This window comes from Liolophura sinensis, chromosome 6 (assembly GCF_032854445.1).
Source record: "Liolophura sinensis isolate JHLJ2023 chromosome 6, CUHK_Ljap_v2, whole genome shotgun sequence".
NCBI classification, from domain to species: Eukaryota; Metazoa; Mollusca; class Polyplacophora; order Chitonida; family Chitonidae; genus Liolophura; species Liolophura sinensis.
In genome coordinates, this window is record NC_088300.1 from 14,225,392 (window position 1) to 14,369,570 (window position 144,179).

The 144,179-nt window shown below is 38.5% G+C and overlaps 8 protein-coding genes and 1 long non-coding RNA gene across 10 annotated transcripts; 6 read left to right on the plus strand and 3 right to left on the minus strand.

Annotated features, from left to right (window-relative positions):
- Positions 1–12,068: 12,068 nt before the first annotated feature.
- On the plus strand, positions 12,069–20,813 carry LOC135466920 (glutamate receptor ionotropic, delta-1-like). Its single transcript, XM_064744672.1, has 6 exons — positions 12,069–12,209; positions 14,110–14,213; positions 14,609–14,696; positions 18,426–18,762; positions 19,383–19,600; positions 20,541–20,813. Exons 1-6 carry the CDS (start codon positions 12,069–12,071, stop codon positions 20,811–20,813), a joined length of 1,161 nt encoding a protein of 386 aa, XP_064600742.1.
- Positions 20,814–24,019: 3,206 nt separating this feature from the next.
- Positions 24,020–30,532, minus strand: LOC135468686 (uncharacterized). 2 transcript variants are annotated; one of them, XM_064747072.1, is made up of 5 exons: positions 30,465–30,532; positions 28,571–28,770; positions 27,853–28,081; positions 26,061–26,704; positions 24,020–25,616 (listed from the first exon to the last, which is right to left on the minus strand). In XM_064747072.1, exons 2-5 carry the CDS (start codon positions 28,727–28,729, stop codon positions 25,065–25,067), a joined length of 1,584 nt encoding a protein of 527 aa, XP_064603142.1. In that variant the 5' UTR covers positions 28,730–28,770; positions 30,465–30,532; the 3' UTR covers positions 24,020–25,064. The 2 variants fall into 2 exon arrangements, with proteins under 2 accessions (XP_064603142.1, XP_064603141.1); XM_064747071.1 differs by having other exon boundaries at positions 27,853–28,129.
- Positions 30,533–30,761: 229 nt separating this feature from the next.
- LOC135468247 (mitochondrial 2-oxodicarboxylate carrier-like) lies at positions 30,762–40,915 on the minus strand. Its single transcript, XM_064746392.1, has 8 exons — positions 40,618–40,915; positions 39,228–39,360; positions 37,415–37,544; positions 36,828–36,935; positions 36,044–36,208; positions 33,906–34,087; positions 33,340–33,392; positions 30,762–32,842 (listed from the first exon to the last, which is right to left on the minus strand). The coding sequence occupies exons 1-8, from the start codon at positions 40,730–40,732 to the stop codon at positions 32,781–32,783; spliced, it is 948 nt and encodes a 315-aa protein (XP_064602462.1). The 5' UTR covers positions 40,733–40,915; the 3' UTR covers positions 30,762–32,780.
- Positions 40,916–42,495: 1,580 nt separating this feature from the next.
- Positions 42,496–42,831, plus strand: LOC135466921 (small ribosomal subunit protein uS12m-like). Its single transcript, XM_064744673.1, has one exon. It carries the CDS (start codon positions 42,496–42,498, stop codon positions 42,829–42,831), a length of 336 nt encoding a protein of 111 aa, XP_064600743.1.
- A 1,625-nt stretch (positions 42,832–44,456) lies between these two features.
- Positions 44,457–59,038, plus strand: LOC135468191 (uncharacterized). The gene is made up of 14 exons (XM_064746300.1): positions 44,457–45,290; positions 45,720–45,773; positions 46,945–47,091; positions 47,449–47,657; positions 48,917–49,011; positions 49,914–50,534; positions 51,018–51,103; positions 51,658–51,737; positions 52,373–52,441; positions 53,213–53,309; positions 54,381–54,423; positions 54,899–55,056; positions 55,338–55,415; positions 55,967–59,038. The coding sequence occupies exons 1-14, from the start codon at positions 45,165–45,167 to the stop codon at positions 56,099–56,101; spliced, it is 1,998 nt and encodes a 665-aa protein (XP_064602370.1). The 5' UTR covers positions 44,457–45,164; the 3' UTR covers positions 56,102–59,038.
- Positions 59,039–61,745: 2,707 nt separating this feature from the next.
- LOC135468475 (leucine-rich repeat-containing protein 74B-like) lies at positions 61,746–76,360 on the plus strand. The gene is made up of 13 exons (XM_064746757.1): positions 61,746–61,811; positions 66,097–66,442; positions 66,738–66,910; positions 67,469–67,576; positions 68,434–68,527; positions 68,795–68,844; positions 69,099–69,180; positions 69,440–69,525; positions 70,021–70,215; positions 70,928–71,023; positions 72,456–72,731; positions 73,775–73,860; positions 74,980–76,360. Exons 1-13 carry the CDS (start codon positions 61,761–61,763, stop codon positions 75,056–75,058), a joined length of 1,722 nt encoding a protein of 573 aa, XP_064602827.1. The 5' UTR covers positions 61,746–61,760; the 3' UTR covers positions 75,059–76,360.
- Positions 76,361–84,253: 7,893 nt separating this feature from the next.
- Positions 84,254–87,300, minus strand: LOC135469220 (uncharacterized). Its single transcript, XR_010444298.1, has 3 exons — positions 86,965–87,300; positions 84,933–85,161; positions 84,254–84,356 (listed from the first exon to the last, which is right to left on the minus strand). It is a non-coding gene; the product is annotated as an uncharacterized LOC135469220 (long non-coding RNA).
- A 12,556-nt stretch (positions 87,301–99,856) lies between these two features.
- On the plus strand, positions 99,857–112,246 carry LOC135468860 (uncharacterized). The gene is made up of 9 exons (XM_064747319.1): positions 99,857–99,967; positions 100,469–100,490; positions 101,877–101,902; positions 102,228–102,318; positions 108,291–108,355; positions 108,887–108,968; positions 109,169–109,209; positions 110,220–110,301; positions 111,467–112,246. The coding sequence occupies exons 1-9, from the start codon at positions 99,859–99,861 to the stop codon at positions 111,621–111,623; spliced, it is 675 nt and encodes a 224-aa protein (XP_064603389.1). The 5' UTR covers positions 99,857–99,858; the 3' UTR covers positions 111,624–112,246.
- Positions 112,247–127,312: 15,066 nt separating this feature from the next.
- On the plus strand, positions 127,313–136,056 carry LOC135468996 (glutamate receptor-like). The gene is made up of 6 exons (XM_064747509.1): positions 127,313–127,373; positions 128,410–128,454; positions 129,404–129,598; positions 130,835–131,174; positions 132,520–133,232; positions 135,744–136,056. The coding sequence occupies exons 1-6, from the start codon at positions 127,317–127,319 to the stop codon at positions 135,801–135,803; spliced, it is 1,410 nt and encodes a 469-aa protein (XP_064603579.1). The 5' UTR covers positions 127,313–127,316; the 3' UTR covers positions 135,804–136,056.
- Positions 136,057–144,179: the final 8,123 nt, after the last annotated feature.

Here is a 144,179-nt window from a genome sequence, read left to right on the forward strand (position 1 = left end):
CGACTTTGAAATACCACTGAAAGCTTCACATAGTATTTTACGCCGCAATCCATAAAATTTCTTTTTTTAAAAATCAAAGTGACAATAATCAAATCCATGCAGACATAAAGATTTATTTGGAAAATAGAGCCTGTGTGTAGTAGACTATTGACTGCAGTATAAAGCCTATTGTTAACTATAATTGGTGATTGTATTTAACATGTGTACCTCTTATCTATTTTAATAGTATCAATTTCGCGTGGGTTGAACATTGGGTGGTCACATATTTTTATGCGCACATTGTTTATATGAGCATTGTTTGATGTTTGTTAGAGATGTATTCAGTACCTAATTACTTTACATCGATTTTACACAATAGATCGACCCAACAGTGAAGACTTAAGTTACGTATGTTGCTGTCTGGCATAAAACAACCATACTACGCATCAGTCTGCTCTTGATGAATCCAGCTGCTTGGTATCTTCAACGATCGACTGCCGATGAGGATATGATGTCACTAAGACATTACGGCCAGATTGTGGTAATCTGTGGCTGGCTTATGATGTCAGAATCGACATGGTTCTACTAACAAGAGGATGGTCCTGGAAACTTCAAGATGTCCCCGGGGTCATATGTCACAAGGCGTCTGTATGTAACGGTGGCAAATCAGGGTGAGACAGATTGAGACTCTTACGGCAGTTGTAGCAGATACACCTAATCGGTCGGTACCACCAACTGTGTTTTTGTTATCCAACCTGCGAACAGTCGTGTTTATATCTTATGCTATTGGACCTTTTATGCAATTTTATGTTGATGTGACACATGACGCTGAACTGAAATTTATCTAAAACGGTAAAGGTGCATTATCACCAGCTTCCTCTCCCTTCTGAAGTTCATGAATGGGATCACAACAGTCTTTTCCAGAAAAAAAAAATCATGCATTGACCTTACCAAGAGGAATGTTTAAGGTTTAAGTAATTTGTGAACAGATCGATAAGGTTCCACGATGAACCAGGCAAGCAAACGGACAAGGCTAGACGACTAGCGGTAAAATGAACCTATAGGAGCCTTTACCTGACTATGGACATTCCGGATATGATGCACTCACATACTCAGCGAACAGTTCATTAACACGGACGTATCCGGATGCCGATGCACAACTAAAGCAGAAATGGCTACAAGGGAGCCCTCAGTCCTTCTTGGTGTATTGCTCTTGTTTGGATTAACCACTGGAGGACCAATAATCCCTAACAGAGATCAACTGGATTCAGTGCAAATAGGTAAGTAATTCGACATTCATGATCATTAAGGTATCAGTAGAAGAGCAATTCTTCACCAATGCTCAGTCTGGCTGTGCTTTTGGATGCAAGGTAACACGGTGCGTGGTCAGATATTTGTGAGAATCCATGTGATTAGGGTCCGATTGTTCCTAAGCCAAAGTATAACAGCAAAAGAATTTGTTCATATTTAATATACTGTTATGCAATTATTTTGTGTCAAAGTATAAAATTGAAAACTCTGGTGTTAAGCCTTAAGTCAGTGTGAACAACCGGGCCTGGTATCATACATCTCAAGTACGTTTGTGTAAGAAATAATTAACGCTAGCCCCTATTGATCCGAGAATTGTTTAACAGCGTACTCAGCTCTATATGAAGGCTATTTTACATTTATGGCCGGCGAAAAAAAGCATTGTTCAAGAGAGGTTGTAGGTATTGAATCTAAATAAATCATGTACAAGGCAGGGCCCAGTGAAGAGATTTGTGAAGCTACCATTGCATAATCTCTATGTGCAATTTTCGGTGCTCAACACTGCATTTTCTTGGGTGATCAGCAATATACCCTCCAAGTGTGAAATCGATCTGACGAACGGCTGACGAGAAAATGAAAGACCAGATAAAGATAGATATTACTCCCGTTATATGGTTACATGTAGATATGGTCTTAGAGTATCTCGCATTCCGGAGTAGGTAACGTGAAGCTTATGATGAAAGGTTTCCTCCCACCATAATGCTGGCTGTCGTCGTGTAAGTGAAATTTTCATTAAAGGATGAAAGATCATTAAAGACTGTGCTGATGATTTCAAGCAGTTCGATAATTTCATACATTTTTAGCCCAGTAAAATGGAAGTAAAACATTTGATTCTAGGATGGCGTTCTTGACATTTTAATGATATTTCTTTTAATATATATGAATACGATGCCAAGAATGAAACGTACAGGTAAAATTTTGCGTGATAAATCTGCTATCTATCAAAGAACATAATTAATTTAATAAGCTCTCATCTTCAGCCAGATTACATAATAAGAAAGTCAGCATGTCAGTAATCGTAAAATAAACATGAAAAAGAAGCTCATTTAGCAATAACACCAGGTTACAAGTAGACATTCATCTCAGCCTGTGACATATATGCATTTCTATATTTTTTTGTCGCCATTTAGATTCTTTTATGAAATGTTGGACATTGCACATGATGCAGTGTGCACAGGAAACTCAGGAAACTGTATCAGCCCATTTTCCACATCATTCTCATGAATTATTAACAAAGGCAATTGAGCGTTTTATGTTCATGCTATCTATCTTGTATCATTAAATGGCGAAAAGAAACTAATTTTTTCTGTCTAAATAGCGGTTTAAAGGGCCCATAAAATGAATGAAGCTGGAAAACAATGAATCATACTTTAATGATTGTTAAAAGTGTGTCTTTAATTGCATTAGCACTTAGACACGGTTTCACGGTCGTGGAACTGGCCCTAATTTTATAATAATTGCCTCTACCTAATTATAATAATAGTTGTATTGGAAGCGGCCTTTCTGGACCATTATTTTAAATAAAACTGACAACTCAGCTAAACAATAAACAATTCTGTCCGTATTTGAATTTTAATGAAAACTGTCAGTTCGCGACAGGTTAGCGCAGTGTTATTGTTAGCGCTGTGTTGATTGTCAGCACAGTTATGGGGTCAGCGCAGTGTTGGTTTTGAGCACAGTGTTGTTGTTAGCGCAGTGTTGGTTGTGAGCACAGTATTGTTGTTAGCGCGGTGCTGTTGTTAGCACAGTGTCGGTTGTGAGCACAATGTTGTTGTTAGCGCAGTGTTAGCTGTGAGCACAGTGTTGTTGTTAGCACAGTGTTGGTTGTGAGCACCGTATTGTTGTTGGCGCAGTGTTGCTGTTGACAGAGTGTTGGTTGTGAGCGCAGTGTTGTTGTTAGCGTGTTGTTGTTGTTAGCACATTGTTGGTTGTGAGCACAGTGTTGTTGTTAGCGCAGTGTTGGTTGTGAGCACCGTATTGTTGTTAGCGCAGTGTTGCTCTTAGCATAGTGTTGGTTTGGAGCACAGTATTGTTGTTAGCGCAGTGTTGGTTGTGAGCACAGTGCTGTTGTTAGCGCAGTGTTGGTTGTGAGCACCGTATTGTTGTTAGCGCAGTGTTGTTGTTAGCACATTGTTGGTTGTGAGCACAATGTTGCTGTTAGCACAGTGTTGGTTGTGAGCACAGTGTTGTTGTTAGCGCAGTGTTGGTTGTGAGCACAGTGTTGCTGTTAGCGTGGTGTTGGTTGTGAGCACAGTGTTGTTCTTAGCGTGGTGTTGGTTGTGAGCACAGTGTTGCTGTTAGCGTGGTGTTGGTTGTGAGCACAGTATTGTTATTAGTGCAGTGTTGGTTGTGAGCACAGTGTTGTTCTTAGCGCAGTGTTGGTTGTGAGCACCGTATTGTTTTTGGAGCAGTGTTGCTGTTAGCACAGTGTTGGTTGTGAGCTCAGTGTTGTTATAAGCGCAATGTTGATTGCCGGTTCATTGTTGTTGTTAGCGCAGTGCTGGTTGCCAGTATAGTGTTGTTGTTAGCACATTATTGTTGCCAGTACAGTGTTGTTGTTAGCGCAGTGTTGGTTGCCAGTATAGTGTTGTTGTTAGCGCAGTGTTGGTTGTCAATACAGTGTTGTTGTTAGCACATTGTTAGTTGTCAGTACAGTGTTGTTGTCAGCACAGTGTTGGTTGTCAATATAGTGTTGTTGTTAGCACAGTGTTGGTTGCCAGTATAGTGTTGTTGTTAGCGCAGTGTTGGTTGCCAGTATAGTGTTGTTGTTAGCACATTGTTGTTGCCAATACAGTGTTGTTGTTAGCGCAGTGTTGATTGCCAGTATAGTGTTGTTGTTAGCGCAGTGTTGGTTGTCAGTACAGTGTTGTTTTTTAGCACATTGTTAGTTGTCAGTACAGCGTTGTTGTCAGCACAGTGTTGGTTGTCAATATAGTGTTGTTGTTAGCACAGTGTTGGTTGTCAGTATAGTGTTGTTGTTATCGCAGTGTTGGTTGCCAGTATAGTGTTGTTGTTAGCGCAGTGTTGGTTGCGAGTATAGTGTTGTTGTTAGCGCAGTGTTGGTTGTCAGTACAGTGTTGTTGTTAGCACATTGTTGGCTACCAGTACAGTGTTGTTGTTAGCGCAGTGTTGTCAATATAGTGTTGTTGTTAGCACAGTGTTGGTTGTCAGTACAGTGTTGTTGTTAGCACAGTGTTGGTTGCCAGTATAGTGTTGTTGTTAGCGCAGTGTTGGTTGTCAGTACAGTGTTTAAGGTGAGAGTATAGTCCATGCATAGTAAACACACTGTCTGTTGTCAGCACCGAGCTCGTGTTGCGTACAGTGACCGTGATGGGTACAGTTTACGCGGGCAGTTTGTGGACACATGCATTATTACTGTTTTACCTCATCTGCTTTACAGAATGCAAAATAAGAAGTATTGAATAGTCCAGCGTTTTCTTCTGTTTCTATTTCAATTTTACAGCTTGATGAAACAGCTCAGCGGAAAGGTCGCGTGTTATTAGTAACAGTGCAATCGTTCCGGTTCAGATCTCGGTTCAGTTAAAAGTGGCGAAAGATCATTTTGTTGGACGTTGCTGTGTATTCAAATGCTGCCTTGCCAAATCGGTTGTGAATAATTCAACAAGCGGTCATCCCCACGGAAAGAGCGTTGAATGTTTGACCTGTTTCCGGTAATGCGTTGTTTGAAGTGCCGACCGTCAGTTAATGAACGCTGGTTTTGTGGTCTAACGATTTAGTGCCTGATACTCACCTGCTATAATAATAACATTGATATTTAGGTGGCTTATACCAATAGCACCTTAATCTGTTCATAAATCTGTTCTGCCTAGAGTTTCTATTTTTCATTAAAACACTCTGTTTAAATAGGACAAATGGCGAGAGTCTATTTTTTCAGCAAGTCGTCTATTTTCAGTTGTCTGTAAAAATCAGTCATGCTCGCTACCAAAATTGTCTTTCGTTAGCCACACGCAACACCACAAGCTGTACACATTGATATGTTCTAGGTCTATGTTATTGCACAGAAAATGCAGTTATAATAATTTTCGACGGCAAGAACTCATTTCCTCGGGGGATGTCATTATTATTAAAAAAAAAAACAATAGTGGCATTTTGGACAATGGGCGTGGAGATTTGGTTTATAATAGCTGTTCCAGCACGCGGTTAGAACAACATCTACGCAGTAACACCGCCTACACTACTGTTTCTGGGAATAGATCACATTGTTTTTTATAACAAAATTTTCCTAATATGTAACCATAAAATCATTCTGCCGTGAGATCATATATCACAAAAAATAAAATAAAATTCATTTATGAAGGTTATATTATACTAATACGTGCGAACAAAGTCAAATATGGCAGTGTCAGAAACAGGATTTACATTAAGGTCCATAGCAGTTTAGGTACCTAGTGTTACCCTTCGTCAAACCATATTTAACTCCGCACAATGTCCAGCATGCCACCGTTTTTTCAATAATTCGAACGTCACTCGAGTTCACAATGAGTTCTTGCCGTCGAAACCGAGTTTATGCAGTTTAACATTATGAATTTGAAAAAAGTGTTCAAATTTCAAGAATATTCATGTGTAGTGCTTGTGTTTATGCGTGTCACTGACACGAGGAAATTTTGGTAGCGAGTATGACTGATTTTACAGAAAGCAGAATATAAGCAAAAAAAAAAAATAGATTATAGAATAAGGAACACGTACAGCTTGCCTATAACATGTCAGTCCAAGTGGTGTACTAATTTGTTCTTTTCTGTAATACATCATTGTTTCTGTATAGTTTTGCTTGCCAAGCAATGACGTAGTTCACAAAAACAGCAGAGATTGTTGCGTTTTACACAGCTTGCAATAGACTTGCGGGAAATGGTCTCCATTACTCACCCAGCCTCTCAACAATCTCACTCAAAGAATATCTTGCGCATGATATGATGAGTTGTACTTTGTCAGAAATATTTGCTGTTATTTTCTGTAGAATCTACGTATCCAGCCTCTGTAAAGACATTTAAAACTAACGATTTTATACCAAGGGGGCTTCACCAGTTTCAGTCTAACATGCTTTTCCTTTACAATATTCGGGCTATGCCGTTGTGAGGATGTGTAACTGCCCATAGTGGCCAGTACCGGAAGCTTCACAATTAGCTCATTCACTATCCACATTTTATAGACCTTGCCCAGCAAAGTGACTCAGACGCCATCTGTAGAAGTGTAATCAATTTGGAGCACCGTTGGTGGATTGGCCCTCCAGTCAACCAGCTTTATCATTGTGACTATCACTGGATTGGAAAACAGGGATGGCTATATGTACTGGCAATTGATTAGAGTAACTATTATCAGTGACAAATAGTAGGCAACCGTTGTCAGTTATGTATAACTGTCACGTTAACACTGGTAGTACTATACGCATTTGTCATAACCGAGTCCGTGGTAAATGGAAAATGAATGCTATAACTGCAACATATGTTATCACCATCATGCCGAGTGAAGCTTTTCACCAAGATCGGCACATAGATATACAAGATATCAGCAAATACTGAAGACAAAAGTGATTTGTTTTGAAATTTGAATCTCTGTCAAAGCCATGTTTGAATAAAACAAAAACGAACACTAAATAATGGATCACACGGCAATCAACCGTAAAAATGCGCCACAGACAGACTAATGATGGAAGAGTGATAACCTGTGCAACAGATAACGCTCCAGCCTGTATATTACTATCTTACAACTACACATTTACGAAAAAATAAAAAAAGACACACAATTTTATACGTTCTTGGAGGATGCTGTGAAACAACTTTTTTAGTTAGTATTTCTTTCTATCTGTTTTCCTTTCCATAAAATTAACATAAGAATGCCAATATATCGGGTAGCCACACATTTCTGTGCCTATCTGTGGGTTTCAGTAGATATCTAAATGACAGGTTTGTAAAGTTTGTTTTGCACATCGTTTCGTTTCCTTACCAGTGGCATTCCTCTATTATGGTATTTTTTTTATGAACAGTTGACATTGAACAAGAGACATTCTTATTGAAGTTATTTAAAGCGAATATTACTATTAGCGGAAACCTACGACCACCCACAGGTTACTGACAGACGTTCCCACTTACGACCGCTGAAGAAGCCAGCGTGAGCTGGACTTGAACTCACAGCCACTGTATTGGTGAGACGCTTCTATATCTTTTCTCTGCGGTATAGCACGCTGACCACCAGGTCACGGAGGCACCAATTTTTCAATGTACGCCAAGGGCATGCATTACTTATTTATTCTTATTTCAAACACCAATCAGTTTTAAATGATTTAATTATGATGCTTTTACGTCGCGTCTCAGTTACTAAAACTATATGTATATCGTCGTGAGAATATATCAAAATACATCCAGAAGCAGATTCTTATAATCATATATATATTAGGATTGTGGGGCACATTTCAGAGAAAGTGAAGCCAAACTGTTGTTGTCTACATTGTCTTCACGCTTTACATTAGCGTAAAAGCTAATCGTGTAAGTTTTGTATAACAATTTACCGTATCAAAAATCGTCTTATTGACCTTTGCAGAGGACATTATCTTATCTTGTTGGATTCATGGGATCATCCGTAATCTCAGTTGTTTAAGGTTTCGTTGTGATTAAAACTCACCTGCTCTCTGTCGCGTGATCGAATCCCTCTCCTGTCTGCTTGGCGGTAGTTTTACGCCTGGGGCGTTGTGTTCCTTTGAGAAAATATGCCTACATGTACGATGTTAAACCAGGATTATATAAGTAAAAAATATCATGCAGTGCACTATGAGCTACCCCTTTGCATCAAGCACAGAACTTTGAAATAAAATAAATTTTTGAAGTTAGATTTATGTTAGATGAAAATTGTTGAAAGAATTGAAGATATGTCGTGTTTACAAGCCAATTCCAAAATGTAACTTAAATGACTCCAATGGCGTGGAAAAACTTTGCCAAGGTCACCGAAAACGAGTAATGCTCTTTCCAGTGCCGAAGGTTACAAGTTTACAAGTTGAGCTCACATGACTTGAAGCGTTCAAGGGAAAAAGTGTGTTCAACGTGTCTTGCGCGATACAGCAACAATAAGAGCCACGGGAAATGGCAGTTTATTGTCAGATAAAGAGGTTTGTATAAGAACACTAGTCAACCTGTAGAACATATTTTGATGATCATGCTTTTCTGTCGCCACGTGATATATCTGTCCATAATTCGGTCAAGTCACTATTGTTAAACTCATGAGGCGCGTGCAGTCAAGGTATCACCAAGCATATGTCCCAGGACTGCGTCATGCACACCAATCAGTAACTTACTTTCTTCTGGCAAGGACTACATGTATTGTTGGATTTCAGTCAACTATCAACATCTTTCCGTCATTACCACATTAACAATTCCATCCCATTTTCACCGACCTCTGTTTATGTCGAAGGTGATTGCCCACTCCCCCCCTTCTCACTGGAGCCCGACCTATAATAGTACAACCTTACCTCAAATTTCAAAGAGGTTCAAAAATGAAGCCTACTTTTACAGCCATTCCTCGTTCTTTCTTTCCTTGTTTACTGTCGTCATTGTTTCAGTTTTGTTATTTTTACTAATAGATCACATTTACCTTATTCCAGCCTTTTCTTGTTTTCTTGATCTTTGGTCATTGAAAAACAATACACTCATTGTACATGACAAAGTGCACAAATGGAACAAGTTAGTTGAAAATTGCCTAAAAGTGTTCGGGGTATACGGTGTTGCCAATTAAATGGACAGACGTACAGATGGACGCACGCAGACCGCTATACGACAATATATCCCAAGGACAAATTCTCTCCCGAGCGGTAAAAACGGGCGGTGTTGATTGGAGTAAAAAGGTTTAAATCGTTGTTTTATCTTTACACAGGTTTCAGCAGGAGTAAGTCATTGTCGTCATTGGACATGAATTGGAATAACAGTTCTAGCTGTAAGAACTACGCTCTCCATGTTTGGGACACGATATCCATGTCTTACTCATCATCTCTCTTCCAGTTGATCAACTCAGGTATGACAAATTAACACATATGGTTTCTGTTCGGAGAAATGAAAGACTTAAATGCTCAAACTATAGTGTAAGAAATCAGATATTTTAATACCTGTAAAATAATATCTTTAGACATTTGCATGACAGTAGATAACGTTCACTGAGCTTTCACATCTTTCAGAAGGGAAGTAGACAAACAATGCCATTACGTTCGGGTTTTTAAGTACGGGTACATGACATGTATAAGTTTTTATTCAGTACCTATCCACCCATGTTTATATATATATATATATATATATATATATATATATATATATATATATATATATATATATATATATATATATATATATATATATATATATATATATACACTTTCACGATATTTATTATGATTTTCCATACATGGTTTGAATATCGTATTCTCAGCTGAGATAAGTATACCGCCTATATTCAGTTAGCAAATGATGATGGGATGCACGCCGACTTTGATAGCTGGCGCCAGAGTTAGATGCTGTGTCCCGGGATAGCATTATTTTTGTCGTAACGAGAATCGACTGCATTGTCCGATAGAGAAAGTCACAAAGGGAGTTCACGTTTCATTGTCTAATAATGCCCATCACCACCTATTCATTTCAAATTCAATTTCAGTTCGGAAATTACTGGAACAAGAGCCACTGACGATTGGTCTTTCCGGGAGATGCCATAGTATTTCTGTGGCCTATTACATCCTAGACACCAAAGGCGTGTTCAAGTTAGATTCTTATAAGGAGCCGACTGGAGAGACGCCTCAGATGTGCTGCGTGATATTTTCGAGTCGAGCGAGCAAGAAGGCGTGTGGACCAAAAGCAGACAGAAAGCTTTCTCCATACGAAGGCTTAGATCACGTCCTAACAGATACTTTCAAGTTGTTATCATGGAAGTCGACTTGTGTCATATACGATCATGGCAGAAGTAATTTTTTTTGTCTTTCTTTACTACCTAACAATATAGTAAAGCTCAATCGATGATTATCATGTCCATTTACATTTTTTAAAGTATTATTTACAAATAACGCAATGATGTGCATTATGCAATAGCCAGAGAGCAGGTAAATTGTCACCGGTAAAGATAAGGTCTGTGTATCAAATTCATTTGGCATAATCGAAATACAGTCTCGTGTTATGCATACGGATTATCTCTTATCTGGTATAAACATGTATACTGCGCACAGGAGACTGTCTCATTCTGGGCCATATATAGGCACATGTATCTCTATGGCAACGTAATCATTTTTTTCATTTACTTCGTAATAGCCCTTTTCTGTTCGTTATTTGCATTTAACCGGCAGGGAGCCATGGGCATCGATGTTCATTTTCGCAAATGAAATATGGCAGTTTTAAGGCAATGGAAATTAAACATGAAATAACATCATTAAGTTTATTTAAAGCGAATACATGTATTTACTATACAGAGATGTCGAATTTCATTAGCTGCACGTTATCTATTTGGCTCTGTTTTTTGTGTCATTTAAATATGCTGAGAGACTCCTCAAATAACAAAACTCTTCGGTTGTAAAGAATTTTCGTAGAACGGATTTTTCACACATCCTGCACAGATTTGTGAATATGTTCACTGATCTATTTCACTGATCTAGTCATATTAGACGATGTATATAGACATGTTGAAGACTACGACAATTATGAAATAATTTGTCGTGTGTTTAAATCCAACTCTGGGGCGGAGTTGGTAAAATGCTTGTCAGCATGACTGACAGCCAGTAAACTTCATAGTTTTCTTGTCTTTAACACAGGCGGAGGGATGCAGGTGGCGATACAGTCTCTGCACGCCGTAGGAGTGAAGTACATCGTGAGGCGTATTGAACATGTCAGCTTCCTCAACAACACAATATTAGACTGCATGGGTTTTCAGACGCAGCACCCCCCAACATTCGTTGCCGTTTTTTCCGACAATGTCTTAAGGGGTATTTCTTCTTGGGTGTGTAATTTTTCATACATTTTTTTCACCACATTTATTTGATACTGGAAATTATTTATTGGAAATTGATTTATTTATTTTATAGGTGTTTTACGCTGTACTAGAAATATTTTATATGCTTTACCAGGCATATGATATGTCATGTTTCATCCATGCGCTGTATTCGTCGTCATATGACTGAAAAATTGTTGAGTACGACGTTAAACACCAAGCACTCACTCACCCCATGCGCTATCAAGTCGCCTTGGGCTGCCAGTTATCTTTTATGCTCGGCCAGGTTTCATTCATATTCTGTCAGGTTTAATCCATGCTGTGTCTGTTCTCCTCTATGCTCTGTCAGTTTTCATACATGCTGTTAGGTTTCATCCATGCTCTGTCAGTTTTCATACATGCTGTTAGGTTTCATCCATGCTCTGTCAGTTTTCATACATGCTGTGCACAACCAATAATTATCTTAAGATCCTGTATTCAGGGATGCTGTAATGAAATATTTAAAGTTTGTTAGTCCTTATCATGAAATACAGTTTGTATATATAATGTAATTATAATATCTGCATAAATGATGTTTTTAACTCTTTTTTGTCTCCTTTATATTTTTATCTTGAATGTTGTTGTTCTGTGGAAATCCCGTATCGAAATTTCGACTTTTTTCCGCTCAATATATGTTCCCTGTTAACACCAATATTCGGTATCATTTTGGAAAACGATATACAAAATATTTCCTACATCATTTATTCACGTTTTACATAAACTTTTCTTTCAACTGTAATTTAGTGAAATTGTGACTGTGCTTTTATTTTGATACAAAGATGAAGACCTTGTCACGTGATATTCAAGGCTTTGACCTGGTTTCCCAGTGGTTGATCTGGACGGACAATGTGGCGAACTTTGATTTGGAGGGGCTTCCACTGAATACGGCCATTCTCGAGGAGAGACAAGCTTACCCACTGGTAACATATAATCTTGTGAGCTGTACAGTATTCACCACTGTCGTCTTTATATATTTGCCTGCACATATTCAATCAGATGACCATATTTTGACGAAAATCGTATCGAATTAAATTTAGAAACAACGTATACATTCTAGCTGCCTGTGTGGGTCCTCCGTGTCTGGAGGGGATAAGTACGCCGGCACGGCGCAATGAACCAGGAGTATCTCACCAACGTGGTCGCTGTGAGTTCAAGTCCAGCTCATGCTGACCTCTTTCTTGGGAATTTCTGCCAGTAACCTGCGGATGGTCGTAGGTTTCCCCCGGGCTCTGCCCGGTTTCCCTCCACCATAATGCTGGCCGCCGTCGTATAAGTGAAATATTCCTGAGTACTGCGTCAAACACCAAACAAAAAATAAATCAAATAAATCGTGGCATTTTTAAAAAATTAAAAAAAAAAAGTTCCTGCCAGGTTTCCTTGACAGGAATAACTCTTTGCCAATCCATTTATCCTTGTGCACAAAGCAAAGCCTGTACAACAGATTGAATAATACTGCATTCTTTTATTTTTGCAGTTTTTTCTACTTTGCGCAGGAATATTTTCTCGCTTGTCACACATGGATTACTCAAATATCACTCCATAATAATTATTTCCATAATAATTTACCCTAGCAAATGCTCTGATAATTTCGCGCCACTAGCAAACATTTGTCAGATCATTTTTTCTAAAAAAAATTTCAGGTTAACAACCATCGGAGAGATGATCACTGTAATCTAAAACATCTGATCTAGTCCATTTTAGTTTTCACCATTTATGAAATGCTTGATTGGCTTGACAAAAGGTTTCACAATTGAATGGTTCCAAGAGGCACCAAGAAAAACTTTAACTGCGTTACGGCGAATGTTCCAAATCTCATACTTTCTAACTTATGATGTCTGGCACAAAAATTCGCTCAATGTCCAACTGATGTTTCATTGTACATATCTGCAACTGAAATTTTCCATTCATTCATTCTATCGGATTTTAGTTGTACGCGGAAGAATTAAATTAAGAAGGGGCCTGCTTTTATTATTTTTATTAAGTAAAAATGTTATTACATTTTACAAACTAAAGATCTGAACATCATACTGGAACAGAGATTATTACCAGCAAATATAGGGATATTGGGTTTAAATCGCGGTATAGATATTCTGTTAACTTCATTGCACGTAGCGAATATATATGACGGAATAATGTCTACATGTTTTGTTTTTACAGGGCGGGGCACAATACCACATTTTATCAAACGTCGGTAACCTGAAGAGGAGTCACTTTATCACATCTGTCGAGTGGAATGCGGAATATTCAGCCATTTATTTCTGTGATATTTTTCCCAACAGAGGATATGGGTTTAATGGTATTACCTTTACCATTACGACAAAAGAGGTAGGCATAAGCATAAGGGAATTGTAGCGTCGCTCACGTTATATTGTCACTTGCTTGTTATCTGAACTTATGAGGAAGGTGTCCCATTGTACACTCGGTAAACTCCATGTGGCACGTTAATATTGTTAGCCTTTTAAAACATGTCACCGAAGACATCAAACATAACATCCAAATCTAGTATCAACCACAAGAGGTATATACTAACAATGCATGGTGACGCAATCTTTTCAATTTCTCAGCTAGGTTCATTCAACCAGCGACAATGAACTTCTTGTGGAATACAGGCGCTAAACATGAAACAATATCATTCGAATATGTAGGATTTGTCTTTCTAGTAATCATTGGTTATCCAGGAAACGGAAATTCTACATCTTAATTGTGTACCTATAATTTGGCTCTCTCCGCCTCGTTCCGCATTTGTAACGTGACACATACTATAAAGTGTAATGAACCAAATGGTAGGCTATAAAATATGGGTTTTGTTTCTATATTTAGTGGCCACCCTTTACCATTAAAGATGACAGTACCAATGGCGAAGTGACTTACTCAGGTTTGTGTATCATGATGCTAGATGAGCTCGGACTAAGACTAAATTTCAGGTAACACTATTTTTCTACAAATATTGCAGTATTTGAACATGAAAACAATTTAAAAAGATTCAGGAATTCGTCATTGTCCCTCTGTGTAGATTAGTTTGTTTGTTATAACCGGGCGAATGCCAAATATAACAATTATCAGCGAACACTATTTGGGGATTGAAACTCCTAGGTATTACTTGGAATAATGTAACTAAGTCATAATGTATCCATTACAGAATCATGGGCTTCAGTTGAAGCCATTATAACCTACCTTGTCAGCAACACACTACCGAAACCATTGCATGGATAGTGATTTTAGTAAATACCAATTATGATGGTTCGAGCGTTTTTGTATTGTCAGTTACAAACTGTGGAATGGTGAGTGTAAATTTGTATCACCATCTCTAATTTGTCAGTTACAAACTTGTGGAACCCAGTGATAACGAGTGGGGGAGACTTGACAACGGCAGATGGACAGGCATGATGCAGCAGTTGGTTACAAAGGTAAAAATAGCATACATTCCATAGTAGAGATAAGGCATGCGAAAGTCTGCATATTGGAAGTGATATCAGAGTTTGCCCCAAAGCCAATGGGCATGCAGATAAAATTATTAATGACAATGTATAATGTCGGTTTGCTGTAATTCAATGAATCTTAGATTTAAAAAAGGATATAATGAAAGCAACTTACACGAAATTTTACAGGAAATTTAAGGACCCGTCAGTAACACATTAATCTAATGACGTAATCGTTTTGGGAAGATCTGATGATGATGCCAGTTTATCACATGGTATTTGCATTGCACGCCCTCGCTTTACACGGAGTGCATGCACTTGACTTGATCACAATGCAGGTCACCAGAGATGCCAACGAGAGTGTTATACTCATTGTAAAATTTGAGAAACTTAGAATGAAGGCGTTTGATGGAGTATCCTTGACAAACTAGTTTTTCAGCTAACAACTTGTGACGCAGACTAAAGCCATCACAATTTACGCAAGATCTGACAAATGCTACAAGGCGATATATGTATGCGCCATATTGCGGACCCTTTGGTATATTGCTATCCAAATATGGATAATTTACAATATCAAAATTGAAATTATCCTTTTGTCGTAAAGGCGGCGTGAAAGGAGACCTTGTTCGTCTTTGTATAGATATAGATCCAAATAAGATGTACCATCAGGACTATCTGTTGTCTCCTTTAATAACATAGATGTTATTTATGAGAAATTCAAGTAATTCAATAAATAATGTAACATCCCATGAGCGGTAACCTTTATAAATAGTAGAACTAAAGAAGCCTTATTGCTTCTGACGTTAATGTAACGGTGACCTGTTTTAGTAAATACCGAGACAATTAACGACGATATTCTTTCAATAAGATCTTCTGAGGAATTGTAGTATAGAGAGTAGAGAAATCCCATGTTGATACGTCTTTGTACGGTATATGCATATAAGCATCAAGTTCTTCTGTAAGACGTTTGGAGTTGTTAAGAATCCACATGCAGCTGACACCTGAATTTTGTATTATGGCACAACAATACTTATTCCAAAATGACTTTACTTCTTGTAACGCTCTCGTTAGTAGGGTTGACAAGAGTTTGGTGGTAGAACTTCTTGAGCCAGCAATACATCGAGCCTTGTAAGGATTTATGCATTTTAGGAATCCAGTAAGGTTGTGTTATTTTTGTATGCCGGGTAGGTATATTTAGGCGCCTTTCTTTAAGAAAGGTTTTGTGTTTATTAAATAGTTCCTTCAGAGTACATGTAGTAGCAGAATACGTGGATGTTGTTGTAGATTTACATAGCTCTTGAACAAGAATTTGATAATAACAATTCTTACAAATAAAGATGACCTTATTAGGAGCCTTGTCTGCTACAGTGATGACAAATTTACTATGAAGGTCAGCGAGTGTTTCTTACACAGTGGGATCCTTCAGAACCTGTTTAGCTTTAGGTAGAGCATCAGGTTAGATAAACTAACCTTCTTTTTGACAATCTCAAGCCAGTCGTTAAGTACCGAAGAATCCACTTCCTCCCGTTTTGAACATTTTTTAACATATTCCTCAATCGCCGAGATGATATTTGTTATGTTAGATCTAATGTTGACATTTCTCTTTTCTCTTTACTTAGCACCTCACACAAAGAGATTCCTTAGATCATGATTCTTAATAATATTAACGTCACCAGTCATGATATTTAGGTAAAAACCGAGGATTCACAATCACATTTATAGACGCCAGAGTCTTCCAGCAACCTGCGGATGGTCGTGGGTTTCCCCCGGGCTCTGCCCGGTTTGCATACACCACAATGCTGGCCGCCGTCGTATAAGTGAAATGCTGAGTACGGCGTAAAACACCAGTCAAATAAATAAATAAATTAATATAGCCAGAAGTATACGTCGCCAAATCGAACTCCTTGATGGCCTGGGAATAATTGAAAATTTTGGAAGCGATAGGCTTTGTATATTCATAGGATATGCAAGGGGGTTCTTGGATATTAAAATAATTAGACACGGCACTACGAACATCAGGTTCGTTAAAGATGCGTTGTAGGTTAATTAAATCAAGACCTCTGTCTAAATACTTTATCTTTAGAAAGAGTCGATCGTGTCGAGTTTCATTTGTAGTTACAGGGCGATACAATCGAAAATATGATATGTCTTGACACAGACGTACAAGGTGAGGTGGAACATTAAAATTGTGTATGATATTGGATACAAATTCAGTGGCAGTGCATATAATACTGTGCATAGAGCATGCATGCTATTGGTGTCATACGACATTCCTACTAAATGGCTAACTGTAACGTGGTTGTGAGTCATTTTTCTATTGAACTTCCTCCTACCATGACTGCGAGGTCTACGTTTATGGTATTTGAATAAATTTGTTATGATGTAGTCATGTGGTTGGCTTGATGTTACATTGCCGATTCCCATAATGTTATCATTCAACCCATACGGGAAGACTGGACCAATCTCTAGCATCCAGAAAAGCTCACGGTCACGGATTTTACGTTCAAATTTGACATCTGTCTCATTTGCTGATGGATAAACCGATTCTATTATTTGAATGCTGAAATGGTCCCAGTCATGGTCGGAGGCAGAGAAATGCTTGCCTATTAGCAATTGTTTCTTGCGCGCGGACTTACGGTGCCCGTTCTCCCGTACATGTAGTTTCTGGGTGGTCTTCCCAACATGCCGCTGACCACACTTCGTGTGACAATACAATTCAAATTAACATAGGAATTAACAGAATAACATTTACCAGTCAATGAAGAAATGACTGAAAAAAAAAGTGGCGGATGTATCAAATGTAAGACAATTGGTATGTCCACATTTGGAAATAGCTAAATAAGACCAACAGTTACGCAATGGCTTTAGGCATGACTGTATATTGCTTGAACTAAGCAGTTTTGTTTTTGGGCAAAGGGGTTGGAATATCAATATTTAATTCGTTAAAGAGGAAACGCGATACCTATCGGGGGTTTCCTTTGTCGCTTGGTTTGTTACAAGCAGTCTCGCTTCAGGCTTCTGCTGACAGCTTTTGAATTTGTGAGTGGTTCTGGGTCCTATTTACAAATCAATCATAGCGTGTGTTGAAACGCCCAGATCCGGTGAACATTCTTCTCGCCCGAAAAGCATGTTTACCGGTATTGTACAAACGTGGTGTTGTATACAGAGTTTGCCATTTTTAATATTGCAGGGATTATTATGATTGCAGGGATATTATGATTGGGAACTCTGCACAGACTTATACCCATAATAAAATGCAACAAAGTGAAAGAGTATTAGCAACATAAAAGGCGGTATATATCAAATTTTCGACCGATGTGTCTTAGTTTGTAGGCGTGATTAGGCAATTTTAAAAATTAAATCGGTAGGGAAGGGCGGCATTAACCTACTAGAAGTCCCGAAGTCACATTTCATCACGTTATTAAAGGATAAATGTTGCTAAATCTATTGCCTCGCCAACAGCCTTGATGACAGTAAAACATTCGAAATCATGGAATATAGGGTATCAATTCTTTGTTCTTTTTCCAAACTGTACGCCTGTTATATGAGACTACGACTGAATAGGTCATTATAGCATACAACTGATAACAGGGAAGAGTGAAGCTGACGGGAAAAGTGTCATTTTCTGACATTCATGTTTTGAGTGTCTGTTCTTCTTTTCACGACTGATACACAAATTTGGGTTTGATGAGTGTCCTTGTGTTTTTCTCATCGCAGCAGGCTGACATGATGGCGGCTGCTATTTCCATACAACAAGAACGCGAAGACGACGTGGATTTTACATATCCATTTTTCTACGACTACAAGGGAATAATAATGAAGCACGATACAAGTAACCTTGACGATTGGGATGAATTGATTGACCCATTTCAGCCCGTCAGTCTTGTGCTACTGTTACTCAGTGTACCAACCATGGCAGCGCTGCTGTGTGTGTGCGAGAACATCACCCCTGCTAACCAACAGGATAAGCGCTCAGACTGGCCTCTGGATATCAGTCCTTTCAAAAGTTTCTCCCATTGCCTTCTTTATATGTATGGTGCACTTTTGTGTGAGGGTAAGCCACCTGCAAATCTAACAATGCAAACGTTTAGTTTGGCTGAAGTTGTTAATCCATATCTGGTTCTTTTTCCTATTAGCCTCAAAAAATCGTCGGCTCCTCCGGTCGATATAAACCTTTTAAAATTAGAATGAAGACAACCTGAAAGTGAGTTAAGTAATTGATATTACTGTCTCCTAAGTATTAAGCAAACAGTTGTCTTGCCGTGATGTTCGATTGACTAGGACTTCTCGGTAATATTATATATTTGTATCTTGTGGATCCCAATCTGGATGTGTATCTCATTCTAAAAGCGTGTGTTTGGGGCCTAGTTTGGAAACGCTGATGACTCGTTTCACATGCTAATCCATTTGTTATCAGTATTCATGACTACCATTGTAAAATTCAAGATTAGAAACAATAAAGTGATTTTCGTAAAAAGAAAATACATTTAAAAAGAAAAGCTGACATGAACTGGAAAGCTGAACAGAGCACAACATGCCGCACTTTGGCACTGCAAGATGAAACTGAGCAATATACACAACTTGTTTTAGAAAATGGTGGACTAAAATGCTATGACATAAACGAAGAGACAAAGATGCAGTTCACTTCCTGGCGTTTTATTCAATGTTGGACAGGTGGTGAAGATACGTGTAAGAGCCTGACTGGGCGAACTATCCTGGCTTTCTGGTGGTTGTTTGCCTTGGTGGTCGGTGGCATCTACACGGGGAATCTGGTGGCATCCAGGACAATCACGGCCGCTGCTCCGGTCATCAATACCCTCACCCAGCTCCTGGAGCACCCAAGCTACCGCTGGGGGATAGAACAGGGCGATTATTTGTCCATGATGTTTCCGGTGAGCGCTCAATATACAACGGTAATCTGTATATGTATAGTCACAGAGTAATACAGTGTCAGAGAAATACAGTGCAAGCACTACAGCCATGCTAGTCAAGTGTGTACTTTGTTTAGAATATATCCCTTCATTAGCCAGAAAATTAATTAGCCATTAGTTGAACATTCTGTCACAAATATATTTATATGCAATGTACATTGTAAGAATAACTCTCTTTCGACGAATTGTTCTCATCAGGCTATGATAATATATAAATTAAGCAAACCCTTCGTGAATGTTCCCTACTCACTAGCCGAGACTCTTCGATCGCGTTGTGATTTATCTAACAGTTCACGTTAACTGAGGTTTGTAATTAGCATCGATAATTATATCTTGGCAACATCTCCTATACACGCGTCCTCATCACTGATCGCAAATTAACTGCACCATTGTCAGCGCTATAGCACTGCTCCATCCGCTCGGGATTTGGTAATAATCGCTGTTAGCTGTCCTGATGTCCGGATTCGGACGTCCTGAGGTAAGACTTAAAACCTCTTCAGAAACATATTCATCAATGCCAATGTAAACAGCGTCTCAGAACAGGTTTGACTCTCAAAGTTCGGTTCGTTGAATGATTAATTGATTGATAGGTGTCACGCCATACTTGTATGACAACGGTCAGGTTAGGGATGTAGGAAACCGTAGTAATGGAGTAACCACCGACCATCACCAGGTACCTGACAAACCATCTTACTTAAAGCCGCAGTTGAAACTGCAAGAGCAGGATTTGAACATGCTACAGTTTAAACGTATAGGAAAAGAAAAGATTAACAACAGTCTAATTTTCAGTGCGATTATTGCTCTTGCTTACTCTAGGAGTTACTGACAAGTCAATGTAAGATGGTGAGTGCAATTGCAGAGTTTGCTGCATAGCATACAGATTGTTGTACTTTATCCACAGACATCCAATATTGATAAATACAAAGCAATTTGGGCTGGAGTGGAAAGGTTCAACAAGACAGACCCCACTGTACTGAGCTCCAACTACTCTGCACACATGGCGGCCGTCAGGCGTGGAAACTATGCCTTCTTCAACGATAAGTCAATCCTGGCTGTTGAAGTGTCTAAGGATTGTGAAAACCTCGTTTTGGCTACAGAGCAGTTTTTACCGATGCAGTTTGCAATTGGTCTTCACCAGTTCTCTCTGTATAGACTCCAACTTTCAAAAGAGTAAGTGGGACTTACGACATAAGTTTATAAACGAGGAATCTTTCCCATCTAAAAGGGCAAGAAAGTCTATAAATAAAGTGAAAATCAGCAGATAATCCATTGAAAACAATGTTTGAAAATACCTTTACATGTACATGTATTTTATATTATCTTCACTGAGTTAAATGTAATCAAATATTTTGTTTGTAAGATGGGCGTTATGGATAATATTCACAATGTATGCCAATTACCCCAGCGACGTCACCCAACCTTTTCTACACCTTTATATATGTTCAGCTTATATGTGATGTGCGCCCGTACCTGATAAAGGAAATGTACACCAAATACTCGTTTTCAGGACATCATTGACGACATATACATTATCAATATGATCCATAAAGCCCAACATATACATACAATCAAAGCTTTTAGTTGCTTTTCATTCAGTGAAGACAATGCGAAGACAAAAAAATGCAAGTGAAGGATATTTTCAGATGCAGTTTTCAATGGTCTGGTACTTAATTCATACTTACGGTTTTCCTCTAAGTATTTCGGGTCTACGCTGCGTATTTCACTTTTCATTACTGCTTAATGGTGATTTGTGGGCAAACTGGTAAAGTAGCACTCATGCATTGCAAGAAAACAATGGCCAGTTCAGCTTGGAACCGAGTTCCCGTTGTACAGAAAGGTACCCCATTCGTTCGAGGATATGTAACCTTTCTTTATGTGTTATTGCAAGTGTTTAGGCCGTCATTCAAGAATACTGAAAGGCGCGTTATGCTCCTGTTAAGAAAAACACTTTATACAAGGATTTCTGTATATTGGTCTGTAACGTGGTAGTTATGATGGTATTTGACTTATACGACGATGGGGTGGAGGGGGGGGGGGGGGAGAGGGGGCCTCCGTGGCTCAGTTGGTTAGCGCGCTAGCGCAGCGTAATGACCCAGGAGCCTCTCACCAATGCAGTCGTTGTGAGTTCAAGTCCAGTTCATGCTGGCTTATCCTCCGGCCGTACGTGGGAAGGTCTGCAGCAACCTGCGGATGGTCGTGGGTTTTCCCCGGGCTGTGCCCGGTTTCCTCCCACCATAATGTTGACCGCCGTCGTATAAGTGAAATTTTCTTGAGTATGGCGTAAAACACCAATCAAATAAATAAATATACAACGATGTATGGCCCCATGTATATTGTGTGTGAAACCGGAGAGCCCTGAGTAAAGCATCATTTGGTTAGCCTTTACAAGCCAAAATTTTTTCCTTAAAATAAAAAGCTTATAACAAGAAAAATAAATAAAATATTATAAAAATCAACACACATAAAAAGAAATGCATGGATCAACTGATAAAATGATTTGACGTACAATATATTCTGTTATTTATCTTTTAAGAATTCGGTCTAGCGTCAACAATGTTATCAGCTAAACCCATTTGACTTTATCAATTGCACTGATAAAAAACTGCAGTTTTATCATGACATTTCATTCAAACGTTTCAAGAAGCTATCAAACGTATTTCATAAGTATATCATCATTTCGCAGTAAGATCTCACAGTTTCATGGGGCCTATGTAACTCGGGTTAAAGGCATTCATTGCACAATTAGTGAGTGCGTAAATATCAGTTAAGCAATGGAATTGAAGATTTTTTTTTTTTTTTTTTTGGTGAATTTAGAATGAGCTCGGAATAAGACAGCGATGTGTTAAAGCATGTCAGTGAAATAATCTAACACGGTCAAATGTTCTTTCTATATATTTTCTAGGATAATGGCTTTTCACGAGGCCGGGATAATCTCTGCTTGGAAGAGAAGATGGTGGCCAGATACGGATTGTTCCATAGGAAAGACAAACCTAGCGCAATCCATCGTCCTCTACGAGATAAGGGGAGCGTATTATATACTGGTAGTTTCTCTAGTTTTTTCATTACTTGTTTTATTATCAGAGATATTTTTACAGAAATTTATTTTCTCGCGCTGTAAGAACCCCCTGGGAAACTCTGAGGATGGTAACATCAGCTTTATAGGCCGGTGGAAGTATTACGTCAACAGATTAAAATGTTGTATAAAACCGACCAATTGACGACAGCCGTAATGCTTTACGTATATCCAATTCTAAACGGAATACTTCAGGAATAAATTCACGGAATGTTAAATGTATTATCACAATTATATAATATGGACGTATATTATACGTGTATAAATGTAAATAAATAATTTCTGTCTATATACATGTAAGAAGTTATTTAAAGAGACATGTTTTCATCAATTATTTCCCCATCTATTTACGTATTGTTTCCACAATAGTACAATTTACGCCCCTAGTTTTCATAATGAGTAATGCCAGTCACTATACATGTATGTGAGATTGAGATATCATAATGTCCTTGTTACAAAAAAAGTTCTAGGTGATAGAGCTTTGGCTGACGTTACCTTCCCGAACATACCTTGGTCTCGATTGCATGAGACAGTGTATTACCACTTGGCCACTGAGTGCCACGCGCAGTGGATTTTCAACGCTGTAACAGTGCTTTCGTAAATAGTCTCACTTGAGAAGTAATATGCGTTGCGTTCAAACTTTTGTTGCATTAGTTTACCGACACTTAGCCCGTCCTCCTTTCTCTTCTTCAAATGTATGAAATTAATCCTTTACGCGTATTAATGGGAAATGACAAAAATCCACTTTCCTAATGTACACCTATCTATATAATCCCCTGAACTCGCCACGCACGTTATAACAGTAGAGACAATAGAAAACTTGACATCACTCTGGAATTAAGGCTGATTTGATTTGACTATTTGGTGTTTAGCGCCTGACTTGCATACATATATTGCTATCGGGGCATGAATAAAACTAGCATCCCCTGTGTAAACCACCGACCTTTGCCCATACGATCTTTGCATACATGTTTACCCTCTAATAATGTGTTTGCCATATTAGTGGAAGGGAAGTGAACTCCAACCAATTTAGATCACCAAGCTCAACACCCACAGAGTGGATCAAAAAAAGTTCGAAAATTCATTATCCGCGTATCCTTGACCAAATTAATTTTCTTGTGTCCGGAACCAACATGCTTGAGCTTATTTAATCTTAAAGTAAAATTATTTCTATTTTGACAATTTTATGTTTATTTTCAAAATAGTACAAATGTATATTGTACAATTATTGAACATTCGAGCAAAAAACAAAAGACACATAGCGCTTGACAGGAAGTTCGCACATTATTTACCAGCCGATGCGGTCATGAGAAGTGGCATTACATACACACTAAAACATCAACAATTCTAAGCGTTTTATAATCTTTGTCAGCATCACGTGAAACGTCCCAAAGCCACGAATATACAGAGGGAATTTATATAAAAGCTTAATCTTCAATTATCACAATTATATAAGAGTAAGAGAAGTATAAAATAAAGCTACTATTACAACTTCTGCACCATGCTGCTAAGTAAATGTATTGCATAGTACATATTTATTAAATTAAATAATATGTAAACATTTTACACTATGAAAAGATCAAAATTAATAGAAACATATATATAAATATCTTGTAACAATATAAGAGTCAGACGGGTATAATAAAATGCGTCCGAACAGTTACCATGTGATTAACATCATTACTCAGTTTGTTTTAAAAATTTCGATGCATAAATCAGTTCAAATATGTACGATCTTTTGCGTATAACGTGTTCCTCTTATCAAACTTTTTTGTTATATTGCTATTGCTTTCTTGTCTGTAAAATAATTATTAGCATTTTAATATATATACTTTTACACAGTATCAACACATCCCTTGACGATATATACATCTGTCATATAGCCATATAGCGGCCATTCACCACAGCTCCTAACGAAAACAAAACAGCCGTAGCCATTGTTCCAATTAAGGTATAATAACCAAGAATAAGAAGATATGTAAAGAAGATATTATAGGGACCTACCTGTTTATCAGATCTACAACAATTTCCACACTCTCCACTTAGTGCTTTGGATATATGTTACATTTCACAGAAATGGCTGAAGTACAATTAAAATAAACAAATATAATACAAAACAGGAAATCTAAAATATCATCGTTACTACATGTATTTTCATGACAGTTAAAAATTAGTTAACTATCTGCACCTATAAAAACATGTACGTTAATACTGAACGCAAAAATCGGAGAGGAAAAACCTGTTACATACAACTATTAATATGTGTAGCATTACAATATTTATCATATTATATATAGATGGTCATATGATATATATGGTTTAGTTGCAATAGGAAAAAAATACTGTGGCTGACTATATACTCGGAATGTCGTTTCGCAGTGTTAGTGGACCAAGATAACGGATTCTGAATTCATCTTCGGACATCTTCTGATACGTGACAAAGTCCAGGGTGTCACTATCAAAATGGTCGGCGTGGAAATCAGCAGTTGTAACCATTACTTCGGCAACGGCATTTTTAACGCCTGCAAGGAAACTATAGTGGAACCGCCGGAATGGATACACAAAGGAACTGTAGAGCTTGTATTCTATTAACACCTGGTCGGTTGTGGTGAAATCCCTGACCACCGATCTCTTCAGGTCGGAAATGAGCTGCGCTGAGTTGCAGTGACGCTGAACACATACTGTGTCCACGCAGGCTGTCAATCGGTTCCGCAAGAGGGCTAGGCATATGTCCAAAAGGCGGGGTTTATCCATATATGGCGATGCCATGTATATCTTGCAATCTTGGGTTGACATAAACTTATGCAATAATGACCTCCACAGTGGATACACGTATGTTGATCCTTCCCTACCGCAGCCTGTTGTTAACGCTTGTAGTTCGACACCCAGCTCATCACCAACCCACTGAAAGATAAAGGATACAATCCATCAGAAAATGTTTTGTATGAGAAAACTTATAGAGTACACTTTTCTACTAGAATTCAAGGTACTGTGAGGTAAATGACACTCTTTCCACCAAAGCCCTGCAAATTACATAAAATCAGTAGAGCCACTTTTTGACGATTATTTCATCATTAATCACTCTCTTATTATATTATAAACAGTTCTGGAAAACAGTTGTACTTTAGCCCTTACGTAAATGTCGCTGGAAAAGTCACCTTAGTTATTACTATCCTCTGCAGGCAATGGGCATGTCCCGCCTAATGTAATTCGTGTCAAAGTTATGTATAATAGTCTACATTGTTCATTCTTGTCATAATGGTAATGTTCTACAATAGAACAATGAGCAATCCAGCTTGGACCCGAATCACTATTACGGGGTAAAAAGTATACCACTATATCACCTACCAAATCTAAATCTTGAATCTTCAGTGTTTCATTCAGCTGAAGCCACTCTTGTCTGTATCGTTCACCCTCGTTAACTATATCACAACCATTCGTAACTTTCACGTCAGCGGGGAAACTTTCGTCGTCATCAATGAGATCAAAGACAACATTTTTCGCTTTCTGTATTAAACACGAAACATCTGCAGAGTCTTGTCCATTTTCGTCGCCCGAAGAAGAACTAGTTCCAGAGGATGCTTCTGTCGTAGCGGACGGTTTGGGCCCATCTGACAAGTCTACAAGATCATTGACCACATGCTCATCATTTGAACAAGCTTCTGTCGGATCATCTGCTGATGGTGACGCCTGGGCCTGTGGACAGGGGCCTTCGTCAATACCCTTTACTGTCTCCTCACTGGTTTTCGTTGCTGATGAACTCTGGTCTGTCCTTTCAGCTTCACTAGCGTTATCAATGTGTTCCGTTTCTGACACCACTTCCTGCGTTTTGCTATTACCTTGGGCCGTCACCTGATTATGCTCCGAACCTGTTCTCGGTGAAGGTTCTTTAGCGATTTCACGACGTTTACTCGTTGTTCGCCCAGTGCTAAGTCTGCTAGACAGTCGTTGTTCCGAGCAGACATCAAGATCACGTCTGAGATTCCTACTACCTAGAGAGAACAAAATGGTGTTAGTCTGACTAATTTGCGTACATGAATGTACATTTATGTGACATGCAGAATAAAACTATTATCTGCTTAGCACGCTGCTTCGGTAACATTTTAACCAACTGACATAACATCTGACAACTTCACCAAACTGCTTTCCAGTATGATTCCGAGCATTCTCCTTACTGCGCATGTATCGATCTCTACATTCGCTTCACACCACGAGCAAATTTTGTACAGAAATCTTGAACAAAGCCGTGTTCACAGTGATGAGGTAAAAAGCGATGACATGAACAATCGGTCTCAACCTTTGTTTCTATTAATACTTTATGCATTTTCTTTACCTAGAGTATGTACAACAGGATTTTAACCAAACCTGACTTTACACTTTACACTTTAACAAAAAGACTTTACTGATGAATGCTTATTAAATTTTTCCGCGCGTAGACACAAGTGGTGAAGCTAAGCCTAAACACAGGCTCCACAGGTCAAGCTTGTCTAATAGTGGCAGTGATGTAATGTGAGCGAAGAGAGCGGCAGACGCGCTATACGAAGTACGGATTCCGATAATAATTTCAAACAGCAAAAATATGGACCTTAAAAGCGCACCCTCGAACAATTTTGCTAATATTAAGAACTGAAAGAGTCATTTTGGAATCAAAGCATATGTCCCTACTTTCAAAGTGCACCAGATCCATAGGCCCTTGTAGTCTTCAGGCTTGAAGCTATGCTTATTAGTTCAAACGGCTTCACACGGAAAGAAAGGTTTTCATAGTCTGCTCTAGGGTCAAAATAAGAACAAACCAGTAGATTTGAAAATCACAAAATCCAAAATCCCATGTACTTGCATTTTAGCATGAAGCCATAAATACTTGGTCCAGAAGATCCAGAGATGTTGTATGGATAATGTTATTGCCTGCTACAATGCCTAATATTAAAGAACTAACGAAGGAGCGGAAGGACAAACGACAAAACTTAAGAGAAGTTTTCATCTTAAAATTTTTTGACAGTTTGGTAGAGGTCACATTATCAGCTCTGGATACATATATCCCCACCCCCCACCCCCCCTCCACCACCCCACCCAACCCCACCCCAACCCCACCCCAACCACACCCCAACCCCAAAAATGAAGAATAAAATAAAAGTCTCACTGGCTCTCCCTGGCTTATCAGACGCAATGGAAGTGTGTATTCGGCTCAGCGACTGGCTCCCCTGTACTGACGACTCGTAACCATTCAATATCCTCTGAAACCTGTTGATGAACCACTCCAAGGCGTAAATTCCCTTGAAGGTGATCGTGCCGGTTTTGGTGAAGATGGTGATGATCACGTCTTCTACCTGAAGAACAACCTTCCACAGCCCCCTGGTGTCGTACAGCTTCTTGTAAGGGAACCGAAGTGGCGGGTAGTTATTTGGGTGCTGAAGAACCTTGGATCAGACAGACAAACATTGGTTTTGCGGATCACAGAGGTCTCATTGAAACAGGTAGTATGTGTCAGAATCTACATTTAACGGAAAAGGACCATGCTCTACACGTGATGTATAGAGACAAATTTGTATTTCGTACAATCACAACAGAAATTTAACAATCGGGATATCACATGCAGTATAAAACACTACCATATGACCTCTGCAATCTATCCAGTTATGTCAGCTGAGGAATTTGACATAATGATTTATCAAAACTGGGTGAAGTTTTCATCACACTTCAAGTCTTGCTCGGAGTGTTCCAAAATGAGGGATGAGGAATGTCCGATCTGTTTGACTTCCCCTTTTTGTTGATTAAGTGACAGTGTGACATAACTGTAGTTCTACGTCAACTTGTTCAAAAAACGTCCACCGTTAGTTCACTATATGAGGTCTACATACCTTTGTCCAGAAGGTAGCCAGAATGCTGGAGCCGTATCGAGACACATGTCGGATGATTATGAGACCTTCCCTCAGTTCCAGGTACACTGGCTCGGCGGTCCTCGCCAGGACAAACTCTCGGAGGTTCCGCTCGATCTCTGCCTCCTCGAACTCTGCCATATTTCGAAATTTCGGGTACTACTTCTTGTTTTACCAACCCTCTGCCAAATATGTAATCATGCAAATGTTTTTAAACCTGCGGTCTAACTGGATATTCTTACTACTTAAATGCGATTGACGGAGAACTAAACAGTAAAAGCTAAAATTTGGCGGGTAACATACCTGTTTAACTATCGATTGTTGGAGAAAATGTTAGGACCGACCGTTCGGTAAAAAGGCTTGTTTTAATAATTCGTGCCTTCAAGGTATTGTTATCAACCACAGCTTACATGCGTTGCGGATATTACCAACTCTCCCCCCTCCCCCCTCAACCTGATGAAATTGAAACCCGGCAAGTTGCCTCGTTTGCGTAATGTTTGCGTGTAGCTCGCTGTCAATAAATATACATGTACATGTATATGTAAAGAAGAAGAGCTAAAAAATTGTCTATCGACTAACGTGCATTGTCTACAAACACTACTTAAAACAGCTGCAGAAACTTGTTTCAAAAGCCGAGTAATCAATTTCAAAATTTAGCTGAAAAATTGATAAATATCGAGTTCTATACAGTGCCATATCATCAATTAAAGGGAACAAAAATCATTTATCTGATGAGCGGATTTTACATTTTATATCATCATGTTTTACATACCATTCATGTAACGTTATATAAAACCGAGTGTATCAATTATGGTCTTATGGGTATGATTCCGCAAAGCCTTACTTGATTTAAACCACACTGTGATTAATTGCTATAACGTACATCTCACTAGTTTCAAGACAAATCTTTTTCAAGGTGAACCATGGGCCGTGATTCCAAACCGCTTTTTTTAAACATTGCATTTTGAACTGCAAGACTGAGATTCTACAGTGGACTTTTGTGACCAGATTAAGCAAGCTGCAGCACAATGATGTCACAGATCAGCATTTAGCACTACGCCAATACTTGTGTTAAATCTTTAAATATAACCGTTAAGCAGGAAATAGGATCTGCGACGGCATTGATCTTCAGTCAATATTACCCAAAAGTCAGCCACAGAACCTCAATGTTTTTCATTTTAGTCTCTGGGGAAAAACCAGAAAAAAGAACACATTTGGAATCTGCATGAAATGGGCTTGCACATGCGACTGGTGGTCTCTTATTTTAAAACTGTAAACATAACACAACTGTATCGCTAGAGCCAAACTGTAGCTATCATTCGTAAGCTTAACTTTCGAGATCATAATAAAAGCCAAAATTTTTCAGAAGATTGTAGGTATTTCCAGACTTGAATCAGACTCAGAATATAGCCCAACAGTATGTAACTATAATACATCACATTAACGCTACCGGCAACCCAAGTATTGAAAGTAACAAGATGTAGGACCGGTACTTGTAGTTTTACATATATGTATACAGTAATCCCCAGTCTGTACCAGAGGCCCTACGAACTGTAAAATTATGAACAACCTGGAATTCAGATTCAAAAGAATTTGTGTAAAAGTTCATGGATATGTATAATTCCAAAATATTGTAATATATTGTGTTGTCATTAAGATCGGCACAGATGATATATTTAAGTCTCTGGTCAACCATGCCGCTGGCCTACACTGGTTGCCAAGGTAAACAACGACGTAGGTGACGCTTTGTCGTTCCACCAAACCCCAAGGATTTTATATACTCAGCACGTATTTATAGCTCACGTTTCCTCAATTTTCCATGTTTTAACTAAATAAGTCCGAAAACATAAACGTGACACCCAATTTAAATCATTACCTCAATGAGTTAAGTCCATAACAACCGTTTTTCTTGCCACATCTGTGCGACGACGGTCTCCATATCAGTCTTTCTCGCCTTCACACGCAGAAGAGTTACTAAGCAGGTGCGCACCTGAACACCTTCGCTGCATGGTTCGTGCCAAATTAATATACGTTCACGTGAGTAACACATGTATTGCAAGCTCTTATGGAAATATGTTTTCAACTTTTCCATTTGCAATTGTATATAACATGTAAAAAAATAAAATAATGATAATGACGTAAAATAAAAAAACTTTTTTTTTATTTACCCACTGGTTGAACACTGGTTTTTATTTACCAAACTGGTTAAACAATTTTGATGGTGTCAATACTTGAATCAAGGCATAGGTTTAATGTTTTAATATGGTTTATTACAACAAAAAATGACGGAGCACAATGCTATATTAAGTGTAAACTGTCTGACTGTTTCCCTTGATAGTCGATACATTAAGTCATACCTGAATAGATTTACAGTTTTTCAAGTAAATACTGGTGAGTACACTTGTTCTGAAATCTGATCCTCTGCAATAATATATCTGACTGAAAAAAAATAGCACAAAACAGACAGGAGTAAACAAGAATAAGACTTACATAAAATCAATTTTAATCACATTAAGTCAAAATAATGAAATGTATACATTACTTGTATGAACAAGTATGTGCATTTTCTGAAGCTATACTACATTTGTTCAAAAGCTTGAAGCAGAAAATCTAGAAGTGTATGTAGACTGATAAATGGGGCAGTCACGCTGAATGATTGCAAAGACTGGTGCTAAAATAAAAATATTATTGGTACATGCTTATAAACTTGTCTTGAGTAGATAGCCACTCATCAACCACATGAAGTAAAACATATAGCTGCTTAAGTGAAATGAACAGTATAAAACAAACCATAAACAAAAACGGCAAAACACTTTCTACTTTAGTTCAACTAATTTGTTTATTCAATGTTGATGATTTGCTTGTTAAATATTTCCCCCAAAAACTGAAAAAAAAAATCAGCCAACAACCATTTTATTAACCCTTCTTCGACATTATGATATTTGTTCATGTATAAATCAAAACATGTACATGTGTACATGTGTCTACATTTATATCTTCCTGCAAGCATAGCGCACATCTGCAACACCGGTAATAAACTTACTATGACATTAATTGGCACATATCAGCATAAAAGTAAAACTTTGTTAAAACATCATATTTCATAAATGTTAAAGCTGGGCCTGAAATGTTAAAAAGAAAATGATAAGCCTACCTACGCGAGACATTTTTGCACATAGATATTTTCCCTGAGAAATTTTTGAGAAAGACATTTTTCTCAATAAGACATTTCTCATCAGTATATTCTTTCTCTAGTAAACAACTCCCTTCCCAACTCCTAATGTAGACATTTTCTCCACAACTGAAGACATTTCTCATCTAGTACACCCCTCCTGTCCCCTCCCCAAATGTAGATATTTTTCTCCACATGACATTTCTCATTGGTATATTGTTTCTCTACTAGATCTCTCCTCCAAAGAAGATATATTCTCCAAGACATTTTTCATCATTATATTGTTTTTTCAGTAGGCCCCTCCTATCCTCTCCACTCATGACAACTTTCCCCAATAGACACCACATTTACGTGCACTTTTCAACACTATAATATCTATTCCAATTCAATAGAATAACAAATTATGCAACATGACCTTACTCAATAATCAACACAATCTAACATATGTATATTAGAAACATTTCCTTTCCAGAAAATCTTAAAATTTGAAGAAAAAAAGCCCTTGAACAGCACATTAATCATTCACAATTTTTCTGCGTTTAATTCTAAGGATGTTGTTTCTGATTTTTTCAGTACAACTAAGAGACTAAACATGTTGGTTGCAGAGTATTGATCTTGGAAAGATAGTGAACAGCATACATGATGGAAATGTGGCAACATGATTGAACAAGATTCCATGCATCAACCTTTATTAACAATAAATGAAGGGGTATTCAAATGTTACCAATCTGGAAACAAATTCCAGATTGGAAAGATGCCGACTACATAACTGTAGCATAAATCACTTACAAACAATTATTTCTCATGACAAAAAAAGAAATCCTTAACAAATTGTATTACATGTATAGATGTCATACAGTTGTGAATAATTGTATGGAGCACCAATGTGAATGCCTTTGTTAACTTGTTACAATGTGGTATCTCTTGGTATTTATCACAACCTTTCATCAACCAGAGTCTGCAGTAGGCTCTGTGACTAGAACACTTCACTTCTGCCCTGGGTGATTATCTCCAGAGCCATCACAAAACTCTCTGCAACCATTCAAATGCGGCCTCATACACCAACAGCATTATAGCACCACCTGTTCAGTCCAAAAGTATGAAGTCACAGTTAATATTTAATACTTGTTATTAAACGGCAAGGAAAGACAGTACCCTTAATATAATAATAATACATTATTTAGCACAGTTCAAAAACATAATTTTAATTAACAAAACTAAATACTGCTGAAAAATATATAGTTTATAATGACATGGTGTACAAGCATTATCACAACACCATCAACAAAAGGGGCAACAACTCCACTGCAACAGTTACCAGAGTTCCCCCCCTCCACCACCCATCCACCTGAAATCGTACTTTGCTATCACTGTCCCTTTTTATTTTGATATGTACACAATCACAAGTAAGATCATATCAATATTAGCTTCTAATTTAGCATTAGCAATAACAGAGTAAAGAAATTACTGGCTGTTTTTTTAATAGGTCCAAAATCAAGGTATGCAGAATGGTAAAATGTTTACACTAAAGGTGACAGCTTCAAGAACATGGTACCATACTCAAAAGTCGCATACTAACCTGGACCTAGCCTGAGCACCTTGGGAAGTAACCCTTTATACAAGGCTCTGAATCTGAATTTGAAACACAAAATCAACATCTTTTAGAAGCTAGACAAAGTATTAAATGCAAATCTAAAACAAGATTTTGGAAATCAAGCGCATCTTGCATATCAGAACACTACGACGTGCATGTACGTAGAATATTTCCCACTAACCATTGAATGATAATGGCCTGCTCTGCTTCTGTACGGGTTGAAGTGAACGCTTTAAAGCAGAATTTTTGACCAAATACTATAGAATGCATTATTTCCAGCAAAGAATTAGCCTTTGGAATGCCGTCAATTACCAACTGAGAAATTTAAGAGTTGACTTGCAATTAAAACTCAAACTTAAAACACCCAAATGATGCTGGAAACTGCCCTTTCTCAGTCATAAAACAGAAGAAAAAATAGAACCACTGCCATGATTCTGTAAATTTAGTTTATTCCCACAGAAGACATCTGCTTTTTTCATTCCAAAAAAAGCCAAATTCCTGACGTAACCATGCGTATCTATATACAATATTCTAAATCATAAAACACTAACCCCTCTTCCCTGTAAACTATGGCGATTGTCCTGAAGCAGGTCTTGTACTTAATCTGGCCAGGTACAGGTTGTGGGCCCTGGATGCGACTTTTGGCAACGTCAAACGGAATGTTAACACACGAGGCCATAATTCCTCCTGTTAATCCAATAGCAAATCTCCGTACCAAATCAAGAGACGGATCCTGTGTATGAAAAGGCATGATGAGATAACAAACTATACAGAATCCTTAAAATGAAAATCTGTATTTTGACTAACTTCTGCTAGAGGTCAATTCATAACCACAATTTTTTGATTATTCTTCTACACAGTACGTGCATGTAATATTATTTTATTACATTGCTGATTTACAACATGTTTTGTATCGCCAATAAAGTAGCAGGTTTAAATCCAGCCCTCATGGCGTCAGCTGAGGCTTTAAGTCAGGAGGTTTGTCATGTACAATGTACATGCACCAGGTGGTTTCTCACTACCGGTTAGCCCTCCCAAATCTTGGCTGCCATTACACATAAGTGAAAAACCTGTTGCTGACAGCAATTAAACTGAAACCCTCCCCTCTCCCCTCCCCCCAACCCACAAAAAAAGAAAAAAGAATACCACCAGCAATGTGGTAACCCCTAAGGGGAATCTTTATGGGTTTTGGTAATAGGTTTGTGGTTACCAAGACAACCACGCAAGTGGACAAATGTGTCCACCAAAAATGAAAACTTTTGCGGAAAACAGCTGAAATATTAGCCCAGATCATAGTGTTGGCGCCTCGCACCATTGTTGTTGTTGATAACACTGAAATAGGTCTTCGGTGAATTCCATACTTGGCTACTTACTGCAAATTAAAGTATCTATTTGCCAACATACTGAAGTAAAAGATGCACGGCTTGTTACAGGAAATGCTGGGCTGTACATAAAATATTTACCCATGTTTTCTCAGATCTGACCGTGCAACTCACGGCTGCACGGTTCGCTAGCTGAATGCATGGCCCAGACATGAAATCATTTCTATTTATATAATTTATATATGGAAAATGGCCACCTGGTTACCATGACAAATGCATCTAAGCATCCACCAAAAATTAAACCTCTGCATGGAAAACAGTTGGAGATGTATCCCAGACACAAACTCATATCTATAAATCAGGGAAATGCCTATCTGGTTACCATGACAACCACGGAAATCGACAAATGTGAGTCGCGACACATTGTCATCTGTGGTTCTATGTATCCACAAAAAATTAAAACTCTATGTGGAAAATTGTTTCAATTAGGGCCTGGACACAAATTCATATCTATCTATACAGTATATATAGGGAAACTGATGAAATGGTAACCATGACAACTGTGGAAATGAACAAATGTGAGTAATGACACATCGCTATCTGTATATGTATATATCCACGAAAAATTAGAACTCCATACCGAAAACAGTTGGAATATAGCCCGGATACAAAATCATATCTATTTATATAGTATATATAACGAAAATGGCTATGTGGTTACCATGACAACTACGGAAATGAACAAATGTGAGTTGCGGCACATTGTCGTCTTTGTAACTATACATCCACCAAAAAGTATAACTCTCCATGGATGGACGGACAGATCAACAGACGGACAAAATTGCTAAAACATAATGCGCTCATAAAAAATCAAATGAAATGCTTTATATCTAATATTATTTTATATCCTTGAATATTGTACCAGACAGGTAACACTGTCATATAAAAGAGGTCTCTTGGCATTTTCATTTATTGAATTATTTATTTGCTTCCTGTTTAACCATGTGTTTAAACACAACAGTTCATTAATTTATTTATTAATTTGATTGGTGTTTTACGCCATACTCAAGAATATTTCACTTATACGACGGCAGCCAGCATTATGGTGGGTGGAAACCGGCAGAGCCTGGAGGAAACCCATGACCATCCGCAGGCTGCTGGCAGACCTTCCCACGTGCGGCCGGAGAGGAAGCCAGCATAAACACAACAGTTCAGCAGGTCTCTAGTATTGGTGTCATATATAATCTCAGCATATCTACATTTAGCTAGGTGCCTTGTGCCAAATTTTCAAGATTATCAGAACACAAGAGTCACAAAAATTTTATAAATACATGATTAGAATTAGAAACTGGGGAAAATGTCCTTACTGAATACTGCGGCACAAACCCCTTCACACTGTGATAAAACCCAAAGTAAATCATGTTGAAAACCCCATGTCTAAGTAAGGTGGATGTCAGCCCTTTGTTCATCCCTTCAAGTCCAAACCCTTTGCTTCTGATGATCTCTTTTGCTGTTGCAAATGTAGTATTTTGCTGAATAAAACAGAAAAGGTTTATAAAGGTAATCCCCATTTACATGATATCCCAATAGTTTTCATGAAGTTCACAGGCAGTGTTGAATATCACTGTACAATAGGGCCTACACAGATATCACACTACCAATTTCACACAACCATGCACCACTTCAGTGGCTAATGGTTAGGAAGTCTGTCTTGAAGCTAGGTGTTCATTTGGCCCTCGGCACTGAGAGCTTAGAGCAAGGAAACAGGGCTGATTGGCCCGGTGTCAGTATAATGTGACTGGACGAGGTGTCATGTCTGGTGTCTTCAGCAGGATACATCAGTGACAGCAGCACCTTGGTGGGGCCTTGGACTCGCCCTGCCACAAGAAGGCACAATGTATGTACACACACCTAATGACTCTTTGTCGTAATATGACTGACGATTAGTTCAGTAAGCCATAAAACCCTAGGCATTCATTTATTCATTTCAGTGTGGTGTTCCAGTAGCACTATGTATATCAAAGAATTAAGATTTCATCATGATATCAGTGAAATAATGGTAAACCTCAAGCACACAAAGACCAATAATTTGTTTTTCATTCAATTTGTTGAACATTCATTCACCTTTTTGTGCATCCAATCATATCCTACCTTTGCGTAGACTGATCTTTCAGCTTGTAGCTTCACTTTCACAACTTCAAAGGGATTTATAACAATAGCCTCTGTTAGGCCTGCAAACAACCCAGCCATGGAGAACAGCTGAAAATAATGTGACAACTATATCTTTAATTTCAATGATAACTTTAATATTTATGTTTACCGTAAGTTGATGGTCATGTCATACCAAAGACTTTAAAACTGGTACTTCTTGCTGCCTTGCTTGGCGCTCAACATTGAGAGGTTGGAGAAAGGAAACATCAGTTTTTGGCCTGGTGTCAGTTTAATGTGACTGTGTGGGGTGTCATGCCTGGTGTCTTCAGTGGAAACAGCACTTTGGGAGCATGGATTTGCCAGTTCACTAGAAGATACAGTATAATTTGTACACACACCTAACGACTCTTCATCATGACGATGTAAAACTGTTAAATACAACCTAAACCCAATACATACATACATATATACCAGCATTCTTTATCTTACATAATTCAGTTGTCTCTACAATCCCATTTTAGTACGGACTATGGCCATGTTTACACCAACATATTCTGCTTTCTCAGGGAAAAATAGCTGGCACATACCATTGGAGTTGGCATATAGTTCCCATATGAAAACAACTGCTTGTATCTCTCAAAGGTAAAAAACTTGACAGCTCGTTTTGGTGTTTCAGCCAGAAGGGGTGGGAATATGCCTTTGTAGAATGATAGTGGGCTGAAAACAAAGAGAAAAACTGTTAACTCCTATATTTCTCTCTGAACATTCTCACCAACTCAAGAATATTTCACTATACATTATGATATGAGGAATCCGGGCAGAGCCCAGGGAAACCCATGACCATCTGCGACATCACGACAATCGAGGATGACTGACTATAAATCATTATAAACCATTGTCCTATTAAAGCAAGCTGTTTGCTTTAATGCTGTTTTAAAGCAGGGAAAATCAGTTTGCTTTTTTTTTATGAAGGGCTGTTGTTTTATTTCATACAAAATGAATATGAATTTTAAATCTTGAATCTGTTTGTCCTGTATTTTCAGCTGGCAGTTGTAACTACAAGCTGTCAGTCAAGTTTAAATGGAGATCATCTATTGTAGCCTCTAGAGACAAGCTTAGTATAAATTTTAAGATAAAATCTAAACTATATCAGAGCATACATTTACATCACAGATGATCTACTGACAGCTGTTAAATACTAGGCTGTAGCTGAATAGCAATTGTCACTATCTGATTATTATAAAGTGGACCACTTTGGTGGCCTAATGCTAAGAGCGTCCGCCTCAAAGTTGAGCGACCCAGTGTCAAACCCTGGTAGGGTCATAAGAAAGACTTTAAAAATGGTACTTGTTGCTGGCTTTCTTTGAGATCAGCATTAACGGTTTAGAGCACAGAAGCACTAGGACTTCAGCATGATACATAAGCACTTTTGTGACAAGATTTGTCCTGGCACAAGAAGACACACAATATACACACACCCAATGACTCCTCATTGTCATGTGACTGAAAATTGTTAAGTACCATGTAAAACCCAAGAATATATACATACATATTAATAAGTGAAAATTTAACTATAGCTGAAGATATTGCTTTCTTTAAAGACAGTAAAGACCATGCCCATCCTGTGACAACACCTGCCCTTCTGGATCGTTACACCCCAGGCCACTCTCTAACTTAGCCACCCCCACCCTAACCAGACCCTAAGTACTTCAGGCCTATGCTTCCTCCTGAAGCAGTCCATCAACTGACCAATCTCACCACTCTGTCTGGTATATCCCCATAAAGCCGTTTGACAGGACATGTTTCAGTGTAGTTCCTGCCAGCCTCATCTACACTCCAGGCCACACCTGGCTTACTCTGGTCACACCCATTTTTTGTCCCCACCCACCCTTCTTTTCGGTACTTCCTCTTGACATTAGGAACATGTATCGATGTAGATCCTCCCTGCCTCATCCACACCCTCACAACCCATTCCACCTCTTACTTTTTTTGACCGCACCCACCCTTCTGTCTGGTACATCCCCTTGAAACAGTTCACCTTGGAAGTCTATAGATGTGATTCCTCCCAGGTTCAACCACACCCTTATACCCCAGGCCACTCCTTACTCTGGCCACACTCACCCTCTGACCACACCCACCCTTCAATCTGGTGCATCCCCTTGAAACAGTCCACCAGGGACATGTATTGATGTGGGTCCTCCTGGCCTCATCTACACCCTTACCAGGGCACTCCTTACTCTGGCCACACCCATCCCCTGATCATACCCACCCTTCTGTCCGGTACATCCTCCTGAAACAGTCCACCAGGGACATGTATTGATGTGGGTCCTCCTGGCCTCATCTACACCCTTACCAGGGCACTCCTTACCCTGGCCACACCCATCCCCTGATCACACCCACCCTTCTGTCCGGTACATCCTCCTGAAACAGTCCACCAGGGAGGTGTATCGATGTGGATCCTCAGGGCCTCGCTGAATCTGAAAACGTGTCTTCACTAGATCCAGAGGGTGCATAATGGATACTTCAACAAAGCCTGCAGAAGTCAAAAAACAAGACTTATTACAGTCTTTATTCCAATAGTGTTTTAAAATTGACACCTTTCTTGACGTGACATGTTGTTTCCTGGTTAGATAAAAGGATCCTGGCAAAGCCTGGGGAAAACCCCAGCACCTTCAAGGTCAGCTGACACACCTCCTAAAATCAAGCTGTGGCCAAATTATCAGGAGGTGGGTTTCAACCTCAGACATCATTAGTGAAGAACTAATTCTGGCAAACTTCATCCAGTATATATGACAAATAATGATTTTTTTTTTTATCTAGTCTTCAATTTCGCAAAGAAAATGTGGAAGAGTAATGAAAATTTTAGAATAAGGTGCCACTGCCCATCAGATCCAACTTCCCATGCATGCACATGTGTATCTCTCATCTTAGACATAGAAATCTGAAGTGTGACGGAATAATATTTAGAATCAATCTTAAAAAACTTGCTATGTAAGAAATACATATGCCTACAGCTCAGTTTCTTTGACCAGAAGAGTGTGTCCACTTTAAAAGAATTAACTAATTAGTATCAGTGGTGTTTTGAAATTTGCATTGCTAGCCTCGCTGCCTACCATGAGCTATGACAAACTAATCCTCAAGTTAATATTAGACATCTATAGTGCATGCACATGCTCATCCATAATTGCTACAACACACTCAGTCTCAAGTTAAACAACTTGTACATCAAAAAGAGTCAAACACAACTTGTCAGATTTAATTTAGTAGATCGTTTGTGTTCACACCATATGGTATGACTTAGTCACTTGTAACTGTGTATTAGGATATCAGTATCATTGGATTAGAGCTAGACTTTACTTTTTTCATGATAAATGTACATAGTCTAATGGTATACGGTATAGCATGGTAAAAATTCTATCGTTCTACAAATTTGACACAAGGGCCTGTGAGTTTGATCAGCATTAGTCTTCTGTTGATTTATTTATTTATTTGCTTGATCTTTCATGCCATACTCAAGAATATTTCACTTATACGACAGCAGCCAGCATTATGGTGGGAGGAAACCGGGCAGAGCCCGGGGGGAAACCCACAACCATCCGCAGGTAGCTGTCAGACCTTCCCACTTACAAGGCTTCTGTTGAGGTTAACTTCAAATGCAGCCTTGCACTGATACACCACAACGTTTTCACAGGTCAGCCTACTCATCGAATGTCAAGTACGCCTAGTCAGATAGCTGACTTCAAGATACACATAACATATTTAGTTGACATAATATAAGTTTTGCGTATACCCGCGGTTCCTCCAGCGATAAACTGCATGGCTGCTAGGGCGGTTGCAGATCGCTGGGCTGGGGCGGGAGGAGAGCCTATCAAAGGGGCAGCATTAGCTTCCAATCGCCCGGTCATCTTTCCGTAGAGCGTTGGTTCGGTTTTCCAATAGCTCCTAACCGATCGGCTGTCATCACCGCCTCTTTACTGATGACGATGGCACCTGAGAATATTCTGAGCATACACTGACATGAAAAGTCCTAGTTAACTGTGACACACTTTCGTAGGCAGGCTGCGCCTGCTCTATATAGATATTTAAGCTACTCAGGTACCGTATAATCTATTTTAACTCCGTGCAGCTGCATGACAGGGAGCAATCAGTATTTTACTGTTGGTATTTTGGCCGCTTATCGTCGCGTGGTTGTCTCCCTTTATACGATATGGCAGCGTGGGGTGAATGGCAATGTGAGTGTGCTGGTATTTCATGCGCCTTGGTGCCATTTTTGAAAATGTTGATCTGCAACGAAATGTTCTCTTTGAATGTGAAATGTGACTTTATTGTTGTGTCGATGTGCAACTGTAAATATATCTGATGCTCACAGTTCAACACTCCGAGTCTGTCCATTGCAGTCGTTGTTGTTGTTACAACTGGCCGCACATCACATCTGACAATCCAACGAACGACGTGACAAGCAGTACGCATACTAACCAGATCGGTACTGGGGAAGTTGTAAAACATTTATTGGCCTCTGAAAATGCACTTTTATGGGCGAAATTTTAGGCCATTTAGGGTGACTTGTGTACATGTATCTCTAGTGACGTTTATAATATAAGTCACATGCATTAAAAGACCTAAAAGTAATGGGGACTCCTCAAACACCCAGTAGGCGGACCTTGTCGTCATTTTATTAAAGCCAAACGTTCCATTCCCAGATCATCACGATGACGTCTTATGAAATATAGCACGATATTGCAATAGGCATATTGTAACATTACAAACGTTACGGTACAATCCATATTTGATGCAACTATGACGCAAGATACTACTTCATTCTAGCACCACCTCTGGATAAAAAATAATGCTTTTTCCCCATTCTGACTGTCATGTTTGCTTTACTTTCAGATTAAACAGCTACAGGTTATCCACATTGCAGTACAATCCCCCAGAAAATGTTTACTTGAGCGTGTCATGTTGTATGAATAAATCTTCTCCAAGATGAGTCAGTTATGGGGATCCATGCCTAAGCTTTGTCGCCTGTTTAGTAACCTCTGTGTACAGCGATTACCTCAGACTTCACCGCAGCTTTGTTCACGTGAGGACCTGTCTGGATAATGTTGTTAAGTTTAAGTGCTGCTTAACAAAAATTCCTTAATGAGTCAAAAATTTTTACTTTGATTTACTCTCTGACAGGAAATCTTGCCTTCAATCACTCTTAGAGCCTCAGTGAATGAATGAATGACAAATCTTGTAGGATCTGTTTGTGTTAACCATTATTGCGTTATTACATGTATACAAAATTTGAACGCTGAGTGCTTGTTCTAACTTCAGAAATAGTATGCTGAGAAAATCAGATTTATCTAAGAGTGTTTATCATTGATTTACATTTTAAATTACCAGATGGGACTTACAATAAATGGTAATGATATTTAAAGGCCAGAGTAAGAGTATAGGTATGGTCTGTGTAGATGTCAAGAATAACGTTTATTCCCGTTTGCAATATTGCACCTTTTGTTCATCTTTTAGCAAGTTGCAGTGGTTTTTCTTTTTCTCTATTTATTAACTTGTAAGAGTTTAAAAGTTGGTTGCAGCTCAGCTGACAATGCCTTGGACTCTCTGTATTTTAGATATTGGTTCATCAAGAGCAACACAACATGCATGGCCTGTTCAGCAGTCGGCTTCCATGGCATCTCTGATGCAAATGCATAGAAAAGGCCCACCCAAAAAGCCTCCCAAGAAGCTTGGCCCCACAGATGGCAGACCATTTTTACGGGGTGTTGTGTTAAAGACACTTGTCAAGAAACCCAAGAAGCCAAATTCTGCCAATCGTAAATGTGTGCGTGTGAAGTTAAGCACTGGTCGTGAGGCTACAGCGTATGTTCCAGGTGAAGGGCATAACCTGCAGGAGCACAGTATTGTGTTAGTCAGAGGGGGACGAGTTCAAGATTTACCAGGTGTCAAGCTCAAGTGTGTGCGAGGAAAATATGACTTGCCCCATGTGAAAAAGGATAGCGGGTGATACACAGAAAATACACTGGACAAATTAGAAATAAACAATTCCTGAGTTGTAATCTTAAACTGAAAGAATTTTGCATTTGACCTAAAAGCTTGCCACCAAACGTACAAAAGAGGCAAATGAAGATTGTGAAGCACTGTTTTTGGTGACAAATTCAGTTAAATCTAAGGCTTATTTAGCGAACCTTTAACCACTATTTTGTGTACAGAAACGTGTCAGAAAATATGACTTCACAATTTAAAGACACATTCTTATCAACCTATACGTCATGTCTTAACGGTGCTGTTGTGAAATCGTGCTTGTGAAATCAGAGTTGCCATGTCTGTCATCTGCTGTACCTACTCACAGGATAATGCCATGTTTGGAGATGAACATTTGTAGTCCAGGTCTTTAGAGAAAGAAGAAAACTGAAAACTTTCTGATGTGTGCTGTAATAATTTGCATACAGGATGAGTAACTCTGATACCTGTGTGAATTTCCCTTTCTTGATGTTTCTTGTAACGCATGCATTAAAATATTTGTTTAAAATATTTTGTTTGCTTTGTTCTTTTGTGGACATGTGCTGTACATAAATCTACAGTACCATTGTAATTCATAGATAATGACCAGATTTGTATATGCATCAGTAAAGTATCCAACAGGAAGTTTTAAACGCTTTTTATTTGTTGCACAATCAAGATATCATCACAGTTCAAAGTAAACAAAATCTGGCACATTGACACACTCGAAAGCTCCGACATCATGGCTGCCATGTTGGGAATTTTTTTTTCATCTTCGGGCAGGTAATGGGTCTCGAAAATTTTATCCCACCCAACATTCTGTTTACACGGCATGCAATTCTTTAAGAGAATGTTTGGATAGGATAAAATTTTCGCGGACCATCACCTTGCCCGAAGTTGAAAAAAAAAATCCAAACATGGCAGACTTTGATTTGAGCTGTCCGATCTGAAAGTTTAAACGGCTCGATTGCTGTTGAAGATGGTTTACCAATGCTGGCTTTGACATGTTACATTTCGGGCGTTTAGGGACTCAGTGGACAGCACAAATAAGGTAGAGTTCGAGCCGGTTTTTTTTTTTCAGGGAAATTGTCCGCGAAATTGTCTGTACGACCGAAACTTTTCCTTAAGGTAGGAATGTCCAGCATAGTTTTGGGCTAGGCCTACCCCAGTAGACACATACACACACAAAAATTCTCTGTGAATGATTTATTGCTAAGTGACATGTCATTAACTGCGATATAAATTATTTTGTTTGGTGTCAAGGTTGGTTGCAGTCATCTTTTTGCTCTTGCTGAGAAGGAGTGGGAACCGGGGGTGGAGGAACCATGTTCATGCAAACGCATCGCATTGCACTGGGCTGTGATTAAAGCAGTGTTGTCTGATCGGCTAGCATTCTGTCTGCCTTTATCTGAGGTTTACAACATTTTGGAGCCACCTCTGACTACATTTAGTTTCCGCTGTCTAGAATCATTTACACCGAGACTCGTCCTGATAAAAGCTTGCAAGACCGGCAGACAGCCTGTCCTCGCTTCTTCGGATATCAGGTGATTGACGCGTACCTTTCCCAACGTTAAGAAAATAATAGTGGACAACGTATGAGTCACACCCACGTCGTTGTTGTATAAAAACACGGAAGACATGTGACTAAACAACCTGTTGCGAACAATGAATGGCATTTTCTCCAGCTATTTACTGTCGGTACTGCGGGACATAATGTGTGCAGATTGTTTTTCTGCGCTTTGATGGTAACACATGTGCCGATATCATCGCAGAACGATCTACACCTGTCTAGCTGAGTCATATTATGTTGTTTTGCCTCGCTTTGCTCATATCCTGTCCCAGCTGAGGCAAACGTCAAACCGTGGAGCTGTTGCTAAACGTGTACATGCAGCCTGTCTACTGACAGTACTATTGTGCACACTGAAACGTGTAATAGGAACTTGAAGCTGGAAGACATGTGCTTCCCGTGGGTTGCCTGAGGCTGAAATTGATGAAAATGTGTATTCAAATACTTAATCGTCAACCGCGGTAACATTTTTTTTTGTAGACTAGCTATATAGGCCTACATACCAGTAGTCGTCAGTGTAGTCCCAGTCTGTATGCTGCATCCAATATACTTTGAAGCATTTAAGAGGATAGCTGATGATGAGATTATTAGTTTGATCAGACACTTGAAAAAAGGCAGTTCAGAGCTATAGTGAAAGATGCAGCATTGAAAAAACAAGGAGATGTAGTTGAACAGATGGTAGATGCCCCTGTAGGTTAGGTCATTGTCATCATCAGTCTCAGGCTTAACACCATCTCTGTTTGCAAGCTTTGAAGCTTTCCTGTTGCATCATGGCTCTCTATACAATGCTTAGCATTGGCATAGCCATTGTCTGTGTGCTGGTGGCAGTTTTGAAGAAGAATGGATATTTGCTGAGTTACATAAAATGGGGAAGTGTTGGAATAGGTGATAAACAGGTAGGTATGGATTTCACTGTAGACATGTTGATTTACTTTGTAATAAACATCACCATGTGATCATAAAGATCAGGGCTTTGTGAGTGGGCCTTGGCAGATCGAGTTAAGATGGTTTGCTTTCAATCGGTAAAGGATATGGGTACTTAGGGATATGGGCTAAAACCCGACCATGGACCTGCAATTTGCGTATTCCCTGATTCTCACTGTTCATGGAGCCTGGCATAGTGAAAATAAGCGGTCAAAAACTCTTCACAGTAGACATGAATTCATCTGCCACTGTGATGACGTATTAGTACACTGTATGTAATTGATAGTAATGTCACAAATGTTTATGCAGGTTCATTGACTTGTACCCATATGACTGAGACTCTCAAATATCCTGTCTAATATACATGTATTTGTAACATTAAATTTTAACTTTCACTGCAGCATGGAAGACCGTACACTACGAAAAGCATCCTGAACCTGTTAAAGTCAAACCAGGTATGTATCTGTATCAGGAGATGTAAACAGTGTACACCTTTAGTCTTAAATTTAGTATCAGTATTTATAAATATTGATAGTTTTATCAACAGCTGTCATACTTGTACCTGTCATGCCTATATTGGATTTGCAGGATTTTGAAATTAGGTTTTGAATTAATCCTTTTGGACCATTCTGAACTAAAATGTTTTCAGAAATTCATGTTGGTCCAGACTCATGGGCTACCTTGACTATAATACATGATGCACTACAGCAGTCCTGTAGACATGCAGATGTATAGGTATTCTTTTATTAATCTGTTTTGAACTTCATCCCAAGATAAAAGTCTGCATGTTCATTGTTTTGTTAAATACATACATGTACTACATACAAGCTGTAAAGTAGTCATAGTTTCTAGTGTGAAGTGTTTTCAAGTTTGGTATTAAGTCTTATAGGGTATGAATTTGCTTATGGTCAGCACCATTCCACTGTTTGAATTTTGTCCTTCTAAGTGATGAGGAGGAATGCATGTTATGACCAGAAAAAAACAACAAACATTTTCAAAACCGTCCTATGTAAATAACACGGGAGCTTTGTGCTAAACTGCACGAAACCATTCTGTAAAGTAGGCAAAGTGTCCAGTCGGATGTATTTTCAAGTTTGGTAATAAGTTAATAATAATGTTATAGGTTATTAATTTGCTTGTAGTCAGCAGTTACTTTGGTTTAGCCTTTTGTCTAAATGGCTGCATCCGCCAATCTGATATAAAACAGATATAATGTTAACTTTTTTGTTTGATTTGTTTGTTTGATTGGTGTTTTACGCCATACTCAAGAATATTTCACTTATACGACGGCGGCCAGCATTATGGTGGGTGGAAACCGGACAGAGCCCAGGGGAAACCCACGACCATCTGCAGGTTGCTGGCAGACCTTCCCACTTACGGCCGGAGAGGAAGCCAGCATAAGCTGGACTTGAACTAACAGCGACCGCATTGGTGAGAGGCTCATGGGTCGTTACGCTGCGCTAGCGTGCTAACCGACTGAGGCCCCTTAACTTTTTTGATGTCCACCATAAATGTTTGTCTAACTGACAACAGATTGTGTAAATGTGTTTGTGTGCTGCATGTATAACCTAACCACATGGAGATAAACATACATGTTGGCATGTTTTATCCACTTCACCCACCCAGCTATTCCCAGTGTGTTGTGCCCAGGGCTGGCTGCTCTCTACCCTCCACCATGGTCACAGGGTGTGGTCTCGTGTGGTCTCCACTGATTTGGCTGCTCACAGCCTCACACTCTACTCGGCATACGCCAAAGTACATGCTTCATCCCAGGTAAGTTGTTTATGCAATAGTCCTTTTCCCAGATCAAGGTACATTGCACTGATTGCTCTAAGAGCGCAGGTTCTAACTTTATAAATTCATTAGGTAGATTTTGAACCATTGTTGTATATATCTAGTCAAGTATTCCAATTTTTTTTTTTTGTGGTTTCAGTGGTGACAGACTTCATGGATAGATATGACAATACCAGTACCATCATATATAAATTTGAAAAATGGCAGGCTAAATAATGTTCTGTTGGCAGTTGTGGTGCAACAACGCTGTCATCATTCTCTATCATAGTTTGGGCTCTTTTCTGATATACATTCATTCTTAAAGGTGTATTTCTTTAATATTTCTGTTTTGGGCAGGTTGTATTACAGTTACTGAAGGATGTTGGTAAAACATGTGAGTGGAGTCCACGGGTGGTGTCCTGTACACAGGTGTGCCCCACCCAGGGGGAGGAGGCGGGCAGGAGGAAGCCCTACCCCAGTCTACCTGTACAACAAGACCAGGTTAGAGAGGTGTTGCGGATGGAAGACAGTTTGCTGGAGGGACGGAAGGAAGTGCTGTACAAGAGGTGAGTGACCAGATGACTGCTGACATGAAATAGAGAAAAAGATGTTAATGAATTTGTGGGTTTTGTTCTGAGTGACATTCGTTATGTACTTGTTCTATGCTGCTACTTACAAATACACCATTTCGGTAGTCAATGTTGAGAGTAGTTTCAGTTTAAGTTAATGTTAATGTACTGGTTTGAAATCCAGAGTTGTCATAACAAAGAAGAAGTTGAGCTGTCCCTGATTAGTTTGATAGCCAAGTCATGTGCCCAGATCACTATACATAAATATCAAAACATGGGGTGAAAACATAATACAGGTTAATGTAATGGAACACAGCAGAATTTAATGAGTATGTCTAGATACAAGTAGTACAGGGGACCCTGTCTGGCTCACCTGTCTGAAGGCTGGTAACACATGGTGTGGCCTCATCCACCTGCCACTGGTCCAGTAGTGGTTTTCTTAGGTACCTGGCTAAATGGCATTAATCTGAAATAAAATATGTGAATGAATATATAGATATCTCTGTGTGAAATATCAAAGTTTAATAACAAAAGTGATATTTAACCAGGTGAATATCACTTTTATCAGTATAGGGAATCCTGACATTTCACTTTTATATATAAATATATATATATATATATATATATATATATATATATATATATATATATTTATTTGATCCCTCTGATGTATTTTTTTATTGCTTTGATGATGGTTTAACACTGCACACATTTTTTAATTACATTCAAGATATTATGGAAAGTTTCTGAGTGTTGGGAAATGTAGTCCAAATATTCTGACTCTGACTTGCAGCAGATGTAGTTATAGGCCTAATCTAGGCCTAATCAAGCCTAATGTAGTGTTAGACTACATATGAGGCCTGTTTTTCATGCACCCATGGATGACTGCTGGTGGGCGACAATTCAGTCTGCCAGGAGCTACAACTCGTGTGAACTCATAACATTGCATACCAGTAGAGACCAGGAAAGTTGAACACGCTTTAACTTCACTAGTGGCCATGTTCTCATTCAGTAGGTAGGGACTGCCGGTTCTGTGAGAACTAGGCTGTGTATACATGTATGTAGACATGAACAGTTTTTTTGTACATGTACCATTGCATGTGATTCATGTATGTTGGTTTGTTTGGTTGAACAACAACAATGTACCCTGATTACAGATACAGATAACATTGCAAGAGAAATATATACATATATACATATATTTCTTTTTGGCAACTTGTAATTGATATTGATCAACGATTGGCATGTCTTCATAGAATATGGCATAGAGAGGACAATGGATGTTGCTGGATGTTGAAGATGTGTGAATCCTCCCAGGCCTGGATGTTTTTCTTGGCTCAGCCAACAGAAGGTTTGTCCTGGAATAAAACAAATCATAGAACTCAAGTAGTAAATTGCCAGCACAGCGCAATGACTCAGGAGCCTCTCACCAATGCGGTCTCTGTGAGTTCAAGTCCAGCTCATGTTGACTTCCTCTCTGGCCGTATGTGAGAGAGGTCTGCACCAACCTGTGGATGGCCGTGGGTTTCCTCGTGGGCTCCTGACACCATAATGCTGGCTGTCGTCGTATACATTTATGTGAAACATTCTTGAGTTCGGCGTAAAACACCAATCAAATAAGTAAATAAATCGATTAGTAAATGCATTAAAATTGATTGATGGTTTGACTGGTGCATAATGCTGTATGGAAAGTATCCACCGTATTAAGAAATTTTAACTTTTGCAACATCCAGATTGCATTTTGACGATGTATTGCTCAAAACCTTGTTGATGTACCAATAAGCTTTATAGCATATTGCACAAAAAAAAGGTTTCAATATTTTGAACAAAATTTTATTTGTAATCTGCCAGATGTGTACAATTTTACGGAACTATTGAACCATCAAATGTGAGACTTTTTCAGAGTACATGTATCTATTCTTTGGCAGTGTTGCTCAGTATACTAGAAGTCATAATAATGTTTGTGATCCTGATTAAGTGTGTATTCTAATTTTTGAACATTGCCCAATCCTGGGACATATTATCAAACGCTCAATCTTGTATTTACATGTACATGTATGTTAGCAGAGTTGGTCATCTTTAATAATGGTTTAATTGACAAGAAGTAACAAATGGGGAAAAAGCATATAAAGCACATGGCAATCAAGCTGATTCAGTACAGCACCTTTGTTTCAAACTTAAGACTCGTGCTTTTGACTGTCATTACATGTGTCATTGAAAAATGGATTGGTTATAAATTCTCTTATTTTCAAGATGCTGAGCACAGTTTGCTGACAGTTATCACCCCTGAGCTGCCACTAGTGGCCACTGAAACAACAGATGTTACTACAATCCTGGGTTGTTTGGCTGATCATTTGTACTATAGAAAAGCTGAGTTCACTCCCTTGTTGTCAATCACTGTCCCGCCTTCCCATGTATTGGAACCAAATCAAAATTCCTCCAGCGAAGATGAAGCTAAACCCATGTCCAACAACAACAACTCATCTAAGGAGGACACCTCATCTTCAGAAAATCACTCCCGGAAGTTTGAAAACGCAGCTGTTGGGCAAAATGTCAAAAATACACCTATCAAAGAAGATGTTTCAAAGGGAGATAAACAAACCAGGACACTTAAAGATGAAACAGCTGCTGTATCCATTTTAAGGCCTGTGTCCAGATCTGCTCCTCCAGCCTATGTGATGAAGTTTGCAAAGACAGGGGACAAGTCTGTTTCATCCACAGAGGAGTTTCAGTGTTCTTTGTCTCAGGTCAACCTTCCACAAGTCAGTACAGGAACACTTGAGGAGTCTTTTGAGGTGATGCCAATTCGCAGGGTTGAATCTGACTCCAGTCTCTTTATGAAGCCGAAATCCATGGATGGGGCGGCCTCAGTCTGTAAGTTCAGGTGTCTTCATTTCAAACCTCTCAAATGATAAAGTCGTGAACAGGGAGTATTCTGGATTCCCCCACTCTTGTTGTTTGCGGGGCATTTATCATTGTATTAAAAACTTAACAAATGAGAAAATTTGCTGGTAAATTGCTAAGGGTTGGTGCTCCTGCTTCCCTCCATGATTGCCTTTGTTATAATCAAAATGAAAAATTCTTCAACAATCAGATAAATAAATGCAGATTATTACTGGTTGGGCTAAGAGTGATTGAATGAGGGTTGGCTCTGGGCTGGCTGAAGTGAGGACAGATATGACATCTGAAATTTGACAACTTGAGGAACAGAAAACTTGGATGTGATTTTATTATAGGCCTAACTATTAAACTGATACTATTTGTCTAAACCTGTGTAGCCTATTCATTATCAATTGATCAAAAAGCAGTTATGAGCAAACATTTTCATGATCTTATTCTGGTATGTGTGTATTTTAGCTCAACCTCAAAATTGTGATGGAGACAGACAAAAAACAAAAGTGTTAACCTTGGCCAATCAGAGCGCTGCAGAACTTCTTGTTCAGGTGAGTCATGTTCCTATTATTCAACACTTCTATGTAAATCAAACTATATCATACTGTGATACATATTTGGATATACAGTATCAAGTAAAACTAATATTTCTCAAAAAAAAATTATAAATGGGAAAATGGAAGAAAGAGGGGCTATTTACAGCACCAGTTGTGTAACTAATCGTGTACTTCAAGATAAAATAAGTTGTTAGTTACTCACCTAGGTTATGTTGAATGTTGAATAAATTAAGAAATTAAAGATGAACTTCCAAGTTTCTGAATTCTAAAATTGTTCTATACAGAGACAAGCTTTTAGTGCAAAAAGATCCATCATGAGCACTGAAAACTTGTCCTAGTGAATAATTTTTATAAGGAGAAGCTCTGAAGTTAGTTTTTCATTCATAAAAAATGTTGATGTTGGGATTGTCTGTTTTGGGCACAGTCTTAATGAAATTAGTACCTGTTCTTCATTTGTTGTGGGTAAATTTGGATATTTGAACAAGATACTTGTAGTTGGTCAAAAAAGAATGTGAAAGGTTATGGATGTGTTTTTGTTTTCTCTATAGTCATTCAAGGCTTCCTCTGTGGACATTAACCACAATGATACTGCTAACAAGACCTGGGAGAACTGCCCAGGAGGTTGGATGTAAGTCTCCTCTTCTCTTAATGGAATGAAACTGAGAAATATAAGACATGTTGCAAGTGCATAAGTATACAAAAAACTATGATAAAAGTACAAATAAAGAAACAAATATGCTTATAAAAATTTTAACAACATTGGGGATCATAAACTTGTGAACCACTTGACACATTTAAAGGCAAATTCTTGGTTAAACTCATTGGGATATTTTGTATCTTTTTCCAAAGATGTACAAAATTCACAAAGCTTTTGTTCCATCTCTAGCTGAAGGTATGTTGTTGACGGAATATTATCTTCCTTACTTGGAAGTCATTTTGCATAAAGTGGGATGAAGTACATGTACGTATTCTTCCAGTAGTAGTCAACTTTTCACACTTGCTGGCTAATGCGACGATAATAGCACAAAAATTGCGCATTTGAAAAAAGAAATAGTTATTGTTTATTTAGAAAGTAATGATGTTGCACGAAGACTTCAGACATCAGTGAAATTTCTATGTGGATATTACAATACCATAGTGAGATATTGATTGGAAATAATATATCATGTACATTTGTATATCTGTGCAATTCGGAGGTATTCTTTAACATTAGTAAGATAACACCTGCTGACACATAACATCTGATCTATTCATGTTTTCTAGGTTTTCAGGCCTGGACAGTGAAGTTGTAATTCTCAGAAGATTGTTTAAAAACGGAATGAGTACTCAGAGGTAAGTGCGTACAAATACATGTAGCTCCAGGAGCCCATTCCTCAAAGACATTTCTGACTTAAGTCAAAACTTGGAACGTTGTCACAATGTTTAGTTTTTGGTAATGGAAGTTGAAATTTTGACACATTTGTCTGAAGATAACATTCATTAGGTGGTCAAAATTTTAATTTACATGGCTCGAAAATAAGCTCTAAAATCATGTTTCAAATTTTTGACTAAAGTCAAAATTGGCATGCATATATTAATCCTCATATTACATCTGGAACACGGGACCAAGTGTCAGAAGGTTTATTTCAGCCAATCAGACATTCATGTACTCTGTTTGGTAGTTTTAAGTCTTTTTGCATGCAGAGGTGCACTTTTGATTTCAGACTTTATACTAACAAATGTATTTCATTATGGAACTTCACGTGTCATGAACAGTGTAAGCCTATTGATCCTGAACAAGACACTTAAAACTTGACATATTATAAAGCACCATGTGAACAGCATGAACTTGATGAATGCTGAAAATAGCATTTTAATTAAAACAATGTAGTATACCTCTAAATGTAAAAGGTGATGAACTTTGATGTGACCAGTATGTGGTATTCAAGAGGTTACATAATTTGTGCATCTTTTTACCTGTGCATTTTTGTTTTTTGGCCTATTCCAGTTGTTGCACAAATAATAAGCTATTGCCTTGACTATATCATTGAAATAAATATAAAGTAAATAAATAAATATGTTTTTAAACTGTGTAACTAATTCATTTATTAATGTGCTTTTCAGTTACATGGGTAAAGGTATGATCCATGCCAGCCCTAAGACTGTCTTTGATGCCATCCGAAACCCCAGGATGAAGTTTACCTATGACGAGACTTTAAAGGTAGGTACATGTATGTGAACGATTTACGTATGATGAGACATTAAAGGTAGGTACATGTATGTGAATGATTTACGTATGATGAGATATTAAAGGTAGGTACATGTATGTGAACGATTTACGTATGACGAGACATAAAAGGTAGGTACATTTATGTGAACGATTAATGTATGATGAAACATTAAATGTAGGTACATGTACATGTATGTGAATGATTTACGTATGATGAGACATTAAAGGTAGGCACATGAGTGTGAACGATTTACGGATGACTAGACATTAAAGGTAAGTACGTGTATGTGAACAATTTATGTATGACGAGACATTAAAGCTAGGTACATTTATGTGAACGATATACGTATGACGAGACATTAAAGGTAAGTACGTGTATGTGAACAATTTATTGATGACGAGACATTAAAGGTAGGTACATGTATGTAAACAATTTACGTATGATGAGACATTAAAGGTAAGTATGTGTATGTGAACGTTTTACGGATGACGAGACATTATAGGTTGGTACATGTATGTTAACAATCTACGTATAATGAGACATTAAAGGTAAGTACGTGTATGTGAACGATTTACTGATGATGAGACATTAAAGGTAGGTACATGTACGTGAACGATTTACGTATGACAAGACATTAAAGGTAAGTACGTGTATGTGAACGATTTACGGATGATGAGACATTAAAGGTAGGTACATGTACGTGAATGATTTACGTATGACAAGACATTAAAGGTAAGTACGTGTATGTGAACGTTTTACAGATGACGAGACATTAAAGGTAGGTACATGTATGTGAATGATTCCCGGTAAGGTTATCTTCCCGTAACCACCCTGTATTACAACATGCTGCAACACTGTCACAGATGAGTCGAATTTTCTGAATCTTGTTACTGATGTAAGATGTTGATGCAATAAAATCGTAAAAAATGCAAGCAAACATGTAATTGTCAAAGAGTTTGGTCGTGTTGTAACTACATTTGAAACATTTATATTTGATGTATTGGATGGGTTTCAGAAGTTAAAAAAAAATACAAATAGTGATTTTTGTGATTTTTTTTCAGAAAGTTGATATAATCGAGACAGTTTCGGACACAGTTAAAATAGGTAAGCAATACATGTGTACGAGACGGCAAGTTTTCTGTGGCATCTTTATCGTGAACAAGAGGCAGTTGACCAATGAAATTTCTGCCTGTGAATCAATGAAAATTCATTCAGGCCAATAAAGCTTGTAGAACATGTACATTTAAATGTTATATGATGGATATATGTGCTTGTGCAGGTAAATTTTCAGTTGGTACATTTCTGAGTTTGCCGGACTCTTCACACATGAGTTTGGATATTTGCATCCACCTGACACTGATTCAGCCTCGACTTTTTGTCAGGAAGTGTTTTTGTGATTCATAATGACACCTGAGCAAGATGCCTTCTCCAGTCAACATGTCCGCCATAGTTATGTGAAATAACCTTTCACGGATCATATAAACTTAGCAGTGAGTTCTGATTACTGATACAAACTAAATTTAATCATTTCTGTTATATACTCAGCTGTAATGTGTGATATTTGTTGTTTCTGTTCTAGTGTATTTTTACCATGAAATCCTGCAATTGTTCCGGAAGGATTCTTGTGATTTCTGCATTCTTCAGAGTGAGCGGGTGGATGGAGACAAGTTTGTTCTCAGTTTACAGTCCGTAGACTCCCTAGATGCACCACCGAAGAATGGTACAGTCAGGGGAAAGGTACAGTAGTGTTGACATTTGTACAGGTACACGTATGGTAAATGAGTTAAAATTTCAACGGACCGAAAATGTGCCTTATCAAGAGCAAGTAAAAGTCTTAAAATATTACTTTTAGTGCTTAAATTCACAGTTGTATGTGATCCTACCTTTTAAACAAACCTGGAAACCTTCCTAAAATCAATAGAATCCTCAGAATCAGGCCAATTGTGAGTCATAGGTGAAACTAATTTACATGGTGATTGTATTTGATGTAATGTCTTGCTCACTGTCATTTTTAACAGTTACTGCCCAGTGGATGGATTGTGGAACCCGTTCGTAAAAACAAGAAGATTATCTCAATGGTTACATTCCTTATGCAGGTAAGTACTTTGTTTATAGGTTTTAGTGTTCATGTGTGAGATGTGTAAGTCTATTGGAAATGCTAGCTCAACAAATTTGTAGTTTAATGGTGAAAAAGGAAGGCTATCTCCAAGCAGTTTGAATTGTTTACACTACCATTCAGTCCACAAACCAGGATCGGGATTGAGTGATAAAGACATGGCTTGATGAAGATTCTGACATAAGTATTGAAACCTAGTGTTAACGGGTTATACAAATAGTTACTTTTGTGAGCCAATGTAGACAGTGAGCCTACAATATTATGTCCTGCATTTTTGTGGCGTATTGATGTACAGTTACAGTAATGCATGTACATCAGACAGTATTTGTACTTGTAAGGACATATATTCAGTGACCTACCATACATGCTAATAACCTTGTGATTAGAGCAATAAAAGTCCTTCAGCAGTAGCTTGAGAAGCCTTTAATGCAGCTTGTGTCTGATTTTTGTTATTTTTGTTAGAATGTGTTCTGTCACATGTGTGTATGAAATGTATCTGGTAAAAAAAATGATATGTTTCGTCTTATTTAGATGGATTTTGGACCTGGGAAAGGTTCTAGTCTCCCGTTTGAAGATATCGCCTCACGCCAACCCCTCGCTATTGTGCATCTGCGAGAGTACTTCAAACCCCTGACTGAGCTTGTACAAAGAGGTCAGCCCAAGTAAAGTATGGCCAGCAGCTGTAAGCTTTCGTCAAATGTTGAATTTTTATGATCAGAGGCAGGATGATCACAAAAGTGTCAAATTTAAACAAAATGTCTAAAAATCAGTCACTTCTCCTACGAAGTAACTCAATGTTTTTACCTGAAATTTAACAAGCTTTTCTTTTGTCCATTTGTATACATACAGTGTTTTCTTTAACCCCACTGTGTAAAACAGTTAGACTGTTGATTATATCCAAAACATAAACAAATCTGATTTGACAAAGCCGTGAAGCAATTCAGAATATCACAATTATTATCACTGTATTAACCACTAGAGTCCCAAATACTGGAAATCGTTTATGAATTTCTGCAAAAAATTAAATGTCTCACCTATTTACTTGTCTTGTGTAATTTGCAGACATATTAAACTGTTCGTGGTGAAATTCATTGGTAAATAAATTGTAGTTGAACTATTTCTGGAACTTACATATTTATACATGTATATATATGTATGTGTTTGTATACAACATGATTTTGGAGTTGTTGTTGAATGCTTCTATATAAGGAACTATTACTGTTCATATCTGTATACAAGAAGTGTTCAGAGTTCTAAGAGTATGATTTAGCTACTGTGTGAATACAAAGTGTATGGATGCATCTTATATACATCTGGGATTAAGATAGACGGCTGTCTTAATCCCAGCATACACATACCTGAACTGTACATGTAAATGCAGTCCTGTATGTTAGCCATTCCATGACTTGGTTATGTATTGGTAATCAGTGGATAGCTGTTTTTATTGGGAAAGTGAACCAAGTAAGGCATATAGAAAATTTGGCTCAGTATTTTTTTTATCCAGTGACCGTGATGTTGGTTTAATTTTGAAGGTCAATTAGATCTTAAAATGAGTAATGAGTATGAATTCTTATTGATGAAAATGATGAACCACGAGATGTACATGATTGTGACTTGACTAATTTGGGATAAATGAATTTTGAAATCATTTAATATGTTTTTGTATACTTACAAAAACAATACACAGGTGGCAATAGATGAAGGTTATGTTCTGTTAACATCGTTTGTGTGTATTTCAGCCATCTGTAAATGTACACAAAAACCATATCTTGCCTTTGCCAAGTGACCAGAAAATTATTTTTTCATATCTATATATTTTTATGTTTTGCTATTGATCATGACTTATACATGTGTGTTTGCATGTATGACCAATTACAAAGCCTTATTTCCATGTCATACACTTCATTGTAAATATAAGGTGGTAAAAATTATTTTTGTTCTTCCTGGAAATTTTAAACTTTGAGTATACCTGTAACATTTGATCTTGGCATGTCCTGATGTTCCAAGAGTTTAAGGTAATGTTCATGTTTTTTGTGAACTTTTCCACCTACAATTCCCATCTATATAACCTGGATGTTTTGCTCAAAAATTTCCATCTGAGTTATGGAATATCCATCTTGGAATTATGTGTGTAAAGCAGACTGCTGTACATTATAACCACTGCATGTTCTTATGAGTGCGATTGGAAATTGTATTCAAATCAGTTGCTGTAGTATTCGTTGCTTGGCTTTAATTAACTTCAGCCTTTTTGAAAATACTCACATTTTGTTTTACTTGTGTATGATACATACATATCATGCACGATGTTTGATGATTTGGGTTGTACTATATTGTGATTAATGTTGTTGATATATAGTTGTGAATATTTTTACAGGCCTATTGTATATTGGTTATTTTGAGATCCTGATATATTTTGTTAATTTGTGTTATGTATTTAATTATGAATTCTTCATTCTTTTGGTGAGTGACATGTTTTTACTGGTTACATGTATTTAGCTTCCTGTTATGAAAAAAAAAGAAGAACCTTATTTTGTTTCTATTTCATTTTGTTATAAATGCTTTTATATGACTTTTTGCTTGCAAAAAAGAATGTTCTGGTAAATAACTAAGTTGACTACTGAGAAGAATATGGTGCTGTATCAGTGTACTTGCCAAGTAATGTGGCAAATTAACATTAGTCAAGCAGTTCACTGCTGTTGGCCAAGCAGTATTGCATGTTAGTGGCCAAGAAATTCTGTGTGCTACTCTAGTGCCAAGCAGTGTTGACAGCCAATCAATGCTGATTACTAGTGACAAAGCACTGATGGCTGTGTTGACTGCTAGTGGTCAAGTAACATTGGCAGCTAGTGGCCAAGCCCTGTGGACTACTTGTATCTAAGTAATGTTTATAGCTAGTTGTCAAGCTGTGTTGACAGCTAATGCCAGGCAGTGATGACTGCTAGTTGACAGCTAGTGGCCAGTCATTGCTCATTACTAGTGACAAAGCAGTGATGGCTGTGTTGACTGCTAGTGGTCAAGTAACATTGACAGCTGGTGGCCATGCCCTATGGACCTCTAGCGTCTAAGTAATGTTTATCGCTAGTCGCTAAGCTGTGGTGACTCAGTTCATATTGTTAGCCTTTGATCCTGTTGACTAGTGAGATCATACACTTTAAATACATACTTGAGTATGGTGTAAGACACCAGTCATATAAATAAATCAATGAATAAAATGCTACATGATTGTATTAGAAGAGATGTTTTTGTCTCTGTTAAAGGCGTTTGTTATGAACTGCTGTGTGTATGATAGTTTTGTTTTTAGGCAAGCATGCTGGATTTGAACCACCCATGAATATGAACATATAATTCTGGGAATGAGGAAATTGGTCCACTGTTAAGAAAGCAGTCCTAAGATGTAATTTCAGGGTAGTCGTTCTAATTTTGTTTTGTAATATGTCACACTTTCCGTGTTATATGTATAACTGTGTTGTGTGTCACACTGTCTGTGTTATTTGTCACATTGCAACAAACTCATTCTTGGGTAACATCAGGGAACAATCCACAGTGTAATCTTACAGCGAGTGGGGCCAACCTATTTTGATGCTCATTGCTTGTAAGAAAATCAATTTTTGTCAGTTAATCTTACGTGTTAACTTTGTCGCAAGTTATGCTAAACAACCGGGAAAAGGGTGACTCGTTATTAGCCCTACTTTGTTTTCAGGGAAAAAGTGCTTCCAAATGCAGATAGGAGAAGCCAAAGGGCATTTTTTTCTCTCTGGAGCACAATTAAACCATATTCGGCCTATCAGGGGCCCGCTTCCACATAGCGTAGCCACAGTTTACCGTAGTTTCCCCACAGTTGTAACATATATGTAAAACGGCCTCCAGGACGACTTGTGTTTTTAAATGATATTCAGTGCAATGTCAATACCATTGTTTTCACTCACAGACGACGTTGCCTAGTGACAAGAACTTACTGTAGGTAAAGTTCCATATTGTGACATTATTGAGGAAGTTTCGATTTCCAGTTTAAGACGTCGATAGTGAACCCAGTGCTGTCAATTGATAAATAGCTCATTAGATTGCCTCCTGTTCAGTAGGTATGTTTATCGCTTTCAAGAACAATCGCAAACATCTGAATGCAATCCATTTAACTGTAAACTGAGACATCCGACACTGACCATGACATTTATCAATTCCATTCAAGCGTGGATATTAATCGTCTGTTCCAGGCTTGATCTCACACGTCGGAGTTGTGTAGATGAAACGCTGCGTTGAATCGTCTGTATTAGATTATAATTGGCGGATCTAACTTTACAAATATTTAAATGTACTATACCATGACGTTGCAATGTTTGCTTACCATGTAATGGATTCCGTGTCAAAATCACGCGAGAACCGCTGAGGTCATGACTCTGACGTGTGAGATCACGACAAAGGACAGTTACGTGAGTTTATACTGTTTAAAGAGGCTTCCAAAATGTGCATAACCTAGTTCATTGTGGATGTTCATTTAACTGTGCCTATATAAAAACTGAAAAAATGCCAAATTGCACGTGTGGCATTCTTCGATATAATTAACGGTGTGTATTTACTGATTAAAGCTTTTTTACCTCTTTATGCACGTACCTTATGTTTTTTGTGACTGTTTAGTTCATCGTGTAGACCAAGCAGGCTAGTCCGTGTTGGTTATTGATCAACTTCATAATTCCTCTTTTGACGTTAGTGATAAATCAAGGATAATGGGATGGATGTCACTGTACTCAGATTGTATGTGTTAGGTCTTCCTTCTTGTGTCCAACGTGAAACTCCCCACAAACCAACCTTTCCCTGTGTCCATACCTGTTTTGCTACATATACTTTATTAGAACTGCGAATAATATGAACGGTTGTACACTACGAATGACATACCATTATAATAAGTTATCGATATCAGTTTAGTTTGAAACTATTGTTTCCTTCCTACACCCAATTGGACAAGCTATATACTAGTAGCTACTATTAAGCTCAGATTATCAGAGTTCGGATTTCGGATCATTGCCTTAAAAAATCTTGTAATGCATGTGTATACACTATTGAATGTGCAATCGGTACCTGGCGAAGGTCGGTGTGTAGTTCACACCGAACATTCCCGTTTTCGCTACCCATGAATCTGACCGCCGTTATATAAATGAAAAAATCGCGAGTACAGGCTACGGTGTTAAACAATCAATCAATCAATCAATCAATCAATCGAACTTATCTAATTATGATCCGCGTCGTATCAAAAAAAAAAAAAAGTAACATAACCTTGGCTATAACTGAGTATATAGTGCCGGTACAGTCTGTTTTGAGCCATGTTTGAAGTCAGATGAACCGTTGAAAACTTGGCTAAAGGTTCTGTGGTTCGACTTGTTGGAATCGCTACATCTGTCGGATGATTGTGTTAATGTTATTGTATGTTATATTTGACGACAAAAGCAAATTTATTAGACAACCTTCGCGCAATATCCTTTGTCCTAGCCGAACTACTGCAGGGCCTGTACTTACAAGTGTTGATTGAAGACGCACGCTTGCATGATATAGTGTTGTCTTTGTTTCGTGGGATATTTTCTACCCTTTAGCAAGAATTGAATACATGCTCCTAGTTCACATAAGTTTGTTCTAGACTATAAGCCTGTGATTTGGTCGTTTCCCTGGTGACTTTTAGGTAGGGTTCAGCACGTACCAATTCAAGTTACAGCAGGCTGCCCCCGAGTTCTGTCATCCGAGCTGTTAATATTTAGTCGCGTATTTCTATTGATTATCCTTTTCAAGAGTAATTCGGCACACAGGAAATGAGCAATCGATGGCCCTAGTTTGTGTTCTCGGTAATAAAGTGGCATGGCCACAGACCGTTTAGTGGTTGTTTATAGCACACTGGCCAGCAGCCTACTGTTATCGGTATAGATGTCCATATCATTGACAAAGAGGCAGAAGCGTTCAGCTCTGAGGCGACACGACTTGAACGTCACTCGGCGGCCATTTGTTTATGACAGCGCTGTTGTTGTCAAGGGCTGTAGGCTCGCTGTGGAGTTGAGCCCAGTGCGTTTAGTGGCAAAGGCTATAGGCCTACTGGAGAGCACTGCTATGAGTAGTAGGTTAAAAGTCGATGTACATTTACAGTTTATGATACATGTTAATGCCCCTAGTGTCATACACGGATTTATAGGCTGCCGATCAGAAGCCTTTCCCACCCCACGGCCAAGCATGACTTAGGTGTAATAAGGTCGTCTAACAAGCCGCACACGTAACAAGTTGCACACGTAACTTGGGGGCGCGGGCTTATAATGCACAAGGGGACAGCGACGACCTGCAGCTGTATATCATGAGCCGAGAGGGCAGAACAGGAAGCCCCGAGGGTGACAACCCAGACCAGGTAGGCCCCTATGTTTTATTAAGCTACTCTTTCTATTTACATAATCCTATATGACAGTCTGAGTCTAGTGCTGACTGTTTATTTGACTGCGTTCACCACGATACCAAAACATGTGCTCAATGTTATGATTTATTTATTTATTTGATCCTTGTTTTACGCCGTGCTGAAGAATATTTCACTTAATATACGACGGCGGCCAGCATAATGGTAGGAGGAAACTGGACAAAGCCCGGGAGGAACCCACGGCCATCCTGAGGTTGCTGGCAAACCTGTTATGATTCAGTCTGTTTGCAATCGCTACACAAGTCCATCATGATTACACAGCTTTGTTTATCTTTATCGTGGAACTTATACATTAGTCCCAGATTTAACTTATGGTCAAATAGGAAATAGTCTTAGGCTACAGTAGCGTAATATATATGTCTTATCAAAGATATGGTCGCTCTAACATTCATTGGCACTTTATGCAGCGTACATGAAGTAAACATATAGTAATTATAGTTAGGAAGATACAGATACAGTCAGATGGGAAATATTTTAACTGCATATTCCCTTTTAATGGTTTAGGTATACGGGCACGTGGCAATGCGATCTTTTATCAAATCTTAATTTGCTTAATATTGCTACATGTACCTTCATGGGTTAAAGACGAAGGAAAACTGAATGTTTCCTTTTCTTTGCATACATGTGCACTCTGGTCGAACGAGATCTGTGATACATATAGGTGGTTTGATTGTTCAGCGTGTTCCATCCTGCTATGTATGCGGTATAAAATTTTAGTGGACTAGCCATCAGCTGAAACATTTTTTTCCAAGTTACCCATTACTATTCTATCTTTTTTAATCCAGCTATTGGGTTAGGGTGATGTACAAGATGAGTTTCAATCGACTGTCAACACAGAGAATCGTGATGCACGATAGTGTTTTTTAAACTTAGGCCTACGTCCCATGCAACAAGACAAGTGGAAAAGTAAGCAATAGTAACAGAAGTCAAGAAAATGAAAAAAGTCGCATATCTGGAAAACAACGGAATTTTTATATTCGAAAGCAAAATATAAAACATGAGAGGTGCCAACATTTCAAGAGCTAACCACCTTGGCCATTCAACCATCAAGGGTTCAGATATTATATACTTACTTGTTCGAATTCGTTTTGCATGATGCTTTGCTTAAAATCATTTACTTTCATGAAGCTTACGGCTTATTTTTGTGTGGGTAGGTCAAAACCATCGCATTTTATTGCTTGGCTATAACAAACACATCAAGCGACTATCAAGCGAGAGCTATATTCGAACCCACGACCTCTTGACTTTATCTTGACCGTTCTGCCAGTAATGACCTTGATACTACTGCAATGACCTATTAACTCAATCACCTGTATCGTGTACTTGTATGTATGCTTATCCAGATAATCTGTAAATCGGCAGTGCAGGTGTCTGACACATTTGGCACCGATTGTTTCGATCCCCAGCCTACGGTGTGAGAACATTTGGGTGTTTCAAATAAATAAAGCAAATAAGAACCAGTGTGTTTCTAAGTTGATTCAAATTGAGATAAAATATACCAGCTCCAACGAGAATCAGTTTTAATCGCGAAAAATGAAAAAGATTTTTGTAGGTAAACATTAAAATGTGTGAGAAAAATTCATTTCATTTGAATGAAGATAGACAAGTACTCGAGCATTAACGAACAACAGGGCAGCCTCTCAGCAATGAGGTCGCCGTGAGTTCAAGCTTATGCTGGCCTATTCTCAGGCCGTACGTGGGAAGGTCTGTCAGCAACCTGCGGATAGTCGTGGGTTTCCCCTGGGCTTTGCCCGGTTTCCTCCCACCTTAATTCTGGCCACCGTCGTATAAGTACAGCGTAAAACACCAATCAAATAAATAAATAAATAAATAAATAAATAAATTGATAAATAAATATATCGAACAATTTTTAAGTAAACGCACTTTGTACAGGAAGTACACAGGTAACAACACACCTATTTCGACGAACCTGTCAGTGTCACAGGCTTCTGTAAGCGAATCATGAAATAAATTATGAATAGTTTTCCAAAGTACAGAAGCGATAATTTAAACACAAAAATAAACTAATACATGTCGTCGACAAAAACACATAACGCTTTTAAACTCGCTATTGTTCAAAAATAAAAAAAAATATTACACACAACTGATTTAATATGATATAGACGGTTACCTATTAAGACATCTCTCATGAAATGTGCAATGTTAGATAACAGTTGCAGCCTGCATCTGGGTACATTTCAGGTGTGCACTTTTAATTTTTTTGCTGTTTAAATACTTTTTCACCAATGGTGCACAAATTTTCATGAAATGTGTTTAATATCCATTAAATAATATGTATATATGAAATATCAAAGTCTTATCGTTTTTTTTTTCTGCATACATGACCCGACAGATATATAGGAGCAACATTTCAACCGGTATACACCTCTTTTTTTCTCATTGGGACAGAAAGCAGAACACAGTGTTTTCTATGACAACGTATGGCGATCACAAATTATAAACGAACTCTAAGCGACTTCTGGAAACTTTCTCTGTAGATTAACTGTATATACACAATTCCAGAGTGTCTTTAGACATAAAAAAAAGTCTGTATCTTTCGCATCGTATCAAGAGATATTTACAGATGAAGTGAAGTTTAAATGATCAGCAAACCTCAAAAGCAATGAAGGCTGGGATGCTAATTAACCCTGTCAGTATGAAACTCCAGCTTTGATCACAGTGATCACTGTATTTATTGTGAAGTTGGCAGGCCACAGGAATTTGAGTATCTATGGTATGTAATTAAGCTGGTACAAGACACATCTTGTCCACAGGAACCTTGTGTGCTTCTACAGTCTATTTAGGTCACTGTTAACCGCACCACTCTTTACACCTGTCCACTGTGTGCATGCACACTGTAATATGGTCGTCTACAATACTGGTACAATAGACTATAATGTGAGAGGTGTATTGTGTACCTTCGCCGTTCCTGCCGCTGTGACAAGGTACATGCACATGTATAACAGTCCCAGACCATTAAACCCACACTAACACCATTCAGTCTACACTGGAAATTAGACTGGAATAATTTCAGAGAGATGTGGTCTTCCATTTCATATTATTGACTGGCTTGGGCAGCACTTTGATTTCCCATTTGCCAGAACCATTGTGTTTAATAGGCGTGTCGGGCTTTACCCCACGTGGACCTAGATACTCTATAGTAAACACTGACTGGATCAGTGCCAGTGCTTGTACACGAAATTGAACAAGGATCTGAACTATACGTGTACAAATTGTTGGAGGTCTACTTAAGATCCTCCCTTACCAGGTGAATAGACGACAGTTAGAGTCAGCCCTTCCTTATACCATGAGATATGTGGTTCAAATCAATGTTTTTCTACGAATAAGTTTTGGTCAACAATCTCCTCCAGGGTACCTTCCACCCTCCTTTTCTACAAATCTGCTGTAGTATGCTTCTCCACTTATAAACACGAACGATGTATATAGTGTAGGAAACTGTTAATGATGCCAACATCAAACGGCTGTGAAGAAATATAATAACGCCCTTCCTTTTGATTACTAGTATATAAGCCTAGAAATGGCAAAATTCAGGAAAGTACCGATATTTTAAGTGTAAGCTACTTTAGGCCTAAAGGACTTTCATAAACCATGCCATGAACATTTTAAGACCCCAAACCTTGGTGTTGCACTGGGATTTTATTGTAAGGGAATCATGCTTGATTTACTCTTGGGCAACCATTTACGCAAAACAACCATAGTTTAAACTTATGAAATGTGCACATAAGGTCGTATCAACCCCTTTAGATCTCCCTCAAGGAATCACAGCCACCAGTAACATTGGAATGGTTCTTATATGAGAAGCTGTATCTGAAAAACAGGTGAATTACAGGACTCTTAATATCAGTAACACTGACGGCAATAATTTTTAACATCTGTTGTTTATTTGTTGTTTAAACTTGATTTTTGTATAAAATGTCGAGTGTCGACTTTCAACATGTCTGATATATTTTATATAGGCTTACATAAAAGTGGTTTGAGAATGAATTTTAACGATTGTTCATTTTAAACATGCTGTTTTGAAAGACCATGATTTTGTTTGTTGTCACGTTAATTTAAAAAAAATCATTAGGTTTTTAATTCCCTTGACAGGATCATTAGACGATGGAAACATTCTGACAATGAACATATAATAGGCTATCATATACTCTTAGTGCCATAGTGAATGTCTATACGTCGTTAAACCGTGACCTCTTGTCCACAGGTTGACCTACCTACAATAGACGAAAATGAAGAGAAAGATGGCAATTATGAAAGGCCATTTAGCGTTACTAAACAGCCTGAGTTACAATCGGCACATCTGGCCAGAACTCCGGTGATGTCAGAAAAATCTGAGGAATCGGAATCAGCCATCTTGATTACTGAGCTTCTGGATTCGGATTACCCGCAAAAGAAGGAAGAGGAGGAGGAATCAGATGAGATAGAAGAGGATCAATCTGGGAGTGACAGAGGCAGTGAAGAATTAGAAGACTTTAAGACAGTTAATATTCAAACAGATGAACTCTCAAATGATGACGAAGATCTGTGGGACACAGACTTAGAAATCGATGGTATGCATGGTACATTGTTTTAGCATGAGTATAGTTGGCTAGCGCCAACTTGACAATTTACTAACGATTGCGATAAAAGAAAAAAAATACTGCAACTGAGAACTAAATGGCTGAATGATGAAAACGTTAATAATGTTGCCCTCGACTATATTGCTGGCCGCCGTCATATAAGTGAAAGTACGGCGTAAAGTAGCAATAAAACGAAAAATAAATAAATCACTGGCCTGTGTGATGTATGTGACATATAATTAGTGGACATATATTACGTATGTAAATGTACTCTTTGCTCCCCCAGATGAAGGTGGCGAGCATGACCCCACCGGACGGGCCCAGTATCGGAGCGTCTGCGACCAACTGGGGGTGGTTCCCATCTCTTACTTCATTCGACATATCACTGAACCCACAGTTACTATGAGGTACCACGGGCTAGGTCCTATCGGAGCAAAGGCAATCGCTTTGGTGCTTAGGGTAAGTCGTACACACTATATATATGCCTAATGCTAGTCCAATGCTTTCACACGCATTTGTTGTTTATACATTGTGCGAACAGTTCTGAATCTTTGAATTTTATGTCTGAAGTCTACAAGTTCTTCCTGATACCATTCGAATCTGATAATCTTCTTACCTTTTTGCTAGTTTTTTGTTTTGCGTTCATAGTTTTCAGTGTGCATATCGGAATTGGTGCTTAAGACTGTACGTTTCGGAAGTAAATGTCGCACTCTCATTTAGTGTTCCTCATGCTGGAGAGGAACATCGTATCACTATTGCTGACCATTGATCTATACGATAATTCTTCGTGTCACATCTGAATCTTATTTCTTATTATGTCTACGCAAAACGCTAAAACATTTCGCGATCTCTATACGTAAGAGATGATTTACGGGCCTATGCCGTGATACCGCATTGAGATATTTGTCGACTGGTTTAGAACAGGCTGAAATCTTCTTTGAGGGACAGTGAGCAAGTTTTCTCCTTAATACAGTCGACTTTGTCCGACTAACAAGGCCATAACTGTATCGGTTGCAGGATAACGTTACTTTAGAACATCTTGACATCGACGGAAACTGGATTGGTGGTGAAGGTGGAAGAGCCATTGCCCGAATGCTGGAGGAAAATGACTATATTACAGAAGTGGTAGGTATACAGAGAGCACGTTAGATTCGTGTTGTTATTTGAGAGATTGTATATCTATCTGTTATAGTGTAGCCACAGACATCTGGTAAAATACAGACTTGTTGTTTATCCTTATTTCGTGGAAAATGATTGCCCAAGCAAGCATACCCGGATTCACAGCCTTAGGTAAAACACTGGCATCCTATACATGGGTTCATTTTTGTCGGAAATGGACAGATCATTTCTATGTAGCAGCAGTATGGTGCATTAAGAAGAAGGTCAGATCTTGGATTTAATGCGCAAGATTTTATGTGCTGTACGTCCATCTGTTACCACAGTTGAGTTTTGCTTTGTGTTATTGCAATGCAGAACCAAAATATGGCCAAATTTATGTGGGTTTGTTTGGACAGGGATTTAATGAGTCCAACAACGTCAACATATAATGCAAGGAAATGTAAATATAAACCATAACATTGATTGCAACTGTGGATTCCATTTAGCACATGTGTATATACAAGGAACAATTCATGCGAAGGGGTACATATATAACTAAATATCACATACGTTTTATTTTGTTGAACTTGCGGGAATGCTCTTCTCTTGTGCAATGTTTTTGTATATGTTAAATGTGATGACAACAGAACATTTTGAGTTATTCTAGACCAGTGACTGAGGTAAATTGACAATAGGCTGTACTTTGCCAATTATCACACCGTCGTCGCTGCTCTGGTTTTACTTCTCTATGCTGTCTCTTATTATATTATATAGTTAGATCATTATTGGACTTAGTAACATATAAATTAGGGCCCGAGTTACATATAAAATCCCAATTCGATTATTGCAAGAATGTAACGAGTGTTTCGTCCCCGGTTACACAGAGTTTGGCGGATAACAGGCTGGGGTCTCTAGGGGCACGTTGTATCTGTAAGATGATCCAGTCCAATGCCGGGCTCAGACAGATTAACCTCTCAGGTATAGACTCTTCTCTGTACAAATTACTTGGAAATACATGCAAATGACTTTGATTAATATTCATTATACTCTTTGCCTTACCTTAAAATAGTGATATATACTTTGGCAAGCGATGTAAACCTAACATCTGTAAGCTATGTGAATACCTGACGTCAAACCTCTTTTTTAAAAAAACATAAAATGGCTATATATATCCGAGTTCTGTATCATCACTTGTAGTATTTTCTTGCAATAATGCAAATTTACATTTTTTTACCTTTCTGCCAGATAATAACTTCGGAGATGCAGACACAGAATATTTTATTGAATGTCTTGAAGTAAGTTTACTCAGTGAAGTTCCTACTTAACTTAAATTTGCTGACAAAAATCATCTGTTTGATATGGAAGAGATATGTGAGTGTCTGCATGTAAATTTTCTCACTGAACTTTTAACTGTTAGATTTTCCTTCCATTTTGAACGCGTTTAATGTATATATTTTATCTTCTAATTTAAGGCTAATTTCTGAAAATAATGTTACATACACTTTAAAGCGCCTGTAATTTACTATTCCTTTCTCTTATCTGCCCACAGCAAAACAAATATTTGAGGGATTTGAACTTAAGTAAAAACCGTTTTGGGCAGATTGCTGGTGAGATGTGGGGTCCGGCAATAGGTAAGCCTGAAATACGCATATAGTGTGTATACTGAAACGGCTAAAATGAAGACATCTTTGGGCCCATTGATATCGTATGCAGCAGACCGAAAGGCAGTTAGAAAAACCGACCCAAGAAGAATATATTTTTACAAAATTATTGACTTTTTCACAAATTAAGGGAAAGTAAGGATAAATTATTACCCCCTTATAGTTTTGTGGTATTAATTCACGATATATGTATTTGCTGCCATCATGCTTGATGTGATTTGTCTTTCAGCTTCAAATGACACGCTCGAGTCTTTGGATTTGAGTTGGAATCATTTACGGCTTAAAGGTGGTATAGCCGTGGCTCGCGGTCTACAGGTTTGTAAAGCATATATATTAGTATGACTGGGAAATCTAGTCCTAAAGCCAAATAAGGCGTTAAGTTCAACACATCGAAAAACTCGCTTGGTGAGTATGTACATGTATATCGAATGTTTTTGGACCTTTTAATGGCATTTGGAGCATTTCTTCTTTTGGTATATTTGGTACACTAACAAGATATCCAGTTTATCTTTAAATTGTTTGTCATTTTGAAGAAAAGTTAGCAAAGCTTGAAGAAAATTAACCTTCTTTTGCCTGTCCAAGCAACTCAGAAATTACCTAAGCAACAAGGGAAAAACAAGTATCTTAAACGGTGATAAAACAGATTACGCTCTATATAAGCTATACATGTGTATGAAAAAGCTTAATGGATACATCACTGTTTTATTAATTTGTTTTTGCTCTTTGAAGTACCCGTCACACAATGTTTCTTTGAAATCATTCACTTTAAGTAAACATTTTCATTAATATTACTCATTTGTTTAACTTCAGGAGAACGTGAGGTTGAAAACATTCCGTGTGGCTTGGAACGGTTTGGGACCAGAGTGCGGCGTCCCGTTCGCTGATGCGTTGGCCAACAACAGTGCCGTTCAGGAACTAGACCTCTCTGGGAACCGTCTGGATATGAAGGCGGCCTCGGCCATTTCCAAATCCCTCCTATCCAACGAAGAGATCAAAATATTGAGGGTAACTTTCAAATTAGTTTGGCGATCCATCGATTTGTTTATTAGATCTTTTTTTTTACTCAGTTTATAACAGTTTATTTAATTTACACTGATTAGAATGAGAAACTATATTACGCTTAACCCAGAGAAAACTATGCTATTTTTATTTTTTTGTCATTTGGTCGCCGCACATCTCTGGGTATATTTGTATATACCTGACAAAACTCCTTCTGCAAAGGCACTGAGGCCCAGGAGGGTTGACGATGAAATCGTTTCCAAGAATCAAAAATCGAAAAGTGTAACGGGGCTTATAACGCTGTTGTTAATCGGCCTGCGCCATTTCACGTCATGCAAATTCAGTCTTAAAGGATTGTTTTGATGAAACATGTACACCAAAAATAAAATGTTTTTCAAAGCAGTTAATCTTCACTTAAAGGACAAAAACGATGCAAGGCTCTTGCATATTTACCATTGGGCTAGTGTCATATATACCATATTTTCTTTTCTGGACATTGCAGTGTGGTTCTTGAACACACCAGCTATGCATGTACCTGGCGAAGAAGCTAAATAACCATTTGGCACTCAGTGACTTGATCTGATGTGAACAGGAGCCTTCATATCTCTACAGACTTTAGTAGTTGGTGGGACATAATTGTATGTCCGAGTAAATGGAGTTTGGACGTAGATTTGTATTAACAATTCAGTTCAAGATCTATTTCGGCCTTCCCTTACAGATGGGAAATAACCACATTACTACTTCTGGTGCGGTTGCCTTGGTTACAGCCATCAACAACAACGAGAGCAGTTCCCTACAGGAGCTCGATTTAACGGTAAGCTTGGTTTGACTCAAGGGTGAATTCAACATCAGAATTTAACACAGAAACACTTACCAGTATGTTAAAATCTACCACAACTTGTGTTGTTTGTATTCAACACAAACATGTGTTACCCCAATACAAACATGTGTTAAAGAAATGTGACTTAAGTATGCATGTTTGTGTTAAAAAATAATAATAAAACACAAAGCTGTGTTGAACCGATTTGAGGTAATTTATGCGTATTATGCGCTGTTGTGTTAGTACAACATTAACTTCTGTATAACATCCAATACATTTTGTGTTCATTTTTTTTCAACACAAAGCCTTAAGTTAATTCATCACAAGATAGAGTTCTTCAAATATGAAGAACTTCAAAGTTTGTGTTCATACAACAGACGTATTATTGTGTGTTTGTCTTTTTAAAATACATATCTTATGCTCTATATGTACAAGTATGTAGAAATAAATTAAATGTAATGTCACAACATAACTTCAAAACTGGGTTATATATGAGGTAGCCTAACATACACCATAAATATATCATAATGCAGAGTTAGGACATTTTAACAGCTTAATGTTGTTAAAAATGTTATTTAGTCGGACTTGTTTCAAACATTTTGAAAGTTAAAGTTAAATAAGTTTACAAGGCGGAATGTGTAGTTTGCCCTGCTAACTTAAATATTCTGTACAGTCAGTATATAGTTAGCCGTGTTTTACTACTATAATACACATACATGTGTAACTGATGAAAGAAAATGTGTGAAATAGATGGCGATTTTGAAGGAGACTTTTATCTATTTGTTTATTTATTTAGGGGCCTCCGCGGCTCAGTTGGTTAGCGCGCTAGCGCAGCATAATGACCCACTTCTTTTTTCAGTGCTGTTTTACTCTTTTCCTGTCATATGGCAAGCATGCGACTTATGAAGCTCCAAACAAACACTATAATTAAAGAATCAATCAAACAGCGCAATGACCCAGGAGTCTGTCACCAATGTAGTCACTGTGAGTTCAAGTCCAGCTTCCTCTCCGGCCGTACGTGAGAGGGCTTCTAGCAACCTGCGGATGGTCGTGGGTTTCCCCCGGGCTCTGCCTGGTTTCCTCCCACCATAATGCTGGCCGCCGTCGTATAAGTGAAATATTTTTGAGTTCGGCGTTAAACACCAATCAAATAAAATAAATAAATAAATCTATTTATTTATTAAATTTCATTGGAGTTGTACTCCGTACCCAAGAATATTTCACTCATTCCCCGTTGGCCAGCATTATGGATGGAGGTTCTGGGAAAACCCACGACCGTCCGAAGATTGCTGACAGACTTTCCCACGTACGGAGAGAACGGTAAAGCATGAGCTGGACTCAACGAACTTTTATACAATTCAGCATTTTGGGATCCAGTAAATTTCCAGTGTCAAAACTCTTTGATGTCATCGTTTTCTCTTGGCAGGATGTTCCTGTAGAATATGAGTTTCTCCGGGTGGTTGAGGATATACGACTAAAACGCCCGGACTTCCGGGTCATAAACGGTCCCGTCCTGCGATCAGGGAACACTTTGGAGGATATCGGGAAACCAGCCATCGATCCATATAGGAAGAAAGAACCTGTTATGGTTCTGAATGAGCATATCGTTGTGAATGATATGAGGCTTCTGGATGTCCTGAAGAGATACGACCCTGACAACAGCTTTAGTGTTACTGCTGAAGAGTTCCTGGCGGCGTTGGATGTGAGTGCCGTTATTCAATAGCGAATAGGCTATAACTGGGCTTCTTCTAAACCATAAAGCTAAATGTAGTTCCCGCTCTTCTCGTTACGTGGTTTGAATATGAGCAGTGCATGTATACATGTAGCTTGTTGATATTTTCATGTTTATATTCGAAGTTAATTGTACCAATCGGTCTCCCAGCAACCTGCGGATGGTTCCTCCCGCCATAATATGCTAGCCGCCGGCGCATAAGTAAAAGAATCTTGAGTAGGGTACGTCGTAAACCACTAATCAAATAAATAAATAAATAAATAAATAAATTTGACTAATCAAGATCCCGTAGAGCATCTTTGACTGAACACAGATACCGAGCGGGGTTTCATTATAGGTCATTTAAAAATCTTGCATGCGTTTGATCGAAGCACGTCGGCTATATACTTTTGATATTATAAATATGTCCATAACAATGGTGTAAACTTTCAGTTATCAACTAACTTATTTCGTATAAACCTACTACAGAATCTGTAGAGGGCTCAACTTTGGGAGTTTGGCCCCATTGCAATCTCCAAGTGACTCGCTAGTGTAATTATTATGAGTATATTATTATTATATAATTATTATGTAACTGTTAATATTATGTTTTTCTTAGGCGTATAATTTGCATTATTAGACGCGGAGCAAAATGTTAACTATAAACGTCTGAAACTTATAAGTATTCGTCTGTAACAAGCATCTAATATGTAGGCGCTCACTATCTATTTCGATACTGGAGAGAATTTTTCTTCAGTCTAGTCGCAGAAGCGTGGACTCAAAACCCAGAGATCGCTGGTTCAAACCCCCATCTGGTAAGCCCGTCACACGTTTTTGAAATTGAGCTGTTAGTTATAGGACGCATGCAGCAGAACAAGTTATCTGACATCGACATACATTATATATGCATAGTTTCACTTCCTTATTTTACTAGCAGTGCATCAAACGTGGTGGAACTGAAAAGATATTCAATGAAGCATGCTGTCATTCTCTTTATTCATTTTGTAATGTAAGTATTTTATTCTGCATTCAAGGAGCTAGCAGTGCCGTACGACAGGACCAAGCTTGAGCAAGCTTTGGAGAAAGTGCCACGAGGGAAAATGGGCAAGATATACTTCGGGTATGTGACAGAATTCTCACATATATCCATAAAAGCCTTAGTCAGATTCGAGTTAAAACCTCATGGTAATAACTGAGTGTTTAAGCACTTCATCTCTTGAAATTCAACACTGATTTATTAGCTGCCCACGTCTAGTCCCTGTCGGTGCTGTTTTCTTAGTGTATGATACTGCCATTCAAGCCTCACAATACTATAATATCATTTTAGTCACTGTTCTCTGCCTTGTGAAACGCAGCATCCAGTGGGTATAGACTCATCCTAGCTGTAAGCCTACACCCCTCCCCACCAGCTCCTCTCTTTGTTAACATGGGCACAACCAGTGTAAATATATAGCTTGCATTTCCTTCCTGAAGTAACTCATATATATCGAATGTCTGGTAGTTTCTACTTATGGTATTAGTTGCAGCCGAAATCTTATTATATACCACCATGCATAAAGTAGTTTAAGCGATTTTTAAATACGGCCCCTTAACATCATTTTGTATCCGCTCTCTCTTTGGCGTTATCCTTGCATGCATGGGTGCAAGTTTGGGCAAGTTGGATCGTTATTCTAGACAACGACTCTGAGTCGACTATAAAATATAACTTGTCTATAACACATATAAGCTAAAAGAGAGAGAGAAGAAAACAGAATCATGACTCCAGGTGGTATTTATCACTTTACTTTGTGTTTTTTTGTGTGCATGGTATAACATGATCGTATCTTAATATCCTCCTAAATTGTATAATAATGCTACACCCCATGACATACAGCTCAGTCATTTCAATATTCTTTACCATGTAGATAAATAATTTTCAACTTTCTATGAGAATTGTCAGCTAATCAAGCCCGGAACACTATATGGTGAAATATATGGGGAAAATGTTCACTGTTTTAAATCAACATCGTATGAAGTCATACAATTTTATCAGTCTTATTATTTTATCAGTTATTCTTGCGTGGTGGCCAGTGGAAAATCAGGATTTTCATGCATGGCTTGCCGTCAAATGTAGACTGACAGCTAAGTGCATGGTACTTTTGTTGAGGTATCGATTGCATCAAAGTTTGACGTGAATTATTGTTGTAGATTTTACCGCCTCACTCTCTATAAATTCATTTCATTGTTTTCTTTTTCACAGAGATTTCTATGAGCAACAAAATCGGCCAATGTCTTCACGAAGTCAAAGAACTGAGGTGAAAGAAAATTGTGACCAGTAACAGGACAACTATACAAGCAATGTAGTTATCATCGCCATACACAGGCCTACTGTTGCAAAGATCATAAATGCTGGGTGGCCAAATCAAATTATAGGGCATTGTGTCAAAGTTACTTGTACTATGCATTACTAAATTATTGAACAACAATGCTATATACCATTCCATTTACAGTAAGTAAATTATTCAAAACCAACTATTCCCATCAAATCGTAACCCAATGTAAATAAAACATTTCTGTTTTCATTTATGTACGTGTGCTACAGAACAGTTGTTTACGGGATCTGATGGTTATAGGGCACTTAAACCAGCCCATAAAAACTGCTCTTGACTTTCTATATGTATTCGTGCTCTGAACACTTTACCTAGGGCATTACTACAGAACGATACATCGAAATGACCTAGTACGTACAATATACCAGGTGTCCCCAAATCCGTCCTCGTTTTATACATATGCCTTGGATAGAGCAAAATATTGAATACGAGATGAATGTTACGCTACCAACACAATAAAAGCAATATTGTATACCACTGGAGGAGTTGTATAACTTGCACATTTGTCGCTTTGATCATATCATGCAATAAATTTGCCATTCTCATCAAGTTACTTGTATACATACGTCTTCTTTGTTTATATTTTATATATGTAACTGTAATTCGTCACGTGTGTGATGTACCAGTGTGTTTGTTTTTCGTCACCCATATAAATCCCGTCACGACGTGAAATATTCAGGAGTTCTCCCTGTACACCATTATTCAAAGAAGTCGCATTCGTGTTATGTGATTGACGACTCCCCATCAAGCACTGCAACGCACTACAAGAAAACTGGTAGTTAATATGTATGCTGAATGTTTATGCATGGTGAATACCGGCATTTGCCAGCATTTCCTAACATTTTCAATACTTTAACTGTTCAACACTGTCAGCATTTAAGTATGTAGCTCAGCTGGGATAGGCCACGAATTGCTGCAGATGACAATACCATGTTAAATCTCACAAAAATCTTAACATGCCCATGCATTTACACCGGTACTTTTCCGGGTAATGTAATGTAGATTTTTAGTTCTGTGAAAGTCAGATTGAAATGCAACTTCTCTTAATATTTACATACTGTTGTATTGTGGCTTTTACTTCATACCCTAAGAAACATTTCACATGCATATACAAATCTTCAAATATACAACATTTGTTATCTTTCTATATGGTAGTTATGTCACAGGTTATTTTATTTATTTATTTATTTGATTGGTGTTTTACGCCGTACTCGAGAATATTTCACTAATACGACGGCAGTCAGCATTATGGTGGGTAGAAACCGGGCAGAGCCCGGGGGAAACCCACGACCATCCGCAGGTTGCTGGCAGACCCTCCCACGTAGGCCGGAGAAAAAGCCAGCATGAGCTGGACTTGAACTCACAGCGACCGCATCGGTAGAGTTCTGGGTCATTACGCTGCGCTAGAGCGCTAACCAATTGGGCCAAGGAGGCCCCCATACGTTATTATAAAGTAGTTATATTTAATCGTTACGTTATTGCATACAATATTCTTAACATACACAGACCTCCAATGTACATGGTTTAAGGTGGTAAATAAATTTAATTTGATAATATTTCGTGTACTATGGTCAAGTTGCTGTACTCGTGTGTTTACATAAACTTACCTACTAGATGTATGAATTCAGTATTTTCACACAGTATTATGGGTTCTTTATAACCATGTCTTAACATTTCGCTAACATTCAGTAATAAAAGATTCTTTTTTTAAATTTGATCATTGAATTGTATGCAGCGTAGTTGGGAAATGTTACCTCACACGATCATTTCCATGAATTTAACCATCACGTAGAAACATTTCACATTCACATATCCAGTTTACTTTTACAACCATCAAATGTGTCTAATAGAGAACATTTCAGATATTACGAAAATGTTACCTCGTGTACTAAATTGCCAATATGATCTATGGTTGAAAAGTATATAATTAAATATTTTCATATCTGCAGAATTATCTTATGCGTTGCTGTAGTTGAATTTAAAAAAAAGGATTATAATTTTGACGAAGTAGCTCTCATTACGGTATTTTTTAATCGAATTTAGTATGGCTTGCATGTGTTAACAATTCGACTACAAATTCCAGAAATCACATTTATTTCTAGATTTCTATTATTTTAGTTGTATATTTTTGCACATAGGAGGCATGGTTATAACTGTTCAGGAATGTAAACCAAATGTAGCCTGGGGTGGTGTATCCTAGATGAGCTTATTATTGCCAGGCGTTGGTGGAGATTTCATGGAACACTCACATATCTATACGTTCTGTACACCAGCATTTAATTTATATTGTCATGACAATGCCTCTTATGTCTCGTTAATTCGGTTGTGTACACATGTGTGTGAAACATCAAAGATGGGACAGTAGTAAAGTTCATTTTCAGGACAGGGTCTAAGGTAGAGTGGGTTTAGACATTTTAAGGCCTAAGCAAATTAATAGTCCAAGCATGCTTCTGGGCCTAGTCTGAAGATGAAGATGATTGTTCATGCCGAACAATCTAGACATGTGACTAGTCGGGGCAAAACAACATTTCTCGCCCCTATCTGTGCACAAAGATATCTGCACTTATATCTACATGTCAGTGTAATACCTAAAACATTAGTTATACTAACGTAACTTAAAAACATCCTCACCAAAGTGAAGCAGTTGTCATTTACGATTTCTGTGGAAATATAGTAACTATTTTATTTCAAATCAACATGTTTTTTTTTCTCTTTTGCACCAGAATACTGTCAGTCGAAAGTATGCAGTCACAGGCGCTCCTGTTCGTAGCACCCACATGCATAGATGAGGCCAAACATGTTTTCTTTGTGGCATTCACGGTTTATGAAAAACATTTCAAGAGACTGATACTGTTTTCTGCTTGCAACGAAAATGACTTTTGTGTGGTCCTTTGGGTATCTCATACCTCAAAACATACTTAAAACATGTGGCCAATGCATGGCTCACCAAAGTGAGTCCTTGAAATGGGGACCTGCAAACGCTAACACCTTTGAAAATGTGAGTAGTCATCAACGCCCTATACAGTATACTAAGTGGTGTAATTACATGAACAACCCTGACCGACACCTGGGTGAAAAAACTACTGTATAAAACTACTATAGATTTATCGCAACAACGTCTTGTGACATACTTTTTTGCTTCTTTCTTCATTCTTTGGCTTCAATGTTTCACGCAGTAGCAGCATATGTAAATTATCTGTCAGCGAAATAGTATGCGCACAGTGTCTTCTAGGTCTTTGTGGGGGTAGACAAATCTTTTTTTGAACACGAACTCGTAGGCCTCTTGGAAACTCATTTCTGGATTCGAGGCAAAGACGTACGCCACAACTGTGGATCCTGCTCGTCCGATCCCTGCTCGGCAGTTCACCAATATCTTATCACATTGGTACTTCTGAGAACGCAGCCATGCTACAGCTGTTTGGATGAACGCGGGTGAAATCGGGTTGTGTGCTCCGTCAGCCATCGGGATTTTTTGGTACAGCACGGGACTACGAAACTTTTCGGGAATTAAATCCAAATTATCAGCAACGTTTAAAACTGCGTCAAAACCCAATTCGTCCGCCATTGTGGCCGCTATGAAATTTCCCAGATAAATATTATCGATGATGTGTGTAAAATCTGGACCTTGAGTCCATCGATCGTTGGTTGGAGGTCGAACTTCCACCACCGCGTCCTCTTTAAACTTCCCCGCCCAAACCCAGTCTTCTGAGGTCTCAAGCTGCTTTGCACGCGCTCGATATGTAACTTGATATTCACCGTGACTTGTTAACAACTCAGTGCTTCCGAATAGGAAACAATCTTCTCTGTCCGGGTCTGTCCCCATGTATTCAAGATCTATTCCCTGCCAACCCCCTTGCGGGTTTCCGCGATGGTAAATGTTCGTCCATGCTTGGACTACGAGCGAATCCGGGGAAACAGCTCTTGCCGGCATCCCGTCCCACCTCAATGACACTTTGAAGGTTAAGGCTTCCAACATGAACATCACAGAATGGGACGGCATCGCTGGGAAAGTCCAAACGATATCCGGGTTCGGAGCACCACAAAGCTCCATGTCTAACATTGCTCGATTACAAGGGATTCTCGGGGAAACACAGAATACGTTTCGTACACTTTTTAAACGCTTCCCATACCTTTGCTGCTAAGAACACCGTCCCAGATAAAATATAGCACACAAGCGAGCTCTATACCAAAGGGACTGAACTCCGGAAAGATAAGAGAATATGATTATCTATGTAATATTGGAACAAATTTTATTTGTGAAAAAACAAAAAAGTACGACCACGGCGTGACAACTTTTTAAGCCAGTTACACAGACCACATGCCAATGACGTGACAAAATACATGTTTCATAAATACACCCAGCCACGTGTACTAAATTGCCAATATGATCTATGATGGAAAAGTATATAATTAAATATTTTCATATCTGCAGAATTATCTTATGCGTTGCTGTGGTTGAATTTAAAAAAAAGGATTATAATTTTGACGAAGTAGCTCTCATTACGGTATTTTTAATCGAATTTAGTATGGCTTGCATGTGTTAACAATTTGACTACAAATTGCAGAAATCACATTTATTTCTAGATTTCTATTATTTTAGTTGTATATTTTTGCACATAATAGGCATGGTTATAACTGTTCAGGAATGTAAACCAAATGTAGCCTGGGGTGGTGTATCCTAGATGAGCTTATTATTGCCAGGCGTTGGTGGAGATTTCATGGAACACTCACATATCTATACGTTCTGTACACTAGCATTTAATTTATATTGTCATGACAATGCCCCTTATGTCTCGTTAATTCGGTTGTGTACACATGTGTGTGAAACATCAAAGATGGGACAGTAGTAGAGTTCATTTTCAGGACAGGGTCTAAGGTAGAGTGGGTTTAGACATTTTAAGGCCTAAGCAAATTAATAGTCCAAGCATGCTTCTGGGCCTAGTCTGAAGATGAAGATGATTGTTCATGCCGAACAATCTAGACATGTGACTAGTCGGGGCAAAACAACATTTCTCGCCCCTATCTGTGCACAAAGATATCTGCACTTATATCTACATGTCAGTGTAATACCTAAAACATTAGTTATACTAATGTAACTTAAAAACATCCTCACCAAAGTGAAGCAGTTGTCATTTACGATTTCTGTGGAAATATAGTAACTATTTTATTTCAAATCAACCTGTTTTTTTCTCTTTTGCACCAGAATACTGTCAGTCGAAAGTATGCAGTCACAGGCGGCCCTGTTCGTAGCACCCACATGCATAGATGAGGCCAAACATGTTTTCTTTGTGGCATTCACGGTTTATGAAAAACATTTCAAGAGACTGATACTGTTTTCTGCTTGCAACGAGAATGACTTTTGTGTGGTCCTTTGGGTATCTCACACCTCAAAACATACTTAAAACATGTGGCCAATGCATGGCTCACCAAAGTGAGTCCTTGAAATGGGGACCTGCAAACGCTACCACCTTTGAAAATGTGAGTAGTCATCAACGCCCTATACAGTATACCAAGTGGTGTAATTACATGAACAAGCCTGATCGACACCTGGGTGAAAAAACTACTATATAAAACTACTATAGATTTATCGCAACAACGTCTTGTGACATACTTTTTTGCTTCTTTCTTCATTCTTTGGCTTCAATGTTTCACGCAGTAGCAGCATATGTAAATTATCTGTCAGCGAAATAGTATGCGCACAGTGTCTTCTAGGTCTTTGTGGGGGTAGACAAATCTTTTTTTGAACACGAACTCGTAGGCGTCTTGGAAACTCATTTCTGGATTCGAGGCAAAGACGTACGCCACAACTGTGGATCCTGCTCGTCCGATCCCTGCTCGGCAGTTCACCAATATCTTATCACATTGGTACTTCTGAGAACGCAGCCATGCTACAGCTGTTTGGATGAACGCGGGTGAAATCGGGTTGTGTGCTCCGTCAGCCATCGGGATTTTTCGGTACAGCACGGGACTACGAAACTTTTCGGGAATTAAATCCAAATTATCAGCAACGTTTAAAACTACGTCAAAACCCAATTCGTCCGCCATTGTGGCCGCTATGAAATTTCCCAGATAAATATTATCGATGATATGTGTAAAATCTGGACCTTGAGTCCATCGATCGTTGGTTGGAGGTCGAACTTCCACCACCGCGTCCTCTTTAAACTTCCCCGCCCAAACCCAGTCTTCTGAGGTCTCAGGCTGCTTAGCACGCGCTCGATATGTAACTTGATATTCACCGTGACTTGTTAACAACTCAGTACTTCCGAATAGGAAACAATCTTCTCTGTCCGGGTCTGTCCCCATGTATTCAAGATCTATTCCCTGCCAACCCCCTTGCGGGTTTCCGCGATGGTAAATGTTCGTCCATGCTTGGACTACGAGCGAATCCGGGGAAACAGCTCTTGCAGGCATCCCGTCCCACCTCAATGACACTTTGAAGGTTAAGGCTTCCAACATGAACATCACAGAATGGGACGGCACCGCTGGGAAAGTCCAAACGATATCCGGGTGCGGAGCACCACAAAGCTCCATGTCTAACATTGCTCGATTACAAGGGATTCTCGGGGAAACACAAAATATGTTTCGTACACTTTTTAAACGCTTCCCATACCTTTGTTGCTAGGAGCACCGTCCCAGATAAAACATAGCACACAAGAGAGCTCTATACCAAAGGGACGGAACTCCGGAAAGATAAGAGAATATGATTATCTATGTAATATTGAAACAAATTTTATTTGTGAAAAAACAAAAAAGTACGACCACGGCGTGACAACTTTTTAAGCCAGTTACACAGACCACATGCCAATGACGTGACAAAATACATGTTTCATTAATACACCCAGCCATTACCCTAAGAGATATGTTGTGTATATTCACTGCCTTATACGGATTTTTGTTAGCCCTATATTATTGTTCTACATATGGGACTGTATAGGCCCTATTATATTAATCCCAGGTTACATGTATGATTAGTGTTTAATATAAACAGAGATATGATCGAATACAAATTTGCAGATATCTTCACATAATAACGTCATTAAGAGGTGGGTCATATTATCTAACTTTTTGAAGCCAGCTGCTGGACCATATTACAGTGCCTTAATTCAATAGAATGGGTGATTACTTTCACAGATACCCATTGTTACTTTCACCACGCTAATTTACTTAGAGTTGTGTTTCAAACTTTTGTTTGTAAAACTTGAGCCCTCAGATGGATATACAATGTGGCACACAAAACACCTACACCAGGTATAATGAACAACACTGAAACAGCAGAAACCAAAACTAATTTGGTCTTGTTCTTTAAAGCCAAATTCACTAAAGCTGGATTTGAACATGCTGTCTCAGTGGCTAATCAAGGACTAAATCTATTAGAGTTGCATGGCACTAGACCTCGTCAGGCAAGATCATGCATCATACACAAAATATGAGTGGCACTCATGTAAAACGGAAACCTGCCTAAAATGACAAAATGAATTTAGCATGTAAAAAAATTGCAATGGTTTTAGACTTTTTATAGCAAAACACTTGAACCAGTCACTTAGACACAAAGTAAGAAACTTTTAATTAATCATCAAGTCTCAGGAGGTGAACTTATACAGTTACATACATGGCATGCAACATGAACATTCTACGGCTGTTTGGATGTGCTTGTGTCAGATACCACTGGCCTTAAAACGAATATAGCTCTTACACTTCTATGTGTCCTGGCCTGCTTATCACTGTTATCACTGAAGCCTCTCCTTTGTCACCTGGACATTTAATGATTTACACAGCAGTTTTGTTTACCTGACGAGTTGTTGTTGTTCAAAATGGAGTAGGCACCTTCTTCACTAGAGGAAGTTTGGCCGGGGTCCAATACTCGACAAACAGGGATAGTGACTGACTGCAGGGGAGTGAACTGAGCTTTACTATATGACAGATGATCAGCTAGATATCCTAAGACTGCAGTAAAATCTGTTCTTGCAGCGTTCCCTAGTGACACCTCATGAGTGACGACTGTTAGCAAGCTATGCTCACAATCTGGAAAGTGAAAGAATTCACAAAAAAATTATCAATTGATAGCAATTATACATGTGGTATAATTTTTGGAATTATGCACTAGCCACAGGGGCCAATTTCAAAGAGCCATTTCTGACTTTATAAGTCAAAATTTTAAATACAATTTAAGAGCTTATTTTTGCACTCTAGATGTTAAAATTTTGTCCGCCTCTTTAAAGTTATCGTAAGACAAAAGTTTTACCTTCTAATGCAAAAACTGAGCATTGTGAGGCTTTATATTTTGACCCAAAGTTAGGAACAACTTTGCAGACTTGGCCACAGACTGCTACCTCACTGTTGCTCCTGTAATGGACTGGATGAGTATAAGGAAAGCCAGGAAATGACCTCCTGAAGTTACACATGCACATAAATTTTCTTGGCCATTTCTCTAGTTTGAGAATCACTTCTAAGGACAATGAAAACTATTTCTCTGCAAGCGTGTGATGAGGTCATGCAATGCCCTTGCTAACAGCATTGATTTAAATTTATTTATTTGATTGGTGTTTTACACCGTACTCAAGAATATTTCACTTATATGGTGGGTGGAAACCGGGCAGAGCCTGGGGGAAACCCACGACCACCCGCAGGTTGCTGGCAGGCCTTCCCACGTACGGCCGGGGAGGAAGCCAGCATGGACTAGAACTCACAGCGACCGCATTGGTGAGAGGCTCCTGGGTCATCACGCTGCGCTAGCGTGCTAACCAACTGAGCCATGGAGGCCCCCACTAATAGCATTGAAAACCGTGAATGGTGAGAGTCACTCTTTAATGTTAAAACATTTTGCCAGAACATAGATAAAGCTGGCTGCCTTTATATATAATAGAATTAGCAAAATATTCTTGAGTACAGCATAAATCACCTATCAAATGGATGAATAAATCCCAGGATAGAGTAAAGAACTGGGTGCTGTATGCCTTTAGTTTTCTGCATGACTTACATCAGTTTACTGATGTTTCACTGAACTAATAAAAAATCAGTAAATCGTGACAGTGAAAAAAAGGAAAAAAGTCACACGTCATGTGGAAAAGCAAAAGGTAAACAGCACCTAATTCTTTACTTTTTCCTGAATGATCAGTGGTAATACATTTACCACTGATTTTTTTACTCAAGGACTTCTGTAGGCTGAACCCAGAAAAACATTCAGGCCTTCCGGGATTCACACATCTTCGACATCCAGAAACAGCCACTGTCCTCTCTATGCCAAATTCTGCAGAAGACATCCCAACGGAAGTTCCACATCAATTTATACAATAAAGTTGCTCCAAACCTTATCTAATTTACATAGAATAGGCATGTAATCAGGGAACATCACTGTTCAAACTTACAAACCATCAGGACCATAGCCAATACTTTAATTATGTACCTCTCTGGCAGTCCATGGGAAGGTCTTCTAGCAACCTGCGGATGGTTGTGGGTTTAACCCAGGCTCTGCCCGTTTTCCTCCAACCATGATGCTGGCCACTGTCGTATAAGTCAAATATTCTTGTGTACTGCCTAAAACACGGATTAAATAAATAAATAAAATAAAATTAAATATGTACAACTAGACCATTTTTCATTTACCCATTACCCGCTTCTCTCTCTGTGTTGGGCTTTGGTCTGTCACAATATGCAATAGGCCATGCTCCTTTGGCTGTATGTCATACATGTAACCTCTTCAAGAACTTAACTGTCAAAGGTAGGTGGTTTACCCCAGGTACTTTCTGCTTGCAAGCCTAATAATCATAACAAATACAACAGACTTTCAAATCTGAATGGCTTGAACCCCTAAACAATTGTTCACCTGAAAAGGTCAGTGGTCTTGTACAGCAAACTCCATCTGTTCCTCCAGCATGTTGTCTTCTATCCTCAACACCTCTCTAATCCCGTCTTGTTGTACAGGTAGCCTTGGGTTGGGCTTCCTCCTGCCTGCCTCTCCCCTCTGGGTGGGGCATGCCTGGGCACGGGACACCACCGGTGGACATTCACACGTCTTATTCACATCCTTCAGCAACTGTAACACCTCCTGTCCTCTAAAATGATGTACAAGATTCACATGTACATTTTTGAAATAGAACATTTATTTTTTTATTTATGTGATGATTGGTGTTGAATGAATGAATGCTTTGGGGTTTAACGTCGTACTCAACAATTTTTCAGTCATATGACGACGAAGGAATCCTTAGGGTGCATGTACGTGTAATGTGCCTCTTTGTTGCAAAACGGATTTCCACTGCTATTTTATTTAGTGTTGCTTCACTGAGGCGACTTACCGAAGGCAAGTTAGTAGCCCAGCCCTTATACTGATACGGGTCAACCAGCCGTTGCACTATCCCCTTCATGCTGAACGCCAAGCTTAGGTGTGACTCGATCAAGGATGTTGACCTTAAAAATACATGTATTTCACTTAAATTATGTTCTAAACCTAACAATCCATCGCCCAATAGTTTCCACATGCAGCCAAAAATTTTGCGACGCAAGTCCCTATACCCTCATCTAATTTGAGATTTTGGAACTCGTTCCACTAACGATAAGCAAGACAATTTTGCATGGATTTCCTTGAAATTCCGCAGTGTAACTGAGAATTCTAAAGTAATTTTTTAGGATTCTCTAATAACTCTAACGTATGATTTCAGTTTAAGCTTGTATATTCTACTTGTCGGCACATTCCTGATGATGGCTGAATTGCGTGCCAAAGGATAGAATTCTAAAAAATGACTTGCTAATGCTAATGTGTTTGTCAAAGAAAGAGGTCAATCAAATTCCTGAAGTTACCTATAGCCACAGATACAATTCAGGTCAATTTGTTCTATCCAGTAATTTACCTCCCTAAAAATCTGACTTGCATTATCCCAATACTTTTAAGAAAGCTTGAGTAGGTTGGGAAATATTTAAATACTGTGTACGATAAACATAGCTGTTCAAACATGTCCAAATATTTTTTAGCCTATGGGTCAGTGTACACAGCACTAATTATCAACATGTTAAATTATAATGAAGTTAAAACTTGGATACACCTCTAGGCCAAGTAATTAGAGTACTAGTGCAGTAAAATGACTCAGGAGCCTCTTAACTAATGTGATTTCTTCTGCCAGCAACCTGCGAGTGGCCATGGATTTCCTTGTTTCCTCCCACCATAATGCTGCGAATTGTTGTAAAAGTAAAAGATTTTTGAGTATGACATAAAACACATACTAATCAAATAAAAAAACACATCTTGAATTCACTGTTGATTTTCAATCACAATATAAATAGAAATGTATGGCTTAAGTTCAAAATAGAATAAGACTACATAAGTGGTAAAAAAAAAGTGGTACGGTTCCAGTACCACTGATTTTTTTATTTGATTGGTGTTTTACGCCGTACCAGTACGACTGAGTATCATTCCATGTGATACCAGTGTCATTCTATATCCCTTGAGTTAATGCTGGGCATTGTTGTAAAAGTGAAAGATTTTTGAGTATGATGTAAAACACAAACTAATCAAATAAAAAAAAAACACATCTTGAACTCACTGTTGATTTTCAAGCACAATATAAATAAAAATCTATGGCTTAATCTATGGCTTAAGTTTACTACACAAGTAGTAAAAAAGTGGTACGGATCCAATACCACTGAGTGTCATTGTATGTGATACCAGTGTCATTCCATGTGGTATCAGTGTCATTCCACGGGCTATCAGTACCATTCAATATCCTTGGAGTAGCACTGGTTTCTAGGGTGTGTTGCAGAGTAGAATGACGGGTTTTATAAATTCAGTGTCATCGGAATTTGGGACTTCCTCGATCCCTACCGACCTTTGCAGACGACAGAACATTTAACATGGGGGCACCCACCTTAGTATCATATTTGATTTTGAGTATCTTCAAATCCTTCTTCCCCTTCTTTTTCTTCTGAGCTTGCGATTTGGATTTGCTTGATGACGCTGTAATCTTCTTTCCAAACACTACATCATCATTCATGCATGATTTAATGCACGCTCGAAACTTAGTTTTCTAGAGTTGCTTGCTCGTTTTAACATATTGAAACAGCGAATACAATAAAAGCCATCATGTTCAGGAAATAACAAATGGCAGCTTTTCCGGTGGTAACCTTGGCCATGCCGCACAAAGGCTTCTTTACAGTCACTGCAAACATCTTCGATGACCTCGGACTCCACTTCTCGACTCGTCGATGTTATGGCCGGCTGACACAAAAAGCATTGACAGGGGTGGGTCACACGTGACTTTTTCATGAATATTCATAAGCATTCCCGGGCGTTTATGAAAATTCAGTGTCATTACTGACTTCACTTAACTCGTGGAAAATCAAATTTAGCGCTTTCGTTTTGCCTCTGTGCATAAAGAAGGAAGCAAAAAATCAATTTCCTTATAAACTGTAATTGTTTTAGTTTCACGCCACAGTGTATGTACAATTACTTTGCTTTAGACTTTAACAGCGTGCAGCGTAACAGAAACTGTGCAAACAACAACAACTTAACTACGTAGGCCCTGGGCGCGTGTAAATCGCTTTGATTATCAAGCGGAGTTTTCAACACCCCTTCACATTTCCAGGATGTCTGTGTCGCCTGCTAACAGGCGGTAGCTATTCATTTGCAGGCAGCATGCATTCAGCATGACATGTTGCTCAGCAGAGCAAATGATAAACAACATAGGCCTTAATGTACATCTAATCTGTTATTATTGAATATTTTATATAATTTTTATTTATTTTATATATATATATATATATATATATATATATATATATATATATATATATATATATATATATATATATATATATATATATATATATATATATATGCACCGGGTACAACGACTACAAAAATATTTTTGTCCATATAGCTAGTTTCTAGTAGGCTACTAATTTACATAAAAATACTACTCACGAAAATGCATCTACCATAATTGTGTATATGCACGTACACTGGCATAATTTTGTATATATTGAAATTTATTTATTTATTTATTTGATTGGTGTTTTACGCCGTACTCAGGAATATTTCACTTATACGACGGCGGCCAGCATTATGGTGGGAGGAAACCGGGCAGAGCCAGGGGGAAACCCACGACCATCCGCAGGTTGCTGACAGTATATAATAAAAAACAATCTTTTTATTTGTAGTCAGCAGGAGGCCTACATAAAAAAACTGCCCGTCCAGTACCTTTAGTGTACTATATATAACCAGTTTTGTGTACATGCATGCACTCTACTTCTACTTGTCCTAGTTGTTAGCACCCGAACATAATGTGCCATTATCTTGTTTATGACCTATTTTAGTTTCTTCAAGTGGGTGATCATATTGTTTCACACGTTAAGGTCACTGTTATCCTTGCTGTATTCTTTTATCATTTGCTAATTTTACCATCAGATTACAAATGTTTCAAAGGTACCAGATAGAGTGTGACAGGCTCCGCCAGTATATTCTTTAGACACTTTATATTTAAGTCTTGTACCGGTATGTATTTTTCAAAAGTGGAACTTAATTAACAGGTATACATATAAGCTCCAAACACTTTTGTCAGGTGGAACTATACATGTAGTGTTTTTTATGAAGGTTAAATATCAGTTAACACTTCATTCATTCGTAAAAGTCACATTTCACACTCTCATTTATCACAGTTGTTAATGCAATGATTTTCCTGAGTGTATACCTATATACATTATGTTGTGAGTATTGAAAATATACATTTTTCAGGTAAATGAATAACATTAATAACAAAATATATATGAATGTCACAGGACATTTGTCTGAAATCATACTGGAATTCATATAGGGGATTATAATACATTTTACTTTTAAACTGAAAAATATATTCAAAATTAAAACCATCCATTAGCCTACATATTAAAAATTAAAGCTGCACATCTGAGTTTATGTTTGTGTTATGGGCTCCAACTCCAGCCTGGGATGGTGTTTGGGTGTCATTCCACACACTTCCATGACTTGGCACATAGAAAAAGTTGATATTTGTGCCGGTATGCATTCTTTCTCAGTTGGTATACCCGAACACTCGCCGTAGTATAAACACAGATTTACTGGTGAACTGCTTTCGAAGTGGCATAGCGAGTGTTACATAACCGTATGCTTCCAAGTTATAAGCTTATTTTTTTACCTATATGTTGCCTAACACGTTTCTGTGGTCATATTCCCTGGATTTGGTGTCTTTTTTATGTAAAATTGAAGAAAATAACAATTATTGGACATCATAGATGGCGTGACACGGGGCGCGTGACAGCTAGAGCTAATCGCGAAGTGATTCGGGTGGACTCGATCGGAATGAGGCTGTTGTGTCTCCATCACACGGGAAAGTTATCACTTTGGTCCAGTTATGTACCGAATAGTTGTGTCTGGTCGATTACATCTTGTGATCAGTGGTTTTCCGAACTACTGTGTGTAACTGACAATCGTGTACATGGGCTTGACAAACAAGCATGACCTTTCACATTGGTTTAGTTCACCCGGCACAGAGGGTCATGTTTCACCAGATTTCTTCTATTTCCTGAAGTCCAGGCGTGTCAAAATGATTTGGATATAATATTCTATAGCCATTCTCTTGGTCCGCAATTGTTTTGCTGTGCGGTTTGAGTCTTAAAGCATTGATGACAAGGCTCAAACATGTTTGGTATGGAGCGAAACATTTTAGGACAGTTTTAACAAGGGGAATAAATCTGGGGGTGTATTATCATTGTATAATGAGTATAATGATAATCAGATAATTGTGTGACATGACAAGCTATTCTATAAGACAATCCAGAAGCTAGAGATCACGTGATTTCCCTGGTTGCAAAATGGAGCTGAAGGAGCTGCTCTCGCGCGTGACGTCACGCACGCCCATAGGTCAATTTTGGCGCGAAATGAAGCTCACCCATTGGTCAGTGTTGGCGCGAAAGAGCTGAAGAAGCTGCGCTCATTGGTCCGTTAGCGCGCTTCGCGTGACGTACGTTCTGCAGAATATAAGTCGTGATGGTTATTCTATGATTATTCCATTTATTTTTTTGTTTATCGATTCTTTATGATTTGACAAATGTCAGGCATTCCGTTCCATTGCACCGAAGGCGCTGCGTGACATCAGTTTTGGCGCGAAATGGAGCTGAAAGAGCTGCTCAACCCAACTTTACAAGCGGAGTTTTGGCGCGAACGAAATGGAGCTCACCCATTGGTTAGTTTTGGCGCGAACGAAATGGAGCTCAACCATTTGTCAGTTTTTTGGCGCGAACGACATGGAGCTCACCCATTTGTCCGTTTGGGAAGGAACGCGGACTGAACCTCACACCGCCTCCCCAACCTCCTCCCCAATCGGACACGTTCAGCCCATTCTCTACTACTGACGTTAAACCCCAAGCATACATATACATGCATGTGCCGCTTTCTGTACGCTTTATTTATTTATTTATTTATTTATTTGATTGGTGTTTTACGCAGTACTCAGGAATATTTCACTTATACGACGGCGGCCAGCATTATGGTGGGAGGGAACCGGGCAGAGACTGGGGGAAACCCACGACCATCCGCAGGTTGCTGGAGGACCTTCTACAGGTATAAGCTTGATTTACTCAACTGCCATTTTAGACAAGCTTGGCTTTTGTGATTTGTGCAAAGCACGTCGGCTTTTTCAAGCTGTTGTTATTTTATTAGCATTTATCATTAAGATTGTTTCAGGGATTGGTTGGAATCATGAAATTCATGTGAGGTAATGTAAAACAAATTTCAGCTATAATAACAGAGAGGAATATATCAAATTTAATGATCCCTTCGTAATCCATGCGGAAGGTCGTGGGTTTCTCCCTTGACCTTTCCCATTTCCTCTCAAATATTGTTGATCGTATCAGTGAAATATTCTTAAGTACGGCGTGAAACACCAATCAAATATACAAATTAATAAAATAAAATAAATTATCCATAAAACGAAAATAAATGTGTTGTGCAGCAACAAAGCAAGAAATCTCTCACCAGGCAGAATTAAGTAGCACCAGCGAAGGCAAGTTGCGCTCTCCTAGCATACATGTAGGAAGTAATGCTTCCGAAAATAGAATTTATAAGTCAGCGCGCTCCCCTTGCACTTCACATAATTCCGGAGCTGATTTTTCAACCGGTCGTTGTTATATAGTTTGGTCGTTTGATCTGACTAATTTGACACTTTGTTGATTATAGCTTCAATTTCACCGTTTGCTTAGCTAGGGAAATATGAATATCTGATTCCTCTTTCTCATAGAAAATTGTTGAATTATAACGGCTGTAACTAAGCAACGTGATCGGTGATAACATTGTCTCCAAGGAGTGAGTTGTCATTGTTTGCGTAACTAGGATTACGGGCCATTTGTTATGTGCCTATACAACATGTAGTACGGTCAATGGCTGTTACAGCAATTGCCATGTGATGCGTACGGACAAACGATGATAATTCCTAGTTTTGACCAAGGAGTAAAATGTAAAACACCAATCAAGTAAACAAATAAACCTCCATCATAATTGAGAACTACTGATTGCTTCTCTTTGCATGAATTTGTCCTAAGTTCTTTCTTTCTGTACTTTTTTCATTCTTTGGCTGTTTGTGTTAAACGTTAAACGATTATTGGCATGTAAGGTCCATTAGGGTTGATGGCTGGTGTGCGGATGTCTGTTTTGACGCATAGACACCAGTTAATAAATGACGCAAACGCCATTTAGTGCGTATAATCCCCGGACGCAGAGCATAATCTACTTGGGAGTGATTTTCTGTGATTCTTTCGAATCTTCATGAACAGAAAGTTCATGTTGGAACGGGTAAAATGGTTTTGCTTCAGGCCGTACTGCTACCGAACTTGCTTCATTTCTGACATGCATTGTCATCTGCAGTGACCCTGACTAATGCTTCGTGAGACTGACACGAATTTCAAAAGTTGTTCCTCACAGGCCTTAGCAATGTCATTGTCTACATCGATATGTATCCATTTCGCGAATTTGCTCATCAGCCTACATTCTTCATAGTAAAGTCTGGTCTGCCAGCAACTTGCAGATGGTAGTGGGTTTCCGCCGGGCTTTGCCCGGTTTCCTCCCACCATAATGCTTGCCGCCGTCATATAAGTGAATTATTCTTGAGTATGGTGTACAACGTCAATCAGATAAATAAATACACAATAAAATCTTGCGATTCGCATATAGCGATGATCATAGCTATACAAGTCGCGACCTGAGAATAACAGGGTTCTAACTAACATTAAGGTCATTTCGATGAAATGACTTGTAAAGTACAAGTGCTCACCGTCAACTGAGTCATAAATGAACGATTTAAGTATGAGCCTATATTGTTTCATTGTAGTGTGTACTTTTTCACGCCCGATGATCTCCGGGTTTTCTGTAAAACTTAGGAAGTTAGCAATTCAAATGCTACAAATAGAACCTTGTTACTTTAAAAGCCAAAGTACCACTTAAAGTTACAAGGTTCTATCTGATGTCAAGAAATTTTTAAAAAAGCAGTAACTGAACAACATTTTATGAAACAAATCGGCTTTACTTGTAATTACTGAGAACATTCACTGTGTGATAGTGTCATTAAGAAACAGACTCCCAGAACAAACAAAATACATGCAAATGGCAATTGCGTAACCACGCAAGTTCACCAGTTCAGTATTAAAGTTCCATATTACATATCAGATACGGAATGTTGCTTTGTAATATTCTCTGTCTACCAGGGGCATGAATTTCATCATTTCCTTGAGATCAGCTACTTTGGCTTGGGGGATTTTATGAAACTGCCCACTATCCAGAGCTTTTGGCCGCAGATTATCAAAACTCATTACCCGGTTTTGCCTTCCCCTCCTTAAATGATTTAGATCCCCAACTTCAAATCTCTCAGATTGCTGGGAGGTTTTGTACTGGACCTGAAATGGTGTTTCAAACGACAGCTTCAATGAGGTTACTTTCGAGAAAGGGATCTTAGTGTAGGAAAGAGATTTGGCACAAGTTTGGTAGTCCTTAAAGTGGTCACCCCTCATCTGAATGACAGTGTATGGACATTTTCTCCTAGCCTTTAGCATGATTCGAATAGCTGACACTGGTGAGTAAAATTCAGCTACAGACATCACCTTTTCCAAGACACTATGGATGTTGTCAATCTCTTGCACTGCAGAATGGCTGGGTGTGCAATATTTCATGGTCACTGTTTCAATATCTGGATGTCTGTTGAGAAACTCTGCAACAGCAAACGCAATCACACTGTTTCTGTTCTGCGGCACACAGCTATCACTCCATGTGGTGATGTGTTTGACCATCCCTTTGTGATTAACAACGACTCTTTCAAGTATTTGAATCAGCGCACTCGCTATGTCATTGGCAGAACGCCCACTTACTGTCTCACACCAAACAGCACAGTAACCAGTTTTAGAAATGGAATCATATCCTGTTAAGTTGTACATGTTTAACTTTCTCCTGTAGAAGAACGAGCTTATTTCAGCCTTTGGGCATGTGATCACATTTTGCAGGTCAAAGGAAACAACGAGCTTATCTTTGTTGTTGCGATCAGTTCGCCTTTCTTCACGCATGGCTTCCTTTTCGTTCACATGGGCTTGGTGAGATTGCTGTAGCGTGTCAGTTAAGAGGTTGTTGTTTTTGGCAGTGTCATATATCTCACATTTGTCGCATCTGTCAGACTTAGGCTTATGGAAATCAAGAGCTGGAATCATTGAATTGAAAGTATGACGATAGAAAGAGAGCTTTACAGCAGCCGTTTTGTCTACATTACACTTTTCCACATAGAGGTCGTACATTTTTGTTACATTCAAGTTCGATTCCAAGTAGCGTTTTTCTGTTTTTGCACGACAATAGTGCGACTCAACAGCCGGAAAAGACAGGATATGATTTTTTACTCCCTGAACAACCTCTTCATGTGTGACTTTCTTGGCATGCTTGCCTCTTCCGTCTGCTTTTGGTGTACCAGTTTTGTCTTTTTTCTCATGGACATTGTATATGACCTTTTGACTAATACATAATGTGCCCAGATAGTATGGCTTGCAAACACGCATTTTCTTCTCGGAAAGGAAGAAGAAATATCTAATTGATTTCTTCCTCCGGGAGGGGCCCTTTCCAGTGGGCCTGTCTGTCTTACCGTAACTTGTAGTTGTAGCAATGAAATCATATTTACGGTTTTGATTCAACTGGTAATAAGCATCATGAATCTGAACCCTGTCTTCCTGGCTAATGTTTTCCATGCATTTAAACCTGCAAGACGTATGACAGTTTTTCAAATTCTTTATTTCTCTCCCTGTTACCATCTTTTTCCTAACAGAAAGGTAGGGTTTCCCTTCCTGGCATAGCCTCTTCCGTACATTAGCTTTCCATTGACTTGGATCTCGTGCTCGTTTACGAGACCGTCCCTTTTTAAGATGTTCACCCAGGGACGCAGATTCATCAGTGGAGGAGTCATCGTCCACGCAGGAGTCTGCAACATCTGGATCTTTCTGAGAGTCGTCAGCAATCGTAGAGGCCTCCATCGGATATGGACGAGCAATATCTTCATCTGTGGTATTGTTACTGGAACATCCTTCCCCAAGAGATTCTGTTGTTGCAGAGGAAGGGTCTCCATCAAAGGTTATAACAGGGTCAACCGTCACGTATTCAGCAGAATCACTGTAACAAAAAAACAAAACAAAAAAAAAACATTTTTTACGGAAATCGATTGCTTCAGCTTGGAAATAATTATATACATATTTCAATATATATTTACATTTTTAACACAGTTCATGTTTATTTTTATCTTAATTTTTTTATAATTTTTGCATCGTAAAATTGGTATTTTTTATTTACATGACTTTCATGCATTATATACACATCAACTAAGCTGGAAGCTCTGTTTGGAGACACCCTGAAAACGGACTTGTCTTTTTGTTCAGTTTAGAGTTACAAGGTTCTATTTGACTCTATGTGGTTGATCTGGTGATGGTATGATGTCCACACTACATTGAAACTTACATTAAGTAATATATCACGAGAGATTAAGTTACTTTACATGTGCAAATCCACCCCAAAACACTTCCTTACCTGTCCTGCATACTACTTGTGTCGGTGTCACCATGTTCTTCGTCACTGGGACGATCAAGTTGGGCTAAAAGACGAGCCAAATCCATGCTTTCAGCTATTCTGCTAGATGGAGGTTCACCTACTGTGAATGTAACCTGGAATCTGGTTGGTTGTCGATTCAGGAAGATAAGACACCCACTCTTACTGGACAAAGGCGACAGATAGAACCATGTTATTCTGACCAGTGTGTCCAATCGTGAATTAGAACTCTGTAATTGTGTTGTAGACAGCATTACTATTAGGTTTCAGGTCATCAAGTTCTTTCAGTAGATAGAACTTTGTTACACAAACAATACCCACCATCAAACTCATTTTTCACAAAAAAGTCAGTTAGAACCCTGTTATTCTCAGGTCGCGAAGTGTGACCAGATGCATCCGTAAGAGATTTAACTATTTAAACTACATACGTAATGCATAGGAATATATCGGACAGGTTATTCACTACTTTGTCATAGCTACATGTATCTTCTTTGCCTCATTGCATGATGGACATGCGTTTGGCGCCATATGTTGTTACAGCATTTCATACCGTCATTATGTGGATAATTTTCGTATAGATATGAGCAGTATCTCAGCGAAAGCGTCTCCTTCCAGATCTGTTCACTATAGCTCGATCTTCACAAAACCATATCCATGAACGTCAACACATACGCCTTGCTCTTCTGGAAAATTAGTGACGAGGCTTAACCAAAACAAGTCCACGTGCAACGCATAGGCTTCAAAGGTCAAGCTTGTCTAATGGTGGCAGTGATGTAAAACGAACGCAGGGAGCGGAATATTCGCTGCGAAGAGTACATGTATACCAAGAATATAGAGCCGACAGCTTGAAACTGTTTTATACCTCTATACGCAGTGACAACTGAAGCTAACATTGACTTCTTGAAGACGATTTTAGTCGCGATAAATTCCTCGACGATAATATCACTGACAACTGTGGAAGCTGGATGAGGGTATCTCGTCACGCGCTGTTCCTGTAAACAGCGAGCGGGACGAGGCCCGGAACTAGATGTCCTCATCCGGCTTCCATAGACCACTGTCCTCAAATCGAATCGTTTGATTGCACAGGTGAATAGTATATACATTATTGTGATACAGAAAAAGCACATTCACAGCAGTATGAGAACTTCCAAATAACATGTGAATTGGGTTTTTTTTTTCTGGCGAGATGATTAGAGATGTTCGAGTACTGTAACTGTACACGTACAACAAATAGGCTTCTTCTCGAACCAAATCTCACATGACAGAAAACCAGTATAATTGGAAATCCAGTTGGTGGATAGTTTTAGAAAACCTCGGCTTTGTTAGTTTTGCAAATTGGATAAATTGTAGCGGCTTCAAGGAAGCCGGGAACTGTTCCAGATGTAAAAGGAAGGTTAGTTATGTGTGTTAAGGGTAACAATATCAGAGTTGAAATCAGCTTTAATATAGATATACGGATGCCACTTAATCGAGCAGCGGAGGAGGACTTAGGATTAGAAAGAGGCGCCTGAACAACGTTGTTGGTAACAAAGAGAAACGTTAATGCTGGATTCACAGGGAATGCCGAGAGAGTCTAAACAGAAATAAAATAGTCGTTGAGCTTAATTATTTGCAATTAACACATTTTTGTCTTCAATATCAAGGCCATCAATGCTGAAAACTAGTGGTTGTTCCTGTTAATAAGTTCATTAAGCACTTTCCATTTTCCACGTTTCCGTATGTGTGTATATTGTATTTGTTGAGTTTTTGCTTTCAAAATAGGTCTTCCGAGCGTGGATAAAAGTTGAGTCATGGTATGCCCTGTATTGTTTCCTTATTTCGTCGTCTTTATTTAACAGGTAGTATAAGCAGATAGGTTAGGACTCATGGCTTAATAATGCGAGTTTCGGTAGAAATTAAAGTATTAGCAGGGAAATTCCTGTTGCAAATGTAGATCAACTTGTCACATAAAGAACAGTATCAATGGAGCTATGGAGTTTTAAGAAGGTGGAATATTGGAAAGATGTAAGTGATGTCAGTTAACAGAATTCTAGAGAAAAGAAGATCGATGTGAATAGCTGAAAATATTATCAATCAAAGTGGCAGACCGAGACTGAGCTAGTGTTGGTTAAGAGATTTGGGGGAAGTTTTAATATGAAGCCATGGTTTCAATGAAAGCCTTTGTTGGCTGATGGTGGTCAATTTTTAGCAGGTCGATGTTTAAATCTCCCATGAAAATACACTCTTTTTCTCTTCACTTCAGTAAAATAAGAGGTAGGTACTCATTAAACTCAGTTACGTCTTTGCCAGATGGATGATACAAAAAATACAAAAAAATCCCAAGATCACGATACTGGCCTTGGGAAGACCTTAAGTTTTGCTTTTTTTTACATGAAAATGGGAGACTTTCAGATGAAACGATATGTGGAAATGATCTCAGTGAAAACCCTTTCGAAACCCAATGATCATTTTTCTACAGATCAGTATTGGTTTCAAAATGATTGCCTAGAGAAGCAGTCGTCAAACCTGATATCCTATAGGAGATCCCAATGGTTTATAATGGGTTACTGGAGAGTCAAACCTGTTTTCCCATAGGAGCTCCTAATGGTTTACAATGCTTGTCTAGAGAAGCAGTCATCAAACCTGTTTTTTCTATGGGAGCGAACTTGGAAAGATTTAGAGAAAGAAGAAATACTGAAGATTTTGTAAATAACAAAATTTTAATAATTCAGAGCATGGATTTAGTGTCCCTGATGTTCACCAGAAGGAACGGATTTTTGGGAACATTATTTCAGTAATATTTTACTCTTGGGTGAAAAGGAGTTTTTCTATTCACAACATTCAGTGTCGTGATTAGAGTTGTTAAAACTTGAAGCGCACATTAGAATTCATATGTTTGGACGCCTTTAACTCTTTTCACAAAAATCTACAAATATAAATGAAAGTAAATTTACGATTAGCTATAAATGTTTTTTTTTCAGTGATGCCTGCCTCGCTTTTCAGAGGTTTTTCCTATTTAACCAATAAAGCCGCCACCTGCAATATTTCTATGAGGCAGTCTGCTTTCTCTCCCCTCTTCGCCTTTTCATTGCCCAAATTACTTCTCATACCACCCTCCGCGGCTATTGAACTGTTTTTCGGAACAAGAGTACTTTCCGGCACAGTTTTCTGCCTACTTTATACAGTGTAATAAAGAACGCATTTATGTGCGCAGAATGCATGTAGTTAGAAGCTTTTATATGACTGTTCACATATTCAGTGTTACATAACTGGTTTGTTTAACCAGGTCAGTTTCGCTATTCCGTTTCACAGTTCATTGTGTCCACGCAGAGTTGGTTCTGTAAAGTATTCAGGCAGTATTGTTGGGAGTAATGCATAAAAATGTTAAATATCGTCTAATATTTTGAATTTTCAAAAGAGTTTGGGATGAAAGGAGAGATCGTAAATGGTTGGTTTGAAACTCTATGCGATTGTATAGTTTGTTTTGCATGCTCTACTGTACCCACACACAATTCTTTCAGCAGTATTTTTGGTAATGACGCATTGAATCGTGAAATATAACAGCTTGGATTCTGAAAACGCGTGAGATAAACTAGAAAGCGTAAACGATTGGTCTTCAACAGTTTTTTGAAATGCTATGTGATATTAATTATCAACGAATCATTTAAGGAGAATGAAAAGCCCTTCAGGCACAGAAAATCACCTTGTACACCATTTAAGGACAGGGTTTCCCACGATCCTAGTTTCAGTGAAGTGTCGTGTCTATTTCCGAATCATAGATTACCCTGTCTCATTATAGAAGTATATGGTGATCACAGAGGTGCTCTGTGATCACCATATACTTACAAATTGATGAAATCTTTAATTATTTTCTAATGTTGTTTATACAAAGCCTTCGACCTTTTTTATTTTTCTCATTAGACATGTCAAATATAATAGTGCCCAAGATATGATGATCACCAGACATGTCAGGTATAATAGTCACAAGACATGATCATCACTAGACATGTCAGACACTACACATGAGTCACCAGACATGACAGTCACCATACAGGACACTCACCAGACATGAATAACCAGATAATGAAAATCACCAGATATGTTACCAGACATAACAGTCACCAGACACGACAGTCACCAGACATGACAGGCACCAGACATGACAGTCACCAGACATGACAGACACCAGATAGGACATGCACCAGGCATGGCAGTCACCATACCTGAGGTCACCAAACATAACAGCCACCAGGCATAAACAGTCCACCAGACATGACAGACACGTGCTCAGAAGTGATACATATAAAAACAGAGAAAATATAAAACTTTATTGTTTGTTTGTTTGATTGTTGTTTAAGATCATACTTAAGAATTTTTCACCTTTTATGAGGGAATGAAACCTGAGTGCCCGGGGTAAACCATCAAGATTTGGAAAGTTACGGACGAAATTTTCTATGTGTGACCAAGTTTTTTCGGAAAACGGATAACTAAGCGTCGTCGACTTCATGTTGTTATCAAGGCCCCTCGACACGAACTTTAAATGTGGAAGAAGAGCCCTGTCAAGTGAGGCAATACAAACTTGGACAAAGACCAGTTCTGTATAAGCCAATCACTGCAACTGCTATTCAAATAAGATTTATTTTCCACTAGGCATATGGGCGGATAAACTAGATGAGGGGATGCATTCGTAGGTATAAAGGATCGCCCAGTTATGTCAGTTAGGATGAGAAGACGTTCAGACAGAACTAAGCTCCTATACACCGTAACGAAGATGGCTTGTCAAAGAAGTATCGCTTGCAGTGTTTTGCTTTTCAGCGGGGGTGAGTAGCTTTTTAAAAAGTCCATACTAGTTGTCTTTTTTATAAACAGCTTTAATATTTATCCACATAGATAATTTAGCATTGCCATGAACCGTTTTGCCTGCAGCGAGAAGTACCGACAGTTTTTATACTGTTTTTTATTGCTTAGAGAAAAGTTCCACACAGTAAGACTAATAAAGCATTATACTGGCTATAAGAATCACAAAAAATAGTTTGTTGATATTGACTTTAAATGCTTGTGTTGATTTAGTTGACTTAGTCTTAAAAGCAAGAAAAAGATTTTACGACTAAACGCCCCAGATTGCTGTGAACAGAAATCACCAAAAGTTTCTTCGCAATTATGTTAGGGCGTAATCTAACTACGGAATTTGCAAAGTCAATAAAAATACCTATACTATCCTGGATCTATGTATAAAATCAATTTTGCTGTTAATATTAGTCGCAGCTTCTATTTCTCATGTATAATTCAGTTTGCTTATGTGTTTCTTGACACCTTTTCAGCGGCTTTTGTGCTCTTCCAACAAGTAGGTGGTATTTGCATGTACTGGAATAGAAATGTAGAAATATGCGATCAGTACATTGAGGTACGAATTAGAAATTCTAAATAAATTTTGGGCCGTGTGCAACATGTCGTATAGATGACTTATATATTTACTTGATGGGTGGTTTATGCCCAACTGAAGAATATTTTAATTATTCGGCGTCGAACACTTTTATAGTTGGAGAAAAGCGCGGAGACCCGGGGTATTTTGTTTATTTATTTATTTATTTGATTCGTGTTTTACACAGCCCTCAGGAATATTTCACTTACACGAGGGCGGCCAGCATTATGGTTGGAAGAAAGGGAGCAGAGCCAGGGGGAAACCCACGGCCATCCGCAGGCTGACCATACTATAAGATGAGACTGGTAATCCGAAAATTGAACGTCTATGTCTATGTCACCGGAAAGGTCAGATATGATAGTCACGAGACATGATGATAACTAGACCTGTTCATATATAATAGTCACATGACATGATGGTCACCAGACATGTCAGATATAATAGTCACAGGGTAATAATGATGACCAGGCATGTCAGATATAATAGTCACTATAATAGTCACATGACATGATGATCACCAGACATGTCAGATATAATAGCCACAAGACACGATGATCACCAGACATGTCAGATATAATAGTCAGAAGACATGATGATCACCAGACATGTCAGATGAAATAGTCACAAGGCACGATGATCAACAGACATGTCACATATAATAGTGACAAGACATGATGGTCACCAGACATGTCTCAGATATAGTAGTCAGAAGACATGATGATCACTAGACATGTCTCAGATATAATCGTCACAAGACATGATGATCAACTGACATGCCAGATGTAACAGTCGCAGGACATGATGGTCACCAGACGTGTCAGATATAATAATCACAAGACATGATGGCCACTGGACATGTCAGATATAATAGTCACAAGACATGATGATCACCAGACATGTCAGATGTAACAGTCGCAAGACATGATGGTCACCAGACGTGTCAGATATAGTAGTCAGAAGACATGATGATCACTAGACATGTCAGATATAATAGTCACAAGACATGATGATCACCAGACATGTCAGATGTAACAGTTACAAGACATGATGATCACAATAGTCTATTTCTTTAAGCGAGTCGCCTATATTCAGCTCTCTGTAAAATCGGGAAACCCACGGTAATCCTCAGGCTAACTATACAATCGCCAGCTTGCCGGCGGAGAATACCAAACTGAGCAAACCAGACACCTGTATCTCACCGAATATCCAATCCGGGGCTTGATTGAAAATGTGCCTAAATGCTTGCCATGAAATGAAAAAACATCTACCAAACAAAACCAAAAGTTAATCATTATTATGTTTTTTTCAGGTGCCGCTATCTTTAACCCAAAACGTAAGAACTCCTTAAATATCCTCTTAGACCTATGACAAGTTGCAAAATTTAAATATGTTTGCTTTCTTTTATACCTTTATGAGTCGTCTGTGCAGTGAATATTGAATGATCTTCCATCCTCGTCATGCCAAAGTAGCAAAAATGTCTCTATATTAAACTTTGTGAAAAAAATGTTAGAATTCGATGTACCACCAAACATTCGCCAGTGGGGTCACATATGGTCGATTCTAGCTTCCGTTAAATTTACTGTACATCACTCAACATTGATGAAATTAAACTCTTTTCAGTTTTTCATTGTTTGATTATAAATGTTCTGGGTCCTTAGCGTGCCCTAAAGATGCACCTGAGATGACGTGTGATAACGTAGATCCGTGTGGCACCACTGAGTGTAAAGCCTACCCACTGGCCAAGTGCAGGTGAGACTTGTTTTTTGAACTCTGGAAGCGAAGCGGACAGAGTCCTTTGAGGGTATTTCTGATACAATATTTCTGATGAAAATTGTCACAGATTTGCCGCAGTAGTTCCAGTTTTATAGTGCACTGATGTGGTGCGTTTTAGCGTCTCCGTAAGGTTTTCTTCTATTTGAGTATGTAAACCCGATTAGAGCACCGTTATTGTGAAGCACAATACTTAGTTCATAAAATACCGGTCAAATTATGTTGCTTTACTATAAAAATTTAGCCTATTGTTGTCTGTTCGCACTCTTTAGCTGCATGATACAAAATGGTTGCGTTTCCAGTGATTCGGCCAGGCCATGATTAAGATAATGTTTGTTGCGGGTACCGACTGGACTCCTTGCTGCAAAAATTCGAAAGCTACTAGTTCTCTTTGGCAAGGAAAAAATTGATATGGCTACATATCGTTACAAACGAGTGTATCTGTTTCGCTTAACTATTAAGAATCTTTCTATTTTTTCGAGCTTGTATTTTTTTTTTCGAGGAAGATTCTCTTCTTGGTTTGACTTTGTTCAGTGCTACAGTATGGGCACCAGTGTTCACCAGCATGTGTCCCTCGAACTGCCGTAAGTCGTACACTAGACTGACCTCGTACCTTGTCAAGCAAATATATAATAGTAATGAGCATTCATATTTTAACAAAGTACGAGGCTGTCTAATCACCGGCTTCCGACTTTTCCTGCTGCTGAAGCTGGACACAGACCCCCATTACAACTTCAGTTTTTTGGGAGGGAATTACGAATGTAATTCTGTGTATTTTAAGGTGTAAAATCTTTTTTCTGCTGCCAGCCTGCCGTTTTTGGTGTACAGGTTCATGCTTGGTATCAAAATGATGGAAATTGTCTAAGCTTTGGCAGGTATGAGTTTATCCCGGCTCCCCGTCATTTGTAGCCTCTTCGGCTAGCCTTCAAACGCTGACAAATATTCACGAACTGTCGTGCGTGCGCGTTATACTTGCTGTTAATGACAGCTAGCAGTTGACATCAGCGGGATGCAGCGTGAGGCTCTCTGAATTTGTCTGAACGGCCACAGTATTTGTCTCACTGGACAAGCCGGGAAAGGAAAGACGTATACAGTAAAAGAAATCCAAGAATCTATGAAAAACGTTTGAATCAATTGCAAGAACATGAGAAAAAGGTAAGACAATTGCTTTTATGATATTGATAGCTAAACAGGGGCCGATTCCACAAAGCCATTTCTGACTCCTTACAATGCTTAGTTTTTGGTTCTGGAAGTAGAATTTTTGGACAGATTTGTCTTTAGTACAGATAAGGGTGACAAAATTTTAATTTCTGGAGCAGAAAAAAAACAAGCTTTATGATCGTATTTCAATTTTTGACTTCAGTCAGAATTGGCTTTGTGAAATCGGCCTTGATACTTTTTAAAGCTAGTCGCGAAATATATTGATGCTTTAATTTGGCGCACGTCATATTCTCAGCACAATCTGATCTGCGACATCTGAAAACGCACGTGATTTTAACCGTACGATATTGAAATTGAATCAATGGTCCCTAATTTTTGGAAAAAGCCCAAACCTATCGTTTTCGATGCAACTAATCAGATGAATGCGTAATTTATAAGGCTGGTAAAAATATATCCCAGGAAACAAAATTCCACCATATTTGTTGAGGCAAATAATCCGCAATCTATTCCATTTGTTGGTTGTGTATTTCAGATAATTTTACTATAAAATTGATTCTAATTTGGCCGTTTACGGGAGATAGCTGCATCTGAATACATTCAGGGATAGTTTTGGGGTCTCTCACTTCACTGTCCAGAAGATAAATGCCCTCATTTTCGTCTTTTATACTTGTCACCAACTGGAAATCTCTAGCCTCATTGATGTGTACAGATGGAGCTGGTGCGAGCTTCATTATTTCAGAACGATAAAACCAACGACCATAATTGTGAGCTCAAAATTATTTGGGCCAAGAGCATTATGCCAGCTTTTAGAACCTGCTTATTTTTCTTCAATGAAGTTATCCTGAAGGGTTAAAAACGACACCCAGATTTTATTATTCAGATCTGGGACTGGCTGAGTGCTCGGTTTCATGTTAATGGATTTTATACTTTTGGATTTATCAGATTGTATAGCAAGAACATAATCATTATTTATAAGCTGATTATAAGGGTCTAGAAGTAGGCTTGAAATAAAATCTTTACTTCTATTTTCCATTGAATCTGAGCCACGCACTATGGACTTGTCACTGTCATAAGGCCGAGGCTGTTTTCTTCCGTAATTTATTTTTTATGTTTTTTTGAGGCTATTTTTTGTTAGCTGCCGTAAAGTCACCTGGTTTGACATAGCTGATACAGTTTTATCACCTACACTCATTTTAAAAGCTGTTATATGGTAGCAGTGAGTTCTTGAGGGACACTTGCAGGATGATTTTGGATAAAGATTTTACCTTCATTGCTTTCGACCATAAAGGCTTTTAACGACGGAACAAGAACAACGCGATTATTGTCTATTGCCAGTTTTGTCGTAGCCGTTTGACTAATGTTTCTTGAGACCCCATATTGGCCGCGTTGTATTCCCCCCAAAATAGTAATTTTACAAGTAGTTCAGGCTGAAAAACATAGCATCTAAAGGAGCTTCTTTCCCCAGCCAGTGAAGTAAAACGAAAGAAAACTTCTGGAAACAAGAAAGATAAAAACCTTAACAGGTAAACACTTACACGTGTGAATAGCAATGTAACATTTTCATTGTAATAATAGCCTACAAATGTATAAGTGCTATCGATGGCAGACCACAGTATGCTGATAGGTAGGAATGCGAACTGTGAATGTACGTGTCATACGCGGATTCACGAATGACACTGGTAAAATTCATGACACGCATATAAAATGCAATGGAAAATATATAACAATTACATGTAATACATTTAATGCACTTTTCAAATAAAAATCATCCAGAAATTACCATTATCAAGCTTACATGTTAACTTCATAAACCAATTCTGTTACTAAAAGCGAACTAAGACTGTTGTGTCCTGCGCACATGGTATTGTGTTTGCAAAGTAGTATGACGTCACTGTACACGGCACTGTATGTATAACGTCATCCTATGACGTACCACGTGTAGCGGAAAAAACCTTGTCTAGGGCTGGACGGTAGATGTAACAATACATGTTTTGGAATCCAATATATGCTGCGGTGTTGAGTTAATCTGCTGAAGACAAGTAAAATCATTTAGTAAAAAGCATTAAGTTATGAGCCACAAATATATTTACAAGACCGCCAAGATTCTGCCATTCAACTTTATATCCAAGTTTTATATAAAAAAAGACACATATAGGTAAATAGCACAAGAAAAGGAAATTTATCGGTTTAACAGAATCCTAACGCCTGTGTCGAAGTTCTTAATTCGCATGATTTTTGCTCATCGAAATAACAATTTTATTTTTATCAAATTGTTTTTGGACACATCAGGTAAACTCTGGACGACAAAAAAGTATTTACTGCTACAATTAAAAGTGATTTTTGTGTTTTTATATTTTGAGTTGATGTTTTTACTTCTAGCGTTTGTTTTTACTTTCAGGATTAAAGATCTTAGCATCTGTTGTGTTTTAGATATTGAATCCGTTCATGGCTGAAATTTGCAATTTTTGAAATAGATATTGGCGCATATTTTGATTCTCCATTTTCTTGTCTTTCCTCTCATCTAAACATGAAAAACAATTTCGAATTATAAATACTGTATTTCACTTAACGTTTATGGCTACTTTCATGTGTATAAGTAATTTTGGTGAAGTTTGAGTAGTGTTTTATCAGAACTGCTGTCAGTACACATGCCTCTGCTAGATGTTAATTGCAGGTTTGCACAGATCTTTCAAGATAAAACATCAATTAACACTTTTATGGAGCATTATGATTTTGAAAATTTTTTTTATAGGTGGGTTGATCTGTTCGCAATTTGACCCGAATGGGGCATTGAATACGTGACTAAAATTAATTTGCAAACGAATTAATGAGTCTTCTCCAGAATGAGTCTGCTCCAGAATGTTTGCTCTTGTATTCTTTTATGTTTTTGAAAAAGTTGTTACGGTGTGGTAAAATACTTTCATTTCTCACTTATTTCTAAACATAATTCTTCGAAATTTTCTACATATGTAGTCGAATAATTTAATTTTCCAGAAATTACATTTTGAAAGGCGCAATCCAGTTGGTCAAATGTTTACATTTATACCACAATAAACCGAATTTAAATTAAGATAATATTTATGAACTCATTAAAAATATAAATACGATGAAAATCCAGGTTGAACACATTTGTTATCTGAAAAGACCAGACTCTTGTTTAAATATATTTATTAAAGATATGTTACATTCTAATTTATAGCTTTAATATACAAATACAATATACACCAAGAGATGGCCCCAAATGCTAGCCATACAAAAATTATTTTCAAATACCTTTTTCTCTGTAAAGAGAAATAAAAAAAAATATTGAAGGCCACATTTACAACTAACTTTTCACACTCTTTTATCTGAACTTGTGTAATTGCATAATTTTTCTTTTTTCTCCACTTTTAATCTTTCAGTGAGAAGATATACTGAAGCTTTCTCTACTTGTGAACGCATGCGGTGAATTCTTTCTGAAGACCAACGTCGAGCCATGATACTGTTCTGTTGACTGCAGCTTTGTTTATTGTCTTCTAGCATGTGACAAGGGGAAGAGGTGTTGATTCTACACTGTATGCATGTGTTACCACGCTTCACACCTCTCCCACACTAGGTGTGGGGTGTATGGATTCATTGTCTGTTTTCTTTCCCCCTAGCACAGTGTAATTAAATATATGCTAATGTAAACAAACCGTGTTTGTGTGTAATACTGTTTATATCATAGGAAACATACTATAATATGGTTATGGAAAAAAAATTCCCAAACTTGAATTCCAGATTATTGTTTTGATAAAAGACAAGCAATTGTCCGAGTTCTATACACATATAGATATACATGTACATATAATTTATAGTTGTGTGTTTCACCTAGACTCAGCCCGGTTTCCTCCCACCATAATGATGGCTGTCGTTGTGTAAGTGAAATATTCTTGAGTACGGCGTAAAACAAAAATCAAATCAATAATAAAATTCTATATATCGAAATATTTGCTTGTTTTCATTAATTATACCTGAAAATATGAATATACAAAAATATACTTTGAAATAAATTATTGCCTTTGAACAAATTATATACAAAATAAAGACGGTAGCATCTCCACGGCATACATCTTTTAAGATGAATTTATGCATACATTTATTTTAGCTAAAAAGAGTGACTTGGACTTAACCAAAAAGTGACACTTTGATTTTGTTAACTCTTCATATTTATATACTTAACCTTAAATCGATATTGAACGGCCAGTTGTATATTTTGTTTGCGTTGTCATAATCTGTAACCTTGTAACCTTGTAACGCAGGCCTAATCTATAATAGTTTACCCGAAATAATATAATATTATATCATCATCACCATCACCATCACCGCCGTGGTCATCACCATCACAATCAACTCCACCACCACCACCACCACCACCACCACCACCACCACCACCACCACCACCACCACCACCACCACCACCACCACCACCACCACCACCACCACCACCACCACCACCACCACCACCACCACCACCACCACCACCACCACCATCATCATCATCATCATCATCATCATCATCATCATCATCCCCACCACCACCACCACCACCACCACCACCACCACCACCACATCGTCATCGTCATCAGCGTCATAATCAGCGTCATGAACATCTCTATCATCATCGTCATTATCACCATTATCACCCAGAGCAGACGTTGCGATTTTGGTGATGAAACGTTTTAGGCGTGATTTGGGTAATGTACTGTTAGCCGTAACAATGTTATTGAATGAATCATAAAGTTGGTTATCTTATCAATTGTTGATTTCAGTGTGTATAATTGTGGCGGGTGTTTTGCACAATACTACATAAACGAGCAAAGAGTTAACTGCGATGGTAAGTAGACACCTTGTACACTGTTCTTAAGGACGAAGGATCAAGGGGTGTGGGAAGATTGAGGAAGTTATGATATTCTACATGGGGGAAGGAAACCGTAAAATCTTCGGTCAAACTGTCGTCTTGTATAAGATGAAGATCTGACCGATTTGGCTGGATCACCCTATTTCGTTTCCTCCAGATGGTATACAGGGCCCTGATCGGTTTCCTCGGTCAGTGAAATTCATAAGGATGCCCGTGAAGCTGAGAATGCGAAATTAAAGCAGCTCAACGTGGTCCATACAAAAAGGTAAATAAATATTAGGTCTGTATACAGTTTAAATCCCCCCCCCCCTCCCCGCCATCTCCACTCTCAGTCTGTTGTCCGAAATGGTTCCGATAAAGGATCAAACATACATACGTTTCAAATGTACGGTAATTTAAACCGATTTCAAATAATGAAAGAAACATGAAATTCAATTATTTTTTTCTATAGCTTATGCTCATACCTGTTTTTGTCGTATTCATTGACAACATGGATTTGTTTTGCAGTTTGTTTGCATGGTGGAGCGCCGACCCAATGTGCACAGAACCCATGCGCCTCACAGAATCCAGGATCTGGACAGTTATGCGTGTGAGTAAACAAGCTTAATATCAAATACACAGCTTCTCCACATGCAGTCCTCGATTACACTTTACGATTTTACAAAGAACAAACAAGGTTGTAGGTATTTACGCAGGCGTTTCTCTCTGGTAAGCACAAATATATTGGAATGAAGTAAAATAGGTGTCATATGAATCGAAAAAAAATTACTGAATATTCTTCTTTTCCAGTCCCGACTATTGCTGTGGCTGCTCTACACGTATTGTTGATCGTAAGTGACTTTGTCTGAATCAAAATTACACATGAATAAATAAATGTAATGCTTTACAGAGTTAATTTGGAGGTTTATCTTGGGAAAGTCTCACGTTGAACACTGATGTATTTCAGTCACCATTTTTGTTTTTACGTAGGGTTTGATTCCACAAAGAGTTTTTCGGCTGAAGTCAAAATTAAAACCTTAATGTAATACTCAGTACGTGGCCTCATACTTCCAATTATTGTTTTTTTTACTTAACACTTTTTTAAGTATTCCCAATATTAACTTCGATGATGCAAAAGAAAACGTTTAACTCATTTACTGACGTAAAGGGATACAAAATCTTTTCTGATTGGCTGGTGTGAGAGATCAGCTATGCCTGGACTGAGCTGAATTTGAGGTCTGGCAGATTTGTTCAAGTGTGATCATGTAAGGCAGCACGGAGTAACCAAGGAAACACACTCTCCATGCACTGTCGGTCAATTCTGTATTACTTTAAGACAAACCTGGCTTTGTGGAATCGACCCGAGTTGTGGTCGTCAATTTGACCTTTTAATCACTTCAGTTTCAATCATGGTATAATTTTCATTACGTAATGTAGATAAAATTGCCATGATAGTATACCAATAACTTAGTCGAATGCAATCACGTAAGTTATTATGTGTGGGGTATTAGTTGATTTTTTGATGTGTTGAATGCCGCTGATCTTGCACTGGCAATAACATACACGTAAGTAATTTTACGTAGTGTTTTAATGTTTTGCAGGAAACAAACGTTAGATGTAAGTAACTAATAGAGATTATGTAAGTGTACTGATGTCGGAAACAGAGGCTACATGTATAGACAATAAACTGGTCCTTTATGCAGTGTTTTAATAAATAAAATAAATAACTAAATAGATAACTAACTTAATAAATGAATAAATACATAAAAAAAGAAGAAAAAAGAGATCTGGCGTCTTATTTTATCTGTGGTGGTAACTTTCTAAATAAATAACATTTTTTCTTGCTTTCTAAAATCGTCAGTATGTGATGATGGAACCGCGCCACAAGGATGTCTGTTCGATCCGTGTGTCAACTTGATCTGTCCGGAAGGCAGCCAATGTGTGTAAGTTACATTTTTGATCATCGTACCTCCTTTACAAAGAAATTCCCATACGAGCCCCCATTGGTCCTACAACTGCATGGCCTCGATCCCACGATCTCGCTGAATCAAATGCGTGTGATCTAAGATAAGGCAGTCTAGACGGTCGTTACTGCATGCAACGACTTCTGTGAAAATCTGAAAAAATCTCTGAAAAAGGCGGGGGCTGTATTATTACATGGAGTAAATACATAGAACTATATTGCGCCAATATACCGAACAATGCAATGTCTTTTCTAAAGTTTTGCTGATCACGAAAAACGTCGGCATATATGATTTTTAGTCGTTAAAATATTTTTAAATATATCTTCTGTGGAATAATGGTTTGGAATGCAGATTTCATTTTTAAGGTGTTCATGTGCTATTATGAAAACGTCTTTTTCGGAGACATCTCTTCCAGCTATCTTCACTTTTGTGCAAATTGTCTGAATTACATCTTTGTATATTAAATTGGACATAAGAGAAAAAAATGGTCATAGCGTCCGCCTCGAAGTCGGAAGACAAGGGGTCAAACCTGGGTCGGGTCACAAGACTTTAAAAATGGTACCTGTTGCTACCCCGCTTGGCGCTCAGTACTGAGAGGTTAGAGCAAGGAAACATGACTGTTGTGCAGAGTGTCAGTATAATGTGACTGGGTGGGTTGTCATGTCTGTATGGTGTCTTCGGCATGATACTTTAGTCGCATTTGACCACAAGAGAACACAGTACTAGTACATGTACACACATGTAATGATTCCTCGTCGTCATATGACTGAAAAATTGTTAAATTCGACGTTAAAGCCCAAGCCGGCACACATGCATACATAGGAGAAAGTGTCAGCCACTTGTTAAATGGGTGTACTTTGGTGTGCCATATCATAGCGTATAATTTAATCAGAAAAGAAAAACAAGTGACGAAATTTCGTTGTATTTGCAACATTCCCGGCAGTTGTGATAGACACTTCAAAACATTGACGCCATTCGTTCATTTCATAATTACCACCATGTATTTTAAATTCCACGAAATTATATACCCCATGTTGTATTAAAACTAAGACGTCCAGCTTCAAAGGGTAGTTTACTCCGTTTAACGTAATGCTTTTATCCGGCAGGGATGTATTAATATGCCATAGTGTTGGTGGTTTTATAGATCCAGCGCCTGTGGCGAATGCACCGCACAGTGTATTGACGGAAATGGGGATGTTGTACCGGTGGGTCAAGGCGAACAAGGCAAAGGGCGTGGTCCCCCGGCACCTGGAAGAGGTCGTGGCGAGAGGAAAAGAGGTCAATATAGTGGGGGTAAATAAGTGTCGCTTTGGAAGATACCGCCCGCCAGAGGAAGATGTGACCGTTTGTCTAACACACACCATGTCATCTTAGACACTGAAGTAATACACTACTTGCTTAAAATCTCCTAATTATAACTGTGGCGATAAAGCCGTGCTAAAGCTTTAGTGAAGTATACATGAATCAATTAATCAATCATCATCAAAAAGGGAAACATTTAAACTAGGGGTGAACAAAGTTGTCTCATAACAGACATGATATGATAACGATGATGATTGTAGTATATACTACCATTATACTTACTGCCTGTAACATAAAATTCACTATGAATTCAAAAGAATAAATTGTTGAACTGAAGTAACTATGTAGAATTTCATTTATTTCTGTTGTTAAAGAAAGCATATGCATGTATGTCTATCTATTAAAGAGTGTGCCTGCCGTTACATATACTATTGATAAGTAACTATAATGAAAGCTTACAAGAGTTAAGACAAAATGTTTGTAGATGTTGATTACTAATAACAGCTGACAGTTGTAGAGTGCTAAACATTTTTCCTGTCACTGAAACCTCTGTAAACCCTTACATATCTCATAATAATCAACATGATTCTAAAGAGTTTAAAATTTGATTTGAGAGTTTCTTAATATGTAATTTGTTTACCATAGTTATTCCTTATTATTTTATTATTGTTTGACGTCAAACTGCAGTATTTTTCACATATACGATGACAGCCAGTAATTTGCATATGACAACAAACATGAACAATACAATAACAGATGCCCAGTTTTTGTCTGATACACACGTACTATGTGTTTACATGGTGTCGTATGTAGTGTCTCGTATGATGCGTGTAAGTAACATTATCTAGATATACGTGTATAGTGAATGTGGGTATATTCCCTGTTATAACTGCCGTTTATAGGAAGATTAATTCCGACAGTATTATGTACAAATATTTGTGCGGAACTAGATGAGATGTGCAATGCATTGTCCCCACACATTTTACATATGTTGTGGGATTTACTCCTCGGCCAGAGTTAGCCTAATAATATATGCACGTATAATCACTCGAAAATCTAGCGGCATCAATAGTTAAAGCAGCTGGTTTCACATACTACTGCCACACTTAATATTGAACTTACATTTCTGTTAGCACTCGTGCGGTTACGACACAACAGGTAGTTTATCACGAGATAACAGGGATTTGGATTGACTGATTGCTTGATTAATGGGTGTTTAACGCCGTGCTCAAGAATTGTACACCTATATGACGTAGGGCAAGTTTATTGCTGAAGGGAGAGAGTGCATTGAGTGAAGAAATGACCTTCGTCAAGTACAGGTACCTGATAAATCTTTTGACTTAAGTCCGCAGCCGAAACCTCGAGGGCTGGATATGGAGAGCCGACGACTGTCACGAGTAAGTCAATGTGAAACGGTCCCCAAGTCTGGTGTCCTCGGCATGATACTTCAGTGAGGGCAGCACTTTGGTGGCGTGGATTCACCCTTACACAAGGAGACACTGTATATATACACACATCTAATAACTCTTCGTCATCATATGACCGAAAAACTGTTAAGTATGACGCTAAACACCGAGCATACACAAATATATGCTATAATGAACATTCCTCCTTAGCGGTTAGTATTTGCCAAACGTTACTGATTTTCCATAGTGTACTCCATGGGAGCATCTTGGAAATGCACAAATGGATTTTAGAACATAATCATACCTTGAATTGATTGACTGCTTGCCGTTTATTTGATTTATTTATTTGATTGGTGTTTTACCCCGTACTCAAGAATATTTCACTTATACGACGGCGGCGAGCATTATGGTGGGTGGAAACCGGGCAGAGCCTGGGGGAAACCCACGACCATCCGCAGGTTGCTGGAAGACCTTCACACGGAGAGGAAGCCAGCTTGAGCTGGACTTGAACTCACAGCGACCGCATTGGTGAGAGATTCCTGGGTCATTACGCTGCGCTAGCGCCCTAACCAATGAGCCACGGAGGCCCCTCGTTTATTTGAAAATCTAGGCCTAATCTTGGAAACAAACATGCAAAGAACGCAGAAATGGTATGCCGATAAAGATAAAGATAGTGAAACATTATTCAACATGGCGTTAAAATAATTATGTACCCCGGTTAAAAAATAAATATTTAAATATATTATTTATTATTTAAATCAAATTTACAGCACACAGTTGCCCCTGAAATTTTTAATTCTTAGGTACAAGTTCTAACCTAGTTCTGCAAACTAAAATTGTAACTTCAGCTGTAAACCACAAATGCTTCCCAAAGTTCTGCAAACTACAACCTCAAATGCATACCATGCTCCCAAACCGCAAACCACTCCCCCACTTGATTAGAACATCTATTTATTTATAGAACTTTATGCAACATGACTGCGGTTTCCCTTATATTTTGCCGTTTTAGTGGACTTCTACGAACAATAAACCTGACTTATTCGCGTTGTGTATTGAAGGAAACAATGTTCATCTTATTCGTTCTTCCACAATCGAAATTTCTTTGTATCGGCAGTAAAACAATATGTAGTATGTATATGTACTTACACACAATGACTACCATCAGGACAGAGAAAGTGGACACACGGATCGAACAGACAACCTTGTGGCCTCGTGCCATCATCACACACTGGCAATAAAAATGAAATAAAAATTTAATTGTTAAAAGAGCTGCCGCCACAGATTACTTAAGACGCTCAGTTAAAGAAATAATTACGTGTGAAAACGATCCAAAACCCAAGCACCTTTTATCACGCAGATATCTATTTGTCATAGTGGTTGTACCACTATCAAATCTTATCACCTTACTGGAGGTTATTCTATGATTGATGCAGCTATGTCTAAACGATTTATTTGAGCAGCCTTCGTAAAATGTTTTAACTGGTGATTGAATGATTACAAATTACATTAATCCACACAGCAAAGCTTTCCCAAGATACATGTCGAAACATTACAAAAACGGTCCATTTTTTGCTGACGTGTAATTGTCTAGGATTAAAACTGAATAACTTACGATCAATGATACTTGGGGAGCAGCCTTAACAGTAGTCTGGAAAAGAAAATATTTGTTTATTTAGTGACTTACTATATTTCCCAATATATTTCTGTAAGGTTTCTTCCCGTGTTATGTTTGTTCTGTTACATAAACTTTGACATTTTTCTTGCAGTGTGACTGTCTACCAATGACGATATATTTGTCGCACTGCCTCAGTGTGGCTACAAATGGTGTCATATCTGCCATACTGAGTGTCTTGACTCCCTTTGACGATATACGCAGCATGGCTGTGGCTTTCATTGGCGATATATTTGTCGCACTGCCTCAGTGTGGCTACAAATGATGACATATTTGTGCCGTTGCATGAAGGGCCTTAATGAGTCTTATTACTTGACTGGCAGGTCTACAAGAGAACATAAAAAAGTTCTCACGTTTTCGATCCAAGGTAGCGCCACTTGGAAAGTAATACTGGTGAACAGAGTTTAATTTGACTTGGTTAATTTCTCTTTTTAACTTTTAGTTTTAGAGAATAAGAGAGCATACGGGTATAAGTGGAATATTTACGTGTTTGTCATAAAATTCAATCAGTTTATTAAATTGTGTAAGCCTAGGATGTAGATCACATGTCATGAAAATGTATGAATAAAAAAAAATCGGGTTACATGTATTTCCAAGAATGCATGGGAATTTAATTACTGAATTCCCAAATTACCTCTGGTGTGCTAATGTAGTATTCCTCTCTAACGCGAATGTCGTTATATTAATCAGAGCCTTAGCAAAAACATTTCTGCTACAAGTTGCACATGGCCCATGAACTTCTATATTAAAAACATATTTCACAGTATGGTACATCTACGTGCAGGTGTATGTCTAGAGTTCTCCAGAACTACCACATATCTTGCTGGAAGATAGAAAAAGTCACTGAAAATACAAAAAACAAAGAACCATCATAAGCAAAATGAAAGATACATGCATGCGAAATACAATCTCACAAAGAAAATGTGCTATACACATAGAACTCTACAGAGCCACAATGGCTTTAAACCTTGCTTTCTCAGTTCTTTACTTAATGACTAAACAAACTGATTCCGAACAATGAAGTAGAATTTTAATGCTGTGTCTACAAATTTAATTTTTGTTTTCTAAGGAAACCACTTACTTACTTTCCTAAAGGAAAAGGTCAAAGGAAAAGGTCAACAAATTATGTCGGCACACCACGCTCCACTCAAATGTGTTCATATATAGTTATAAATGAATCTTATACTTTCTTCATGCATATTTATTTGGAAGTTTTGACTTTTTACTAGACAATAGATGTAAAACGTAAAAGGCAATTCGCAACACTTCTTTGATAAGTCATGTTCGCCCAAGTCTGTGATTTACCGCCGGCGGAAAGGTTAACTGTTCTGCCGTCGTAGAGAGTAACACAGCTGACTGTTCAGACTTTAAAAACCGTATCTTTTCTGCACGCGCAACACACTGGGATATTAATTCCATCATCGTATGAGTTATTTGAATGTAAGTTCTTAGTGAATCATTCTGTGTAGGTGCACGTAAGTAGAAGCCCATGGATTGGCTTGTACAGAACAGAGGCGTGCCCAACGATGTCGGATTAGTCCATGGGACAGACATGTTATTGGTACCACCTGAGGTGGCCAAACCTTATTGGTACTAACATGTTTATAGGGTCAGAAGAGGTAAATTATTAAGGACACGATAACCTTTCTGCAGCTGTAGGTTTATCACACATTTTGATAAAATGAAAAATCATCATATAAGGCGTTGTACAAATTACAAAAAGCAGGACACACGTCAATATATCGTGGACTCTCAAGTAATAATATAATAAGGCCAATTTAAAAGGGCGGTTTGTATTGTTTAAGAAGCAGAGAAAATTTAGCAGTCCACATTTTGTCTATATTTCATGTACGCTATTAGCTGAATATTCAGTTGACCTGTACATTTTCATGTAAGATTTATAAGGTTTTCAGCTGGGTTGATCACGGTTTATCAAGAGTTTATATGCCCAGCTGTGTTCTGCACTTCTTTTAGAATAGAAGGCAGATTAGCTGATATAAGTAAATGTTCGTGCCATTTTCTTACCTGTAATCTGCAAGTCTGAAAACTACAATGCCAGAACCTTTGATAAGATTTTTTGACTTTCCGTTAATAATACTGATAACTGAAAGTTCCGCCAAACACTAAGATTAACGTCTAAATCATTCCGTAATACTGTTTGCAGAGTGTAAATGTCTATTTTGAAAGTAAAAGAAAAAAACACTATTATGAAGTGTATTTCAGAAATACTTTTTTTCTTTTTTTTTCTCAGCTTTTTACAACCTAGTGAATAGCCTTTAAAACACTGGATACCTGAGTAGCCTTTCCTGGCCATATTGTGAACAGTGACGTCACTTAAGGTTTTTGCCACGTGATAAATGCAGTCTACTAAACTACTATATTTAAATGCACAGATATACTTGTACTTGTAAAGCCAATTATTTCTTAATGGATATATCATTCGTTGGTGAAGGCACTGCTATGCAAATGGAGCAGACAAGCATCATTCATTGTTTAGATGATGACTCTGAATCCTTGATACAGCAAGATTAGGTTCGAGGACCATTCTACAGCGACCGGTGAACATCAGGCAACAGGACTTGAACACGGACAAACTTCAAAAATGTAACATGACTGCTAGTTCAGTAGTATTTTCTCAATGACAAAGACTTGACTGTAATTGCTTGTGATTAACCTGTAACTATCATTTGTAAATTTTCTACTTACAGAGCGTTCCACCCAAAACGTTGTCTGATAGATCTCAAATTTTTCCTTCTTTAGAGATGAATTGTGCGCGTACTGTCTCTCAGCAGTAAAACAGACAAAGATGTTTCAAGGATTATCATGAAGATGCAGTTGCTCTTTAATGGATGAAAACAGACGAGCCTTCTGTCCAGTTTGCTTAGCTTGGCCCAGATGACAGCATACTTAGAACAGCAATCCAAAAACTTGATCAAAGAATCTTTGTTAAGACGGACCTCGATGCTGCAATCGCGCATTAGAAACTCTAGATTGTACACAAACATGAGTCTTCCTCAAGAAATAGCGGTGTTAATCCATAATCATTAATTTATTCCTCCAGAAGTAGAGCAGGAGAGAAACAGAAACTGAATGTATGAGTTAATAAAAACGTACAATGGAAAACCCTTGTTATAAGGAATGTTCTCCTTCTAAATCAAAAAGTGCTACGCTTGACAGAGTTTAACATCAAGGTCAAAACGTCCACAAAAAATCATGTTTCAGAGTGTTTTGGATGAACACTTTTCATTGTTTTTCGGATGAGAAGAGAAATTTTCTCCTTATTCAGACAGCTTGACCATACAACGAACCAATGGCTGCCAACACCCAGGGTTTTGTAATCAAAGCCACCACGCAATCAAGACGTCAAATTAAGGAGCAAGATGATGATTAAACATCCATATCACCTGCTGACAGATAAATGAGAGTGTGAATGTCCTTATGGAAGAATCAACAGTCTTACACTTTCCTTCGGTGTTGGGGGTCGAGGAAAGATCCCTACTGTGTACCAGTTGAAATTTATCATTTGGATATTTAGACCTGAAGTCAACAGTTAATTGTAAACACAACCACAACAGAATGCCTAAAATGCTACAAAACATGAGCCTTATGTCTGCTGTCGTTTTCCTTCTCGCCCTGTAGCCCACCCTCTCCCAACTCAAAGAAGGCTAAATTGTCCCCTTTTGTCAACAAATCTGTCATTATGTTTGAAAAGATTAGCTTGAATCCAGCCTGAATGTTAAGAACGCTTCTGTGTGCACAACGACAGCCTACGAAGCACATGTAGCTAAACAGGCGTCAGTAAAAATAAAGTTAGGGTATCTTAAAAGCATGAATAGCCCCTGCCAGTGTATGTAATAGGGTAAGAGATATTACAATAACAGTGTGGTATTTATCAAATCTACCAGTGTGGGGCTGTGACAACTATTCAGGTGGGTCTTATTTTAGTTTATTCCCCAGGCTATTGTAGGACAACGTGGGAAGGCTTCCCCACGACAGATGTTACATATTACCCCTTCTATAGGCCTTGGCATCCTGTATAGATTGTGTAAAAGTGTAAATCCAGTGTATATGACTCACTCTCTACTCGCCCATAGCCATTCGGTTTGCTAGTTTTCAATGAGGGTTTTTCAGGTTAATACAGTTGTTTTTAATATGTTGATATACATAAAAAAATGTTAAAGTTGAAAAACTGGTTACTAAGTATATGTCTGGTGACTTTAATTATATGGTAGCTTAAATATCTGGTGATTTTAATGCTTAGTGACTGTATCTCTTCTGACTTTAAGATCCCGTGACTGTCATATCTGATGGCTTTATCATGTTTAATGCCTGGTGACTTAAATGCATGATAGCTCTAATATGTCGTCACTTTAATGTCCAGTTACTTTAATGCATAGTGACTTTAATACTTCGTCAGTTTAATGTCTAGTTTAACGCCTGGTGACTTTAATGTCTAGTGTATCTGACAGCAGTCGTCAGTGAAAAGCACTATGACTATGTCGCAATGATAAAGTCCTACTAAAAATATACACTGATGATTAAAAAACATAAATCGTGGTTCTTAAATACTGTTTTAAGCTATAAGAACTATGCAAAAGAATACATTTCCATTTCTGATACATGTATGTCACCATAATCCTTCACAGTAGGTTTCACTAGATGTTATAACTTGTTTAAAAGCTGTTATGGTATAGGAAAACTCGAAATCATCCATTTAATATTAATGCCATGAAAAGATATTATGTCCACTGTCCATAAATCAGCTTATAATAGCCAATTAGAGGCTCTGACAGGCACCTGTCGCATTAATACAAAAGTATGTAGTTTATCCTGGTCCTTACTGGATAATTTTATGTATCGCCATAAACAGATAAAATAAAATCCTGGCCAAAGGACTTATACCAAGTACAGATCCCCATAATAACATCTCTATTTTACTGGTAATGTGTGATCCGGTACAGATCCCCATGCTGTTCTCTCTATTTTACTGGTAATGTGTGATCAGGTACATATCCCCATGCTGTTCTCTCTATTTTACCAGTAATGTGGGACCAGGTACAGATTCCCATGCGGTTGTCTCTATTTTACCAGTAATGTGGGACCAGGTACAGATTCCCATGCGGTTGTCTCTATTTTACCAGTAATGTTTGACCAGGTACATCTCCACATGTTGTCATCTCTATTTTACCTGTAATACGTGATCAGTTACAGATCCCCATTCTGTTCTCTCTATTTTACCGGTAATGTGTGATCAAGTATAGATCCACATGTTGTCTCTGTTTTACCTGTAATACGTGACCAGGTACAGATCCCCATGCTGTTGCCTCTATTTTACTTGTAATGTGTTAACTGGTGCAGATCTCCATATTCTCGTCTCTGTTTTACTGGTAATGTGTGACCAGTTACAGATCCCCATGCTGTCCTCTGTGTTTTACTGGCAATGTTTGATCAGGTACAGATCCACATGTTGTTGTCTCTGTTTACCTGTAATATGTGACCAGGTACAGATCCCCATGCTGTTCTGTCTATTTCATCAGTAATGTTTGACCAGGTATAGATCCACGTGTTGTCGTCTCTATTTTTATGGGTAATACGTGACCAGGTACAAATCCCCATGTTGATCTATCTATATTATCCGCAATGTGTCACCAGATGCAGACCCCATGTTGTTTTCTCTGTTTTACAGCGAATGTGTGACCAAGTACAGACGACAACGTGGGATCTTCACCTGTCCACATAATGTGGGCTAAATGAAGACGACGACATACAGATCTGTACCTGGTCACACATTACTGGTACAATAGAGATGACAACATGGGGATCTGTACCTGGTCACACATTACCGGTAAAATAGAGACGACAACATGTGGATCTGTACCTGGTCATACATTACCGGTAAAACTGGGACGAGAATATAGAGATTTGCACCAGTTTACACAGGTAAAATACAGACAACAACATGGAGTCTGTACCGGCTCACACATTGCCGGTAAAATAGAGACAAGAATACGGAGATCTGCACCAGTTAACACATAACAAGTAAAATAGAGACAACAACATGTGGACCTGTATCTGATCACACATTACCAGTGAAATAGAGAGAACAGCATGGGGATATGTACCTGATCACACATTGCCAGTAAAACACAGAGGACAGCATGGGGATCTGTACCTGATCACACATTACCAGTAAAATAGAGAGAACAGCATGGGGATATGTACCTGATCACACATTACCAGTAAAATAGAGAGAACAGCATGGGGATATGTACCTGATCACACATTGCCAGAAAAAAACACAGAGGACAGCATGGGGATCTGTACCTGATCACACATTACCAGTAAAATAGAGATGACAACATGGGGATCTGTACCTGATCAAACATTACCAGTAAAATAGAGAGAACAGCATGGGGATCTGTACCTGATCACACATTACCAGTAAAATAGAGACAACAACATGTGGACCTGTATCTGATCACACATTACCAGTGAAATAGAGAGAACAGCATGGGGATATGTACCTGATCACACATTACCAGTAAAATAGAGAGAACAGCATGGGGATATGTACCTGATCACACATTACCAGTAAAATAGAGAGAACAGCATGGGGATATGTACCTGATCACACATTACCAGTAAAATAGAGAGAACAGCATGGGGATATGTACCGGATCAAACATTACCAGTAAAATAGAGAGAACAGCATGGGGATCTGTACCTGATCACACATTACCAGTAAAATAGAGACAACAACATGTGGACCTGTATCTGATCACACATTACCAGTCAAATAGAGAGAACAGCATGGGGATATGTACCTGATCACACATTACCAGTAAAATAGAGAGAACAGCATGGGGATATGTACCTGATCACACATTACCAGTAAAATAGAGAGAACAGCATGGGGATCTGTATCTGATCACACATTACCAGTAAAATAGAGACAACATCATGTGGATCTGTACCTGATCACACATTACCAGTGAAATAGAGAGAACAGCATGGGGATCTGTACCTGGTCACACATTCCCGGTAAAATAGAAATGACATCATACGGTCTGTATCTGGGCACACATAACCGGTAAAATTCAGCAAAATTCAGTATTTTCTTCATTATTCTCCGCTCAATATGGAGGTGTTTAACAAGGGGGAAAGAAGTGTTTTTAAAATGATTTTTGAAGCTTAATATCGTCCAGATTTGTGATATGGTAGCTTTGTGATATTTAAAACATGTTAAAACAGATCAGTATCTGATCACAGATTAACGGCGGTACAACAACAAGACAGAAGACAGTATCTGGCCATTGCAAGGCTAAGGGTAGCGACGATAGCGACGAGAGAATTTAACCACACCAAGGCCAACGGAAGAAAATCAATGATAGCGGGATTATCGGCAAAACAGTGACGACAGCGACAGCATCTGGCATTAACGGTAGAAAATCGACGACAGCGTGATAATCGGCGGAACAACGTCGACAGCATGATTACAACGTCATGATCAGTATTTTATCACACATTTTAATACTCGTGAGAAAACGACGACCATATTTGGCCACAGCAAGGCTAATGGTGGAAAATCGACGGCAGCGCGATAATCGGCGAAACAGTGACGAGAGAGAGAGATGATAATTAGTTGGCCATAATGAATCTACCATTGGAAAAGCAACAACGTTGATATAATAAACATTTTGTCACACATTTCTGGTGGAACAGCGACAACAAAGTGACCTATACAACAGTCACATACCTGGTCCCAAACTGCGGGTAAAATAGAGATGACCACATAGGGATATGTACCTGGTCACACATTACCGGTAAAATAGAGACGACAACAAAGGGATCTGTACCTGGTCACACATTACCTGTAAAACAGAGACGACAACAAAGGGATCTGTACCTGGTCACACATTACCGGTAAAATAAAGACGGCAACTTGGGGTCTGTACATGGTCACACATTACCTGTAAAAAAGAGACAACGACATGGGGTCTGTACCGGGTCACACATTACCTGTAAAATAGAGAAAACGACATGGGGTCTGTACCTGATCACAAATTACCGTAAAATAGAAATGGCAACATAGGGAACTGTGCCTGGTCAACGGAAAAATAAAGACGACAAGATGGGGATCTGAAAGGCAGGCGGTAAATGTCAAGCTCATATTTTCGTTGGAGGAGAAAGTGAAAGTGGGACGCTAAATGCTGAAACAAATCACTATCTGATACGCTTACATTTGTGAGAGAACATAACTATTGATTGATTAATGGTGTTTATATATTGACTTTATTTTTGACTCATTTTTTGCCAATCGAGAGATTATGGTTTTAGTTAATATGTGAGCTTTCTGTTATCGAATGTTTTAACTTTAATGCTTGTATCTGCATCGGCTGTAAAGCGCTTTTGTAATGTGTGACGAGATACTGATGACACTTTTCCTGTTTCCAATGAACTTACTCTGGTTCATCTTAGGCTTTTATAAAATCCATGACAAATTTTTTTTTACTAACTTCCGTTGGGGTTTGTCAGGTTTGTTTCCAGATCATCAAACGCTAAAAACAAACAATAAACAAGTTTAAAAATCTATAATTTGTTATTGCATGGATTTATTTATTTATATTTGACGACGTACATTTGACAGAGAACATGCCAGTACATGCAGCTCATTCCTTTTGCAGCTGATTGCGATGAATGATTGATCACGTAACTGAAGAGCACGTGCATCCTTGACATACCACTGAATAATCTAACGTGATGCAAGTAGGTTTATACCCACACAGTAACTCATATGCTATGACCCTTTTTAAAAACTCTGCGAGGTAGGAGACGTCTTGTACCTAATACCTGACACAATTTTTCTCTTGCATCGGGAATAAAAAAGAAAACAACGAAAGAAAATGTTTTGAACGTTTATTTTGCTATTTTATGCTTTTCTCACAGTAGCACTGCCCGAGTGTCTTCCCGAAGCAGTTCTCAATGGACCCATTGGGCAGACGTGTCAGTTATAAATATTTATGCCATTGGAAGAGATTGTGAAGATACAAACTTTCCTACTACTCTGTATAATTATAGGTGGTACCCAACCAAACCACTTTAGCCCTAACTACCCCTATACATTGCGTAAGTGCTTCCTTTGTTACCTTGTGTGGTACCCAAACTGCTTTTCAGATAAATACCATGAAATGTGTGAGGAGAGGCTGAAAACCAGGTACAGGCTGGAACGCATACATAAGGCATCTTACAAATACTGTCCATCGTAAATCACTGAATTCTAAATCGACCACCATTCAGACGTTTTGGTAATGGCATTCTAATCGCATGGGCTTATAACTGATCCATGCACTCTGTGCCCGTACTAAAATATGGAAATTTGATATACATGTATTTGACAAATGTTACTGTACCCCGTCCCCACTGCCCTGGGTCATTACGACGAGCAGCATTACAGTCTCAGCATTTTTGTGGCTTGTCAGTAAGCCGTGTGTTAACAACAGACCGTACTACTGACAGAAGAATATTCATGGATATTTGAGATGTTATAGTACAGTACATGGTGGGGAGAATAAAAAACAAAAAGTGACATGACCTAGACCTTATTCTTGAGGTGCATGTTTTAAGACAGTTAATAAATCAAATCGTTTGTTCTGCATTTTACCTCCTTATTTTAATACCGATTGGATCTAGCTAACAATGTAGATATCAAATACCTTGAGCCTACATCAAAGTTCAAAGGTGATTACAAAAATTGATCCAAGTTAGGCGGTTAGTTCCATTTCTCAGTTCTGTTTAACTAAGATCAATGGGTAGCCGTACCTAAATATTACAAGACTGAAAAATGTCAGATTAACTCTTTGGCAAAGTATATTTCTCATCCAAATTTCATGGACATCATCTTCGTTTGTTATGCTAATTTAATTAAGAACGTACAGCATAGATAAACCTGAGCATCGACGACAGTGTAATAGCTGGCAAATGGTCAAATCTTTCCTGCAACGAAATTGTCTTAATTTCAAAACAAACTTTCATACACCTCGTGCAAATTTATTTATTTGATTGGTGCTTCACGCCGTACTCAATGATATTTCACTTATACGACGGCGGCCAGCTGGTGGGAGATAACCGTACCTATGATGGTGCTGTTAATAAGTAAAACAATTGTTGTTATTACTGAAAAAACCAATGCTGTTATTACTGAGTAAAACAAGTGTCGTTGGTACTTAGTAAACCAGTTGTTGTTATTACTGAGTAAACCGATGCAATTATTAATGAACAAAACAATTGTTGTTAGTACTTAGCAAACCTGTCTTTGTTATTGCAAAGAAGGTTACCAAGGTGACAAAATGCTCTGACTTCACCTCCAGCAATCACAGCTCAAGAATGCTGGTCACGTTGAATGTAGGTTAATTTTTGATATGACAAGCTGTATGTGGTGGTGTGGCATAGGACCGAGCGAAGGTGTAAGGATATATATTTTGGGTATCAAACTTTATACATAAAAAGTAACGAAACTCAATGTGCACATGTAACATACATGTATATACATTACATAAGGAGCCGAGCATGAGTTGTCAAGAAGTATGAGGAATATGGCAGGCGCAGCCATCAGTTGAGGGGAGACTACCCCACCGTCACTAAGCTGAACTATCAATTAAAAACGACTCACTTTATAGTAATTTATATTAAGTCGCACATTACTCATCTAGCTATGTTTGTATTACTCCAGTTCAGATTTAAACTACAGGTGACAACAATACTTCATTTGTTTCAATATTCTTAATCACCGAGGAACTGAAAAAAAAATGTCATTGAAAATTTTTCCCAATGTGGCTTATGTCAGAATAAAAATCCGACACGCTGCAATGTGGTGTTTTGCATGAACAGCTACAGGCATAAGCGTGTACAATCAACATATAGCCCTAGTGACCATGTTAGTAGATCTGTGCACAATAGATAACAGCAACACTCATAATTTTGAAAAAAATATGATGTAAAAGACCGTAACCTAGAGAGAAAGCCCCCAATCCATCAAGTTAAAGGTAGCCTTTCCATGGCCAATGAACTATTAGTACCATTTTTATCTTTATTGTTTCCGTCACGATATGTCATGGATATAATAGTACCGAAGCCATAATTATTCATTCGTTCATTCTTGCTATTTTTAACTGTGCCAAATAGCTGAGCTAGATACTTTTCGATGTGTTGGATTATCAATTGATGTAATCTTTGACATCCTACCTAATAACATTAGCCATAGCCATTCACTTAACGACAGGCCAGTGGGCAAGACGTCGACTTTGACCGATATCAAAGTTATTGTGAAATAGAGCTTATTATTTGTTTCTGATGTAACATCATATTTAACAGATGTTATATCAATATGCTAAATGTATATCATCGTAGATGAATGGGGCGGATCGTTACTGCATGAGTGGTTATATGGTTCTTGCATTTCAGCTGACAGACGTGGGTTCAGTCCCACCTTCAGACAGGGCTAAGCCTCCAGCTTAATCTCTAGTCAACGGTCTACTCTTGTGTACTCTTACATGACGTTTCCCTGGAGACCCTTTAATATCCTCGCTCTATACCACATATGAAACTTTCAGAGGTTCGTGAATCGCTCACTTATCGGCTACCTCTAATCATTCATCTAGGTGCATTTGTAGATGTGAAAAAAAATCATGAGTATGACATTTAACAAATTACAAATAAATAAATAAATATTGTAAAAGATCTAATGCTGGCCGCCGTCGTATAAGTGAAATATTCGTGAGTACAGCGTAAACCGCCTATCAAATAAATAAATAAATATAAAAGAAAGATCAGCTTTCATAGCATAGGTATATCTCTGGGTCACTAAGTGATCATGCGCGGTCAGAGTGAGTTGATCCCTTGTCCTGCCAACACTTCTTGGCAAAGATGTGTCAAATAGCCAATCCCTAAATAAAATTTATGTATATTTCTCTGTCATGTGGTTCATATTTATTTTATTTATTTATTTATATGCATTAGACCCAAAAGTATACAATCATATATCCATGCTAAATACTCAGTGTTTAAAACTTAGCTTGTCCACTGTATAGGCCTGATTTAGGCTGAAATCTCTTGCTTACGAATCTCAAAGATCGTATGTGAATTTCTTCATTTGTCTGTGTGAACAAACCTTTCAGCCTCGATTAAATATACACAATACAAACTGTTGGAAATGTCACCATACCAACAAGAAAGACTGACCGCAACCTACAGCATACAAGGTGCATTACCTGTAGCGTAAAGTATTACCCAGAATGCAGCTGAACAATATCCATTTTATTGATGATTTCTTAAAGTGCACATATCTTTTGGCAGTAAACAAACAATGGCAAGACAGTCAAAACACTTTTACCTGAACTGATAATAACTTTTTTCAATGGCTTTTATTAATGATAACACATTCCAATACAGACACGCGTAAATGCAATTATAATACGAAATAGGAGTATCAGGTCTGTTCACTTGATACGTGTCATTAACATATTTAAACTGGGTCAAAGGGTGTAGCCGCTAGAAACGATCTCCCGGGAGAACATATCCTTCCACTGTCCTCTAGCCTTTCCTTCGACGTGGGCAAGATGGCGTGTAGATCGATTGTGAGGTTCTTGGCTTGGATTGTTCCCATTTTTCTCCTGGTACGTGTATTTGCAAATTCTTCGATAAGACAGGAATCGAAAGTTACACCAGTATGTTATACATATTTGGAATTTATCACCGTCACCAAGTAAGGTTTATATATAGATTGCGTGAGTTGTTGTGTGATGGTTTTCAGTCTAGGTGGCAAGTGTTTAAATCAAAACCCAGCTTGACTATGCAATTGCCGTGAAGCCATTGTTTGTATGTATCACCATTGGTTGGTAGTTTTACATTATGTAGTAATGGCGCCCGTTTACTCAAGCACGCACTATAAAGTCGCTGTATCGTGTTCAGTCATAAGGCATTCTTTCCTAAATCACATTAAAAGTTGTGTCTGAACCTATAATTCAAAAACATTCAGTTAACCACGCGACATAAAATCTCTTTCATCTAAATCTCGACGAAAGTACAGAATTAATCGCAATGCATCAGAACTTATCTTTAAAGCAGTTCATACAATGAAACTTGTAAATGGTTTTACAACGTCCTATTTAAAGTTGATTGAATGTGTGTTTAGTCCATCAATGACCTATGGATTACTTTGTGCCTTACACCAGGAAAACTGGAGTGAACTTGTAGCATATTGTCAATGGAAATTCGATACATCCCGTTTCCTCGTACACAGAGCTATACCGAAACTCTCGTACAACGTGTGATAGGGGACGTCCGTAACAGATACGTCCGTAACAGATACGTGGATATACTGTCTTTAATTAGCACTGGAGCGTTAATCTTGTCTGCATAGAGAAACAAGAGACTGTGGACCTGAGGCAGATTCCGTGACCTCATTACAGAATGGGGTAGCTTGTCATGTCATTCGTCCACAGAATATAATGGATACTTGATTCGTCTCCACTAATTCGGGGGCCTCCAGGTCATGTGATGTGTGTGAGTTCAAGTCCAGCTAATAAATAAATATGTCTTCACTAATCCCTCCAAAAGGAATTGATTACATGTGTGTTAATGTTCACATTATCAGACTGATACTTCTTTGAATGTTTGTGCATTAGCTTTTATCCTCTTACAATTTTAAAGGTGGGCAACTCATCAGCGGCGACGTACAAAGTGACTACCATAATAGTAAGTAAAAAGTCATTTAGAGGAAAACTTGGATTAAATGTCCACGAGCCAATTGACTAATACAGTTGTTAGCAGTTGTTATTATCAGTTGTACCTTTGGTACGCTTGTAGATTCAAATCCGACAATATATTTGGCTAAAAGGAGAAACGCTGCAGAGACGAGGCAGAATATCTTGGTTGTAATGTGATCTATTTGCACAAGTCAGAAACTAGAAAGCACTCCCAGAGCACAAATGTACAAACCTCTCACTATAGTGTATTCTGCATTCGTGTCGTAGCAAATAACAGCCCATAGCTAATTTTCCATTTACTTACACGTTAGCGTTTGGCTTTACAGCATTGTCCGTAAATCTGTGATCCCCGAAAGTTCCGTTCCTGATAATCCTTATCCCCTGACACGACTCCAGTCAAATTCCTGACAAGGGTAGACCGATGAAATTTTTCACCAAGCTGACAAACAGCTGATTGGAGTCACTAGTGTAAATCCGCCTCCATTTTCTGAAAAACATTTATACACCAGTATGGAATGAACAAGCAGTGAAAAAAAGCAGCCTAAAGGAGCAGAAGAAAATATATCTAAAATAGCAGAGGATTGATAGTGTGTGCTGAACTGGTCTTTGTGCCAAGATGTGTATAACTTTCATGAAAATCTGTGCTTATCTTCTTTTCGACTTATTCATGTTAATCGTTTAGAAAATTCCCGGAACAAAATCAAGATCCAAATCTCCACCAAAATGATACTTGTGTAAGGCTATTATACGAGTTGCCTCCCTTATTGAGACCGCATCTTTTCACTACTTGGTGTTATATGCAGGTTTTGTTCGGCTAGTAGTTCAACATCGACTTTCGATGCTTGAAAGGGAGATCAGCCACGAGTAAAGTAAGCTACAGGTAAGTGAAATAATTCTGCCACTGAAATTATATGGAATTGTTTCTGATGTCACAACAGGAACATCCGTTTACGATGGTTTCCAGCAACCCGACTGGAGGAACTACTTATAAGGGATATCTCATTGACATTCTGGCAGACCTGGAAAAGATTCTGGGCGTGGATTTTGACATCGACCTGGTGGAGGATGGTGCATACGGATACATGACGGAGGAGGGGAACTGGACCGGACTTCTAGGCCACTTAGTCCGAAATGTTAGTTATTCTTATAGGAGAAGAAAACTTAAATATCAGACAAATGCCAGTGAAAAGACCATGCATTTCCTCGCAGGTGCATACCATAAAAAATTCTAATATGTACCTCTAGTTGATAAATTATAAATAAAGTCAGCCCCGAAATCCGCTGGGGGCGACTTCATTTTGCTTAAGAACTAGTCCTGAAGTCTTCTGTGTTAGGAGAATTGCCGTCGGAAACCGCGGAAGTGCAGTTCGCACATTCCCGGTAGAACCCTTCTTCCTAGAAGGTAGTGAACGGTACAGTTCGTTTTCCGCTTGACGATCGGGAAACCGGAATGCTGGACGTAGGTTCTGAATTTACACGAACAAGCGGGCAGTTTTAACGACTCTCATTGGCTGAGAGGCAACACACAGCATAAATTACAGGGTGTTAAAGATGGAGGACGCGATGAACTCAGCGATTCAGCCAGCTTTGCCGTTTTCAGGCTTTACGTGTCTGGCGAGGAAAAATCGCAAAGTAATGCAGCAGGCACCACCAGATAGAAAAAATGTGTTCTTTTCAACCTATAGTGTCATTGTTTAAGTTTTCTTCTCCTTTAACGAAAGTATACCCCGGAGACTGTCTTTCATCTGATCATATTGGCTTGCTTAATCACTAACGTCATTTTGTTAACTAGATTATTTTGTATTGTTTTGTGGCAAAGTGTTGGTCTTTAAACTGAAAATCCAATAAAATGTTAAGTCAAACCACCAATTGTACATCCCACATATAGTGCAGAATATAGCGCGCAGCACTGACACAGGAGCCTCTCACGAATGCGATCACTGTGAGTTCAAGTGTAGCTCATGCTGGCTTCCTTTCCGGTCGTACGTGGCCAGCTCCTTCAGCAACCAGCGGATGGTGCCCGGTTTTCTCCCACCATAATGCTGACCGCCGTCATATAGGTGAAGTATTCTTGAGTACGGCGTAAAAATCAATTAAATAAATAAATAAATAAAACTTTTTAAAGCGCATGTCTTTGATTTAATCAGAATGTCTAGCTAAACCCAGAAATGCAAGCACCAGGCAGAATGATCACAAAGCAGTATTTTTTTAAGGACGGAGAAATCTAAAGTCAAATAGTTTATTCACCTTTTGGAATTGCTTGGCTTTTTTCTGCAACCGTGACCATTGCCTTTCATCATTGCTGTTGTGTATCCAGATGACCTAGTGGATAAATAATTAAACAAATTTGAACATTGTATTTTTAACAGGAGGCTGACATTGCAGCAGCGCCGTTGGCAGTTATGTCAAAGAGAGCCAGGATCATCGATTACACCCAGCCCTTCATGTTAGCCGGTCCTCAAATTCTGATGAAGACCCCCCAGGGATTAACAATGTCCAAGTTCTTTATGCTTCTTCAGCCGTTCTCTACCGGCGTGTGGATCACAGCGCTGGTCGGATATGTGGTCGTTAGCCTCGCCTTGTACGTCATCTGGCGCTGGAGTCCGTTCGAGTGGGGAAATGCCCCAACAGGGTCAGATGGGGATGTCAGAGATAGCTTCAATGTCCACAACAGCTTTTTATTTACCTTTAGTACGATGCTGTGGCAGGGTGAGTTGCTATCTAGAGTGAGACAGATCTCGAAAATCTCCGGACATGTCACATACAAGCACTTCTGTCGAATATTCATCAAAATTTGCAATGCACCGCACTATATACAGTACTGAGCACGTCTGAAACCATGTGGTACTGCAACCGATTTCTGTTTGTATTAAATATTGTTACGCATTGTTTTAAAATGCTTTTACGGCTAGTAATGCAAGGAATGGCGTTTGGAAAGAGCACAGCGATTTATTTAGCAAATAACTGGAATTATGGTTTTAAAATGGGTACAGTTCATTTAACATTAAATTGATTACTATATGTATATGTTTTATTGTAATAACTTTAGACAAAGGCAAACTCTATATAACAAAGACACACTTCCGCAAATATAACAGAAGTTTAGGTAAAAATCTTTCTCTGCGCAATTTAAGGATATTTTGTTGCACCGTATGCAGAAATTGGGGCCTCTGCGGCCGAGGTGGTTATCACGCCAGCATGGAACAGTGAACCAGGAGCCTCTCACCAGTGCGGTCGCTGTGAGTTCGTCCAGCTCATGCTGGCTTCCTCTTCGGCCGTACTAGGGAAGGTCTGCTAAAACCTGCGGATGGCCGTAGGTTTCCCCTAGGTTCTGCTCGGTTTCCCCCCACCATAACGCTGGTCCCCGTCGAATAAGTTAAATATTCTGGAGTACGGCGTAAAACTCCATTGAAGTAAATAAATGTAGGCCTATGCGCAATGACCATGTGACGTAGGTTTTAATGAATGTCACAATGTTTTCATATGTTAAACAGTTAAAGAGGCTATACTGGGGATTTTGGCCAGCATTTCGATCAGAGCAAAGCCATGCACTCCAAATTTTGCTATTATTTTTGAATAGCCCAAACTATTACCTTTCACAAAATAGTAGCTTCCGCTGTGCACGCTTTACACCTTTCAAAATCGGCACTTAAGATCACAAAATAAACAAAGCGTGTCGCATTATAACTTTTTTAAAAATCAAAATCTTTTTAACATGATAAATATTGCAGGTGCGAGACTGATAAATATCTGAGGAGCAAATGATTTGAGCTATTCTGTTGGTAAATGCAGGAAATTTGTTTTCATTATCTATTATGTATCCCCCCCCCAAATCCTCCCCCTCCAAATCTCCAGTATAGCCTCTGTAACAGCTAGATTTTTTAACCCCGTTGATGTTTTATGCCGTTCTGAAAAGTGCCTTCCTCATGACATTGTTGTCCGCTATAACCTTTAGTAGTTGGTAGTGCACGTATAGCACTCATGTAGTAAGCTCTGCAAGAATATTGCTCTTTGAGTAAACATCTAAGATGTGAACCATTTTGTCTGAATTCAGGTTATCCTCTGGCCCCAAGGTCGCTTTCCGGAAGAATACTCTGCTCCATCTGGTGGACTTTTACCATGTTTTTCTTGATTGCCTACATAGCTGCTTTGACGGGCAGATTTATCATCAAGGACTCCTTGACGCCAACCAAAATCAACACCTTTGATGACCTGGCACTGTCGAATTTGAGATACGGAGGCATAAAAGGGGGATCTACTGCGTATCTGTTCAAATCGGCCAAAAATCCATTAAGACGGCGCATGTGGAATCAGATGCAATCCAACCCTTCGGACATGGTGTCATCTACTGCAGAAGGCGTCAAGAAAGTTCGCGAGTCTAATGGCAACTACGCGTTTATCATGGAAACACCGATGGCGGAGTATCAGTCATCCATGGAACCTTGTGACTTGTACGTGACTGGCGAACCGCTGACGGACAATGGATACGCCTTCGCATGTACGAAGGGTTCTGGTGTCTGCGACCAGCTCAGTCATGCTCTGTTAACGATTAAAGAGACAGCACGGCTTCATGACTTACGTCAGAAGTGGTTCGGTGGGGAATGCGCAGTGAAGAGAGAGCAGAAGACCAAGTCCCCATTTGTTTCTCCGAAAACTACATTTACAATGGAAGACGCGGCCTTTGCTTTCCTTCTTCTTGGGCTTGGGATTATAATCAGTCTCATTGTTTTCGGATTAGAGATTTTCTTGAACGGAAAAGGCATTGTGGTAAGTGATTGCAGTTATTTATTTTTTATTTAAGTTTATTTATTTATTTAAATTTATTTATTTAAGTAAATAAATTTAAATTTATTTATTTAAATTTATTTTATTTAAATTTATAAATTTATTTAGTTATTGAAATTATTTTGATTGGAGCTTAAAGTTGTCACATACTTAAAGCTGTACTGAAGACCGACATGTTCACGTATACAAGGTGCAATTTTTTGTAGGATTTTTTATTTTACCTAAATAATCATGATTTATATGACACCCTTTGTCTGGAACAGGTGCTGTCCAAGACAAAGATTACCAAGTGCACGTAAAACAAAACGTACAGAATTAAGTTTGGTCACGAAAGTAGTCCTTTGCGCCTTCTATGTGTTACTCTTTTCATGTGGCTCTGTATTAGAAGATGTGTTTTATATCTACTCATTGGTTAGTAGTTTATGCTGTAGACTCCAGACACGAACACTAGATACATTACTCTGTGCAAATGACAATGCACGAGTCCAATTAGTTCAGTGTCATGGTTCATGACTAGCAAAAGAAATTAAAAGTACAGTGTGGTACTCGATATACGACAAACCATGCACCACTTGATGGTTTTACGCCGTACTCAAGAATATTCACTTATACGACGGTGGCCAGCATTATGGTAAGAGAAAAGCGGGCATTGCCCGGGAAACTCACGACCATCCGCAGGCTGCTGTCAGACCTTCCCACTGCACCAATGAGAATCCATACTCCATTGTGGGTTTCGTCAGCGAATACATGTACACGTTTCTTTCCGGCTGTTTACGGTTTCTTCAGCTCATATAAACTCTCCAGCAGTATTTTAAGTGATTTAATCTGACTCTGAGCCCGATTTTTAAAGTTTTCATTTTATACAAAGTACATTTGAGTTTGTAGTGACTGGTATTGACGGGAGTGCATATTCACATTTTATAGTTTATGATATCATTTCTTTATTAACATGGTATTGGTGCACAAAATGTCACCTCGTTAAAGTTTGAAGAAGGTGTGTGCGAGGATAGTTATTTTCCTGAACGTTCACTTCCGCCACTGTATTTTACTGCGAAATATTGATTAAATACTAAAAATCGTAAATGAAATCGGCACAGCTGTTTAGGTAACTACAGTTTTAGTTTCCCTCAATGACGACTTCGGTGGCCTAATGTTTAGAGTGTCCGCCTCGAAAGATCCCGGGATCACACCCAGGTTAGGTCATACCAAAGACTTTAAAAAATGGTATTTGCTGCTGCCTCGCTTGGCGCTCAGCAGTTAGAGGCTAGAGCAAGGAAACATGGGTGGGTGACCCGGTGTCAGTATAATGTGACTGAGTGGGGTGCCATGTTTGGTGTCGTCGGCATGATGCTTCATAGGCGACTGGGACTCGTCCTGCCACAAGAAGACACAATCAATGTATACACGTAATGACTCCTCGTCGTCATATAACTGAAAAATTGTTAAGTTCAACGTCAACCAAAAGCATATATACATACATACTTTCCCTCAACTTTGTTTTTCATTTGTTATAGATGTTTTTATTAGCGCATGACATAGGCCTATTACTTTACATACCAGCATGGGTTTTCGATAGAACTTTAAAGTAAAGGAAAAGGCATACCAACATTTTTTTGTTATATATTATATATTATCTAAAGTTTTTAGGAGCTTTTAAAGCTGTGGTGTAGACCCAAGCAAGCTACCCACAAGCACAAGTTCAACAATGACAGTCAACAGCATGCCTGGCTTTCAGACTTACATATCACAAAGTGAACCACCTTGAAACCACCACTAAGGAGATGTCTCGTGTACGTGTATATGAATAATATACATGAATTACCGTACCTCAAGATTATTCTTATATCTAGCGCATTTTATTTGCCACCTCAAGACGATATTTTGACTCAAAACGCTGTTTTGTTGCATTCTCCAAGTTCCATGCTGATTTGTAAGAATAGTGAATGCATTCTGGGGCGACTTCTTCGTGTTAATATTCAAAATTTGAATATTTCGGTCATACAACGTGTGATGTCATTTGTCATAGAGGTGTGACCTAGATTAATGTTAAAATTCTCGAGCCAAGGACTTCGATCAATCAGTGGTTTTTAGATGACATATCATAAAGTGGAATGTGCGCTTCTGTTCACAGATTTCGATATCAGTCCACATCTCATTTACACAATTGTCAAATCAAACAGACGTTGTCTTATCTTTTCCCCAGCTAAAACCGTTCGAAATATTTATTCATTTATTCATCTGAGGTTGTGTTTTACGCTGTACTCAATAAAATTTGACTTATTGACTTATCGGCGGCTAGCATTATGGTGGGATGAAACCGGGCAGAGTCCGGGGGAAAACATCCGCAGTCTGCTGGAAGACCTTCCCACATTCGACCGGGTATTAGGCTTATATCAGTGGTGGAATACACGTGTATGCCACTACATATTCATCCCAAATCGTTCCCCTTTGATACAGACATATCTATATAATCAATGTAATTCTGTTTTCCAGGTTCCGTCTAGCGGCAAAGATGATGAGATAAGGATACACGATCCTGCTTCCGGAATGTGACGCCACTACATCCGCGAATTTCTGCGGTGTATGTCCACATGTAACCAAGTTTTATCTCGTTGTGTTTAGCATGCGGGAAAAGCCATAATAACTTCTAATTCAGTTTAGAAGTAGTAGCTTTTCACGCTCATTATTCTGGTCACAAGATCGTTCAAATTTTAACATCATTTGCTTTTATTAAATGGCTGACAGAAATCCACTTTTCCAAGAAGTATATGACTGGGATCCCCAGGCGGCCTATATATATATATATATATATATATATATATATATATATATATATATATATTGTTCTGCACTAAGTAAAGACATTAGCGCCCAACAGGTGTTAAAGTCGTTCACGATATCACCAGAGAGTTTCCCGATATGATGTGTTTTATAATGTGACGTCAGAATATATCGCCATAAAAACTTGAATGTCACCATTTAAATGCAGTGCATTTAAAACTGGAAGAAGTGACTAATTTCGTTACTAAACTGGCGAATTCAATGCTGCATCAAATATTATTTCAGGATTTATTGAGATCAATGAGTTTTTCAGGGATTTGAGACGTACGGTAGAGTCACAGTTTGATTCTCGTCGATATTTTGATATCATTATTGGATATTATGTAACTAACCACAAAATATTTACCAGTATTCTAAATAAAATCATTTATAAAGTATCAATATATCTTGAACTGAAAATTCCTTATATTTAGTGTGGCTTGATGGAAAACTAACACTTACCCGCAAGACATCCAGAGGGTATGACATTCAACTCGAGTATACCCTCATTATAGTGGCGCCAATCTAACCCATCATCATTCTAGCCAACATCAAATCTGCATCATAAAAACATTAAGTCATCGTCACCATTACCATCATCATCACAATATCCACCATCACATGATCTTCATCAACACGTATTATTGTCAGTTCCATTGTCATCAATAACCACATCATATCGTCACCATCAGCGCCATCAACACGATCATAATAACAACCATCTTCATCATCTGATTTCTCATATCAACTTCATGACCATCACCATGACAACCACACCACATGGCCATCAAATAAACAACACATCGTCAGCATCATCAGCATCAGTTTTTCGTCAACGTCACCATCTTAACCACCATCACATCGTTGTCATCGACACAGTAACTAGCATCACATTTAGCTTGAGCTATACGTGTGTGTGATAATCGTATTAAAACCTTGACCCGCAATTCAAAAACGAGAGTAAGCTCACAAGCCTTGGTTTATTCTTTTTTCTTCGTTCATAACGCAATTAACAGAAAAGTAACGGTCAGTCCTTTTTCTTAAATTACAACATAAATGCAAACTATTTGCTGGGTAACATGTCTTACAAACGACTGTATCGTGTTGTCACCAGAGGGCGTTTCTAAATTTTAGCAGTGAAAGTCATAAACAAATAGAACGCGACAATGTTCTCTCGTGGTCAGGACCACTGTCCGTCGCCAACTGAAAGTTTTATCGGCGGCATCGTACAGAAAATTGTGTGAGACATGGAGGGACAAAAGAGTATCTTTCAGAAATAGAACACAGTACATTTATTCCGAACCGACAGAAACAGTGAACAATGAACAAGGACCAGGAAGTGTTACAGGGGCATCCCATCAGTTGTGTCTAGTACAGGTAAGAGAAACACTTGTTGAGTAACCATGGTGACCAAAATACCAGAAAAAATGTGACATCTGTATGTCACTTACTTTACGTGCCTACCCAATATACCATTACATAACAATACCAGCAGTTCATACAGACTCGAGAGTAATTGGGTTCGTTCAGTATACACCATTAACATTAACCGATATGTATGTGGTATATTATTGTACGGCTGGTAAACAGTAAAAATACAATAGCTGACACCTGTAATTGTATGTTACAAGCTGCATATTGCCCATATAGATCCTGTTTAACTAAAATATCCTGTGACTTTCATACAGATATCTCACCTCCACCTTACATTAATGAGTCTTACATGCATGAATAATCATGCATATGTAACTATTAACTATTTTATAACTTTGAAAGTTAACATGAACAAAAACTCTGGTAATTCATAATTAGCTAACTTACATATGTTTTAATGTAACTATCAAAAACCCGATATTTGACTTAATGGTCAGATCCGACCGGGACATGGCATAATACAACAATGTACTGCGCATTCAGTAAAGTGAGCAATGCTGCCATTTACCTGACTGCGCAAACCAACTAAGTAACGGACATCACTGAATGTCTTAACAAGGCCCTTAACTAACCGGACATACATGCCACGATAATCATAAATGGGTAAATAAATTACTGCAACAAGCCCTGTTATAGGATTCTGAAAACAGTCACCTGTAGTAATCCAAAGCAAACAATCAGTTTAACACCTATAGTGAAAAATGAATGACAATCTGTAACACATGTTCATAGTTTCTACCTGAAAGTACACACTCGGGAGTATTCAAACTTGTCCAAATGAACTAAAATGTCATGTGGACTAATTACTGAAATGTACCCAAATTTATTCCAGATGCATATTGCCTACTGTTTTACTGGCATGTTAACTGCATTAACACCATTGGTGAAGGTAACCAACTGAATGAGAACATATGCACTACACTCTCAATCAGCCTACAGACTGAACAGGCATAGATAACTGGTACATTGTCAAGGAACATTCATACTCTCAAGTATTGTGATAATCACAGCTTAAATGTACATAGATTAGGTCAGTATCACTATCAAAGCACACATGAGATCATGTATTTACTTATGATATAAGAACACAAGTCAAGTTACCTTTGTACATATAAAGCATACATTCTCTAAAATTGTACTTTACCCACAGACCCAAGAAACAAGTCTGAGCTTATATCCCAAATTACCTTAAAACAGTATCACATGACTGCTTGGTCTCATGTCACAACATCTCCGGTAACAGGTTTCAGCTGCCTACATCTATAGAAACATAACGGTTACCCACAAGTTACATGCATATGAAAACATCAGAACGGCAACTGACCTTCCTTGATTTATAGTGCAACGAAGCTCAACTGATTTCCTTCATCTTATTGAATGTTTACAGTCTGTCACACTGAACGCATTTACAGCTGAAAATTATGAACAAAGCATATCTTCACACACACAGTCTCAATGGGTGTAACTTTACACCCACTGGGTTTAACTTTACGCCCAGTGACTTATTACCGCTAAATTTAATACTAAAATATCGTCGCTAATAAACATTTATCATGTCAACCCACTACGCCTACTGTGCCTGAGATGACCCAGTAACAATACTGACACGTTTTTATCACAGGACTGGCGAAAATACTACTAAAATGGTGTATAACTTACGCTTGTGATCAGCCAAAACAAACCGCGAAAGGGAAGTAACACATTTCTACATTTGGCGACGATGTGAGTTCAAGTCCAGCTCATGCTGGCTTCCTCTCCGGCCGTACGTGGAAAGGTCTGACAGCAACCTGCGGATGGTCGTGGGTTTCCCCCGGGCTGTGCCCGGTTTCCACCCACCCTAATGCTGGCCGCTGTAGTGTAAGTGATATATTCTTGAGTACGGCGTAAAACACCAATCAAATAAATAAATACATTAGGCGACAAAAGAGCCAACGAGGGATGTTACTTTAAACTGACCTGTCACAGTTGTTAGAAAGAATTGTTAAAAATTGAGTGACAGATGAGTCCAGATTGTGTAAAATTATCGAAATTTATTTGATGTGCAACTACAAGGAAGAGAGTAGGAATAATCGACAATTTTTAAGTGGCGCTAGGGGTGACGGGAACAGGCTGGACAAGGTTGACAGCGGCTTGTGTGCAGGCTATGTTTGTGGTTTTGCAGGTAGATCACAATGTAGCGGTGTGTTGTTGCGGTGTGGTTGTGACCAACCTGAACAGAAGAATTACTGCTGATCTGATTCTTATTTGTAGAGCATTCCCTACTGTAATTTCGAGTGGAACTTTCAGTTTTGTGGGCTACAAAAACTGAAAACTTTGTGCCGCAACTCTAAACCATGAATGCATCACTGAATGTAGCCTTATAGGGCTGGAGACAGTGAGCTGTGAATGTTTTCGTGCATTTTGCATTTCCACGGACGTCGAACATGAATCTGGAAAATCAGTAGGTCCTACTACTTCATGGAATTATAACCGGTGAATAATAGCATGGCCTACTATTATAGCGCTGATGAAATTCCAGACCACGGTTGAGTTAAAAAATGGACCGTGGCGTGAGCCGAAGCGAGGTAATGAATATTTAAGAAATAATGGCTGCATTCACTGCGCGAACGCCTTGAAAAAGGAAGTGTCCAAAAACAATGCGGACTTTTCCAAAAACAATGGACGCTTCCTTTTTCACTGCAGTTATCAAAGCGTATACGCAGTGAATGAAGTCAATTTTTTTATTCTAACACATCATCCGTCACATTTGTTTTACACTAATTTTCAGTTTTTATTCCCTTTCGATTTTCAGACTGATGCCTATTCACCCCTTTAGTTTGGTTAAACTTCTCTTACATCAATCGCTCCATGGAAGGGTCCACGTTAAAGAGCTACATGGTCCACATGTCGAGAACCAATGAGATTACCGCATTTCGCACGTGATATGTCCACACTGGTTGTTGGATGAGTTTCAGACATTCCTAAAGTAAGTCTTCGCGCGAAGATTTCAGTCAGGAGTGTTGAGTTGTGGAAATAAAAAAGAACGGATCGACAGACATCAATCATGGATGTTTTTAACTGGACATGGTCGTCAGAATTTCCATGGAAAATTAAACTAAATACATAAACATGTGTAAGTAGAATTTTGCTGTTGCTTTTCGCTGTTTATACTTCATAATTGCTAAGTGTACATAGATCTGTCTCAAAAGGTAAGTAATCCGTCCTCAAGTTAAACATGTTGACTTATATATAGATCGCTCGGCGTCATGTTGATGACGTCATGTAATTTGTTTTCATACGTTTAAAACTGTATGCGGTACCAACCTATCCTCCCTGCACTTGGAACAACCCTGCTGAACGCTATATGACGGTACTCTTCGACAACACTGTTGGGTCGTGTGAAAAAATTCACTGCATATATGGTTTCCATATAAGCAGTCGACGTCTCCGATCTCCGTGAAGTTGGCATTTGCCAGATGTGTTAGGATAAATTTTAGAAGGGCGGGATCGTGTACATTCGGGTAGGAACTGATTTTTGCAAAGTCGCAAAGTCGAAGAATATCCTGGTGGTTTCTATATGTGCATAAGCCTCTGCAGAAAATTTCCACATTTTGTTATAATAGTAGAAATAAAGTTTAAAACATCTAGCTCCTTCTCTTCTGGCACGGAGCTCCATTGTAAATTTAAGCAATAAAGGTAATCTGCAGTAACAATAGTTTTTGTTTCAATGTTTTAGGTACGGTCGCACCTATATTATTTATAATATATATACATTTTTGTTTTCTTTTGTATTTTTTTTGTTCTTTTTTTATGGTAAATACTTATAGACCTACACCTATTCCGGAAGGGCAAAGATTGGTTGTTTGAAAAGCATTTCTGTGTTAATAATCCGTGTACGGCTTCCCGGAAATTTTACCGATCAGACTATTCATTATGACTCGGACACAAAGAAAAGTTAATTAATTAAGGACTAATTAATTTTATTTTTTATTCTGTGGGGTTGGCCTATGTGCTGCCACCGTTCGAGCGTGAGTAGGTGATATAAAGCCAATTGATGAATCCGCGCTTCGCGGAGCAACAGGCGCGTGTCCACATAGTTCTTAGACATTCAGCGTATTTCGGTAACTTTGTGATCGATATGATAAATGCATCATCACCACACTGTGTTTTTTTTTTGTTTTTTGGGGGGGCAGTTTGTATCAATTCTCGTGCTCGGAGGCCTTTAAACAATGTTGACAAGTGTTCGGATTCAGTTCCCACAAACAGGCTCTTAGTCATTGCTGACAGGTGTCCGGATCCAGCCCCCATAAACAGGCCCTTAACCAATGCGGACAGGAGTTCGGATTCATTCCCCACAGACTTTCCTTTAACCAATGTAGACAAATGTTCGGATCCAGTCCCCACAAACGTACTCTTAATCAAGGCTTGCAGATGTTCTGTCCAACCCAACAAACAGACCCTTAACCAATGCTGACAGGTGTTCGGATTTACACCCCACAAACAGACCTTTAACCAGTGTTGACAAGTGTTCCGATACAGTCCTCACAAACAAATTCTTAATCCATTTTGACAGGTGTCCGAAGCCAGCAAACAGCTCAGGCTCTTAACAAATGCGGACAGGTGTCCAGATCCGAATATATATATATATATATATATATATATATATATATATATATATATATATATATATATATATATATATATATATATATATATATATATATATATATATATATATCAGGCATATGCCGAGGGTGGCTGTCTTCCGCATAAAAAACCCTATTAACACCTACTTTGTTGATCGGAATATATGAAGTTTATATACCATGCATGACCAAGGACATAGTACATCTCAACAGAATACGACTATCAGTGAATAAGAAGGTGTGACATACAGTGAATTTGACGGAGAGCGTTAATCTGCAATATATAAGAATATATATACTCATAACTGGCAAGGGGTTATTTACGTAATAGAGAATGTAACACTGACACTGTCAAGCTTAAATTGTAGCAGCTACATAGAATTAAGTAAAAACTGATAAACAATTGCAGTGATGCATAGTATGCTGCGTTTCTCGATCAGAAAACATACACTGTTGACCATAAAGTTGGAATAAAATATTTTAGCCACAATCCCAGAAGTTTAATATTATTTTTCGCCTCAAAAATAATATGAGAAGACACGAATTGATGCATAATCTCTCTCTACTACGTGTACAAAAATGTTTTATTCTATGCTAATATGAGAATTACATAAGAGGCTAGTGATAAAAAGCCCTGTGCCTGGTGCTTCTCCAGTGATCTTCATTCAGAGAGAGGTCAAATTACCTCGCGCATAACGGAGTTCTCGGTTTCGCATGGAACAAAAAGTAGTGTAGCGGGGATTCCGGCTATGCCTGGTGCTACTCCAATGCCAATACGCCGGAAAGTGATTGCCCTCCATCCAGAAAGATACAAACAGTCCGATGTTGCCGATTTTGTAGGCATATCGCAAAGTACAGTCAGCAAAATCATCAGACGTCATTGAGACGTGGGTCATTTGCGGCCACGTCAAACTCCAGGACGACCACGACTGACTACGAGAGGGATGACCGCCGACTGCTCAATCTCTCTCGCACAAACCGGAAAATGTCTGCGAACCATCTTCGCCGTTTGTGGCGGAGGCATTTCGGAATCAATGTTTCCCGAACAACGGTGAATCGCAGATTACTTCAGCATGGTTATCGAGCAAGACGTATGACCAAATGTCCCCGCCTAACCGCCCAACATAGAGTCCAAAGGCTTCGCTGGGCTAGGGAGCACAGACAATTGCAGTTAGGGCACTGGCGACATGTGCTCTTCACGGATGAGAGTCGCTTCTTCCTGAAACCTGTGGACGGAAGGCAAAGGGTTCGTCGTTTGCGAGGAGAAAGCCTTCGAGATAACTGTGTGAAGGAAAACAATCAAGGGGGTTCAGTAATGGTTTGGGTCGGTATTCACTATGGTGGAAAAACGCCGTTGGTGGTGCCCGACGAAAACGTCAACGCCGTCGTGTACATTGATATCCTTGAAAACCATTGCCTTCCATACGCACGAAGGGTTTATGGAGACAATTTTCGTTTGCAGGACGACAACGCTACACGACACAGGGCCGCTGCAACACGAGAATTTCTTCGGACACAAGGGGTGGAGCAGTTACCTTGGCCATCGTGTTCCCCTGATATGAACCCAATAGAACATGCCTGGGACAAGTTAGGGCGAGCCATCAACGCACGTGACAATATTGCTGAAAATCTGCAAGAACTGGAACAGGCTCTGATCAATGAGTGGAACGTTCTGCCCATTGAATTTATTAACAATCTGGTCGACAGCATGCAACGACGTCTTGACGCATTGATTCATGTCAGGGGTGGTCAAACGAGATATTAATGACTGTTTCTCTTACAAACTGTATTGTCTGCAACTTATAATACGAAGGGAACAAATACGTTTATGTTTGTGATATGGAGACATTGCAGTAAAGCCTTCAATCCTTTCGTCTTGAAATGCCAGTTTTTGTTTTTACGCCGTTCTACAGCCTATAATCGATCCATTAAAGATTACAATAGGCTGATATGTGTAGAAAAGACCAACACTTGGTGTTATGCTGATATCTACGCCATAATCAAGCATTCAATACCGCGTACAATTAGAATAACTCCGAATTCAGTCGTC

What these genes read in the sequence shown, in the direction of transcription:
- LOC135466920 (XM_064744672.1), top strand. Translation starts at nt 12,069, where the DNA reads ATGAAGACCTTGTCACGTGATATTCAAGGCTTTGACCTGGTTTCCCAG. An exon ending in GGACTAAGACTAAATTTCAG is followed by an intron (nt 14,214 to 14,608) that starts GTAACACTATTT and finishes CTAATTTGTCAG; the next exon opens with TTACAAACTTGTGGAACCCA. An exon ending in TGCAGCAGTTGGTTACAAAG is followed by an intron (nt 14,697 to 18,425) that starts GTAAAAATAGCA and finishes TTCTCATCGCAG; the next exon opens with CAGGCTGACATGATGGCGGC.
- LOC135468191 (XM_064746300.1), top strand. Translation starts at nt 45,165, where the DNA reads ATGGCTCTCTATACAATGCTTAGCATTGGCATAGCCATTGTCTGTGTG. An exon ending in CCTATGACGAGACTTTAAAG is followed by an intron (nt 53,310 to 54,380) that starts GTAGGTACATGT and finishes ATTTTTTTTCAG; the next exon opens with AAAGTTGATATAATCGAGAC. An exon ending in TGGTTACATTCCTTATGCAG is followed by an intron (nt 55,416 to 55,966) that starts GTAAGTACTTTG and finishes CGTCTTATTTAG; the next exon opens with ATGGATTTTGGACCTGGGAA.
- LOC135468860 (XM_064747319.1), top strand. Translation starts at nt 99,859, where the DNA reads ATGTCAGTTAGGATGAGAAGACGTTCAGACAGAACTAAGCTCCTATAC. An exon ending in TGTTTTGCTTTTCAGCGGGG is followed by an intron (nt 99,968 to 100,468) that starts GTGAGTAGCTTT and finishes ACACCTTTTCAG; the next exon opens with CGGCTTTTGTGCTCTTCCAA. An exon ending in GCTTTTGTGCTCTTCCAACA is followed by an intron (nt 100,491 to 101,876) that starts AGTAGGTGGTAT and finishes TATGTTTTTTTC; the next exon opens with AGGTGCCGCTATCTTTAACC.
- LOC135468475 (XM_064746757.1), top strand. Translation starts at nt 61,761, where the DNA reads ATGAGCCGAGAGGGCAGAACAGGAAGCCCCGAGGGTGACAACCCAGAC. An exon ending in AGGGTGACAACCCAGACCAG is followed by an intron (nt 61,812 to 66,096) that starts GTAGGCCCCTAT and finishes TCTTGTCCACAG; the next exon opens with GTTGACCTACCTACAATAGA. An exon ending in AGTTCCTGGCGGCGTTGGAT is followed by an intron (nt 72,732 to 73,774) that starts GTGAGTGCCGTT and finishes TCTGCATTCAAG; the next exon opens with GAGCTAGCAGTGCCGTACGA.
- LOC135468996 (XM_064747509.1), top strand. Translation starts at nt 127,317, where the DNA reads ATGGCGTGTAGATCGATTGTGAGGTTCTTGGCTTGGATTGTTCCCATT. An exon ending in TTGTTCCCATTTTTCTCCTG is followed by an intron (nt 127,374 to 128,409) that starts GTACGTGTATTT and finishes ACAATTTTAAAG; the next exon opens with GTGGGCAACTCATCAGCGGC. An exon ending in TAGTACGATGCTGTGGCAGG is followed by an intron (nt 131,175 to 132,519) that starts GTGAGTTGCTAT and finishes GTCTGAATTCAG; the next exon opens with GTTATCCTCTGGCCCCAAGG.
- LOC135466921 (XM_064744673.1), top strand. Translation starts at nt 42,496, where the DNA reads ATGGCATCTCTGATGCAAATGCATAGAAAAGGCCCACCCAAAAAGCCT.
- LOC135468686 (XM_064747071.1), bottom strand. Translation starts at nt 28,729, where the DNA reads ATGGCAGAGTTCGAGGAGGCAGAGATCGAGCGGAACCTCCGAGAGTTT. An exon ending in TGATAAGCCAGGGAGAGCCA is followed by an intron (nt 26,705 to 27,852) that starts GTGAGACTTTTA and finishes TGTTCTCTCTAG; the next exon opens with GTAGTAGGAATCTCAGACGT. An exon ending in AGATTCAAGATTTAGATTTG is followed by an intron (nt 25,617 to 26,060) that starts GTAGGTGATATA and finishes TTTATCTTTCAG; the next exon opens with TGGGTTGGTGATGAGCTGGG.
- LOC135468247 (XM_064746392.1), bottom strand. Translation starts at nt 40,732, where the DNA reads ATGACCGGGCGATTGGAAGCTAATGCTGCCCCTTTGATAGGCTCTCCT. An exon ending in ACTATATGCCAACTCCAATG is followed by an intron (nt 36,936 to 37,414) that starts GTATGTGCCAGC and finishes CATTATTTTCAG; the next exon opens with CTGTTCTCCATGGCTGGGTT. An exon ending in AAAGATCAGTCTACGCAAAG is followed by an intron (nt 36,209 to 36,827) that starts GTAGGATATGAT and finishes TGTTTTATTCAG; the next exon opens with CAAAATACTACATTTGCAAC.